At 40.9% G+C, this 144,179-nt stretch overlaps 8 non-coding genes and 5 pseudogenes across 8 annotated transcripts; 6 read left to right on the top strand and 7 right to left on the bottom strand.

The window, feature by feature from the left end:
* Window positions 1–53,778: 53,778 nt before the first annotated feature.
* TRNAD-GUC (transfer RNA aspartic acid (anticodon GUC)) lies at window positions 53,779–53,851 on the bottom strand. Its single transcript has one exon. It is a non-coding gene; the product is annotated as a tRNA-Asp (tRNA).
* A 3,012-nt stretch (window positions 53,852–56,863) lies between these two features.
* Window positions 56,864–56,936, bottom strand: TRNAD-GUC (transfer RNA aspartic acid (anticodon GUC)). Its single transcript has one exon. It is a non-coding gene; the product is annotated as a tRNA-Asp (tRNA).
* A 2,863-nt stretch (window positions 56,937–59,799) lies between these two features.
* Window positions 59,800–59,872, bottom strand: TRNAI-GAU (transfer RNA isoleucine (anticodon GAU)). The gene has a single exon. It is a non-coding gene; the product is annotated as a tRNA-Ile (tRNA).
* A 5,067-nt stretch (window positions 59,873–64,939) lies between these two features.
* Window positions 64,940–65,012, bottom strand: TRNAD-GUC (transfer RNA aspartic acid (anticodon GUC)). The gene has a single exon. It is a non-coding gene; the product is annotated as a tRNA-Asp (tRNA).
* Window positions 65,013–65,821: 809 nt separating this feature from the next.
* TRNAD-GUC (transfer RNA aspartic acid (anticodon GUC)) lies at window positions 65,822–65,894 on the bottom strand. Its single transcript has one exon. It is a non-coding gene; the product is annotated as a tRNA-Asp (tRNA).
* A 515-nt stretch (window positions 65,895–66,409) lies between these two features.
* On the bottom strand, window positions 66,410–66,482 carry TRNAK-CUU (transfer RNA lysine (anticodon CUU)). Its single transcript has one exon. It is a non-coding gene; the product is annotated as a tRNA-Lys (tRNA).
* Window positions 66,483–67,596: 1,114 nt separating this feature from the next.
* On the top strand, window positions 67,597–67,669 carry TRNAS-GCU (transfer RNA serine (anticodon GCU)). The gene has a single exon. It is a non-coding gene; the product is annotated as a tRNA-Ser (tRNA).
* A 20,411-nt stretch (window positions 67,670–88,080) lies between these two features.
* On the top strand, window positions 88,081–88,199 carry LOC149700209 (5S ribosomal RNA; annotated as a pseudogene).
* Window positions 88,200–88,336: 137 nt separating this feature from the next.
* LOC149700208 (5S ribosomal RNA) lies at window positions 88,337–88,439 on the top strand (annotated as a pseudogene).
* Window positions 88,440–89,024: 585 nt separating this feature from the next.
* LOC149700207 (5S ribosomal RNA) lies at window positions 89,025–89,143 on the top strand (annotated as a pseudogene).
* A 136-nt stretch (window positions 89,144–89,279) lies between these two features.
* On the top strand, window positions 89,280–89,382 carry LOC149700206 (5S ribosomal RNA; annotated as a pseudogene).
* Window positions 89,383–89,504: 122 nt separating this feature from the next.
* LOC149700205 (5S ribosomal RNA) lies at window positions 89,505–89,623 on the top strand (annotated as a pseudogene).
* Window positions 89,624–103,334: 13,711 nt separating this feature from the next.
* On the bottom strand, window positions 103,335–103,407 carry TRNAH-GUG (transfer RNA histidin (anticodon GUG)). The gene has a single exon. It is a non-coding gene; the product is annotated as a tRNA-His (tRNA).
* Window positions 103,408–144,179: the final 40,772 nt, after the last annotated feature.

Genomic DNA, 144,179 nt, shown 5'->3' with positions numbered 1-144,179 from the left:
AGTTTTTCCACAATACCTGACGACGATATAATTTTTGGGCTTCCGTTGCGCAACGGTTATCGCGTTCATCTGTTAACCGAAAGGTAGGTGGTTCGGGCCCACCCGGGAGCGGTGTTGTGGGGTCTCAGATGTAGCGTAAAAAGTCATAAGTTTTTCACAATACCTGACAACATTTTAAATTCTAAGCTTCCATGGCGCAATGGTTAGTGCGTTCGGCTGTTAACCGAGAGGTCGGTGGTTCTAGCCCACCCGGGAGCGGTGTTGTGAGGCCTCAGATGTGACGTAAAAAGTTAAAGTTTTCCCACAATACCTGACGAACATTTATTTTTTGGGCTTCCGTGGCGCAATGGTTAGCGCATTCGGCTGTTAACCGAAAGGTTGGTGGTTCGAGCCCATCCCGGAGCGGTGTTGTGGAGTTTCATATGTGACGTAAAAAGTCAAAGTTTTTCCACAATACCTGACGGCCATTTAATTTTTGGGCTTCCGTGGCGCAATGGTTAGCGCGTTCGGCTGTTAACCGAAAGGTTGGTGGTTCGAGCCCATACGGGAGCGGTGTTGTGAGGTCTCAGATGTGACGTAAAAATTCAAAGTTTTTCCACAATACCTGACGGCCATTTAATTTTTGGGCTTCCGTGGCGCAATGGTTAAAATGATGTATGTTAATTTGTCTCACTTAATTTAAATTCGAATTATTCACTAGCACTCTCGGCAACGGCCATATCACGATGAAAACACCGGTTCACTTCCGATCACCGAAGTTAAGCAGCGTCGAGCGCATACAGTACTTGGGAATACTGCGTGCCGTTTGTTTTTTCACTTTTGTTTCCTCTTTTAAATTCCACCAGATATGAAAAAAGCAAACATATCTTCTTTATGTTATTGTTTTATTTATTGTTGAGGATTGGTGTAGGGGTGTTAACCTAACCGTCAATCCCAACAAGACTGTCCTTATACCGTTTACTCGGAAAAGGACTAATGACCTATTCAACGATATTTCCTTCTTTGGACAGGTTTTAAAGAAGTCCTCCGAGGTCAAATACCTTGGCGTGACTTTCGATGCCAAGCTTACTTGGAAGTCCCACCTTTATCTGAGTATCAAGAAGGCCAAAATTTTATTTTGGCGTTTAAGAAGTTCAGTCAGCAAGTCCTGGGGCTTAAGCCCTAGCGCTGTAAACTGGATTTATACCAGGATCATCAGGCCAGTGGTCTCCTATGGAGCTCTTGTCTGGTGGCCCAGGGTTCGCCTAAAAACAGCCCAAGATGAACTACGCAAGCTACAAAGGCTGGCGTGCATCGGTATCACGGGGTCCATGAGAACAGCCCCCACAGCTTCTCTGGAAATCCTTCTCAATATGCTTCCTCTTCACCTTTTTATTGAGGAGGAAGCTATTATGGGAGCCTGTAGGCTCAACAACCTCGGCTGGTGGAAGCCCAAGCATTGGGACTTCAGTCACACCAAGCTTTTCAGTGAGTACAGCAGTACTGAGCCATCACTCGTGATGGTCTCAGATAAATCTGTTATATCACACCACTTCGACAAGCCCTTCAGCGTGCACTTTCCCAGTCGCGCTGATTGGGAGACAACCCCAGTCCTCGGGACTGGGGGGGAGTCCGTCTGGTTCACGGACGGCTCTAAGACGGACTCTGGAGTTGGTGCCGGGGTCTACTGCTTGACCAAGAAGTTTGGTTTTTACGAGAGCCTTGGCAACTATGCCAGCGTTTTCCAGGCGGAAATCATGGCCATTTGTTTATGCGCGGATTTCTGCAACAAGAAAAACTACCGCGGACGGACGATTCAGATCTATTCGGATAGTCAGGCCGCCCTCAAGGCGCTGAATCAGTGCCTTGTCGATTCCAGACTGGTGCTCAGCTGTCTGGATCTGCTGGGTTCTTTGGCTGCCCGCAACAAGGTTCAATTGCTGTGGGTGCCAGGGCACTGCGGATACCTGGGCAATGAGAGGGCTGATATGTATGCCAAAAGGTGGGCTGAGGCGAAGTTCTTCGGACCAGAGCCTGCGGTTCCCATCCCCCATGGCATCATTCGCCATAGGATTCACTGCCGGATGTCTGCACTTCAACTGCAGCTCTGGCTTGACATGGATGGACAGAGACAGGCCAAGGAGTTTGTCCCGGGTCCTTCTATCACTAGGGCAAAGGAACTGCTTGCCTTCACCAAAAACAAAATTAGGCTGGTCACCAGTCTCCTCACTGGACACTGCCGGCTGAATAGACACCTGCACTTATTGGGCATCGTTGATGACCCGCTCTGTAGGTTCTGCCGGGAGGTAGAGGAAACCTCCTCCCATATCCTCTGTAGTTGCGACTACCTCGCGGCCATGAGGTTCGAGCATTTCGACATGCATACTATGGAACCTCACCAGTTCTCTACTGTCTCGGCCAATCGGATTCTCCGATTCATCGAGGCGACAGGACTCTTCGTAGTCTAACAAGCTCGGGGCGCACAATATACCCTAGGTATCGGTGCTCGGCGCGGCGACGCGCCACCCCCTTCAACAATAACAATAACAATACTGAAAATTCATTTTGAACCGTTTTTTTGAATGAATATCGTTACATTTGCTTGAATTGCAGCAAAAAATACAAAAATAATGGTTTCAGTGGTTATATTTGAAAATAGTGAAAAAATTCTCAAAATGTGCTTTTCTGGTCGAGAAACGTCGATTTTGAAAAAGGTATTAAAAATCGAGGTACATTTTTATTTATTGATCAATCGAGATGAAATCACTTCTAATGAGTGTTTTATAGGTAATTAAGCCGAATTCGGTCAAAAATTTGTCCAGAAGAAAATGCATTCAAAAGTGTACCGAAAAAATCGCATGTTTTTTTTTCTTCAAGATACAAAATCCATGACGATTTCTTCTTGAAAATTGAATTTAAACAGTTTTTTGAATGAATATCGTTACATTTGCTTGAATTAAAGCAAAAAGTACAAAAATAATGGTTTCAGTGGTTATTTTTGAAAATATTGAAAAAATACTCAAAATTTGCTTCTCTGGTCGAGAAACGTCGTTTTCGAAAATGTTATTAAAAATCGAGGTACATTTTTATTTATTGATCAATCGAGATGAAATCACTTTTAATGAGTATTTTGTAGGTAATTAAGCTGAATTGGGTCAAAAATTTGTCCAGAAAAAAATGCATTCAAAAGTGTACCGAAAAAATCGCATGTTTTTTTTCATAGAGATACAAAATCCGTGACAACGATTTCTTACTGAAAATTCATTTTGAACCGTTTTTTGAATGAATATCGTTACATTTGCTTGAATTGCAGCAAAAAATACAAAAATAATGGTTTCAGTGGTTATATTTGAAAATAATGAACAAATTCTCAAAATGTGCTTTTCTGGTCGAGAAACTTCGATTTTGAAAAAGGTATTAAAAATCGAGGTACATTTTTATTTATTGATCAATCGAGATGAAATCACTTTTAATGAGTATTTTATAGGTAATTAAGCCGAATTCGGTCAAAAATTTGTCCAGAAGAAAATGCATTCAAAAGTGTACCGAAAAAATCGCATGTTTTTTTCTCTTCAAGATACAAAATCCATGACGATTTCTTCTTGAAAATTGAATTTAAACAGTTTTTTGAATGATATCGTTACATTTGCTTGAATTAAAGCAAAAAGTACAAAAATAATGGTTTCAGTGGTTATTTTTGAAAATATTGAAAAAATACTCAAAATTTGCTTCTCTGGTCGAGAAACGTCGTTTTCGAAAATGTTATTAAAAATCGAGGTACATTTTTATTTAGTGATCAATCGAGATGAAATCACTTTTAATGAGTATTTTGTAGGTAATTAAGCTGAATTGGGTCAAAAATTTGTCCAGAAAAAAATGCATTCAAAAGTGTACCGAAAAAATCGCATGTTTTTTTTCATCAAGATACAAAATCCGTGACAACGATTTCTTACTGAAAATTCATTTTGAACCGTTTTTTGAATGAATATCGTTACATTTGCTTGAATCGCAGCAAAAAATACAAAAATAATGGTTTCAGTGGTTATATTTGAAAATAGTGAAAAAATTCTCAAAATGTGCTTTTCTGGTCGAGAAACGTCATTTTGAAAAATGTATTAAAAATCGAGGTACATTTTTATTTATTGATCAATCGAGATGAAATCACTTTTAATGAGTATTTTATAGGTAATTAAGCCGAATTCGGTCAAAAATTTGTCCAGAAGAAAATGCATTCAAAAGTGTACCGAAAAAATCGCATGTTTTTTTCTTCAAGATACAAAATCCGTGACAACGATTTTTTACTGAAAATTGAATTTGAACAGTTTTTTGAATGAATATCGTTATATTTGCTTGAATTATAGCAAAAAATACAAAAATAATGGTTTCAGTGGTTATATTTGAAAATAGTGAAAAAATTCTCAAAATGTGCTTTTCTGGTCGAGAAACGTCGATTTTGAAAATGGTTTAAAAATCGAGGTACATTTTTATTTATTGATCAATCGAGATGAAATCACTTTTATTGAGTATTTAGTAGGTAATTAAGCTGAATATGGTCAAAAATTTGTCCAGAAAAAATGCATTCAAAAGTGTACCGAAAAAATCGCATGTTTTTTTTCTTCAAGATACAAAATCCGTGACAACGATTTCTTCTTGAAAATTGAACTTAAACAGTTTTATGAATGAATATCGTTACATTTGCAAAAAGTACAAAAATGATGGTTTCGGTGGTTATATTTGAAAATATTGAAAAAAATACTCAAAATGTGCTTCTCTGGTCGAGAAACGTCGTTTTCGAATATGTTATTAAAAATCGAGGTACATTTTTATTTATTGATCAATCGAGATGAAATCACTTTTAATGAGTATTTTGTAGGTAATTAAGCTGAATTGGGTCAAAAATTTGTCCAGAAAAAAATGCATTCAAAAGTGTACCGAAAAAATCGCATGTTTTTTTTCATCAAGATACAAAATCCGTGACAACGATTTCTTACTGAAAATTCATTTTGAACCGTTTTTTGAATGAATATCGTTACATTTGCTTGAATTGCAGCAAAAAATACAAAAATAATGGTTTCAGTGGTTATATTTGAAAATAATGAAAAAATTCTCAAAATGTGCTTTTCTGGTCGAGAAACTTCGATTTTGAAAAAGGTATTAAAAATCGAGGTACATTTTTATTTATTGATCAATCGAGATGAAATCACTTTTAATGAGTATTTTATAGGCAATTAAGCCGAATTCGGTCAAAAATTTGTCCAGAAGAAAATGCATTCAAAAGTGTACCGAAAAAATCGCATGTTTTTTTTTCTTCAAGATACAAAATCCATGACGATTTCTTCTTGAAAATTGAATTTAAACAGTTTTTTTAATGAATATCGTTACATTTGCTTGAATTAAAGCAAAAAGTACAAAAATAATGGTTTCAGTGGTTATTTTTGAAAATATTGAAAAAATACTCAAAATTTGCTTCTCTGGTCGAGAAACGTCGTTTTCGAAAATGTTATTAAAAATCGAGGTACATTTTTATTCAGTGATCAATCGAGATGAAATCACTTTTAATGAGTATTTTGTAGGTAATTAAGCTGAATTGGGTCAAAAATTTGTCCAGAAAAAAATGCATTCAAAAGTGTACCGAAAAAATCGCATGTTTTTTTTCATCAAGATACAAAATCCGTGACAACGATTTCTTACTGAAAATTCATTTTGAACCGTTTTTTGAATGAATATCGTTACATTTGCTTGAATCGCAGCAAAAAATACAAAAATAATGGTTTCAGTGGTTATATTTGAAAATAGTGAAAAAATTCTCAAAATGTGCTTTTCTGGTCGAGAAACGTCATTTTGAAAAATGTATTAAAAATCGAGGTACATTTTTATTTATTGATCAATCGAGATGAAATCACTTTTAATGAGTATTTTATAGGTAATTAAGCCGAATTCGGTCAAAAATTTGTCCAGAAGAAAATGCATTCAAAAGTGTACCGAAAAAATCGCATGTTTTTTTCTTCAAGATACAAAATCCGTGACAACGATTTTTTACTGAAAATTGAATTTGAACAGTTTTTTGAATGAATATCGTTATATTTGCTTGAATTATAGCAAAAAATACAAAAATAATGGTTTCAGTGGTTATATTTGAAAATAGTGAAAAAATTCTCAAAATGTGCTTTTCTGGTCGAGAAACGTCGATTTTGAAAATGGTTTAAAAATCGAGGTACATTTTTATTTATTGATCAATCGAGATGAAATCACTTTTATTGAGTATTTAGTAGGTAATTAAGCTGAATATGGTCAAAAATTTGTCCAGAAAAAATGCATTCAAAAGTGTACCGAAAAAATCGCATGTTTTTTTTCTTCAAGATACAAAATCCGTGACAACGATTTCTTCTTGAAAATTGAACTTAAACAGTTTTATGAATGAATATCGTTACATTTGCAAAAAGTACAAAAATGATGGTTTCGGTGGTTATATTTGAAAATATTGAAAAAATACTCAAAATGTGCTTCTCTGGTCGAGAAACGTCGTTTTCGAATATGTTATTAAAAATCGAGGTACATTTTTATTTATTGATCAATCGAGATGAAATCACTTTTAATGAGTATTTTGTAGGTAATTAAGCTGAATTGGGTCAAAAATTTGTCCAGAAAAAAATGCATTCAAAAGTGTACCGAAAAAATCGCATGTTTTTTTTCATCAAGATACAAAATCCGTGACAACGATTTCTTACTGAAAATTCATTTTGAACCGTTTTTTGAATGAATATCGTTACATTTGCTTGAATTGCAGCAAAAAATACAAAAATAATGGTTTCAGTGGTTATATTTGAAAATAATGAAAAAATTCTCAAAATGTGCTTTTCTGGTCGAGAAACTTCGATTTTGAAAAAGGTATTAAAAATCGAGGTACATTTTTATTTATTGATCAATCGAGATGAAATCACTTTTAATGAGTATTTTATAGGCAATTAAGCCGAATTCGGTCAAAAATTTGTCCAGAAGAAAATGCATTCAAAAGTGTACCGAAAAAATCGCATGTTTTTTTTTCTTCAAGATACAAAATCCATGACGATTTCTTCTTGAAAATTGAATTTAAACAGTTTTTTTAATGAATATCGTTACATTTGCTTGAATTAAAGCAAAAAGTACAAAAATAATGGTTTCAGTGGTTATTTTTGAAAATATTGAAAAAATACTCAAAATTTGCTTCTCTGGTCGAGAAACGTCGTTTTCGAAAATGTTATTAAAAATCGAGGTACATTTTTATTCAGTGATCAATCGAGATGAAATCACTTTTAATGAGTATTTTGTAGGTAATTAAGCTGAATTGGGTCAAAAATTTGTCCAGAAAAAAATGCATTCAAAAGTGTACCGAAAAAATCGCATGTTTTTTTTCATCAAGATACAAAATCCGTGACAACGATTTCTTACTGAAAATTCATTTTGAACCGTTTTTTGAATGAATATCGTTACATTTGCTTGAATTGCAGCAAAAAATACAAAAATAATGGTTTCAGTGGTTATATTTGAAAATAGTGAAAAAATTCTCAAAATGTGCTTTTCTGGTCGAGAAACGTCATTTTGAAAAAGGTATTAAAAATCGAGGTACATTTTTATTTATTGATCAATCGAGATGAAATCACTTTTAATGAGTATTTTATAGGTAATTAAGCCGAATTCGGTCAAAAATTTGTCCAGAAGAAAATGCATTCAAAAGTGTACCGAAAAAATCGCATGTTTTTTTCTTCAAGATACAAAATCCGTGACAACGATTTTTTACTGAAAATTGAATTTGAACAGTTTTTTGAATGAATATCGTTATATTTGCTTGAATTATAGCAAAAAATACAAAAATAATGGTTTCAGTGGTTATATTTGAAAATAGTGAAAAAATTCTCAAAATGTGCTTTTCTGGTCGAGAAACGTCGATTTTGAAAATGGTTTAAAAATCGAGGTACATTTTTATTTATTGATCAATCGAGATGAAATCACTTTTATTGAGTATTTAGTAGGTAATTAAGCTGAATATGGTCAAAAATTTGTCCAGAAAAAATGCATTCAAAAGTGTACCGAAAAAATCGCATGTTTTTTTTCTTCAAGATACAAAATTCGTGACAACGATTTCTTCTTGAAAATTGAACTTAAACAGTTTTATGAATGAATATCGTTACATTTGCAAAAAGTACAAAAATGATGGTTTCGGTGGTTATATTTGAAAATATTGAAAAAATACTCAAAATGTGCTTCTCTGGTCGAGAAACGTCGTTTTCGAATATGTTATTAAAAATCGAGGTACATTTTTATTTATTGATCAATCGAGATGAAATCACTTTTAATGAGTATTTTGTAGGTAATTAAGCTGAATTCGGTCAAAAATTTGTCCAGAAAAAAATGCATTCAAAAGTGGACGGAAAAAATCGCATGATTTTTTTCTTCAAGATACAAAATCCGTGACAACGATTTCTTACTGAAAATTCATTTTGAACAGCTTTTTGATTGAATATCGTTACATTTGCTTGAATTACAGCAAAAAATACAAAAATAATGGTTTCAGTGGTTATATTTGAAAATAGTGAAAAAATTCTCAAAATGTGCTTCTCTGGTCGAGAAACGTCGATTTTGAAAATGGTATTAAAAATCAAGGTACATTTTTATTTATTGATCAATCGAGATGAAATCACTTTTAATGAGTATTTTATAGGTAATTAAGCCGAATTCGGTCAAAAATTTGTCCAGAAAAAAAGGCATTCAAAAGTGTACCGAAAAAATCGCATGTTTTTTTTCTTCAAGATACAAAATCCGTGACAACGATCTCTTACTGAAAATTCATTTTGAACCGTTTTTTGAATGAATATCGTTACATTTGCTTGATTTGCAGCAAAAAATACAAAAATAATGGTTTCAGTGTTTATATTTGAAAATAGTGAAAAAATTCTCAAAATGTGCTTTTCTGGTCGAGAAACGTCGATTTTGAAAAAGGTATTAAAAATCGAGGTACATTTTTATTTATTGATCAATCGAGATGAAATCACTTCTAATGAGTGTTTTATAGGTAATTAAGCCGAATTCGGTCAAAAATTTGTCCAGAAGAAAATGCATTCAAAAGTGTACCGAAAAAATCGCATGTTTTTTTTTCTTCAAGATACAAAATCCATGACGATTTCTTCTTGAAAATTGAATTTAAACAGTTTTATGAATGAATATCGTTACATTTGCTTGAATTAAAGCAAAAAATACAAAAATAATGGTTTCAGTGGTTATATTTGAAAATATTGAAAAAATACTCAAAATGTGCTTCTCTGGTCGAGAAACGTCGTTTTCGAAAATGTTATTAAAAATCGAGGTACATTTTTATTTATTGATCAATCGAGATGAAATCACTTTTAATGAGTATTTTGTAGGTAATTAAGCTGAATTGGGTCAAAAATTTGTCCAGAAAAAAATGTATTCAAAAGTGTACCGAAAAAATCGCATGTTTTTTTTCATCAAGATACAAAATCCGTGACAACGATTTCTTACTGAAAATTCATTTTGAACCGTTTTTTGAATGAATATCGTTACATTTGCTTGAATTGCAGCAAAAAATACAAAAATAATGGTTTCAGTGGTTATATTTGAAAATAGTGAAAAAATTCTCAAAATGTGCTTTTCTGGTCGAGAAACGTCGATTTTGAAAAAGGTTTAAAAATCGAGGTACATTTTTATTTATTGATCAATCGAGATGAAATCACTTTTATTGAGTATTTAGTAGGTAATTAAGCTGAATACGGTCAAAAATTTGTCCAGAAAAAATGCATTCAAAAGTGTACCGAAAAAATCGCATGTTTTTTTTTTCAAGATACAAAATCCGTGACAACGATTTCTTCTTGAAAATTGAACTTAAACAGTTTTATGAATGAATATCGTTACATTTGCAAAAAGTACAAAAATGATGGTTTCGGTGGTTATATTTGAAAATATTGAAAAAATACTCAAAATGTGCTTCTCTGGTCGAGAAACGTCGTTTTCGAAAATGTTATTAAAAATCGAAGTACATTTTTATTTATTGATCAATCGAGATGAAATCACTTTTAATGAGTATTTTGTAATTAATTAAGCTGAATTCGGTCAAAAATTTGTCCAGAAAAAAATGCATTCAAAAGTGTACGGAAAAAATCGCATGATTTTTTTCTTCAAGATACAAAATCCGTGACAACGATTTCTTACTGAAAATTCATTTTGAACAGCTTTTTGATTGAATATCGTTACATTTGCTTGAATTACAGCAAAAAATACAAAAATAATGGTTTCAGTGGTTATATTTGAAAATAGTGAAAAAATTCTCAAAATGTGCTTCTCTGGTCGAGAAACGTCGATTTTGAAAATGTTATTAAAAATCGAGGTACATTTTTATTTATTGATCAATCGAGATGAAATCACTTTTAATGAGTATTTTGTAGGTAATTAAGCTGAATTGGGTCAAAAATTTGTCCAGAAAAAAATGCATTCAAAAGTGTACCGAAAAAATCGCATGTTTTTTTTCATCAAGATACAAAATCCGTGACAACGATTTCTTACTGAAAATTCATTTTGAACCGTTTTTTGAATGAATATCGTTACATTTGCTTGAATTGCAGCAAAAAATACAAAAATAATGGTTTCAGTGGTTATATTTGAAAATAGTGAAAAAATTCTCAAAATGTGCTTTTCTGGTCGAGAAACGTCGATTTTGAAAAAGGTATTAAAAATCGAGGTACATTTTTATTTATTGATCAATCGAGATGAAATCACTTCTAATGAGTATTTTATAGGTAAATAAGCCGAATTCGTTCAAAAATTTGTCCAGAAGAAAATGCATTCAAAAGTGTACCGAAAAAATCGCATGTTTTTTTTCTTCAAGATACAAAATCCATGACGATTTCTTCTTGAAAATTGAATTTAAACAGTTTTATGAATGAATATCGTTACATTTGCTTGAACTAAAGCAAAAAGTACAAAAATGATGGTTTCGGTGGTTATATTTGAAAATATTGAAAAAATACTCAAAATGTGCTTCTCTGGTCGAGAAACGTCGTCTTCGAAAATGATATTAAAAATCGAGGTACATTTTTATTTATTGATCAATCGAGATGAAATCACTTTTAATGAGTATTTTGTAGGTAATTAAGCTGAATTCGCTCAAAAATTTGTCCAGAAAAAAATGTATTCAAAAGTGTACGGAAAAAATCGCATGATTTTTTTCTTCAAGATACAAAATTCGTGACAACGATTTCTTACTGAAAATTCATTTTGAACAGTTTTTTTGATTGAATATCGTTACATTTGCTTGAATTACAGCAAAAAATACAAAAATAATGGTTTCAGTGGTTATATTTGAAAATAGTGAAAAAATTCTCAAAATGTGCTTTTCTGGTCGAGAAACGTCGATTTTGAAAAAGGTATTAAAAATCGAGGTACATTTTTATTTATTGATCAATCGAGATGAAATCACTTCTAATGAGTGTTTTATAGGTAATTAAGCCGAATTCGGTCAAAAATTTGTCCAGAAGAAAATGCATTCAAAAGTGTACCGAAAAAATCGCATGTTTTTTTTTCTTCAAGATACAAAATCCATGACGATTTCTTCTTGAAAACTGAATTTAAACAGTTTTTTGAATGAATATCGTTACATTTGCTTGAATTAAAGCAAAAAGTACAAAAATAATGGTTTCAGTGGTTATTTTTGAAAATATTGAAAAAATACTCAAAATTTGCTTCTCTGGTCGAGAAACGTCGTTTTCGAAAATGTTATTAAAAATCGAGGTACATTTTTATTTATTGATCAATCGAGATGAAATCACTTTTAATGAGTATTTTGTAGGTAATTAAGCTGAATTGGGTCAAAAATTTGTCCAGAAAAAAATGCATTCAAAAGTGTACCGAAAAAATCGCATGTTTTTTTTCATCAAGATACAAAATCCGTGACAACGATTTCTTACTGAAAATTCATTTTGAACCGTTTTTTGAATGAATATCGTTACATTTGCTTGAATTGCAGCAAAAAAATACAAAAATAATGGTTTCAGTGGTTATATTTGAAAATAGTGAAAAAATTCTCAAAATGTGCTTTTCTGGTCGAGAAACGTCGATTTTGAAAAAGGTATTAAAAATCGAGGTACATTTTTAGTTATTGATCAATCGAGATGAAATCACTTCTAATGAGTGTTTTATAGGTAATTAAGCCGAATTCGGTCAAAAATTTGTCCAGAAGAAAATGCATTCAAAAGTGTACCGAAAAAATCGCATGTTTTTTTTTCTTCAAGATACAAAATCCATGACGATTTCTTCTTGAAAACTGAATTTAAACAGTTTTTTGAATGAATATCGTTACATTTGCTTTAATTAAAGCAAAAAGTACAAAAATAATGGTTTCAGTGGTTATTTTTGAAAATATTGAAAAAATACTCAAAATTTGCTTCTCTGGTCGAGAAACGTCGTTTTCGAAAATGTTATTAAAAATCGAGGTACATTTTTATTTATTGATCAATCGAGATGAAATCACTTTTAATGAGTATTTTGTAGGTAATTAAGCTGAATTGGGTCAAAAATTTGTCCAGAAAAAAATGCATTCAAAAGTGTACCGAAAAAATCGCATGTTTTTTTTCATCAAGATACAAAATCCGTGACAACGATTTCTACTGAAAATTCATTTTGAACCGTTTTTTGAATGAATATCGTTACATTTGCTTGAATTAAAGCAAAAAGTACAAAAATAATGGTTTCAGTGGTTATTTTTGAAAATATTGAAAAAATACTCAAAATTTGCTTCTCTGGTCGAGAAACGTCGTTTTCGAAAATGTTATTAAAAATCGAGGTACATTTTTATTTATTGATCAATCGAGATGAAATCACTTTTAATGAGTATTTTGTAGGTAATTAAGCTGAATTGGGTCAAAAATTTGTCCAGAAAAAAATGCATTCAAAAGTGTACCGAAAAAATCGCATGTTTTTTTTCATCAAGATACAAAATCCGTGACAACGATTTCTTACTGAAAATTCATTTTGAACCGTTTTTTGAATGGATATCGTTACATTTGCTTGAATTGCAGCAAAAAATACAAAAATAATGGTTTCAGTGGTTATATTTGAAAATAGTGAAAAAATTCTCAAAATGTGCTTTTCTGGTCGAGAAACGTCGATTTTGAAAAAGGTATTAAAAATCGAGGTACATTTTTATTTATTGATCAATCGAGATGAAATCACTTCTAATGAGTGTTTTATAGGTAATCAAGCCGAATTCGGTCAAACATTTGTCCAGAAGAAAATGCATTCAAAAGTGTACCGAAAAAATCGCATGTTTTTTTTTCTTCAAGATACAAAATCCATGACGATTTCTTCTTGAAAATTGAATTTAAACAGTTTTATGAATGAATATCGTTACATTTGCTTGAACTAAAGCAAAAAGTACAAAAATGATGGTTTCGGTGGTTATATTTGAAAATATTGAAAAAATACTCAAAATGTGCTTCTCTGGTCGAGAAACGTCGTCTTCGAAAATGTTATTAAAAATCGAGGTACATTTTTATTTATTGATCAATCGAGATGAAATCACTTTTAATGAGTATTTTGTAGGTAATTAAGCTGAATTCTCTCAAAAATTTGTCCAGAAAAAAATGTATTCAAAAGTGTACGGAAAAAATCGCATGATTTTTTTCTTCAAGATACAAAATTCGTGACAACGATTTCTTACTGAAAATTCATTTTGAACAGTTTTTTGATTGAATATCGTTACATTTGCTTGAATTACAGCAAAAAATACAAAAATAATGGTTTCAGTGGTTATATTTGAAAATAGTGAAAAAATTCTCAAAATGTGCTTTTCTGGTCGAGAAACTTCGATTTTGAAAAAGGTATTAAAAATCGAGGTACATTTTTATTTATTGATCAATCGAGATGAAATCACTTTTAATGAGTATTTTATAGGTAATTAAGCCGAATTCGGTCAAAAATTTGTCCAGAAGAAAATGCATTCAAAAGTGTACCGAAAAAATCGCATGTTTTTTTCTCTTCAAGATACAAAATCCATGACGATTTCTTCTTGAAAATTGAATTTAAACAGTTTTTTGAATGATATCGTTACATTTGCTTGAATTAAAGCAAAAAGTACAAAAATAATGGTTTCAGTGGTTATTTTTGAAAATATTGAAAAAATACTCAAAATTTGCTTCTCTGGTCGAGAAACGTCGTTTTCGAAAATGTTATTAAAAATCGAGGTACATTTTTATTTAGTGATCAATCGAGATGAAATCACTTTTAATGAGTATTTTGTAGGTAATTAAGCTGAATTGGGTCAAAAATTTGTCCAGAAAAAAATGCATTCAAAAGTGTACCGAAAAAATCGCATGTTTTTTTTCATCAAGATACAAAATCCGTGACAACGATTTCTTACTGAAAATTCATTTTGAACCGTTTTTTGAATGAATATCGTTACATTTGCTTGAATCGCAGCAAAAAATACAAAAATAATGGTTTCAGTGGTTATATTTGAAAATAGTGAAAAAATTCTCAAAATGTGCTTTTCTGGTCGAGAAACGTCATTTTGAAAAATGTATTAAAAATCGAGGTACATTTTTATTTATTGATCAATCGAGATGAAATCACTTTTAATGAGTATTTTATAGGTAATTAAGCCGAATTCGGTCAAAAATTTGTCCAGAAGAAAATGCATTCAAAAGTGTACCGAAAAAATCGCATGTTTTTTTCTTCAAGATACAAAATCCGTGACAACGATTTTTTACTGAAAATTGAATTTGAACAGTTTTTTGAATGAATATCGTTATATTTGCTTGAATTATAGCAAAAAATACAAAAATAATGGTTTCAGTGGTTATATTTGAAAATAGTGAAAAAATTCTCAAAATGTGCTTTTCTGGTCGAGAAACGTCGATTTTGAAAATGGTTTAAAAATCGAGGTACATTTTTATTTATTGATCAATCGAGATGAAATCACTTTTATTGAGTATTTAGTAGGTAATTAAGCTGAATATGGTCAAAAATTTGTCCAGAAAAAATGCATTCAAAAGTGTACCGAAAAAATCGCATGTTTTTTTTCTTCAAGATACAAAATCCGTGACAACGATTTCTTCTTGAAAATTGAACTTAAACAGTTTTATGAATGAATATCGTTACATTTGCAAAAAGTACAAAAATGATGGTTTCGGTGGTTATATTTGAAAATATTGAAAAAAATACTCAAAATGTGCTTCTCTGGTCGAGAAACGTCGTTTTCGAATATGTTATTAAAAATCGAGGTACATTTTTATTTATTGATCAATCGAGATGAAATCACTTTTAATGAGTATTTTGTAGGTAATTAAGCTGAATTGGGTCAAAAATTTGTCCAGAAAAAAATGCATTCAAAAGTGTACCGAAAAAATCGCATGTTTTTTTTCATCAAGATACAAAATCCGTGACAACGATTTCTTACTGAAAATTCATTTTGAACCGTTTTTTGAATGAATATCGTTACATTTGCTTGAATTGCAGCAAAAAATACAAAAATAATGGTTTCAGTGGTTATATTTGAAAATAATGAAAAAATTCTCAAAATGTGCTTTTCTGGTCGAGAAACTTCGATTTTGAAAAAGGTATTAAAAATCGAGGTACATTTTTATTTATTGATCAATCGAGATGAAATCACTTTTAATGAGTATTTTATAGGCAATTAAGCCGAATTCGGTCAAAAATTTGTCCAGAAGAAAATGCATTCAAAAGTGTACCGAAAAAATCGCATGTTTTTTTTTCTTCAAGATACAAAATCCATGACGATTTCTTCTTGAAAATTGAATTTAAACAGTTTTTTTAATGAATATCGTTACATTTGCTTGAATTAAAGCAAAAAGTACAAAAATAATGGTTTCAGTGGTTATTTTTGAAAATATTGAAAAAATACTCAAAATTTGCTTCTCTGGTCGAGAAACGTCGTTTTCGAAAATGTTATTAAAAATCGAGGTACATTTTTATTCAGTGATCAATCGAGATGAAATCACTTTTAATGAGTATTTTGTAGGTAATTAAGCTGAATTGGGTCAAAAATTTGTCCAGAAAAAAATGCATTCAAAAGTGTACCGAAAAAATCGCATGTTTTTTTTCATCAAGATACAAAATCCGTGACAACGATTTCTTACTGAAAATTCATTTTGAACCGTTTTTTGAATGAATATCGTTACATTTGCTTGAATCGCAGCAAAAAATACAAAAATAATGGTTTCAGTGGTTATATTTGAAAATAGTGAAAAAATTCTCAAAATGTGCTTTTCTGGTCGAGAAACGTCATTTTGAAAAATGTATTAAAAATCGAGGTACATTTTTATTTATTGATCAATCGAGATGAAATCACTTTTAATGAGTATTTTATAGGTAATTAAGCCGAATTCGGTCAAAAATTTGTCCAGAAGAAAATGCATTCAAAAGTGTACCGAAAAAATCGCATGTTTTTTTCTTCAAGATACAAAATCCGTGACAACGATTTTTTACTGAAAATTGAATTTGAACAGTTTTTTGAATGAATATCGTTATATTTGCTTGAATTATAGCAAAAAATACAAAAATAATGGTTTCAGTGGTTATATTTGAAAATAGTGAAAAAATTCTCAAAATGTGCTTTTCTGGTCGAGAAACGTCGATTTTGAAAATGGTTTAAAAATCGAGGTACATTTTTATTTATTGATCAATCGAGATGAAATCACTTTTATTGAGTATTTAGTAGGTAATTAAGCTGAATATGGTCAAAAATTTGTCCAGAAAAAATGCATTCAAAAGTGTACCGAAAAAATCGCATGTTTTTTTTCTTCAAGATACAAAATCCGTGACAACGATTTCTTCTTGAAAATTGAACTTAAACAGTTTTATGAATGAATATCGTTACATTTGCAAAAAGTACAAAAATGATGGTTTCGGTGGTTATATTTGAAAATATTGAAAAAATACTCAAAATGTGCTTCTCTGGTCGAGAAACGTCGTTTTCGAATATGTTATTAAAAATCGAGGTACATTTTTATTTATTGATCAATCGAGATGAAATCACTTTTAATGAGTATTTTGTAGGTAATTAAGCTGAATTGGGTCAAAAATTTGTCCAGAAAAAAATGCATTCAAAAGTGTACCGAAAAAATCGCATGTTTTTTTTCATCAAGATACAAAATCCGTGACAACGATTTCTTACTGAAAATTCATTTTGAACCGTTTTTTGAATGAATATCGTTACATTTGCTTGAATTGCAGCAAAAAATACAAAAATAATGGTTTCAGTGGTTATATTTGAAAATAATGAAAAAATTCTCAAAATGTGCTTTTCTGGTCGAGAAACTTCGATTTTGAAAAAGGTATTAAAAATCGAGGTACATTTTTATTTATTGATCAATCGAGATGAAATCACTTTTAATGAGTATTTTATAGGCAATTAAGCCGAATTCGGTCAAAAATTTGTCCAGAAGAAAATGCATTCAAAAGTGTACCGAAAAAATCGCATGTTTTTTTTTCTTCAAGATACAAAATCCATGACGATTTCTTCTTGAAAATTGAATTTAAACAGTTTTTTTAATGAATATCGTTACATTTGCTTGAATTAAAGCAAAAAGTACAAAAATAATGGTTTCAGTGGTTATTTTTGAAAATATTGAAAAAATACTCAAAATTTGCTTCTCTGGTCGAGAAACGTCGTTTTCGAAAATGTTATTAAAAATCGAGGTACATTTTTATTCAGTGATCAATCGAGATGAAATCACTTTTAATGAGTATTTTGTAGGTAATTAAGCTGAATTGGGTCAAAAATTTGTCCAGAAAAAAATGCATTCAAAAGTGTACCGAAAAAATCGCATGTTTTTTTTCATCAAGATACAAAATCCGTGACAACGATTTCTTACTGAAAATTCATTTTGAACCGTTTTTTGAATGAATATCGTTACATTTGCTTGAATTGCAGCAAAAAATACAAAAATAATGGTTTCAGTGGTTATATTTGAAAATAGTGAAAAAATTCTCAAAATGTGCTTTTCTGGTCGAGAAACGTCATTTTGAAAAAGGTATTAAAAATCGAGGTACATTTTTATTTATTGATCAATCGAGATGAAATCACTTTTAATGAGTATTTTATAGGTAATTAAGCCGAATTCGGTCAAAAATTTGTCCAGAAGAAAATGCATTCAAAAGTGTACCGAAAAAATCGCATGTTTTTTTCTTCAAGATACAAAATCCGTGACAACGATTTTTTACTGAAAATTGAATTTGAACAGTTTTTTGAATGAATATCGTTATATTTGCTTGAATTATAGCAAAAAATACAAAAATAATGGTTTCAGTGGTTATATTTGAAAATAGTGAAAAAATTCTCAAAATGTGCTTTTCTGGTCGAGAAACGTCGATTTTGAAAATGGTTTAAAAATCGAGGTACATTTTTATTTATTGATCAATCGAGATGAAATCACTTTTATTGAGTATTTAGTAGGTAATTAAGCTGAATATGGTCAAAAATTTGTCCAGAAAAAATGCATTCAAAAGTGTACCGAAAAAATCGCATGTTTTTTTTCTTCAAGATACAAAATCCGTGACAACGATTTCTTCTTGAAAATTGAACTTAAACAGTTTTATGAATGAATATCGTTACATTTGCAAAAAGTACAAAAATGATGGTTTCGGTGGTTATATTTGAAAATATTGAAAAAATACTCAAAATGTGCTTCTCTGGTCGAGAAACGTCGTTTTCGAATATGTTATTAAAAATCGAGGTACATTTTTATTTATTGATCAATCGAGATGAAATCACTTTTAATGAGTATTTTGTAGGTAATTAAGCTGAATTCGGTCAAAAATTTGTCCAGAAAAAAATGCATTCAAAAGTGGACGGAAAAAATCGCATGATTTTTTTCTTCAAGATACAAAATCCGTGACAACGATTTCTTACTGAAAATTCATTTTGAACAGCTTTTTGATTGAATATCGTTACATTTGCTTGAATTACAGCAAAAAATACAAAAATAATGGTTTCAGTGGTTATATTTGAAAATAGTGAAAAAATTCTCAAAATGTGCTTTTCTGGTCGAGAAACGTCATTTTGAAAAATGTATTAAAAATCGAGGTACATTTTTATTTATTGATCAATCGAGATGAAATCACTTTTAATGAGTATTTTATAGGTAATTAAGCCGAATTCGGTCAAAAATTTGTCCAGAAGAAAATGCATTCAAAAGTGTACCGAAAAAATCGCATGTTTTTTTCTTCAAGATACAAAATCCGTGACAACGATTTTTTACTGAAAATTGAATTTGAACAGTTTTTTGAATGAATATCGTTATATTTGCTTGAATTATAGCAAAAAATACAAAAATAATGGTTTCAGTGGTTATATTTGAAAATAGTGAAAAAATTCTCAAAATGTGCTTTTCTGGTCGAGAAACGTCGATTTTGAAAATGGTTTAAAAATCGAGGTACATTTTTATTTATTGATCAATCGAGATGAAATCACTTTTATTGAGTATTTAGTAGGTAATTAAGCTGAATATGGTCAAAAATTTGTCCAGAAAAAATGCATTCAAAAGTGTACCGAAAAAATCGCATGTTTTTTTTCTTCAAGATACAAAATCCGTGACAACGATTTCTTCTTGAAAATTGAACTTAAACAGTTTTATGAATGAATATCGTTACATTTGCAAAAAGTACAAAAATGATGGTTTCGGTGGTTATATTTGAAAATATTGAAAAAATACTCAAAATGTGCTTCTCTGGTCGAGAAACGTCGTTTTCGAATATGTTATTAAAAATCGAGGTACATTTTTATTTATTGATCAATCGAGATGAAATCACTTTTAATGAGTATTTTGTAGGTAATTAAGCTGAATTGGGTCAAAAATTTGTCCAGAAAAAAATGCATTCAAAAGTGTACCGAAAAAATCGCATGTTTTTTTTCATCAAGATACAAAATCCGTGACAACGATTTCTTACTGAAAATTCATTTTGAACCGTTTTTTGAATGAATATCGTTACATTTGCTTGAATTGCAGCAAAAAATACAAAAATAATGGTTTCAGTGGTTATATTTGAAAATAATGAAAAAATTCTCAAAATGTGCTTTTCTGGTCGAGAAACTTCGATTTTGAAAAAGGTATTAAAAATCGAGGTACATTTTTATTTATTGATCAATCGAGATGAAATCACTTTTAATGAGTATTTTATAGGCAATTAAGCCGAATTCGGTCAAAAATTTGTCCAGAAGAAAATGCATTCAAAAGTGTACCGAAAAAATCGCATGTTTTTTTTTCTTCAAGATACAAAATCCATGACGATTTCTTCTTGAAAATTGAATTTAAACAGTTTTTTTAATGAATATCGTTACATTTGCTTGAATTAAAGCAAAAAGTACAAAAATAATGGTTTCAGTGGTTATTTTTGAAAATATTGAAAAAATACTCAAAATTTGCTTCTCTGGTCGAGAAACGTCGTTTTCGAAAATGTTATTAAAAATCGAGGTACATTTTTATTCAGTGATCAATCGAGATGAAATCACTTTTAATGAGTATTTTGTAGGTAATTAAGCTGAATTGGGTCAAAAATTTGTCCAGAAAAAAATGCATTCAAAAGTGTACCGAAAAAATCGCATGTTTTTTTTCATCAAGATACAAAATCCGTGACAACGATTTCTTACTGAAAATTCATTTTGAACCGTTTTTTGAATGAATATCGTTACATTTGCTTGAATTGCAGCAAAAAATACAAAAATAATGGTTTCAGTGGTTATATTTGAAAATAGTGAAAAAATTCTCAAAATGTGCTTTTCTGGTCGAGAAACGTCATTTTGAAAAAGGTATTAAAAATCGAGGTACATTTTTATTTATTGATCAATCGAGATGAAATCACTTTTAATGAGTATTTTATAGGTAATTAAGCCGAATTCGGTCAAAAATTTGTCCAGAAGAAAATGCATTCAAAAGTGTACCGAAAAAATCGCATGTTTTTTTCTTCAAGATACAAAATCCGTGACAACGATTTTTTACTGAAAATTGAATTTGAACAGTTTTTTGAATGAATATCGTTATATTTGCTTGAATTATAGCAAAAAATACAAAAATAATGGTTTCAGTGGTTATATTTGAAAATAGTGAAAAAATTCTCAAAATGTGCTTTTCTGGTCGAGAAACGTCGATTTTGAAAATGGTTTAAAAATCGAGGTACATTTTTATTTATTGATCAATCGAGATGAAATCACTTTTATTGAGTATTTAGTAGGTAATTAAGCTGAATATGGTCAAAAATTTGTCCAGAAAAAATGCATTCAAAAGTGTACCGAAAAAATCGCATGTTTTTTTTCTTCAAGATACAAAATCCGTGACAACGATTTCTTCTTGAAAATTGAACTTAAACAGTTTTATGAATGAATATCGTTACATTTGCAAAAAGTACAAAAATGATGGTTTCGGTGGTTATATTTGAAAATATTGAAAAAATACTCAAAATGTGCTTCTCTGGTCGAGAAACGTCGTTTTCGAATATGTTATTAAAAATCGAGGTACATTTTTATTTATTGATCAATCGAGATGAAATCACTTTTAATGAGTATTTTGTAGGTAATTAAGCTGAATTCGGTCAAAAATTTGTCCAGAAAAAAATGCATTCAAAAGTGGACGGAAAAAATCGCATGATTTTTTTCTTCAAGATACAAAATCCGTGACAACGATTTCTTACTGAAAATTCATTTTGAACAGCTTTTTGATTGAATATCGTTACATTTGCTTGAATTACAGCAAAAAATACAAAAATAATGGTTTCAGTGGTTATATTTGAAAATAGTGAAAAAATTCTCAAAATGTGCTTCTCTGGTCGAGAAACGTCGATTTTGAAAATGGTATTAAAAATCAAGGTACATTTTTATTTATTGATCAATCGAGATGAAATCACTTTTAATGAGTATTTTATAGGTAATTAAGCCGAATTCGGTCAAAAATTTGTCCAGAAAAAAAGGCATTCAAAAGTGTACCGAAAAAATCGCATGTTTTTTTTCTTCAAGATACAAAATCCGTGACAACGATCTCTTACTGAAAATTCATTTTGAACCGTTTTTTGAATGAATATCGTTACATTTGCTTGATTTGCAGCAAAAAATACAAAAATAATGGTTTCAGTGTTTATATTTGAAAATAGTGAAAAAATTCTCAAAATGTGCTTTTCTGGTCGAGAAACGTCGATTTTGAAAAAGGTATTAAAAATCGAGGTACATTTTTATTTATTGATCAATCGAGATGAAATCACTTCTAATGAGTGTTTTATAGGTAATTAAGCCGAATTCGGTCAAAAATTTGTCCAGAAGAAAATGCATTCAAAAGTGTACCGAAAAAATCGCATGTTTTTTTTTCTTCAAGATACAAAATCCATGACGATTTCTTCTTGAAAATTGAATTTAAACAGTTTTATGAATGAATATCGTTACATTTGCTTGAATTAAAGCAAAAAATACAAAAATAATGGTTTCAGTGGTTATATTTGAAAATAGTGAAAAAATTCTCAAAATGTGCTTTTCTGGTCGAGAAACGTCGATTTTGAAAATGGTTTAAAAATCGAGGTATATTTTTATTTATTGATCAATCGAGATGAAATCACTTTTATTGAGTATTTAGTAGGTAATTAAGCTGAATATGGTCAAAAATTTGTCCAGAAAAAATGCATTCAAAAGTGTACCGAAAAAATCGCATGTTTTTTTTCTTCAAGATACAAAATCCGTGACAACGATTTCTTCTTGAAAATTGAACTTAAACAGTTTTATGAATGAATATCGTTACATTTGCAAAAAGTACAAAAATGATGGTTTCGGTGGTTATATTTGAAAATATTGAAAAAATACTCAAAATGTGCTTCTCTGGTCGAGAAACGTCGTTTTCGAATATGTTATTAAAAATCGAGGTACATTTTTATTTATTGATCAATCGAGATGAAATCACTTTTAATGAGTATTTTGTAGGTAATTAAGCTGAATTGGGTCAAAAATTTGTCCAGAAAAAAATGCATTCAAAAGTGTACCGAAAAAATCGCATGTTTTTTTTCATCAAGATACAAAATCCGTGACAACGATTTCTTACTGAAAATTCATTTTGAACCGTTTTTTGAATGAATATCGTTACATTTGCTTGAATTGCAGCAAAAAATACAAAAATAATGGTTTCAGTGGTTATATTTGAAAATAATGAAAAAATTCTCAAAATGTGCTTTTCTGGTCGAGAAACTTCGATTTTGAAAAAGGTATTAAAAATCGAGGTACATTTTTATTTATTGATCAATCGAGATGAAATCACTTTTAATGAGTATTTTATAGGCAATTAAGCCGAATTCGGTCAAAAATTTGTCCAGAAGAAAATGCATTCAAAAGTGTACCGAAAAAATCGCATGTTTTTTTTTCTTCAAGATACAAAATCCATGACGATTTCTTCTTGAAAATTGAATTTAAACAGTTTTTTTAATGAATATCGTTACATTTGCTTGAATTAAAGCAAAAAGTACAAAAATAATGGTTTCAGTGGTTATTTTTGAAAATATTGAAAAAATACTCAAAATTTGCTTCTCTGGTCGAGAAACGTCGTTTTCGAAAATGTTATTAAAAATCGAGGTACATTTTTATTCAGTGATCAATCGAGATGAAATCACTTTTAATGAGTATTTTGTAGGTAATTAAGCTGAATTGGGTCAAAAATTTGTCCAGAAAAAAATGCATTCAAAAGTGTACCGAAAAAATCGCATGTTTTTTTTCATCAAGATACAAAATCCGTGACAACGATTTCTTACTGAAAATTCATTTTGAACCGTTTTTTGAATGAATATCGTTACATTTGCTTGAATTGCAGCAAAAAATACAAAAATAATGGTTTCAGTGGTTATATTTGAAAATAGTGAAAAAATTCTCAAAATGTGCTTTTCTGGTCGAGAAACGTCATTTTGAAAAAGGTATTAAAAATCGAGGTACATTTTTATTTATTGATCAATCGAGATGAAATCACTTTTAATGAGTATTTTATAGGTAATTAAGCCGAATTCGGTCAAAAATTTGTCCAGAAGAAAATGCATTCAAAAGTGTACCGAAAAAATCGCATGTTTTTTTCTTCAAGATACAAAATCCGTGACAACGATTTTTTACTGAAAATTGAATTTGAACAGTTTTTTGAATGAATATCGTTATATTTGCTTGAATTATAGCAAAAAATACAAAAATAATGGTTTCAGTGGTTATATTTGAAAATAGTGAAAAAATTCTCAAAATGTGCTTTTCTGGTCGAGAAACGTCGATTTTGAAAATGGTTTAAAAATCGAGGTACATTTTTATTTATTGATCAATCGAGATGAAATCACTTTTATTGAGTATTTAGTAGGTAATTAAGCTGAATATGGTCAAAAATTTGTCCAGAAAAAATGCATTCAAAAGTGTACCGAAAAAATCGCATGTTTTTTTTCTTCAAGATACAAAATCCGTGACAACGATTTCTTCTTGAAAATTGAACTTAAACAGTTTTATGAATGAATATCGTTACATTTGCAAAAAGTACAAAAATGATGGTTTCGGTGGTTATATTTGAAAATATTGAAAAAATACTCAAAATGTGCTTCTCTGGTCGAGAAACGTCGTTTTCGAATATGTTATTAAAAATCGAGGTACATTTTTATTTATTGATCAATCGAGATGAAATCACTTTTAATGAGTATTTTGTAGGTAATTAAGCTGAATTCGGTCAAAAATTTGTCCAGAAAAAAATGCATTCAAAAGTGGACGGAAAAAATCGCATGATTTTTTTCTTCAAGATACAAAATCCGTGACAACGATTTCTTACTGAAAATTCATTTTGAACAGCTTTTTGATTGAATATCGTTACATTTGCTTGAATTACAGCAAAAAATACAAAAATAATGGTTTCAGTGGTTATATTTGAAAATAGTGAAAAAATTCTCAAAATGTGCTTCTCTGGTCGAGAAACGTCGATTTTGAAAATGGTATTAAAAATCAAGGTACATTTTTATTTATTGATCAATCGAGATGAAATCACTTTTAATGAGTATTTTATAGGTAATTAAGCCGAATTCGGTCAAAAATTTGTCCAGAAAAAAAGGCATTCAAAAGTGTACCGAAAAAATCGCATGTTTTTTTTCTTCAAGATACAAAATCCGTGACAACGATCTCTTACTGAAAATTCATTTTGAACCGTTTTTTGAATGAATATCGTTACATTTGCTTGATTTGCAGCAAAAAATACAAAAATAATGGTTTCAGTGTTTATATTTGAAAATAGTGAAAAAATTCTCAAAATGTGCTTTTCTGGTCGAGAAACGTCGATTTTGAAAAAGGTATTAAAAATCGAGGTACATTTTTATTTATTGATCAATCGAGATGAAATCACTTCTAATGAGTGTTTTATAGGTAATTAAGCCGAATTCGGTCAAAAATTTGTCCAGAAGAAAATGCATTCAAAAGTGTACCGAAAAAATCGCATGTTTTTTTTTCTTCAAGATACAAAATCCATGACGATTTCTTCTTGAAAATTGAATTTAAACAGTTTTATGAATGAATATCGTTACATTTGCTTGAATTAAAGCAAAAAATACAAAAATAATGGTTTCAGTGGTTATATTTGAAAATATTGAAAAAATACTCAAAATGTGCTTCTCTGGTCGAGAAACGTCGTTTTCGAAAATGTTATTAAAAATCGAGGTACATTTTTATTTATTGATCAATCGAGATGAAATCACTTTTAATGAGTATTTTGTAGGTAATTAAGCTGAATTGGGTCAAAAATTTGTCCAGAAAAAAATGTATTCAAAAGTGTACCGAAAAAATCGCATGTTTTTTTTCATCAAGATACAAAATCCGTGACAACGATTTCTTACTGAAAATTCATTTTGAACCGTTTTTTGAATGAATATCGTTACATTTGCTTGAATTGCAGCAAAAAATACAAAAATAATGGTTTCAGTGGTTATATTTGAAAATAGTGAAAAAATTCTCAAAATGTGCTTTTCTGGTCGAGAAACGTCGATTTTGAAAAAGGTTTAAAAATCGAGGTACATTTTTATTTATTGATCAATCGAGATGAAATCACTTTTATTGAGTATTTAGTAGGTAATTAAGCTGAATACGGTCAAAAATTTGTCCAGAAAAAATGCATTCAAAAGTGTACCGAAAAAATCGCATGTTTTTTTTTTCAAGATACAAAATCCGTGACAACGATTTCTTCTTGAAAATTGAACTTAAACAGTTTTATGAATGAATATCGTTACATTTGCAAAAAGTACAAAAATGATGGTTTCGGTGGTTATATTTGAAAATATTGAAAAAATACTCAAAATGTGCTTCTCTGGTCGAGAAACGTCGTTTTCGAAAATGTTATTAAAAATCGAAGTACATTTTTATTTATTGATCAATCGAGATGAAATCACTTTTAATGAGTATTTTGTAATTAATTAAGCTGAATTCGGTCAAAAATTTGTCCAGAAAAAAATGCATTCAAAAGTGTACGGAAAAAATCGCATGATTTTTTTCTTCAAGATACAAAATCCGTGACAACGATTTCTTACTGAAAATTCATTTTGAACAGCTTTTTGATTGAATATCGTTACATTTGCTTGAATTACAGCAAAAAATACAAAAATAATGGTTTCAGTGGTTATATTTGAAAATAGTGAAAAAATTCTCAAAATGTGCTTCTCTGGTCGAGAAACGTCGATTTTGAAAATGTTATTAAAAATCGAGGTACATTTTTATTTATTGATCAATCGAGATGAAATCACTTTTAATGAGTATTTTGTAGGTAATTAAGCTGAATTGGGTCAAAAATTTGTCCAGAAAAAAATGCATTCAAAAGTGTACCGAAAAAATCGCATGTTTTTTTTCATCAAGATACAAAATCCGTGACAACGATTTCTTACTGAAAATTCATTTTGAACCGTTTTTTGAATGAATATCGTTACATTTGCTTGAATTGCAGCAAAAAATACAAAAATAATGGTTTCAGTGGTTATATTTGAAAATAGTGAAAAAATTCTCAAAATGTGCTTTTCTGGTCGAGAAACGTCGATTTTGAAAAAGGTATTAAAAATCGAGGTACATTTTTATTTATTGATCAATCGAGATGAAATCACTTCTAATGAGTATTTTATAGGTAAATAAGCCGAATTCGTTCAAAAATTTGTCCAGAAGAAAATGCATTCAAAAGTGTACCGAAAAAATCGCATGTTTTTTTTCTTCAAGATACAAAATCCATGACGATTTCTTCTTGAAAATTGAATTTAAACAGTTTTATGAATGAATATCGTTACATTTGCTTGAACTAAAGCAAAAAGTACAAAAATGATGGTTTCGGTGGTTATATTTGAAAATATTGAAAAAATACTCAAAATGTGCTTCTCTGGTCGAGAAACGTCGTCTTCGAAAATGATATTAAAAATCGAGGTACATTTTTATTTATTGATCAATCGAGATGAAATCACTTTTAATGAGTATTTTGTAGGTAATTAAGCTGAATTCGCTCAAAAATTTGTCCAGAAAAAAATGTATTCAAAAGTGTACGGAAAAAATCGCATGATTTTTTTCTTCAAGATACAAAATTCGTGACAACGATTTCTTACTGAAAATTCATTTTGAACAGTTTTTTTGATTGAATATCGTTACATTTGCTTGAATTACAGCAAAAAATACAAAAATAATGGTTTCAGTGGTTATATTTGAAAATAGTGAAAAAATTCTCAAAATGTGCTTTTCTGGTCGAGAAACGTCGATTTTGAAAAAGGTATTAAAAATCGAGGTACATTTTTATTTATTGATCAATCGAGATGAAATCACTTCTAATGAGTGTTTTATAGGTAATTAAGCCGAATTCGGTCAAAAATTTGTCCAGAAGAAAATGCATTCAAAAGTGTACCGAAAAAATCGCATGTTTTTTTTTCTTCAAGATACAAAATCCATGACGATTTCTTCTTGAAAACTGAATTTAAACAGTTTTTTGAATGAATATCGTTACATTTGCTTGAATTAAAGCAAAAAGTACAAAAATAATGGTTTCAGTGGTTATTTTTGAAAATATTGAAAAAATACTCAAAATTTGCTTCTCTGGTCGAGAAACGTCGTTTTCGAAAATGTTATTAAAAATCGAGGTACATTTTTATTTATTGATCAATCGAGATGAAATCACTTTTAATGAGTATTTTGTAGGTAATTAAGCTGAATTGGGTCAAAAATTTGTCCAGAAAAAAATGCATTCAAAAGTGTACCGAAAAAATCGCATGTTTTTTTTCATCAAGATACAAAATCCGTGACAACGATTTCTTACTGAAAATTCATTTTGAACCGTTTTTTGAATGAATATCGTTACATTTGCTTGAATTGCAGCAAAAAAATACAAAAATAATGGTTTCAGTGGTTATATTTGAAAATAGTGAAAAAATTCTCAAAATGTGCTTTTCTGGTCGAGAAACGTCGATTTTGAAAAAGGTATTAAAAATCGAGGTACATTTTTAGTTATTGATCAATCGAGATGAAATCACTTCTAATGAGTGTTTTATAGGTAATTAAGCCGAATTCGGTCAAAAATTTGTCCAGAAGAAAATGCATTCAAAAGTGTACCGAAAAAATCGCATGTTTTTTTTTCTTCAAGATACAAAATCCATGACGATTTCTTCTTGAAAACTGAATTTAAACAGTTTTTTGAATGAATATCGTTACATTTGCTTTAATTAAAGCAAAAAGTACAAAAATAATGGTTTCAGTGGTTATATTTGAAAATATTGAAAAAATACTCAAAATTTGCTTCTCTGGTCGAGAAACGTCGTTTTCGAAAATGTTATTAAAAATCGAGGTACATTTTTATTTATTGATCAATCGAGATGAAATCACTTTTAATGAGTATTTTGTAGGTAATTAAGCTGAATTGGGTCAAAAATTTGTCCAGAAAAAAATGCATTCAAAAGTGTACCGAAAAAATCGCATGTTTTTTTTCATCAAGATACAAAATCCGTGACAACGATTTCTACTGAAAATTCATTTTGAACCGTTTTTTGAATGAATATCGTTACATTTGCTTGAATTAAAGCAAAAAGTACAAAAATAATGGTTTCAGTGGTTATTTTTGAAAATATTGAAAAAATACTCAAAATTTGCTTCTCTGGTCGAGAAACGTCGTTTTCGAAAATGTTATTAAAAATCGAGGTACATTTTTATTTATTGATCAATCGAGATGAAATCACTTTTAATGAGTATTTTGTAGGTAATTAAGCTGAATTGGGTCAAAAATTTGTCCAGAAAAAAATGCATTCAAAAGTGTACCGAAAAAATCGCATGTTTTTTTTCATCAAGATACAAAATCCGTGACAACGATTTCTTACTGAAAATTCATTTTGAACCGTTTTTTGAATGGATATCGTTACATTTGCTTGAATTGCAGCAAAAAATACAAAAATAATGGTTTCAGTGGTTATATTTGAAAATAGTGAAAAAATTCTCAAAATGTGCTTTTCTGGTCGAGAAACGTCGATTTTGAAAAAGGTATTAAAAATCGAGGTACATTTTTATTTATTGATCAATCGAGATGAAATCACTTCTAATGAGTGTTTTATAGGTAATCAAGCCGAATTCGGTCAAACATTTGTCCAGAAGAAAATGCATTCAAAAGTGTACCGAAAAAATCGCATGTTTTTTTTTCTTCAAGATACAAAATCCATGACGATTTCTTCTTGAAAATTGAATTTAAACAGTTTTATGAATGAATATCGTTACATTTGCTTGAACTAAAGCAAAAAGTACAAAAATGATGGTTTCGGTGGTTATATTTGAAAATATTGAAAAAATACTCAAAATGTGCTTCTCTGGTCGAGAAACGTCGTCTTCGAAAATGTTATTAAAAATCGAGGTACATTTTTATTTATTGATCAATCGAGATGAAATCACTTTTAATGAGTATTTTGTAGGTAATTAAGCTGAATTCTCTCAAAAATTTGTCCAGAAAAAAATGTATTCAAAAGTGTACGGAAAAAATCGCATGATTTTTTTCTTCAAGATACAAAATTCGTGACAACGATTTCTTACTGAAAATTCATTTTGAACAGTTTTTTGATTGAATATCGTTACATTTGCTTGAATTACAGCAAAAAATACAAAAATAATGGTTTCAGTGGTTATATTTGAAAATAGTGAAAAAATTCTCAAAATGTGCTTTTCTGGTCGAGAAACGTCGATTTTGAAAAAGGTATTAAAAATCGAGGTACATTTTTATTTATTGATCAATCGAGATGAAATCACTTCTAATGAGTGTTTTATAGGTAATTAAGCCGAATTCGGTCAAAAATTTGTCCAGAAGAAAATGCATTCAAAAGTGTACCGAAAAAATCGCATGTTTTTTTTTCTTCAAGATACAAAATCCATGACGATTTCTTCTTGAAAACTGAATTTAAACAGTTTTTTGAATGAATATCGTTACATTTGCTTGAATTAAAGCAAAAAGTACAAAAATAATGGTTTCAGTGGTTATTTTTGAAAATATTGAAAAAATACTCAAAATTTGCTTCTCTGGTCGAGAAACGTCGTTTTCGAAAATGTTATTAAAAATCGAGGTACATTTTTATTTATTGATCAATCGAGATGAAATCACTTTTAATGAGTATTTTGTAGGTAATTAAGCTGAATTGGGTCAAAAATTTGTCCAGAAAAAAATGCATTCAAAAGTGTACCGAAAAAATCGCATGTTTTTTTTCATCAAGATACAAAATCCGTGACAACGATTTCTTACTGAAAATTCATTTTGAACCGTTTTTTGAATGAATATCGTTACATTTGCTTGAATTGCAGCAAAAAAATACAAAAATAATGGTTTCAGTGGTTATATTTGAAAATAGTGAAAAAATTCTCAAAATGTGCTTTTCTGGTCGAGAAACGTCGATTTTGAAAAAGGTATTAAAAATCGAGGTACATTTTTAGTTATTGATCAATCGAGATGAAATCACTTCTAATGAGTGTTTTATAGGTAATTAAGCCGAATTCGGTCAAAAATTTGTCCAGAAGAAAATGCATTCAAAAGTGTACCGAAAAAATCGCATGTTTTTTTTTCTTCAAGATACAAAATCCATGACGATTTCTTCTTGAAAACTGAATTTAAACAGTTTTTTGAATGAATATCGTTACATTTGCTTTAATTAAAGCAAAAAGTACAAAAATAATGGTTTCAGTGGTTATTTTTGAAAATATTGAAAAAATACTCAAAATTTGCTTCTCTGGTCGAGAAACGTCGTCTTCGAAAATGTTATTAAAAATCGAGGTACATTTTTATTTATTGATCAATCGAGATGAAATCACTTTTAATGAGTATTTTGTAGGTAATTAAGCTGAATTCTCTCAAAAATTTGTCCAGAAAAAAATGTATTCAAAAGTGTACGGAAAAAATCGCATGATTTTTTTCTTCAAGATACAAAATTCGTGACAACGATTTCTTACTGAAAATTCATTTTGAACAGTTTTTTGATTGAATATCGTTACATTTGCTTGAATTACAGCAAAAAATACAAAAATAATGGTTTCAGTGGTTATATTTGAAAATAGTGAAAAAATTCTCAAAATGTGCTTTTCTGGTCGAGAAACGTCGATTTTGAAAAAGGTATTAAAAATCGAGGTACATTTTTATTTATTGATCAATCGAGATGAAATCACTTCTAATGAGTGTTTTATAGGTAATTAAGCCGAATTCGGTCAAAAATTTGTCCAGAAGAAAATGCATTCAAAAGTGTACCGAAAAAATCGCATGTTTTTTTTTCTTCAAGATACAAAATCCATGACGATTTCTTCTTGAAAACTGAATTTAAACAGTTTTTTGAATGAATATCGTTACATTTGCTTGAATTAAAGCAAAAAGTACAAAAATAATGGTTTCAGTGGTTATTTTTGAAAATATTGAAAAAATACTCAAAATTTGCTTCTCTGGTCGAGAAACGTCGTTTTCGAAAATGTTATTAAAAATCGAGGTACATTTTTATTTATTGATCAATCGAGATGAAATCACTTTTAATGAGTATTTTGTAGGTAATTAAGCTGAATTGGGTCAAAAATTTGTCCAGAAAAAAATGCATTCAAAAGTGTACCGAAAAAATCGCATGTTTTTTTTCATCAAGATACAAAATCCGTGACAACGATTTCTTACTGAAAATTCATTTTGAACCGTTTTTTGAATGAATATCGTTACATTTGCTTGAATTGCAGCAAAAAAATACAAAAATAATGGTTTCAGTGGTTATATTTGAAAATAGTGAAAAAATTCTCAAAATGTGCTTTTCTGGTCGAGAAACGTCGATTTTGAAAAAGGTATTAAAAATCGAGGTACATTTTTAGTTATTGATCAATCGAGATGAAATCACTTCTAATGAGTGTTTTATAGGTAATTAAGCCGAATTCGGTCAAAAATTTGTCCAGAAGAAAATGCATTCAAAAGTGTACCGAAAAAATCGCATGTTTTTTTTTCTTCAAGATACAAAATCCATGACGATTTCTTCTTGAAAACTGAATTTAAACAGTTTTTTGAATGAATATCGTTACATTTGCTTTAATTAAAGCAAAAAGTACAAAAATAATGGTTTCAGTGGTTATTTTTGAAAATATTGAAAAAATACTCAAAATTTGCTTCTCTGGTCGAGAAACGTCGTTTTCGAAAATGTTATTAAAAATCGAGGTACATTTTTATTTATTGATCAATCGAGATGAAATCACTTTTAATGAGTATTTTGTAGGTAATTAAGCTGAATTGGGTCAAAAATTTGTCCAGAAAAAAATGCATTCAAAAGTGTACCGAAAAAATCGCATGTTTTTTTCATCAAGATACAAAATCCGTGACAACGATTTCTTACTGAAAATTCATTTTGAACCGTTTTTTGAATGAATATCGTTACATTTGCTTGAATTGCAGCAAAAAATACAAAAATAATGGTTTCAGTGGTTATATTTGAAAATAGTGAAAAAATTCTCAAAATGTGCTTTTCTGGTCGAGAAACGTCGATTTTGAAAAAGGTTTAAAAATCGAGGTACATTTTTATTTATTGATCAATCGAGATGAAATCACTTTTATTGAGTATTTAGTAGGTAATTAAGCTGAATACGGTCAAAAATTTGTCCAGAAAAAATGCATTCAAAAGTGTACCGAAAAAATCGCATGTTTTTTTTCTTCAAGATACAAAATCCGTGACAACGATTTCTTCTTGAAAATTGAACGTAAACAGTTTTTTGAATAAATTTCGTTACATTTGCTTGAATTACAGCAAAAAATACAAAAATAATGGTTTCAGTGGTTATATTTGAAAATATTGAAAAAATACTCAAAATGTGCTTCTCTGGTCGAGAAACGTCGTTTTCGAAAATGTTATTAAAAATCGAGGTACATTTTTATTTATTGATCAATCGAGATGAAATCACTTCTAATGAGTGTTTTATAGGTAATTAAGCCGAATTCGGTCAAAAATTTGTCCAGAAGAAAATGCATTCAAAAGTGTACCGAAAAAATCGCATGTTTTTTTTTTCTTCAAGATACAAAATCCATGACGATTTCTTCTTGAAAATTGAATTTGAACAGTTTTTTGAATAAATTTCGTTACATTTGCTTGAATTACAGCAAAAAATACAAAAATAATGGTTTCAGTGGTTATATTTGAAAATAATGAAAAAAATACTCAAAATGTGCTTCTCTGGTCGAGAAACGTCGTTTTCGAAAATGTTATTAAAAATCGAGGTACATTTTTATTTATTGATCAATCGAGATGAAATCACTTTTAATGAGTATTTTGTAGGTAATTAAGCTGAATTGGGTCAAAAATTTGTCCAGAAAAAAATGCATTCAAAAGTGTACCGAAAAAATCGCATGTTTTTTTTTCTTCAAGATACAAAATCCATGACGATTTCTTCTTGAAAACTGAATTTAAACAGTTTTTTGAATGAATATCGTATAATGTACCTCGATTTTTAATACCTTTTTCAAAATCGACGTTTCTCGACCAGAAATGCACATTTTGAGAATTTTTTCACTATTTTCAAATATAACCACTGAAACCATTATTTTTGTATTTTTTGCTGCAATTCAAGCAAATGTAACGATATTCATTCAAAAAACGGTTCAAAATGAATTTTCAGTAAGAAATCGTTGTCACGTATTTTGTATCTTGATGAAAAAAAACATGCGATTTTTTCGGTACACTTTTGAATGCATTTTTTTCTGGACAAATTTTTGACCCAATTCAGCTTAATTACCTACAAAATACTCATTAAAAGTGATTTCATCTCGATTGATCAATAAATAAAAATGTACCTCGATTTTTAATAACATTTTCGAAAACGACGTTTCTCGACCAGAGAAGCACATTTTGAGTATGTTTTCATTATTTTCAAATATAACCACTGAAACCATTATTTTTGTATTTTTTTGCTGTAATTCAAGCAAATGTAACGAAATTTATTCAAAAAACTGTTCAAATTCAATTTTCAAGAAGAAATCGTCATGGATTTTGTATCTTGATGAAAAAAAACATGCGATTTTTTCGGTACACTTTTGAATGCATTTTTTTCTGGACAAATTTTTGACCCAATTCAGCTTAATTACCTACAAAATACTCATTAAAAGTGATTTCATCTCGATTGATCAATAAATAAAAATGTACCTCGATTTTTAATAACATTTTCGAAAACGACGTTTCTCGACCAGAGAAGCAAATTTTGAGTATTTTTTCAATATTTTCAAAAATAACCACTGAAACCATTATTTTTGTACTTTTTGCTTTAATTCAAGCAAATGTAACGATATTCATTCAAAAAACTGTTTAAATTCAGTTTTCAAGAAGAAATCGTCATGGATTTTGTATCTTGAAGAAAGAAAAACATGCGATTTTTTCGGTACACTTTTGAATGCATTTTCTTCTGGACAAATTTTTGACCGAATTCGGCTTAATTACCTATAAAACACTCATTAGAAGTGATTTCATCTCGATTGATCAATAAATAAAAATGTACCTCGATTTTAAATACCTTTTTCAAAATCGACGTTTCTCGACCAGAAAAGCACATTTTGAGAATTTTTTCACTATTTTCAAATATAACCACTGAAACCATTATTTTTGTATTTTTTGCTGTAATTCAAGCAAATGTAACGATATTCAATCAAAAAACTGTTCAAAATGAATTTTCAGTAAGAAATCGTTGTCACGGATTTTGTATCTTGAAGAAAAAAAACATGCGATTTTTTCGGTACACTTTTGAATGCATTTTTTTCTGGACAAATTTTTGACCGAATTCGGCTTAATTACCTATAAAACACTCATTAGAAGTGATTTCATCTCGATTGATCAATAAATAAAAATGTACCTCGATTTTTAATACCTTTTTCAAAATCGACGTTTCTCGACCAGAAAAGCACATTTTGAGAATTTTTTCACTATTTTCAAATATAACCACTGAAACCATTATTTTTGTATTTTTTGCTGCAATTCAAGCAAATGTAACGATATCCATTCAAAAAACGGTTCAAAATGAATTTTCAGTAAGAAATCGTTGTCACGGATTTTGTATCTTGATGAAAAAAAACATGCGATTTTTTCGGTACACTTTTGAATGCATTTTTTTCTGGACAACTTTTTGACCCAATTCAGCTTAATTACCTACAAAATACTCATTAAAAGTGATTTCATCTCGATTGATCAATAAATAAAAATGTACCTCGATTTTTAATAACATTTTCGAAAACGACGTTTCTCAACCAGAGAAGCACATTTTGAGTATTTTTTCATTATTTTCAAATATAACCACTGAAACCATTATTTTTGTATTTTTTTGCTGTAATTCAAGCAAATGTAACGAAATTTATTCAAAAAACTGTTCAAATTCAATTTTCAAGAAGAAATCGTCATGGATTTTGTATCCTGATGAAAAAAAACATGCGATTTTTTCGGTACACTTTTGAATGCATTTTTTTCTGGACAAATTTTTGACCCAATTCAGCTTAATTACCTACAAAATACTCATTAAAAGTGATTTCATCTCGATTGATCAATAAATAAAAATGTACCTCGATTTTTAATAACATTTTCGAAAACGACGTTTCTCGACCAGAGAAGCAAATTTTGAGTATTTTTTCAATATTTTCAAAAATAACCACTGAAACCATTATTTTTGTACTTTTTGCTTTAATTCAAGCAAATGTAACGATATTCATTCAAAAAACTGTTTAAATTCAGTTTTCAAGAAGAAATCGTCATGGATTTTGTATCTTGAAGAAAGAAAAACATGCGATTTTTTCGGTACACTTTTGAATGCATTTTCTTCTGGACAAATTTTTGACCGAATTCGGCTTAATTACCTATAAAACACTCATTAGAAGTGATTTCATCTCGATTGATCAATAAATAAAAATGTACCTCGATTTTAAATACCTTTTTCAAAATCGACGTTTCTCGACCAGAAAAGCACATTTTGAGAATTTTTTCACTATTTTCAAATATAACCACTGAAACCATTATTTTTGTATTTTTTGCTGTAATTCAAGCAAATGTAACGATATTCAATCAAAAAACTGTTCAAAATGAATTTTCAGTAAGAAATCGTTGTCACGGATTTTGTATCTTGAAGAAAAAAAACATGCGATTTTTTCGGTACACTTTTGAATGCATTTTTTTCTGGACAAATTTTTGACCGAATTCGGCTTAATTACCTATAAAATACTCATTAAAAGTGATTTCATCTCGATTGATCAATAAATAAAAATGTACCTTTATTTTTAATACCATTTTCAAAATCGACGTTTCTCGACCAGAGAAGCACATTTTGAGAATTTTTTCACTATTTTCAAATATAACCACTGAAACCATTATTTTTGTATTTTTTGCTGCAATTCAAGCAAATGTAACGATATTCATTCAAAAAACGGTTCAAAATGAATTTTCAGTAAGAAATCGTTGTCACGGATTTTGTATCTTGATGAAAAAAAACATGCGATTTTTTCGGTACACTTTTGAATGCATTTTTTTCTGGACAAATTTTTGACCCAATTCAGCTTAATTACCTACAAAATACTCATTAAAAGTGATTTCATCTCGATTGATCAATAAATAAAAATGTACCTCGATTTTTAATAACATTTTCGAAAACGACGTTTCTCGACCAGAGAAGCACATTTTGAGTATTTTTTCATTATTTTCAAATATAACCACTGAAACCATTAATTTTGTATTTTTTTGCTGTAAGTCAAGCAAATGTAACGAAATTTATTCAAAAAACTGTTCAAATTAAATTTTCAAGAAGAAATCGTCGTGAATTTTGTATCTTGAAGAAAAAAAAACATGCGATTTTTTCGGTACACTTTTGAATGCATTTTCTTCTGGACAAATTTTTGACCTAATTCGGCTTAATTACCTATAAAACACTCATTAGAAGTGATTTCATCTCGATTGATCAATAAATAAAAATGTACCTCGATTTTTAATACCTTTTTCAAAATCGACGTTTCTCGACCAGAAAAGCACATTTTGAGAATTTTTTCACTATTTTCAAATATAACCACTGAAACCATTATTTTTGTATTTTTTGCTGCAATTCAAGCAAATGTAACGATATTCATTCAAAAAACGGTTCAAAATGAATTTTCAGTAAGAAATCGTTGTCACGGATTTTGTATCTTGATGAAAAAAAACATGCGATTTTTTAGGTACACTTATGAATGCATTTTTTTCTGGACAAATTTTTGACCCAATTCAGCTTAATTACCTACAAAATACTCATTAAAAGTGATTTCATCTCTCGATTGATCAATAAATAAAAATGTACCTCGATTTTTAATAACATTTTCGAAAACGACGTTTCTCGACCAGAGAAGCACATTTTGAGTATTTTTTCATTATTTTCAAATATAACCACTGAAACCATTAATTTTGTATTTTTTTGCTGTAATTCAAGCAAATGTAACGAAATTTATTCAAAAAACTGTTCAAATTCAATTTTCAAGAAGAAATCGTCATGGATTTTGTATCTTGATGAAAAAAAACATGCGATTTTTTCGGTACACTTTTGAATGCATTTTTTTCTGGACAAATTTTTGACCCAATTCAGCTTAATTACCTACAAAATACTCAATAAAAGTGATTTCATCTCGATTGATCAATAAATAAAAATGTACCTCGATTTTTAATAACATATTCGAAAACGACGTTTCTCGACCAGAGAAGCACATTTTGAGTATTTTTTCAATATTTTCAAATATAACCAACGAAACCATCATTTTTGTACTTTTTGCAAATGTAACGATATTCATTCATAAAACTGTTTAAGTTCAATTTTCAAGAAGAAATCGTTGTCACGGATTTTGTATCTTGAAGAAAAAAAACATGCGATTTTTTCGGTACACTTTTGAATGCATTTTTTCTGGACAAATTTTTGACCATATTCAGCTTAATTACCTACTAAATACTCAATAAAAGTGATTTCATCTCGATTGATCAATAAATAAAAATGTACCTCGATTTTTAAACCATTTTCAAAATCGACGTTTCTCGACCAGAAAAGCACATTTTGAGAATTTTTTCACTATTTTCAAATATAACCACTGAAACCATTATTTTTGTATTTTTTGCTGTAATTCAAGCAAATGTAACGAAATTTATTCAAAAAACTGTTCAAATTCAATTTTCAAGAAGAAATCGTTGTCACGGATTTTGTATCTTGAAGAAAAAAACATGCGATTTTTTCGGTACACTTTTGAATGCATTTTTTCTGGACAAATTTTTGACCGTATTCAGCTTAATTACCTACTAAATACTCAATAAAAGTGATTTCATCTCGATTTATCAATAAATAAAAATGTACCTCGATTTTTAAACCATTTTCAAAATCGACGTTTCTCGACCAGAAAAGCACATTTTGAGAATTTTTTCACTATTTTCAAATATAACCACTGAAACCATTATTTTTGTATTTTTTGCTATAATTCAAGCAAATATAACGATATTCATTCAAAAAACTGTTCAAATTCAATTTTCAGTAAAAAATCGTTGTCACGGATTTTGTATCTTGAAGAAAAAAACATGCGATTTTTTCGGTACACTTTTGAATTCATTTTCTTCTGGACAAATTTTTGACCGAATTCGGCTTAATTACCTATAAAACACTCATTAGAAGTGATTTCATCTCGATTGATCAATAAATAAAAATGTACCTCGATTTTTAATACCTTTTTCAAAATCGACGTTTCTCGAGCAGAAAAGCACATTTTGAGAATTTTTTCACTATTTGCAAATATAACCACTGAAACCATTATTTTTGTATTTTTTGCTGCAAATCAAGCAAATGTAACGATATTCATTCAAAAAACGGTTCAAAATGAATTTTCAGTAAGAAATCGTTGTCACGGATTTTGTATCTTGATGAAAAAAAACATGCGATTTTTTCGGTACACTTTTGAATGCATTTTTTTCTGGACAAATTTTTGACCCAATTCAGCTTAATTACCTACAAAATACTCATTAAAAGTGATTTCATCTCGATTGATCAATAAATAAAAATGTACCTCGATTTTTAATAACATTTTCGAAAACGACGTTTCTCGACCAGAGAAGCACATTTTGAGTATTTTTTCAATATTTTCAAATATAACCACCGAAACCATCATTTTTGTACTTTTTGCAAATGTAACGATATTCATTCATAAAACTGTTTAAGTTCAATTTTCAAGAAGAAATCGTTGTCACGGATTTTGTATCTTGAAGAAAAAAAACATGCGATTTTTTCGGTACACTTTTGAATGCATTTTTTCTGGACAAATTTTTGACCGTATTCAGCTTAATTACCTACTAAATACTCAATAAAAGTGATTTCATCTCGATTGATCAATAAATAAAAATGTACCTCGATTTTTAAACCATTTTCAAAATCGACGTTTCTCGACCAGAAAAGCACATTTTGAGAATTTTTTCACTATTTTCAAATATAACCACTGAAACCATTATTTTTGTATTTTTTGCTATAATTCAAGCAAATATAACGATATTCATTCAAAAAACTGTTCAAATTCAATTTTCAGTAAAAAATCGTTGTCACGGAAGCCCAAAAATTATATCGTCGTCAGGTATTGTGGGAAAACTTTGACTTTTTACGTCACATCTGAGGCCTCACAACACCGCTCCCGGGTGGGCTCGAACCACCGACCTTTCGGTTAACAGCCGAACGCACTAAGCATTGCGCCATGGAAGCTTAGAATTTACAATGTTGTCAGGTATTGTGGAAAAACTTTGGCTTTTTACGTTCCTTCTGAGATCTCACAACACCGCTCCCGGGTGGCCCGAACCACCAACCTTTCGGTTAACAGATGAACGCGATAACCGTTGCGCAACGGAAGCCCAAAAATTATATCGTCGTCAGGTATTGTGGAAAAACTTTGACTTTTTACGTCACATCTGAGACCTCACAACACCGCTAACGGATGGGCTCGAACCTCCAACCTTTCAGTTAACAGCCGAACGCGCTAACCATTGAACCACGGAAGCTCAGAAATTCAATGGTTGTCAGGTATTGTGGAAAAACTTTGACTTTTTACGTCACATCTGAGACCTCACAACACCGCTCCCGGGTGGGCTCGAACGACCAACCTTTCGGTTAACAGCCGAACGCGCTAACCATTGAGCCACGGAAGCTCAGAAATTAAATGGTTGTCAGGTATTGTGGAAAAACTTTGACTTTTTACGTCACATCTGAGGCCTCACAACACCGCTCCCGGGTGGGCTCGAACCACCGACCTTTCGGTTAACAGCCGAACGCACTAAGCATTGCGCCATGGAAGCTTAGAATTTAAAATGTTGTCAGGTATTGTAGAAAAACTTTGGCTTTTTACGTTCCTTCTGAGATCTCACAACACCGCTCCCGGGTGGGCCCGAACCACCAACCTTTCGGTTAACAGATGAACGCGATAACCGTTGCGCAACGGAAGCCCAATAATTATATCGTCGTCAGGTATTGTGGAAAAACTTTGACTTTTTACGTCACATCTGAGACCTCACAACACCGCTCCCGTATGGGCTCGAACCACCAACCTTTCGGTTAACAGCCGAACGCGCTAACCATTGCGCCACGGAAGCCCAAAAATTAAATGGCCGTCAGGTATTGTGGAAAAACTTTGACTTTTTACGTCACATATGAGACTCCACAACACCGCTCCGGGATGGGCTCGAACCACCAACCTTTCGGTTAACAGCCGAATGCGCTAACCATTGCGTCACGGAAGCCCAAAAAATAAATGTTCGTCAGGTATTGTGGGAAAACTTTGACTTTTTACGTCACATCTGAGGCCTCACAACACCGCTCCCGGATGGGCTCGAACCACCAACCTTTCAGTTAACAGCCGAACGCGCTAACCATTGAGCCACGGAAGCTCAGAAATTCAATGGTTGTCAGGTATTGTTGAAAAACTTTGACTTTTTACGTCACATCTGAGACCTCACAACACCGCTCCCGGATGGGCTCGAACCTCCAACCTTTCAGTTAACAGCAGAACGCGCTAACCATTGAGCCACGGAAGCTCAGAAATTCAATGGTTGTCAGGTATTGTGGAAAAACTTTGACTTTTTACGTCACATCTGAGACCTCACAACACCGCTCCCGGATGGGCTCGAACCACCAACCTTTCGGTTAACAGCCGAACGCACTAAGGCTTGCGCCACGGAAGCTTAGAATTTAAAATGTTGTCAGGTATTGTGGAAAAACTTTGACTTTTTACGTTACATTTGATATCTCACAACACCGCTCCCGGGTGGGCTCGAACGACCAACCTTTCGGTTAACAGCCGAACGCGCTAACCATTGAGCCACGGAAGCTCAGAAATTCAATGGTTGTCAGGTATTGTGGAAAAACTTTGACTTTTTACGTCACATCTGAGACCTCACAACACCGCTCCCGGATGGGCTCGAACCACCAACCATTCGGTTAACAGCCGAACGCACTAAGCATTGCGCCACGGAAAATTAGAATTTAAAATGTTTTCATGTATTGTGGAAAACTTATGACTTTTTACGCTACATCTGAGACCCCACAACACCGCTCCCGGGTGGGCCCGAACCACCAACCTTTCGGTTAACAGATGAACGCGATAACCGTTGCGTAACGGAAGCCCAAAAATTATATCGTCGTCAGGTATTGTGGAAAAACTTTGACTTTTTACGTCACATCTGAGACCTCAACACCGCTCCCAGATGGGCTCGAACCACCAACCTTTCAGTTAACAGCCGAACGCGCTAACCATTGAGCCAAGGAAGCTCAGAAATTCAATGGTTGTCAGGTATTGTGGAAAAACTTTGACTTTTTACGTCACATCTGAGAACTCACAACACCGCTCCCGTATGGGCTCGAACCACCAACCTTTCGGTTAACAGCCGAATGCGCTAACCATTGCGCCACGGAAGCCCAAAAAATAAATGTTCGTCAGGTATTGTGGGAAAACTTTGACTTTTTACGTCACATCTGAGGCCTCACAACACCGCTCCCGGGTGGGCTCGAACCACCGTTCTTTCGGTTAACAGCCGAACGCACTAAGCATTGCGCCATGGAAGCTTAGAATTTAAAATGTTGTCAGGTATTGTGGAAAAACTTTGTCTTTTTACGTTCCTTCTGAGATCTCACAACACCGCCCCCGGGTGGCCCGAACCACCAACCTTTCGGTTAACAGATGAACGCGATAACCGTTGCGCAACGGAAGCCCAAAAATTATATCGTCGTCAGGTATTGTGGAAAAACTTTTATATTCTGGGTTACAGCTGACACCTCACAACACCGCTCCCAGATGGGCTCGAACCACCACCCTTTTGGTTAACAGCCGAACGCACTAAGCATTGCGCCACGGAAGCTTAAAATTTAAAATGTTGTCAGGTATTGTGGAAAACTTATGACTTTTTACGCCACATCTGAGACCCCACAACACCTCTCCGGGATGGGCTCGAACCACCAACCTTTCGGTTAACAGCCGAATGCGCTAACCATTACGCCACGGAAGCCCAAAAAATAAATGTTCCTCAGGTATTGTGGGAAAACTTTGACTTTTTACGTCACATCTGAGGCCTCACAACACCGCTCCCGGGTGGGCTCGAACCACCGACCTTTCGGTTAACAGCCGAACGCACTAAGCATTGCGCCATGGAAGCTTAGAATTTAAAATGTTGTCAGGTATTGTGGAAAAACTTTGGCTTTTTACGTTCCTTCTGAGATCTCACAAAACCGCCCCCGGGTGGCCCGAACCACCAACCTTTCGATTAACAGATGAACGCGATAACCGTTGCGCAACGGAAGCCCAAAAATTATATCGTCGTCAGGTATTGTGGGAAAACTTTGACTTTTTACGTCACATCTGAGGCCTCACAACACCGCTCCCGGGTGGGCTCGAACCACCGACCTTTCGGTTAACAGCCGAACGCACTAAGCATTGCGCCATGGAAGCTTAGAATTTACAATGTTGTCAGGTATTGTGGAAAAACTTTGGCTTTTTACGTTCCTTCTGAGATCTCACAACACCGCTCCCGGGTGGCCCGAACCACCAACCTTTCGGTTAACAGATGAACGCGATAACCGTTGCGCAACGGAAGCCCAAAAATTATATCGTCGTCAGGTATTGTGGAAAAACTTTGACTTTTTACGTCACATCTGAGACCTCACAACACCGCTAACGGATGGGCTCGAACCTCCAACCTTTCAGTTAACAGCCGAACGCGCTAACCATTGAACCACGGAAGCTCAGAAATTCAATGGTTGTCAGGTATCGTGGAAAAACTTTGACTTTTTACGTCACATCTGAGACCTCACAACACCGCTCCCGGGTGGGCTCGAACGACCAACCTTTCGGTTAACAGCCGAACGCGCTAACCATTGAGCCACGGAAGCTCAGAAATTAAATGGTTGTCAGGTATTGTGGAAAAACTTTGACTTTTTACGTCACATCTGAGGCCTCACAACACCGCTCCCGGGTGGGCTCGAACCACCGACCTTTCGGTTAACAGCCGAACGCACTAAGCATTGCGCCATGGAAGCTTAGAATTTAAAATGTTGTCAGGTATTGTAGAAAAACTTTGGCTTTTTACGTTCCTTCTGAGATCTCACAACACCGCTCCCGGGTGGGCCCGAACCACCAACCTTTCGGTTAACAGATGAACGCGATAACCGTTGCGCAACGGAAGCCCAATAATTATATCGTCGTCAGGTATTGTGGAAAAACTTTGACTTTTTACGTCACATCTGAGACCTCACAACACCGCTCCCGTATGGGCTCGAACCACCAACCTTTCGGTTAACAGCCGAACGCGCTAACCATTGCGCCACGGAAGCCCAAAAATTAAATGGCCGTCAGGTATTGTGGAAAAACTTTGACTTTTTACGTCACATATGAGACTCCACAACACCGCTCCGGGATGGGCTCGAACCACCAACCTTTCGGTTAACAGCCGAATGCGCTAACCATTGCGCCACGGAAGCCCAAAAAATAAATGTTCGTCAGGTATTGTGGGAAAACTTTGTCTTTTTACGTCACATATGAGGCCTCACAACACCGCTCCCGGGTGGGCTCGAACCACCGTTCTTTCGGTTAACAGCCGAACGCACTAAGCATTGCGCCATGGAAGCTTAGAATTTAAAATGTTGTCAGGTATTGTGGAAAAACTTTGTCTTTTTACGTTCCTTCTGAGATCTCACAACACCGCCCCCGGGTGGCCCGAACCACCAACCTTTCGGTTAACAGATGAACGCGATAACCGTTGCGCAACGGAAGCCCAAAAATTATATCGTCGTCAGGTATTGTGGAAAAACTTTTATATTCTGGGTTACAGCTGACACCTCACAACACCGCTCCCAGATGGGCTCGAACCACCACCCTTTTGGTTAACAGCCGAACGCACTAAGCATTGCGCCACGGAAGCTTAAAATTTAAAATGTTGTCAGGTATTGTGGAAAACTTATGACTTTTTACGCCACATCTGAGACCCCACAACACCTCTCCGGGATGGGCTCGAACCACCAACCTTTCGGTTAACAGCCGAATGCGCTAACCATTACGCCACGGAAGCCCAAAAAATAAATGTTCCTCAGGTATTGTGGGAAAACTTTGACTTTTTACGTCACATCTGAGGCCTCACAACACCGCTCCCGGGTGGGCTCGAACCACCGACCTTTCGGTTAACAGCCGAACGCACTAAGCATTGCGCCATGGAAGCTTAGAATTTAAAATGTTGTCAGGTATTGTGGAAAAACTTTGGCTTTTTACGTTCCTTCTGAGATCTCACAAAACCGCCCCCGGGTGGCCCGAACCACCAACCTTTCGATTAACAGATGAACGCGATAACCGTTGCGCAACGGAAGCCCAAAAATTATATCGTCGTCAGGTATTGTGGGAAAACTTTGACTTTTTACGTCACATCTGAGGCCTCACAACACCGCTCCCGGGTGGGCTCGAACCACCGACCTTTCGGTTAACAGCCGAACGCACTAAGCATTGCGCCATGGAAGCTTAGAATTTACAATGTTGTCAGGTATTGTGGAAAAACTTTGGCTTTTTACGTTCCTTCTGAGATCTCACAACACCGCTCCCGGGTGGCCCGAACCACCAACCTTTCGGTTAACAGATGAACGCGATAACCGTTGCGCAACGGAAGCCCAAAAATTATATCGTCGTCAGGTATTGTGGAAAAACTTTGACTTTTTACGTCACATCTGAGACCTCACAACACCGCTAACGGATGGGCTCGAACCTCCAACCTTTCAGTTAACAGCCGAACGCGCTAACCATTGAACCACGGAAGCTCAGAAATTCAATGGTTGTCAGGTATCGTGGAAAAACTTTGACTTTTTACGTCACATCTGAGACCTCACAACACCGCTCCCGGGTGGGCTCGAACGACCAACCTTTCGGTTAACAGCCGAACGCGCTAACCATTGAGCCACGGAAGCTCAGAAATTAAATGGTTGTCAGGTATTGTGGAAAAACTTTGACTTTTTACGTCACATCTGAGGCCTCACAACACCGCTCCCGGGTGGGCTCGAACCACCGACCTTTCGGTTAACAGCCGAACGCACTAAGCATTGCGCCATGGAAGCTTAGAATTTAAAATGTTGTCAGGTATTGTAGAAAAACTTTGGCTTTTTACGTTCCTTCTGAGATCTCACAACACCGCTCCCGGGTGGGCCCGAACCACCAACCTTTCGGTTAACAGATGAACGCGATAACCGTTGCGCAACGGAAGCCCAATAATTATATCGTCGTCAGGTATTGTGGAAAAACTTTGACTTTTTACGTCACATCTGAGACCTCACAACACCGCTCCCGTATGGGCTCGAACCACCAACCTTTCGGTTAACAGCCGAACGCGCTAACCATTGCGCCACGGAAGCCCAAAAATTAAATGGCCGTCAGGTATTGTGGAAAAACTTTGACTTTTTACGTCACATATGAGACTCCACAACACCGCTCCGGGATGGGCTCGAACCACCAACCTTTCGGTTAACAGCCGAATGCGCTAACCATTGCGCCACGGAAGCCCAAAAAATAAATGTTCGTCAGGTATTGTGGGAAAACTTTGACTTTTTACGTCACATCTGAGGCCTCACAACACCGCTCCCGGATGGGCTCGAACCACCAACCTTTCAGTTAACAGCCGAACGCGCTAACCATTGAGCCACGGAAGCTCAGAAATTCAATGGTTGTCAGGTATTGTTGAAAAACTTTGACTTTTTACGTCACATCTGAGACCTCACAACACCGCTCCCGGATGGGCTCGAACCTCCAACCTTTCAGTTAACAGCAGAACGCGCTAACCATTGAGCCACGGAAGCTCAGAAATTCAATGGTTGTCAGGTATTGTGGAAAAACTTTGACTTTTTACGTCACATCTGAGACCTCACAACACCGCTCCCGGATGGGCTCGAACCACCAACCTTTCGGTTAACAGCCGAACGCACTAAGCATTGCGCCACGGAAGCTTAGAATTTAAAATGTTGTCAGGTATTGTGGAAAAACTTTGACTTTTTACGTTACATTTGATATCTCACAACACCGCTCCCGGGTGGGCTCGAACGACCAACCTTTCGGTTAACAGCCGAACGCGCTAACCATTGAGCCACGGAAGCTCAGAAATTCAATGGTTGTCAGGTATTGTGGAAAAACTTTGACTTTTTACGTCACATCTGAGACCTCACAACACCGCTCCCGGATGGGCTCGAACCACCAACCATTCGGTTAACAGCCGAACGCACTAAGCATTGCGCCACGGAAAATTAGAATTTAAAATGTTTTCATGTATTGTGGAAAACTTATGACTTTTTACGCTACATCTGAGACCCCACAACACCGCTCCCGGGTGGGCCCGAACCACCAACCTTTCGGTTAACAGATGAACGCGATAACCGTTGCGTAACGGAAGCCCAAAAATTATATCGTCGTCAGGTATTGTGGAAAAACTTTGACTTTTTACGTCACATCTGAGACCTCAACACCGCTCCCAGATGGGCTCGAACCACCAACCTTTCAGTTAACAGCCGAACGCGCTAACCATTGAGCCAAGGAAGCTCAGAAATTCAATGGTTGTCAGGTATTGTGGAAAAACTTTGACTTTTTACGTCACATCTGAGAACTCACAACACCGCTCCCGTATGGGCTCGAACCACCAACCTTTTGGTTAACAGCCGAACTCGCTAACCATTGCGCCACGGAAGCCCAAAAATTAAATGGCCGTCAGGTATTGTGGAAAAACTTTGACTTTTTACGTCACATATGAGACTCCACAACACCGCTCCGGGATGGGCTCGAACCACCAACCTTTCGGTTAACAGCCGAATGCGCTAACCATTGCGCCACGGAAGCCCAAAAAATAAATGTTCGTCAGGTATTGTGGGAAAACTTTGACTTTTTACGTCACATCTGAGGCCTCACAACACCGCTCCCGGGTGGGCTCGAACCACCGTTCTTTCGGTTAACAGCCGAACGCACTAAGCATTGCGCCATGGAAGCTTAGAATTTAAAATGTTGTCAGGTATTGTGGAAAAACTTTGTCTTTTTACGTTCCTTCTGAGATCTCACAACACCGCCCCCGGGTGGCCCGAACCACCAACCTTTCGGTTAACAGATGAACGCGATAACCGTTGCGCAACGGAAGCCCAAAAATTATATCGTCGTCAGGTATTGTGGAAAAACTTTTATATTCTGGGTTACAGCTGACACCTCACAACACCGCTCCCAGATGGGCTCGAACCACCACCCTTTTGGTTAACAGCCGAACGCACTAAGCATTGCGCCACGGAAGCTTAAAATTTAAAATGTTGTCAGGTATTGTGGAAAACTTATGACTTTTTACGCCACATCTGAGACCCCACAACACCTCTCCGGGATGGGCTCGAACCACCAACCTTTCGGTTAACAGCCGAATGCGCTAACCATTACGCCACGGAAGCCCAAAAAATAAATGTTCCTCAGGTATTGTGGGAAAACTTTGACTTTTTACGTTACATTTGATATCTCACAACACCGCTCCCGGGTGGGCTCGAACGACCAACCTTTCGGTTAACAGCCGAACGCGCTAACCATTGAGCCACGGAAGCTCAGAAATTCAATGGTTGTCAGGTATTGTGGAAAAACTTTGACTTTTTACGTCACATCTGAGACCTCACAACACCGCTCCCGGATGGGCTCGAACCACCAACCATTCGGTTAACAGCCGAACGCACTAAGCATTGCGCCACGGAAAATTAGAATTTAAAATGTTTTCATGTATTGTGGAAAACTTATGACTTTTTACGCTACATCTGAGACCCCACAACACCGCTCCCGGGTGGGCCCGAACCACCAACCTTTCGGTTAACAGATGAACGCGATAACCGTTGCGTAACGGAAGCCCAAAAATTATATCGTCGTCAGGTATTGTGGAAAAACTTTGACTTTTTACGTCACATCTGAGACCTCAACACCGCTCCCAGATGGGCTCGAACCACCAACCTTTCAGTTAACAGCCGAACGCGCTAACCATTGAGCCAAGGAAGCTCAGAAATTCAATGGTTGTCAGGTATTGTGGAAAAACTTTGACTTTTTACGTCACATCTGAGAACTCACAACACCGCTCCCGTATGGGCTCGAACCACCAACCTTTTGGTTAACAGCCGAACTCGCTAACCATTGCGCCACGGAAGCCCAAAAATTAAATGGCCGTCAGGTATTGTGGAAAAACTTTGACTTTTTACGTCACATATGAGACTCCACAACACCGCTCCGGGATGGGCTCGAACCACCAACCTTTCGGTTAACAGCCGAATGCGCTAACCATTGCGCCACGGAAGCCCAAAAAATAAATGTTCGTCAGGTATTGTGGGAAAACTTTGACTTTTTACGTCACATCTGAGGCCTCACAACACCGCTCCCGGGTGGGCTCGAACCACCGTTCTTTCGGTTAACAGCCGAACGCACTAAGCATTGCGCCATGGAAGCTTAGAATTTAAAATGTTGTCAGGTATTGTGGAAAAACTTTGTCTTTTTACGTTCCTTCTGAGATCTCACAACACCGCCCCCGGGTGGCCCGAACCACCAACCTTTCGGTTAACAGATGAACGCGATAACCGTTGCGCAACGGAAGCCCAAAAATTATATCGTCGTCAGGTATTGTGGAAAAACGTTTATATTCTGGGTTACAGCTGACACCTCACAACACCGCTCCCAGATGGGCTCGAACCACCACCCTTTTGGTTAACAGCCGAACGCACTAAGCATTGCGCCACGGAAGCTTAAAATTTAAAATGTTGTCAGGTATTGTGGAAAACTTATGACTTTTTACGCCACATCTGAGACCCCACAACACCTCTCCGGGATGGGCTCGAACCACCAACCTTTCGGTTAACAGCCGAATGCGCTAACCATTACGCCACGGAAGCCCAAAAAATAAATGTTCCTCAGGTATTGTGGGAAAACTTTGACTTTTTACGTCACATCTGAGGCCTCACAACACCGCTCCCGGGTGGGCTCGAACCACCGACCTTTCGGTTAACAGCCGAACGCACTAAGCATTGCGCCATGGAAGCTTAGAATTTAAAATGTTGTCAGGTATTGTGGAAAAACTTTGGCTTTTTACGTTCCTTCTGAGATCTCACAAAACCGCCCCCGGGTGGCCCGAACCACCAACCTTTCGATTAACAGATGAACGCGATAACCGTTGCGCAACGGAAGCCCAAAAATTATATCGTCGTCAGGTATTGTGGAAAAACTTTGACTTTTTACGTCACATCTGAGACCTCACAACACCGCTCCCGGATGGGCTCGAACCTCCAACCTTTCGGTTAACAGCCGAACGCGCTAACCATTGACCCACGGAAGCTCAGAAATTAAATGGTTGTCAGGTATTGTGGAAAAACTTTTACTTTTTACGTCACATCTGAGACCTCACAACCCCGCTCTCGGATGGGCTCGAACCACCAACCATTCGGTTAACAGCCGAACGCACTAAGCATTGCGCCACGGAAAATTAGAATTTAAAATGTTGTCATGTATTGTGGAAAACTTATGACTTTTTACGCTACATCTGAGACCCCACAACACCTCTCCCGGGTGGGCCCGAACCACCAACCTTTCGGTTAACAGCCGATTGCGCTAACCATTGCGCCACGGAAGCCCAAAAAAAAATGTTCATCAGGTATTGTGGAAAAATTTTGACTTTTTACGTCACATATGAGACTCCACAACACCGCTCCGGGATGGGCTCGAACCACCAACCTTTCGGTTAACAGATGAACGCGATAACCGTTGCGTAACGGAAGCCCAAAAATTATATCGTCGTCAGGTATTGTGGAAAAACTTTGACTTTTTACGTCACATCTGAGACCTCAACACCGCTCCCAGATGGACTCGAACCACCAACCTTTCAGTTAACAGCCGAACGCGCTAACCATTGAGCCAAGGAAGCTCAGAAATTCAATGGTTGTCAGGTATTGTGGAAAAACTTTGACTTTTTACGTCACATCTGAGAACTCACAACACCGCTCCCGTATGGGCTCGAACCACCAACCTTTTGGTTAACAGCCGAACTCGCTAACCATTGCGCCACGGAAGCCCAAAAATTAAATGGCCGTCAGGTATTGTGGAAAAACTTTGACTTTTTACGTCACATATGAGACTCCACAACACCGCTCCGGGATGGGCTCGAACCACCAACCTTTCGGTTAACAGCCGAATGCGCTAACCATTGCGCCACGGAAGCCCAAAAAATAAATGTTCGTCAGGTATTGTGGGAAAACTTTGACTTTTTACGTCACATCTGAGGCCTCACAACACCGCTCCCGGGTGGGCTCGAACCACCGTTCTTTCGGTTAACAGCCGAACGCACTAAGCATTGCGCCATGGAAGCTTAGAATTTAAAATGTTGTCAGGTATTGTGGAAAAACTTTGTCTTTTTACGTTCCTTCTGAGATCTCACAACACCGCCCCCGGGTGGCCCGAACCACCAACCTTTCGGTTAACAGATGAACGCGATAACCGTTGCGCAACGGAAGCCCAAAAATTATATCGTCGTCAGGTATTGTGGAAAAACTTTTATATTCTGGGTTACAGCTGACACCTCACAACACCGCTCCCAGATGGGCTCGAACCACCACCCTTTTGGTTAACAGCCGAACGCACTAAGCATTGCGCCACGGAAGCTTAAAATTTAAAATGTTGTCAGGTATTGTGGAAAACTTATGACTTTTTACGCCACATCTGAGACCCCACAACACCTCTCCGGGATGGGCTCGAACCACCAACCTTTCGGTTAACAGCCGAATGCGCTAACCATTACGCCACGGAAGCCCAAAAAATAAATGTTCCTCAGGTATTGTGGGAAAACTTTGACTTTTTACGTCACATCTGAGGCCTCACAACACCGCTCCCGGGTGGGCTCGAACCACCGACCTTTCGGTTAACAGCCGAACGCACTAAGCATTGCGCCATGGAAGCTTAGAATTTAAAATGTTGTCAGGTATTGTGGAAAAACTTTGGCTTTTTACGTTCCTTCTGAGATCTCACAAAACCGCCCCCGGGTGGCCCGAACCACCAACCTTTCGATTAACAGATGAACGCGATAACCGTTGCGCAACGGAAGCCCAAAAATTATATCGTCGTCAGGTATTGTGGAAAAACTTTGACTTTTTACGTCACATCTGAGACCTCACAACACCGCTCCCGGATGGGCTCGAACCTCCAACCTTTCAGTTAACAGCCGATCGCGCTAACCATTGAGCCACGGAAGCTCAGAAATTCAATGGTTGTCAGGTATTGTGGAAAAACTTTGACTTTTTACGTTACATTTGAGATCTCACAACACCGCTCCCGGGTGGGCTCGAACGACCAACCTTTCGGTTAACAGCCGAACGCGCTAACCATTGACCCACGGAAGCTCAGAAATTAAATGGTTGTCAGGTATTGTGGAAAAACTTTTACTTTTTACGTCACATCTGAGACCTCACAACCCCGCTCTCGGATGGGCTCGAACCACCAACCATTCGGTTAACAGCCGAACGCACTAAGCATTGCGCCACGGAAAATTAGAATTTAAAATGTTGTCATGTATTGTGGAAAACTTATGACTTTTTACGCTACATCTGAGACCCCACAACACCTCTCCCGGGTGGGCCCGAACCACCAACCTTTCGGTTAACAGCCGATTGCGCTAACCATTGCGCCACGGAAGCCCAAAAAAAAATGTTCATCAGGTATTGTGGAAAAATTTTGACTTTTTACGTCACATATGAGACTCCACAACACCGCTCCGGGATGGGCTCGAACCACCAACCTTTCGGTTAACAGCCGAATGCGCTAACCATTGCGCCACGGAAGCCCAAAAAATAAATGTTCGTCAAGTATTGTGGGAAAACTTTGACTTTTTACGTCACATCTGAGGCCTCACAACACCGCTCCCGGGTGTGCTCGAACCACCGACCTTTCGGTTAACAGCCGAACGCACTAAGCATTGCGCCATGGAAGCTTAGAATTTAAAATGTTGTCAGGTATTGTGGAAAAACTTTGGCTTTTTACGTTCGTTCTGAGATCTCACAACACCGCTCCCGGGTGGCCCGAACCACCAACCTTTCGGTTAACAGATGAACGCGATAACCGTTGCGCAACGGAAGCCCAAAAATTATATCGTCGTCAGGTATTGTGGAAAAACTTTGACTTTTTACGTCACATCTGAGACCTCACAACACCGCTCCCGGATGGGCTCGAACCTCCAACCTTTCAGTTAACAGCCGAACGCGCTAATCATTGAGCCACGGAAGCTCAGAAATTCAATGGTTGTCAGGTATTGTGGAAAAACTTTGACTTTTTACGTCACATCTGAGACCTCACAACACCGCTCCCGGATGGGCTCGAACCACCAACCATTCGGTTAACAGCCGAACGCACTAAGCATTGCGCCACGAAAAATTAGAATTTAAAATGTTTTCATGTATTGTGGAAAACTTATGACTTTTTACGTTCCTTCTGAGATCTTACAACACCGCTCCCGGGTGGCCCGAACCACCAACCTTTCGGTTAACAGCCGAACGCACTAAGCATTGCGCCACGGAAGCTTAGAATTTAAAACGTTGTCAGGTATTGTGGAAAAACTTTGACTTTTTACGTTACATTTGATATCTCACAACACCGCTCCCGGGTGGGCTCGAACGACCAACCTTTCGGTTAACAGCCGAACGCGCTAACCATTGAGCCACGGAAGCTCCGAAATTAAATGGTTGTCAGGTATTGTGGGAAAACTTTGACTTTTTACGTCACATCTGAGGCCTCACAACACCGCTCCCGGGTGGGCTCGAACCACCGACCTTTCGGTTGACAGCCGAACGCACTAAGCATTGTGCCATGGAAGCTTAGAATTTAAAATGTTGTCAGGTATTGTAGAAAAACTTTGGCTTTTTACGTTCCTTCTGAGATCTCACAACACCGCTCCCGGATGGGCCCGAACCACCAACCTTTCGGTTAACAGATGAACGCGATAACCGTTGCGCAACGGAAGCCCAAAAATTATATCGTCGTCAGGTATTGTGGAAAAACTTTGACTTTTTACGTCACATCTGAGACCTCACAACACCGCTCCCGGGTGGGCTCGAACCACCAACCTTTCGGTTAACAGCCGAACGCACTAAGCATTGCGCCACGGAAGCTTAGAATTTAAAATGTTGTCAGGTATTGTGGAAAAACTTTGACTTTTTACGTTACATTTGATATCTCACAACACCGCTCCCGGGTGGGCTCGAACGACCAACCTTTCGGTTAACAGCCGAACGCGCTAACCATTGCGCCACGGAAAATTAGAATTTAAAATGTTTTCATGTATTGTGGAAAACTTATGACTTTTTACGCTACATCTGAGATCTCACAACACCGCTCCCGGGTGGGCCCGAACCACCAACCTTTCGGTTAACAGATGAACGCGATAACCGTTGCGCAATGGAAGCCCAATAATTATATCGTCGTCAGGTATTGTGGAAAAACTTTGACTTTTTACGTCACATCTGAGACCTCACAACACCGCTCCCGGATGGGCTCGAACCACCAACCTTTCAGTTAACAGCCGAACGCGCTAACCATTGAGCCACGGAAGCTCAGAAATTCAATGGTTGTCAGGTATTGTGGAAAAACTTTGTCTTTTTACGTCACATCTGAGACCTCACAACACCGCTCCCGTATGGGCTCGAACCACCAACCTTTCGGTTAACAGCCGAACGCGCTAACCATTGCGCCACGGAAGCCCGAAATTTAAATGGCCGTCAGGTATTGTGGAAAAACTTTGACTTTTTACGTCACATCTGAGACCTCACAACACCGCTCCCGTATGGGCTCGAACCACCAACCTTTCAGTTAACCGCCGAACGCGCTAACCATTGCGCCACGGAAGCCCAAAAATTAAATGGCCGTCAGGTACTGTGGAAAAACTTTGACTTTTTACGTCACATATGAGACTCCACAACACCGCTCCGGTATGGGCTCGAACCACCAACCTTTCGGTTAACAGCCGAATGCGCTAACCATTGCGCCACGGAAGCCCAAAAAATAAATGTTCGTCAGGTATTGTGGGAAAACTTTGACTTTTTGCGTCACATCTGAGGCCTCATAACACCGCTCCCGGGTGGTCTCGAACCACCGACCTTTCGGTTAACAGCCGAACGCACTAAGCATTGCGCCATGGAAGCTTAGAATTTAAAATGTTGTCAGGTATTGTGGAAAAACTTTGGCTTTTTACGTTCCTTCTGAGATCTCACAACACCGCTCCCGGGTGGCCCGAACCACCAACCTTTCGGTTAACAGATGAACGCGATAACCGTTGCGCAACGGAAGCCCAAAAATTATATCGTCGTCAGGTATTGTGGAAAAACTTTGACTTTTTACGTCACATCTGAGACCTCACAACACCGCTCCCGGATGGGCTCGAACCACCAACCTTTCAGTTAACAGCCGAACGCGCTAACCATTGAGCCACGGAAAATTAGAATTTAAAATGTTGTCATGTATTGTGGAAAACTTATGACTTTTTACGTCACATCTGAGACCTCACAACACCGCTCCCGTATGGGCTCGAACCACCAACCTTTCGGTTAACAGCCGAACGCGCTAACCATTGCGCCACGGAAGCCCAAAAATTAAATGGCCGTCAGGTATTGTGGAAAAACTTTGACTTTTTACGTCACATATGAGACTCCACAACACCGCTCCGGGATGGGCTCGAACCACCAACCTTTCGGTTAACAGCCGAACGCGCTAAACATTGCGCCACGGAAGCCCAAAAATTAAATGGCCGTCAGGTATTGTGGAAAAACTTATGACTTTTTACGCTACATCTGAGATCTCACAACACCGCTCCCGGGTGGGCCCGAACCACCAACCTTTCGGTTAACAGATGAACGCGATAACCGTTGCGCAACGGAAGCCCAATAATTATATCGTCGTCAGGTATTGTGGAAAAACTTTGACTTTTTACGTCACATCTGAGACCTCACAACACCGCTCCCGGATGGGCTCGAACCACCAACCTTTCAGTTAACAGCCGAACGCGCTAACCATTGCGCCACGGAAGCTCAGAAATTAAATGGCCGTCAGGTATTGTGGAAAAACTTTGACTTTTTACGTCACATCTGAGGCCTCACAACACCGCTCCCGGGTGGGCTCGAACCACCGACCTTTCGGTTAACAGCCGAACGCACTAAGCATTGCGCCATGGAAGCTTAGAAATTAAAATGTTGTCAGGTATTGTGGAAAACTTTGGCTTTTTACGTTCCTTCTGAGATCTCACAACACCGCTCCCGGGTGGCCCGAACCACCAACCTTTCGGTTAACAGATGAACGCGATAACCGTTGCGCAACGGAAGCCCAAAAATTATATCGTCGTCAGGTATTGTGGAAAAACTTTGACCTTTTACGTCACATCTGAGACCTCACAACACCGCTCCCGGATGGGCTCGAACCTCCAACCTTTCAGTTAACAGCCGAACGCGCTAACCATTGAGCCACGGAAGCTCAGAAATTCAATGTTTGTCAGGTATTGTGGAAAAACTTTGACTTTTTGCGTCACATCTGAGACCTCACAACACCGCTCCCGGATGGGCTCGAACCACCAACCTTTCGGTTAACAGCCGAACGCACTAAGCATTGCGCCACGGAAGCTTAGAATTTAAAACGTTGTCAGGTATTGTGGAAAAACTTTGACTTTTTACGTTACATTTGATATCTCACAACACCGCTCTCGGGTGGGCTCGAACGACCAACCTTTCGGTTAACAGCCGAACGCGCTAACCATTGAGCCACGGAAGCTCCGAAATTAAATGGTTGTCAGGTATTGTGGGAAAACTTTGACTTTTTACGTCACATCTGAGGCCTCACAACACCGCTCCCGGGTGGGCTCGAACCACCGACCTTTCGGTTGACAGCCGAACGCACTAAGCATTGTGCCATGGAAGCTTAGAATTTAAAATGTTGTCAGGTATTGTAGAAAAACTTTGGCTTTTTACGTTCCTTCTGAGATCTCACAACACCGCTCCCGGGTGGGCCCGAACCACCAACCTTTCGGTTAACAGATGAACGCGATAACCGTTGCGCAACGGAAGCCCAAAAATTATATCGTCGTCAGGTATTGTGGAAAAACTTTGACTTTTTACGTCACATCTGAGACCTCACAACACCGCTCCCGGAGGGGCTCGAACCACCAACCTTTCAGTTAACAGCCGAACGCGCTAACCATTGAGCCACGGAAGCTCAGAAATTAAATGGTTGTCAGGTATTGTGGAAAAACTTTGTCTTTTTACATCACATCTGAGACCTCACAACACCGCTCCCGTATGGGCTCGAACCACCAACCTTTCGGTTAACAGCCGAACGCGCTAACCATTGCGCCACGGAAGCCCAAAAATTAAATGGCCGTCAGATATTGTGGAAAAACTTTGACTTTTTACGTCACATATGAGACTCCACAACACCGCTCCCGGGTGGGCTCGAACGACCAACCTTTCGGTTAACAGCCGAACGCGCTAACCATTGAGCCACGGAAGCTCAGAAATTAAATGGTTGTCAGGTATTGTGGAAAAACTTTGACTTTTTACGTCACATCTGAGACCTCACAACACCGCTCCCGGATGGGCTCGAACCACCAACCATTCGGTTAACAGCCGAACGCACTAAGCATTGCGCCATGGAAGCTTAGAATTTAAAATGTTGTCAGGTATTGTGGAAAACTTTGGCTTTTTACGTTCCTTCTGAGATCTCACAACACCGCTCCCGGGTGGCCCGAACCACCAACCTTTCGGTTAACAGATGAACGCGATAACCGTTGCGCAACGGAAGCCCAAAAATTATATCGTCGTCAGGTATTGTGGAAAAACTTTGACCTTTTACGTCACATCTGAGACCTCACAACACCGGTCCCGGATGGGCTCGAACCTCCAACCTTTCAGTTAACAGCCGAACGCGCTAACCATTGAGCCACGGAAGCTCAGAAATTCAATGTTTGTCAGGTATTGTGGAAAAACTTTGACTTTTTGCGTCACATCTGAGACCTCACAACACCGCTCCCGGATGGGCTCGAACCACCAACCTTTCGATTAACAGCCGAACGCACTAAGCATTGCGCCACGGAAGCTTAGAATTTAAAACGTTGTCAGGTATTGTGGAAAAACTTTGACTTTTTACGTTACATTTGATATCTCACAACACCGCTCCCGGGTGGGCTCGAACCACCGACCTTTCGGTTAACAGCCGAACGCACTAAGCATTGTGCCATGGAAGCTTAGAATTTAAAATGTTGTCAGGTATTGTAGAAAAACTTTGGCTTTTTACGTTCCTTCTGAGATCTCACAACACCGCTCCCGGGTGGGCCCGAACCACCAACCTTTCGGTTAACAGATGAACGCGATAACCGTTGCGCAACGGAAGCCCAAAAATTATATCGTCGTCAGGTATTGTGGAAAAACTTTGACTTTTTACGTCACATCTGAGACCTCACAACACCGCTCCCGGATGGGCTCGAACCACTAACCTTTCAGTTAACAGCCGAAGGCGCTAACCATTGAGCCACGGAAGCTCAGAAATTAAATGGTTGTCAGGTATTGTGGAAAAACTTTGTCTTTTTACGTCACATCTGAGACCTCACAACACCGCTCCCGTATGGGCTCGAACCACCAACCTTTCGGTTAACAGCCGAACGCGCTAACCATTGCGCCATGGAAGCCCAAAAATTAAATGGCCGTCAGGTATTGTGGAAAAACTTTGACTTTTTACGTCACATCTGAGGCCTCACAACACCGCTCCCGGGTGGGCTCGAACCACCGACCTTTCGGTTAACAGCCGAACGCACTAAGCATTGCGCCATGGAAGCTTAGAAATTAAAATGTTGTCAGGTATTGTGGAAAACTTTGGCTTTTTACGTTCCTTCTGAGATCTCACAACACCGCTCCCGGGTGGCCCGAACCACCAACCTTTCGGTTAACAGATGAACGCGATAACCGTTGCGCAACGGAAGCCCAAAAATTATATCGTCGTCAGGTATTGTGGAAAAACTTTGACCTTTTACGTCACATCTGAGACCTCACAACACCGCTCCCGGATGGGCTCGAACCTCCAACCTTTCAGTTAACAGCCGAACGCGCTAACCATTGAGCCACGGAAGCTCAGAAATTCAATGTTTGTCAGGTATTGTGGAAAAACTTTGACTTTTTGCGTCACATCTGAGACCTCACAACACCGCTCCCGGATGGGCTCGAACCACCAACCTTTCGGTTAACAGCCGAACGCACTAAGCATTGCGCCACGGAAGCTTAGAATTTAAAACGTTGTCAGGTATTGTGGAAAAACTTTGACTTTTTACGTTACATTTGATATCTCAAAACACCGCTCTCGGGTGGGCTCGAACGACCAACCTTTCGGTTAACAGCCGAACGCGCTAACCATTGAGCCACGGAAGCTCCGAAATTAAATGGTTGTCAGGTATTGTGGGAAAACTTTGACTTTTTACGTCACATCTGAGGCCTCACAACACCGCTCCTGGGTGGGCTCGAACCACCGACCTTTCGGTTGACAGCCGAACGCACTAAGCATCGTGCCATGGAAGCTTAGAATTTAAAATGTTGTCAGGTATTGTAGAAAAACTTTGGCTTTTTACGTTCCTTCTGAGATCTCACAACACCGCTCCCGGGTGGGCCCGAACCACCAACCTTTCGGTTAACAGATGAACGCGATAACCGTTGCGCAACGGAAGCCCAAAAATTATATCGTCGTCAGGTATTGTGGAAAAACTTTGACTTTTTACGTCACATCTGAGACCTCACAACACCGCTCCCGGATGGGCTCGGACCACCAACCTTTCAGTTATCAGCCGAACGCGCTAACCATTGAGCCACGGAAGCTCAGAAATTCAATGGTTGTCAGGTATTGTTGAAAAACTTTGTCTTTTTACGTCACATCTGAGACCTCACAACACCGCTCCCGTATGGGCTCGAACCACCAACTTTTCGGTTAACAGCCGAACGCGCTAACCATTGCGCCACGGAAGCCCAAAAATTAAATGGCCGTCAGGTATTGTGGAAAAACTTTGACTTTTTACGTCACATCTGAGGCCTCACAACACCGCTCCCGGGTGGGCTCGAACCACCGACCTTTCGGTTAACAGCCGAACGCACTAACCATTGCGCCATGGAAGCTTAGAATTTAAAATGTTGTCAGGTATTGTGGAAAACTTTTGCTTTTTACGTTCCTTCTGAGATCTCACAACACCGCTCCCGGGTGGCCCGAACCACCAACCTTTCGGTTAACAGATGAACGCGATAACCGTTGCGCAACGGAAGCCCAAAAATTATATCGTCGTCAGGTATTGTGGAAAAACTTTGACCTTTTACGTCACATCTGAGACCTCACAACACCGCTCCCGGATGGGCTCGAACCTCCAACCTTTCAGTTAACAGCCGAACGCGCTAACCATTGAGCCACGGAAGCTCAGAAATTCAATGTTTGTCAGGTATTGTGGAAAAACTTTGACTTTTTGCGTCACATCTGAGACCTCACAACACCGCTCCCGGATGGGCTCGAACCACCAACCTTTCGGTTAACAGCCGAACGCACTAAGCATTGCGCCACGGAAGCTTAGAATTTAAAACGTTGTCAGGTATTGTGTAAAAACTATGACTTTTTACGTTACATTTGATATCTCACAACACCGCTCCCGGGTGGGCTCGAACCACCGACCTTTCGGTTAACAGCCGAACGCACTAAGCATTGTGCCATGGAAGCTTAGAATTTAAAATGTTGTCAGGTATTGTAGAAAAACTTTGGCTTTTTACGTTCCTTCTGAGATCTCACAACACCGCTCCCGGGTGGGCCCGAACCACCAACCTTTCGGTTAACAGATGAACGCGATAACCGTTGCGCAACGGAAGCCCAAAAATTATATCGTCGTCAGGTATTGTGGAAAAACTTTGACTTTTTACGTCACATCTGAGACCTCACAACACCGCTCCCGGATGGGCTCGAACCACCAACCTTTCAGTTAACAGCCGAACGCGCTAACCATTGAGCCACGGAAGCTCAGAAATTAAATGGTTGTCAGGTATTGTGGAAAAACTTTGTCTTTTTACGTCACATCTGAGACCTCACAACACCGCTCCCGTATGGGCTCGAACCACCAACCTTTCGGTTAACAGCCGAACGCGCTAACCATTGCGCCACGGAAGCTCAGAAATTCAATGTTTGTCAGGTATTGTGGAAAAACTTTGACTTTTTGCGTCACATCTGAGACCTCACAACACCGCTCCCGGATGGGCTCGAACCACCAACCTTTCGGTTAACAGACGAACGCACTAAGCATTGCGCCACGGAAGCTTAGAATTTAAAACGTTGTCAGGTATTGTGGAAAAACTTTGACTTTTTACGTTACATTTGATATCTCACAACACCGCTCCCGGGTGGGCTCGAACCACCGACCTTTCGGTTAACAGCCGAACGCACTAAGCATTTGCCATGGAAGCTTAGAATTTAAAATGTTGTCAGGTATTGTAGAAAAACTTTGGCTTTTTACGTTCCTTCTGAGATCTCACAACACCGCTCCCGGGTGGGCCCGAACCACCAACCTTTCGGTTAACAGATGAACGCGATAACCGTTGCGCAACGGAAGCCCAAAAATTATATCGTCGTCAGGTATTGTGGAAAAACTTTGACTTTTTACGTCACATCTGAGACCTCACAACACCGCTCCCGGATGGGCTCGAACCACCAACCTTTCAGTTAACAGCCGAACGCGCTAACCATTGAGCCACGGAAGCTCAGAAATTAAATGGTTGTCAGGTATTGTGGAAAAACTTTGTCTTTTTACGTCACATCTGAGACCTCACAACACCGCTCCCGTATGGGCTCGAACCACCAACCTTTCGGTTAACAGCCGAACGCGCTAACCATTGCGCCACGGAAGCCCAAAAATTAAATGGCCGTCAGATATTGTGGAAAAACTTTGACTTTTTACGTCACATATGAGACTCCACAACACCGCTCCCGGGTGGGCTCGAACGACCAGCCTTTCGGTTAACAGCCGAACGCGCTAACCATTGAGCCACGGAAGCTCAGAAATTCAATGGTTGTCAGGTATTATGGAAAAACTTTGTCTTTTTACGTCACATCTGAGACCTCACAACACCGCTCCCGTATGGGCTCGAACCACCAACCTTTCGGTTAACAGCCGAACGCGCTAACCATTGCGCCACGGAAGCCCAAAAATAAAATGGCCGTCAGGTATTGTGGAAAAACTTTGACTTTTTACGTCACATCTGAGGCCTCACAACACCGCTCCCGGGTGGGCTCGAACCACCGACCTTTCGGTTAACAGCCGAACGCACTAAGCATTGCGCCACGGAAGCTTAGAATTTAAAACGTTGTCAGGTATTGTGGAAAAACTTTGACTTTTTACGTTACATTTGATATCTCACAACACCGCTCCCGGGTGGGCTCGAACCACCGACCTTTCGGTTAACAGCCGAACGCACTAAGCATTGCGCCACGGAAAATTAGGATTTAAAATGTTTTCATGTATTGTGGAAAACTTATGACTTTTTACGCTACATCTGAGATCTCACAACACCGCTCCCGGGTGGGCCCGAACCACCAAGCTTTCGGTTAACAGATGAACGCGATAACCGTTGCGCAACGGAAGCCCAATAGTTATATCGTCGTCAGGTATTGTGGAAAAACTTTGACTTTTTACGTCACATCTGAGACCTCACAACACCGCTCCCGGATGGGCTCGAACCACCAACCTTTAAGTTAACAGCCGAACGCGCTAACCATTGAGCCACGGAAGCTCAGAAATTCAATGGATGTCAGGTATTGTGGAAAAACTTTGTCTTTTTACGTCACATCTGAGACCTCACAACACCGCTCCCGTATGGGCTCGAACCACCAACCTTTCGGTTAACAGCCGAACGCGCTAACCATTGCGCCACGGAAGCCCAAAAATTAAATGGCCGTCAGGTATTGTGGAAAAACTTTGACTTTTTTCGTCACATCTGAGACCTCACAACACCGCTCCCGGATGGGCTCGAACCACCAACCTTTCAGTTAACAGCCGAACGCGCTAACCATTGAGCCACGGAAGCTCAGAAATTCAATGGTTGTCAGGTATTGTGGAAAAACCTTGTCTTTTTACGTCACATCTGAGACCTCACAACACCGCTCCCGTATGGGCTCGAACCACCAACCTTTCGGTTAACAGCCGAACGCGCTAACCATTGCGCCACGGAAGCCCAAAAATTAAATGGCCGTCAGGTATTGTGGAAAAACTTTGACTTTTTACGTCACATCTGAGGCCTCACAACACCGCTCCCGGGTGGGCTCGAACCACCGACCTTTCGGTTAACAGCCGAACGCACTAAGCATTGCGCCACGGAAAATTAGGATTTAAAATGTTTTCATGTATTGTGGAAAACTTATGACTTTTTACGCTACATCTGAGATCTCACAACACCGCTCCCGGGTGGGCCCGAACCACCAACCTTTCGGTTAACAGATGAACGCGATAACCGTTGCGCAACGGAAGCCCAATAATTATATCGTCGTCAGGTATTGTGGAAAAACTTTGACTTTTTACGTCACATCTGAGACCTCACAACACCGCTCCCGGATGGGCTCGAACCACCAACCTTTCAGTTAACAGCCGAACGCGCTAACCATTGAGCCACGGAAGCTCAGAAATTCAATGGTTGTCAGGTATTGTGGAAAAACTTTGTCTTTTTACGTCACATCTGAGACCTCACAACACCGCTCCCGTATGGGCTCGAACCACCAACCTTTCAGTTAACAGCCGAACGCGCTAACCATTGCGCCACGGAAGCCCAAAAATTAAATGTTAGTCAGGTATTGTGGAAAAACTCTGACTTTTTACGTCACATCAGAGACCTCACAACACCGCTCCCGGGTATGCTCGAACCACCAATCTATTGGTTAACAGCCGAACGCCCTAACCATTGAGCCATGGAAACTCAGAAATTAAAGGTTTTTCAGGTATTGTGGAAAAGTGATGACATTTCACGCTACATCTGAGACCCTACAACACCAATCCCGGGTGGGCTCTAACCAACAACCTTTCGGTTAACAGCTGAACGCGCTAACCATTGCGCCACGGAAGCCCAAAAATTAAATGGTCGACAGGTATTGTGGAAAAACTTTGCCTTTTTACGTTACATTTGAGATCCCAAAACACCGCTCCCGGGTGGGCTCGAACCACCAACCTGTTGGATTACAGCCGAACGCGCTAACCATTGAGCCACGGAAACTCGGAAATGAAATGTTTTTCAGGTATTGTGGAAAAGTTATGACTTTTCACGCTACATCTGAGACCCCACAACACCTCTCCCGGGTGGGCTCGAACCACCAACCTATTGGTTAACAGCCGAACGCACTAAGCATTGCGCCATGGAAGCTTAGAATTTAAAATGTTGTCAGGTATTGTGGAAAACTTTGGCTTTTTACGTTCCTTCTGAGATCTCACAACACCGCTCCCGGGTGGCCCGAACCACCAACCTTTCGGTTAACAGATGAACGCGATAACCGTTGCGCAACGGAAGCCCAAAAATTATATCGTCGTCAGGTATTGTGGAGAAACTTGAACCTTTTACGTCACATCTGACACCTCACAACACCGCTCCCGGATGGGCTCGAACCTCCAACCTTTCAGTTAACAGCCGAACGCGCTAACCCTTGAGCCACGGAAGCTCAGAAATTCAATGTTTGTCAGGTATTGTGGAAAAACTTTGACTTTTTGCGTCACATCTGAGACCTCACAACACCGCTCCCGGATGGGTTCGAACCACCAACCTTTCGGTTAACAGCCGAACGCACTAAGCATTGCGCCACGGAAGCTTAGAATTTAAAACGTTGTCAGGTATTGTGGAAAAACTTTGACTTTTTACGTCACATCTGAGGCCTCACAACACCGCTCCCGGGTGGGCTCGAACCACCGACCTTTCGGTTGACAGCCGAACGCACTAAGCATTGTGCCATGGAAGCTTAGAATTTAAAATGTTGTCAGGTATTGTAGAAAAACTTTGGCTTTTTACGTTCCTTCTGAGATCTCACAACACCGCTCCCGGGTGGGCCCGAACCACCAACCTTTCGGTTAACAGATGAACGCGATAACCGTTGCGCAACGGAAGCCCAAAAAATATATCGTCGTCAGGTATTGTGGAAAAACTTCGACTTTTTACGTCACATCTGAGACCTCACAACACCGCTCCCGGATGGGCTCGAACCACCAACCTTTCAGTTAACAGCCGAACGCGCTAACCATTGAGCCACGGAAGCTCAGAAATTCAATGGTTGTCAGGTATTGTGGAAAAACTTTGTCTTTTTACGTCACATCTGAGACCTCACAACACCGCTCCCGTATGGGCTCGAACCACCAACCTTTCGGTTAACAGCCGAACGCGCTAACCATTGCGCCACGGAAGCCCAAAAATTAAATGGCCGTCAGGTATTGTGGAAAAACTTTGACTTTTTACGTCACATCTAAGACCTCACAACACCGCTCCCGGATGGGCTCGAACCACCAACCTTTCGGTTAACAGATGAACGCACTAAGCATTGCGCCACTGAAGCTTAGAATTTAAAACGTTGTCAGGTATTGTGGAAGAACTTTGACTTTTTACGTTACATTTGATATCTCACAACTCCGCTCCCGGGTGGGCTCGAACGACCAACCTTTCGGTTAACAGCCGAACGCGCTAACCATTGAGCCACGGAAGCTCCGAAATTAAATGGTTGTCAGGTATTGTGGGAAAACTTTGACTTTTTACGTCACATCTGAGGCCTCACAACACCGCTCCCGGGTGGGCTCGAACCACCGACCTTTCGGTTGACAGCCGAACGCACTAAGCATTGTGCCATGGAAGCTTAGAATTTAAAATGTTGTCAGGTATTGTAGAAAAACTTTGGCTTTTTACGTTCCTTCTGAGATCTCACAACACCGCTCCCGGGTGGGCCCGAACCACCAACCTTTCGGTTAACAGATGAACGCGATAACCGTTGCGCAACGGAAGCCCAAAAATTATATCGTCGTCAGGTATTGTGGAAAAACTTTGACTTTTTACGTCACATCTGAGACCTCACAACACCGCTCCCGGATGGGCTCGAACCACCAACCTTTCGGTTAACAGCCGAACGCGCTAACCATTGCGCCACGGAAGCCCAAAAATTAAATGGCCGTCAGGTATTGTGGAAACACTTTGACTTTTTACGTCACATATGAGACTCCACAACACCGCTCCGGGATGGGCTCGAACCACCAACCTTTCGGTTAACAGCCGAACGCGCTAACCATTGCGCCACGGAAGCCCAAAAATTAAATGGCCGTCAGGTATTGTGGAAAAACTTTGACTTTTTACGTCACATCTGAGGCCTCACAACACCGCTCCCGGGTGGGCTCGAACCACCGACCTTTCGGTTAAGAGCCGAACGCACTAAGCATTGCGCCATGGAAGCTTAGAATTTAAAATGTTGTCAGGTATTGTGGAAAAACTTTGGCTTTTTACGTTCCTTTTGAGATCTCAAAACACCGCTCCCGGGTGGCCCGAACCACCAACCTTTCGGTTAACAGATGAACGCAATAACCGTTGAGCCACGGAAGTTCAGAAATTCAATGGTTGTCAGGTATTGTGGAAAAACTTTGACTTTTTACGTCACATCTGAGACCTCACAACACCGCTCCCGGATGGGCTCGAACCACCAACCTTTCGGTTAACAGCCGAACGCACTAAGCATTGCGCCACGGAAAATTAGAATTTAAAATGTTGTCATGTATTGTGGACGTATATGTGACGTAAAAAGTCAAAGTTTTTCCACAATACCTGACGGCCATTTAATTTTTGGGCTTCCGTGGCGCAATGGTTAGCGCGTTCATCTGTTAACCGAAAGGTTGGTGGTTCGGGCCCACCCGGGAGCGGTGTTGTGAGATCTCAGAAGGAACGTAAAAAGCCAAAGTTTTTCTACAATACCTGACAACATTTAAAATTCTAAGCTTCCATGGCGCAATGCTTAGTGCGTTCGGCTGTTAACCGAAAGGTCGGTGGTTCGAGCCCACCCGGGAGCGGTGTTGTGAGGCCTCAGATGTGACGTAAAAAGTCAAAGTTTTCCCACAATACCTGACGAACATTCATTTTTTGGGCTTCCGTGGCGCAATGGTTAGCACATTCGGCTGTTAACCGAAAGGTTGGCGGTTCGAGCCCATCCCGGAGCGGTGTTGTGGAGTCTCATATGTGACGTAAAAAGTCAAAGTTTTTCCACAATACCTGACAACCATTTAATTTCTGAGCTTCCGTGGCTCAATGGTTAGCGCGTTCGGCTGTTAACCGAAAGGTTGGTCGTTCGAGCCCACCGGGAGCGGTGTTGTGAAATATCAAATGTAACGTAAAAATCAAAGTTTTTCCACAATACCTGACAACATTTTAAATTCTAAGCTTCCGTGGCGCAATGCTAAGTGCGTTCGGCTGTTAACCGGAAGGTTGGTGGTTCGAGCCCACCCGGGAGCGGTGTTGTGAGGCCTCAGATGTGACGTAAAAAGTTTTCCCACAATACCTGACGAACATTTATTTTTTGGGCTTCCGTGGCGCAATGGTTAGCGCATTCGGCTGCTAACCGAAAGGTTGGTGGTTCGAGCCCATCCCGGAGCGGTGTTGTGGAGTCTCATATGTGACGTAAAAAGTCAAAATTTTTCCACAATACCTGACGAACATTTATTTTTTGGGCTTCCGTGGCGCAATGGTTAACGCATTCGGCTGTTAACCGAAAGGTTGGTGGTTCGGGACCACCCGGGAGAGGTGTTGTGGGGTCTCAGATGTGGCGTAAAATGTCATAAGTTTTCCACAATACCTGACAACATTTTAAATTTTAAGCTTCCGTGGCGCAATGCTTAGTGCGGGTCGGCTGTTAACCAAAAGGGTGGTGGTTCGAGCCCATCTGGGAGCGGTGTTGTGAGGTGTCAGCTGTAACCCAGAATATAAAAGTTTTTCCACAATATCTGACAACATTTTAAATTCTAATTTTCCGTGGCGCAATGCTTAGTGCGTTCGGCTGTTAACCGAATGGTTGGAGGTTCGAGCCCATCCGAGAGCGGTGTTGTGAGGTCTCAGATGTTGTTAAGTGTGATTAAATGACACATTGCTTTAAGAATTAATATGGTTTATTCGACTGCATAACTGGAGTCTATGACTGCGCGAGTCCGAGTGCCGGCCGCTAGCCGAGCCTTCCACGGACTCCTCTCCTAGATGACGTCATCCTTGTTAAGAGGATGGCGTCCTCTAGTGGAAGTTATTACAAGTACTAATAGGTACGAAATTCAAATGTAACATCTTTTTTTCTCCCGACAGTTTTAAATAGAAATGAATGAATAAAAACAAATACATCTCTTTTTCTCCCGACAGTTTTAAATAGAAATGAATGAATAAAAACAAATGTATTTCTTCCGACAGTTTTAAATAGAAATGAATAAAAATAAAAACAATGTAAAATGTAATTGTCTTTGTGTATCTTCTTAATTATCTGCTTTAGCTCAGTTCGTGTGCCTTATCTGTTTCAGTTCTGTTTAGGTGTTGTTTTTCTTCTTCTTTTCATCTTCCTTCTTCTTCTTCTTCACGTCTTCTCTTCGGTTCGTCTGTAGCGGATCCCTTTCGGAAACGGCCTTTGAGCTTTGGAACCGAAAGGTCGGTGGTTCGAGCCCACCCGGGAGCGGTGTTGTGAGGCCTCAGATGTGACGTAAAAAGTCAAAGTTTTCCCACAATACCTGACGAACATTTATTTTTTGGGCTTCCGTGGCGCAATGGTTAGCGCATTCGGCTGTTAACTGAAAAGGTTGGTGGTTCGAGCCCATCCGAGAGTAGTGTTGTGAGGTCTCAGATGTGACGTAAAAAGTCAAAGTTTTTCCACAATACCTGACAACCATTTAATTTCTGAGCTTCCGTGGGTCAATGGTTAGCGCGTTCGGCTGTTAACCGAAAGGTTGGTCGTTCGAGCCCACCCGGGAGCGGTGTTGTGAGATCTCAAATGTAACGTAAAAAGTCAAAGTTTTTCCACAATACCTGACAACCATTGAATTTCTGAGCTTCCGTGGCTCAATGGTTAGCGCGTTCGGCTGTTAACTGAAAGGTTGGAGGTTCGAGCACATCCGGGAGCGGTGTTGTGAGGTCTCAGATGTGACGTAAAAGGTCAAAGTTATTCCACAATACCTGACGACGATATAATTTTTGGGCTTCCGTTGCGCAACGGTTATCGCGTTCATCTGTTAACCGAAAGGTTGGTGGTTCGGGCCACCCGGGAGCGGTGTTGTGAGATCTCAGAAGGAACGTAAAAAGCCAAAGTTTTTCCACAATACCTGACAACATTTTAAATTCTAAGCTTCCATGGCGCAATGCTTAGTGCGTTCGGCTGTTAACCGAAAGGTCGGTGTTCGAGCCCACCCGGGAGCGGTGTTGTGAGGCCTCAGATGTGACGTAAAAAGTCAAAGTTTTCCCACAATACCTGACGAACATTTATTTTTTGGGCTTCCGTGGCGCAATGGTTAGCGCATTCGGCTGTTAACCGAAAGGTTGGTGGTTCGAGCCCATCCCGGAGCGGTGTTTTGGAGTCTCATATGTGACGTAAAAAGTCAAAGTTTTTCCACAATACCTGACGGCCATTTAATTTTTGGGCTTTCGTGGCGCAATGGTTAGCGCGTTCGGCTGTTAACCGAAAGGTTGGTGGTTCGAGCCCATACGGGAGCGGTGTTGTGAGGTCTCAGATGTGACGTAAAAAGTCAAAGTTTTTCCACAATACCTGACAACCATTGAATTTCTGAGCTTCCGTGGCTCAATGGTTAGCGCGTTCGGCTGTTAACTGAAAGGTTGGTGGTTCGAGCCCATCCGGGAGCGGTGTTGTGAGGTCTCAGCTGTGACGTAAAAAGTCAAAGTTTTTCCACAATACCTGACGACGATATAATTTTTGGGCTTCCGTTGCGCAACGGTTATCGCCTTCTTCTGTTAACCGAAAGGTTGGTGGTTCGGGCCCACCCGGGAGCGGTGTTGTGAGATCTCAGAAGGAACGTAAAAAGCCAAAGTTTTTCCACAATACCTGACAACCATTTAATTTCTGAGCTTCCGTGGGTCAATGGTTTTTTGATTTATTTTTATTTATTGATCAATCGAGATGAAATCACTTTTATTAAGTATTTTATAGATAATTAAGCCGAATTCGTTCAAAAATTTGTCCAGAAGAAAATGCATTCAAAAGTGTACCGAAAAAATCGCATGTTTTTTTTTCTTCAAGATACAAAATCCGTGACAACGATTTCTTAATTAAAATTGAATTTAAACAGTTTTTTGAATGAATATCGTTACATTTGCTTGAATTAAAGCAAAAAGTGCAAAAATAATGGTTTCAGTGGTTATATTTGAAAATATTGAAAAAATACTCAAAATGTGCTTCTCTGGTCGAGAAACGTCGTTTTCGAAAATGTTATTAAATATCGAGGTACATTTTTATTTATTGATCAATCGAGATGTAATCACTTTTAATGAGTATTTTGTAGGTAATTAAGCTGAATTCGGTCAAAATTTGTCCAGAAAAAAATGCATTCAAAAGTGTACCGAAAAAATCGCATGTTTTTTTCTTCAAGATACAAAATCCGTGACAACGATTTTTTACTGAAAATTGAATTTGAACAGTTTTTTGAATGAATATCGTTATATTTGCTTGAATTATAGCAAAAAATACAAAAATAATGGTTTCAGTGGTTATATTTGAAAATAGTGAAAAAAATTCTCAAAATGTGCTTTTCTGGTCGAGAAAATCGATTTTGAAAAAGGTATTAAAAATCGAAGTACATTTTTATTTATTGATCAATCGAGATGAAATCACTTTTAATGAGTATTTTATAGGTAATTAAGCTTAAGTCGGTCAAAAATTTGTCCAGAAAAAAATGCATTCAAAAGTGTACCGAAAAAATCGCATGTTTTTTTTCTTCAAGATACAAAATCTGTGACAACGATTTCTTATTGAAAATTGAATATAAACAGTTTTTTGAATGAATATCGTTACATTTGCTTGAAATAAAGCAAAAAGTACAAAAATAATGGTTTCAGTGGTTATATTTGAAAATATTGAAAAAATACTCAAAATGTGCTTCTCTGGTCGAGAAACGTCGTTTTCGTAAATGTTATTAAAAATCGAGGTACAATTTTAAGCTTAGAATGGAAGCTTAGAATTTAAAATGTTGTCAGGTATTGTGGAAAAACTTTGGCTTTTTACGTTCCTTCTGAGATCTCACAACACCGCTCCCGGGTGGCCCGAACCACCAACCTTTCGGTTAACAGATGAACGCGATAACCGTTGCGCAACGGAAGCCCAAAAATTATATCGTCGTCAGGTATTGTGGAATAACTTTGACCTTTTACGTCACATCTGAGACCTCACAACACCGCTCCCGGATGTGCTCGAACCTCCAACCTTTCAGTTAACAGCCGAACGCGCTAACCATTGAGCCACGGAAGCTCAGAAATTCAATGGATGTCAGGTATTGTGGAAAAACTTTGACTTTTTACGTTACATTTGAGATCTCACAACACCGCTCCCGGGTGGGCTCGAACGACCAACCTTTCGGTTAACAGCCGAACGCGCTAACCATTGACCCACGGAAGCTCAGAAATTAAATGGTTGTCAGGTATTGTGGAAAAACTTTGACTTTTTACGTCACATCTGAGACCTCACAACACTGCTCTCGGATGGGCTCGAACCACCAACCTTTCGGTTAACAGCCGAATGCGCTAACCATTGCGCCACGGAAGCCCAAAAAATAAATGTTCGTCAGGTATTGTGGGAAAACTTTGACTTTTTACGTCACATCTGAGGCCTCACAACACCGCTCCCGGGTGGGCTCGAACCACCGACCTTTCGGTTAACAGCCGAACGCACTAAGCATTGCGCCATGGAAGATTAGAATTTAAAATGTTGTCAGGTATTGTGGAAAAACTTTGGCTTTTTACGTTCCTTCTGAGATCTCACAACACCGCTCCCGGGTGGCCCGAACCACCAACCTTTCGGTTAACAGATGAACGCGATAACCGTTGCGCAACGGAAGCCCAAAAATTATATCGTCGTCAGGTATTGTGGAAAAACTTTGACCTTTTACGTCACATCTGAGACCTCACAACACCGCTCCCGGATGGGCTCGAACCTCCAACCTTTCAGTTAACAGCCGAACGCGCTAACCATTGAGCCACGAAAGCTCAGAAATTCAATGGTTGTCAGGTATTGTGGAAAAATTTTGACTTTTTACGTTACATTTGAGATCTCACAACACCGCTCCCGGGTGGGCTCGAACGACCAACCTTTCGGTTAACAGCCGAACGCGTTAACCATTGACCCACGGAAGCTCAGAAATTAAATGGTTGTCAGGTATTGTGGAAAAACTTTGACTTTTTACGTCACATCTGAGACCTCACAACACGGCTCTCGGATGGGCTCGAACCACCAACCTTTCGGTTAACAGCCGAATGCGCTAACCATTGCGCCACGGAAGCCCAAAAAATAAATGTTCGTCAGGTATTGTGGGAAAACTTTGACTTTTTACGTCACATCTGAGGCCTCACAACACCGCTCCCGGGTGGGCTCGAACCACCGACCTTTCGGTTAACAGCCGAACGCACTAAGCATTGCGCCATGGAAGCTTAGAATTTAAAATGTTGTCAGGTATTGTAGAAAAACTTTGGCTTTTTACGTTCCTTCTGAGATCTCACAACACCGCTCCCGGGTGGGCCCGAACCACCAACCTTTCGGTTAACAGAAGAACGCGATAACCGTTGCGCAACGGAAGCCCAAAAATTATATCGTCGTCAGGTATTGTGGAAAAACTTTGACTTTTTACGTCACATCTGAGACCTCACAACACCGCTCCCGGATGGGCTCGAACCACCAACCTTTCAGTTAACAGCCGAACGCGCTAACCATTGAGCCACGGAAGCTCAGAAATTCAATGGTTGTCAGGTATTGTGGAAAAACTTTGACTTTTTACGTCACATCTGAGACCTCACAACACCGCTCCCGTATGGGCTCGAACCACCAACCTTTCGGTTAACAGCCGAACGCGCTAACCATTGCGCCACGAAAGCCCAAAAATTAAATGGCCGTCAGGTATTGTGGAAAAACTTTGACTTTTTACGTCAAATATGAGACTCCAAAACACCGCTCCGGGATGGGCTCGAACCAAAAACCATTCGGTTAACAGCCGAACGCACTAAGCATTGCGCCACGGAAAATTAGAATTTAAAATGTTGTCAGGTATTGTGGAAAAACTTTTATATTCTGGGTTACAGCTGACACCTCACAACACCGCTCCCAGATGGGCTCGAACCACCACCCTTTTGGTTAACAGCCGAACGCACTAAGCATTCCGCCACGGAAGCTTAAAATCTAAAATGTTGTCAGGTATTGTGGAAAACTTATGACTTTTTACGCCACATCTGAGACCCCACAACACCTCTCCCGGGTGGGCTGGAACCACCAACCTTTCGATTAACAGCCGAACGCGCTAACCATTGCGCCACGGAAGCCCAAAAAATAAATGTTCGTCAGGTATTGTGGGAAAACTTTGACTTTTTACGTCACATCTGAGGCCTCACAACACCGCTCCCGGGTGGGCTCGAACCACCGACCTTTCGGTTAACAGCCGAACGCACTAAGCATTGCGCCATGGAAGCTTAGAATTTAAAATGTTGTCAGGTATTGTGGAAAAACTTTGGCTTTTTACGTTCCTTCTGAGATCTAACAACACCGCTCCCGGGTGGCCCGAACCACCAACCTTTTGGTTAACAGATGAACGCGATAACCGTTGCGCAACGGAAGCCCAAAAATTCAATGGTTGTCAGGTATTGTGGAAAAACTTTGACTTTTTACGTTACATTTGAGATCTCACAACACCGCTCCCGGGTGGGCTCGAACGGTCAACCTTTCGGTTAACAGCCGAACGCGCTAACCATTGACCCACGGAAGCTCAGAAATTAAATGGTTGTCAGGTATTGTGGAAAAACTTTGACTTTTTACGTTACATTTGAGATCTCACAACAACGCTCCCGGGTGGGCTCGAACGGTCAACCTTTCGGTTAACAGCCGAACGCGCTAACCATTGACCCACGGAAGCTCAGAAATTAAATGGTTGTCAGGTATTGTGGAAAAACTTTGACTTTTTACGTCACATCTGAGACCTCACAACACCGCTCTCGGATGGGCTCGAACCACCAACCATTCGGTTAACAGCCGAACGCACTAAGCATTGCGCCACGGAAAATTAGAATTTAAAATGTTGTCATGTATTGTGGAAAACTTATGACTTTTTACGCTACATCTGAGACCCCTCAACACCTCTCTTGGGTGGGCCCGAACCACCAACCTTTCGGTTAACAGCCGAATGCGCTAACCATTGCGCCACGGAAGCCCAAAACATAAATGTTCGTCAGGTATTGTGGAAAAATTTTGACTTTTTACGTCACATATGAGACTCCACAACACCGCTCCGGGATGGGCTAGAACCACCAACCTTTCGGTTAACAGCCGAATGCGCTAGCCATTGCGCAACGGAAGCCCAAAAATTATATCGTCGTCAGGTATTGTGGAAAAACTTTGACTTTTTACGTCACATCTGAGACCTCACAACACCGCTCCCGGATGGGCTCGAACCTCCAACCTTTCGGTTAACAGCCGAACGCACTAAGCATTGCGCCATGGAAGCTTAGAATTTAAGATGTTGTCAGGTATTGTGGAAAAACTTTGGCTTTTTACGTTCGTTCTGAGATCTCACAACACCGCTCCCGGGTGGCCCGAACCACCAACCTTTCGGTTAACAGATGAACGCGATAACCGTTGCGCAACGGAAGCCCAAAAATTATATCGTCGTCAGGTATTGTGGAAAAACTTTGACTTTTTACGTCACATCTGAGACCTCACAACACCGCTCCCGGATGGGCTCGAACCTCCAACCTTTCGGTTAACAGCCGAACGCACTAAGCATTGCGCCACGGAAGCTTAGAATTTAAAATGTTGTCAGGTATTGTGGAAAAACTTTGACTTTTTACGTTACATTTGATATCTCACAACACCGCTCCCGGGTGGGCTCGAACGACCAACCTTTCGGTTAACAGCCGAACGCGCTAACCATTGAGCCACGGAAGCTCAGAAATTAAATCGTTGTCAGGTATTGTGGAAAAACTTTGACTTTTTACGTCACATCTGAGACCTCACAACACCGCTCCTGGATGGGCTCGAACCACCAACCATTCGGTTAACAGCCGAACGCACTAAGCATTGCGCCACGGAAAATTAGAATTTAAAATGTTTTCATGTATTGTGGAAAACTTATGACTTTTTACGCTACATCTGAGACCCCACAACACCGCTCCCGGGTGGGCCCGAACCACCAACCTTTCGGTTAACAGATGAACGCGATAACCGTTGCGTAACGGAAGCCCAAAAATTATATCGTCGTCAGGTATTGTGGAAAAACTTTGACTTTTTACGTCACATCTGAGACCTCACAACACCGCTCCCGGATGGGCTCGAACCTCCAACCTTTCAGTTAACAGCCGAACGCGCTAACCATTGAGCCACGGAAGCTCAGAAATTCAATGGTTGTCAGGTATTGTGGAAAAACTTTGACTTTTTACGTCACATCTGAGACCTCACAACACCTCTCCCGGGTGGGCTGGAACCACCAACCTTTCGGTTAACAGCCGAACGCGCTAACCATTGAGCCACGGAAGCTCAGAAATTAAATGGTTGTCAGATATTGTGGAAAAACTTTGACTTTTTACGTCACATCTGAGACCTCACAACACCGCTCCCGGATGGGCTCGAACCACCAAACTATCGGTTTAAAGCCGAACGCCGTATTGATTGAGCCAAGGAAACTCTGAAATTAAAGGGTCGTCAGGAATTGTGGAAAAACTTTGACTTTATACGTCAAATCTGAGACCTCACAACACCGCTCCCGGATGGGCTCGAACCACCAACCTTTCGGTTAACAGCCGAATGCGCTAACCATTGCGCCACGGAAGCCCAAAAATTAAATAGTCGTCAGGTATTGTTGAAAAACTTTGACTTTTTACGTAACATCTGAGACCTCACAGCACCGCTCCCGGGTGTGCTCGAACCACCATCCTTTCAGATAACATCCGAACGCGCTAACCATTGAGCCACGGAACCTCAGAAATTAAATGGTTGTCCGGTATTGTGAAAAACGACTTTTTACGCTACATCTGAGACCCCACAACACCTCTCCCGGGTGGGCTGGAACCACCAACCTTTCGGTTAACAGCCGAACGCGCTAACCATTGACCCACGGAAGCTCAGAAATTAAATGGTTGTCAGGTATTGTGGAAAAACTTTGACTTTTTACGTAACATCTGAGACCTCACAGCACCGCTCCCGGGTGTGCTCGAACCACCATCCTTTCAGATAACATCCGAACGCGCTAACCATTGAGCCACGGAACCTCAGAAATTAAATGGTTGTCCGGTATTGTGAAAAACGACTTTTTACGTCACATATGAGACTCCACAACACCGCTCCGGGATGGGCTAGAACCACCAACCTTTCGGTTTACAGCCGAATGCGCTAGCCATTGCGCAACGGAAGCCCAAAAATTATATCGTCGTCAGGTATTGTGGAAAAACTTTGACTTTTTACGTCACATCTGAGACCTCACAACACCGCTCCCGGATGGGCTCGAACCTCCAACCTTTCGGTTAACAGCCGAACGCACTAAGCATTGCGCCATGGAAGCTTAGAATTTAAGATGTTGTCAGGTATTGTGGAAAAACTTTGGCTTTTTACGTTCGTTCTGAGATCTCACAACACCGCTCCCGGGTGGCCCGAACCACCAACCTTTCGGTTAACAGATGAACGCGATAACCGTTGCGCAACGGAAGCCCAAAAATTATATCGTCGTCAGGTATTGTGGAAAAACTTTGACTTTTTACGTCACATCTGAGACCTCACAACACCGCTCCCGGATGGGCTCGAACCTCCAACCTTTCGGTTAACAGCCGAACGCACTAAGCATTGCGCCACGGAAGCTTAGAATTTAAAATGTTGTCAGGTATTGTGGAAAAACTTTGACTTTTTACGTTACATTTGATATCTCACAACACCGCTCCCGGGTGGGCTCGAACGACCAACCTTTCGGTTAACAGCCGAACGCGCTAACCATTGAGCCACGGAAGCTCAGAAATTAAATCGTTGTCAGGTATTGTGGAAAAACTTTGACTTTTTACGTCACATCTGAGACCTCACAACACCGCTCCTGGATGGGCTCGAACCACCAACCATTCGGTTAACAGCCGAACGCACTAAGCATTGCGCCACGGAAAATTAGAATTTAAAATGTTTTCATGTATTGTGGAAAACTTATGACTTTTTACGCTACATCTGAGACCCCACAACACCGCTCCCGGGTGGGCCCGAACCACCAACCTTTCGGTTAACAGATGAACGCGATAACCGTTGCGTAACGGAAGCCCAAAAATTATATCGTCGTCAGGTATTGTGGAAAAACTTTGACTTTTTACGTCACATCTGAGACCTCACAACACCGCTCCCGGATGGGCTCGAACCTCCAACCTTTCAGTTAACAGCCGAACGCGCTAACCATTGAGCCACGGAAGCTCAGAAATTCAATGGTTGTCAGGTATTGTGGAAAAACTTTGACTTTTTACGTCACATCTGAGACCTCACAACACCTCTCCCGGGTGGGCTGGAACCACCAACCTTTCGGTTAACAGCCGAACGCGCTAACCATTGAGCCACGGAAGCTCAGAAATTAAATGGTTGTCAGATATTGTGGAAAAACTTTGACTTTTTACGTCACATCTGAGACCTCACAACACCGCTCCCGGATGGGCTCGAACCACCAAACTATCGGTTTAAAGCCGAACGCCGTATTGATTGAGCCAAGGAAACTCTGAAATTAAAGGGTCGTCAGGAATTGTGGAAAAACTTTGACTTTATACGTCAAATCTGAGACCTCACAACACCGCTCCCGGATGGGCTCGAACCACCAACCTTTCGGTTAACAGCCGAATGCGCTAACCATTGCGCCACCGAAGCCCAAAAATTAAATAGTCGTCAGGTATTGTTGAAAAACTTTGACTTTTTACGTAACATCTGAGACCTCACAGCACCGCTCCCGGGTGTGCTCGAACCACCATCCTTTCAGATAACATCCGAACGCGCTAACCATTGAGCCACGGAACCTCAGAAATTAAATGGTTGTCCGGTATTGTGAAAAACGACTTTTTACGCTACATCTGAGACCCCACAACACCTCTCCCGGGTGGGCTGGAACCACCAACCTTTCGGTTAACAGCCGAACGCGCTAACCATTGAGCCACGGAAGCTCAGAAATTAAATGGTTGTCAGGTATTGTGGAAAAACTTTGACTTTTTACGTCACATCTGAGACCTCACAACACCGCTCCCGGGTGGGCTCGAACGACCATCCTTTCGGTTAACAGCCGAACGTGCTATCAATTGAGCCACGGAAAACCAAAAATTAAATGTTCGTCAGGTATTTTGGAAAAACTCTGACTTTTTACGTCACATCTGAGACTTTTGAATGCATTTTTTCTGGACAAATTTTTGACCGTATTCAGCTTAATTACCTACTAAATACTCAATAAAAGTGATTTCATCTCGACTGATCAATAAATAAAAATGTACCTCGATTTTTAAACCATTTTCAAAATCGACGTTTCTCGACCAGAAAAGCACATTTTGAGAATTTTTTCACTATTTTCAAATATAACCACTGAAACCATTATTTTTGTATTTTTTGCTATAATTCAAGCAAATATAACGATATTCATTCAAAAAACTGTTCAAATTCAATTTTCAGTAAAAAATCGTTGTCACGGATTTTGTATCTTGAAGAAAAAAAACATGCGATTTTTTCGGTATACTTTTGAATGCATTTTCTTCTGGACAAATTTTTGACCGAATTCGGCTTAATTACCTATAAAATACTCATTAAAAGTGATTTCATCTCGATTGATCAATAAATAAAAATGTACCTCGATTTTTAATACCTTTTTCAAAATCGACGTTTCTCGACCAGAAAAGCACATTTTGAGAATTTTTTCACTATTTTCAAATATAACCACTGAAACCATTATTTTTGTATTTTTTGCTGCAATTCAAGCAAATGTAACGATATTCATTCAAAAAACGGTTCAAAATGAATTTTCAGTAAGAAATCGTTGTCACGGATTTTGTATCTTGATGTAAAAATACATGCGATTTTTTCGGTACACTTGAGAATGCATTTTTTTCTGGACAAATATTTGACCGTATTCAGCTTAATTACCTACTAAATACTCAATAAAAGTGATTTAATCTCGATTGATCAATAAATAAAAATGTACCTCGATTTTTAAACCATTTTCAAAATCGACGTTTCTCGACCAGACATGCACATTTTGAGAATTTTTTCACTATTTTCAAATATAACCACTGAAACCATTATTTTTGTACTTTTTGCTTTAATTCAAGCAAATGTAACGATATTCATTCAAAAAACTGTTTAAATTCAATTTTCAAGAAGAAATCGTTGTCACGGATTTTGTATCTTGAAGAAAAAAAACATGCGATTTTTTCGGTACACTTTTGAATGCATTTTTTCTGGACAAATTTTTGACCGTATTCAGCTTAATTACCTACTAAATACTCAATAAAAGTGATTTCATCTCGATTGATCAATAAATAAAAATGTACCTCGATTTTTAAACCATTTTCAAAATCGACGTTTCTCGACCAGACAAGCACATTTCGAGAATTTTTTCACTATTTTCAAATATAACCACTGAAACCATTATTTTGTACTTTTTGCTTTAATTCAAGCAAATGTAACGATATTCATTCAAAAAACTGTTTAAATTCAGTTTTCAAGAAGAAATCGTCATGGATTTTGTATCTTGAAGAAAAAAAAACATGCGATTTTTTCGGTACACTTTTGAATGCATTTTCTTCTGGACAAATTTTTGACCGAATTCGGCTTAATTATCTATAAAACACTCATTAGAAGTGATTTCGTCTCGATTGATCAATAAATAAAAATGTACCTCGATTTTTAATACCTTTTTCAAAATCGACGTTTCTCGACCAGAAAAGCACATTTTGAGAATTTTTTCACTATTTTCAAATATAACCACTGAAACCATTATTATTGTATTTTTTGCTGCAATTCAAGCAAATGTAACGATATTCATTCAAAAAAAGGTTCAAAATGAATTTTCAGTAAGAATTCGTTGTCACGGATTTTGTATCTTGATGAAAAAAAACATGCGATTTTTTCGGTACACTTTTGAATGCATTTTTTTCTGGACAAATTTTTGACCCAATTCAGCTTAATTACCTACAAAATACTCATTAAAAGTGATTTCATCTCGATTGATCAATAAATAAAAATGTACCTCGATTTTTAATAACATTTTCGAAAACGACGTTTCTCGACCAGAGAAGCACATTTTGAGTATTTTTTCAATATTTTCAAATATAACCACTGAAACCATTATTTTTGTACTTTTTGCTTTAATTCAAGCAAATGTAACGATATTCATTCAAAAAACTGTTTAAATTCAATTTTCAAGAAGAAATCGTTGTCACGGATTTTGTATCTTGAAGAAAAAAAACATGCGATTTTTTCGGTACACTTTTGAATGCATTTTCTTCCGGACAAATTTTTGACCGAATTCGGCTTAATTACCTATAAAATACTCATTAAAAGTGATTTCATCTCGATTGATCAATAAATAAAAATGTACCTCGATTTTTAATAACATTTTCGAAAACGACGTTTCTCGACCAGAGAAGCACATTTTGAGTATTTTTTCAATATTTTCAAATATAACCACTGAAACCATTATTTTTGTACTTTTTGCTTTAATTCAAGCAAATGTAACGATATTCATTCAAAAAACTGTTCAAATTCAATTTTCAGTAAAAAATCGTTATCACGGATTTTGTATCTTGATGAAAAAAAACATGCGATTTTTTCGGTACACTTTTGAATGCATTTTTTTCTGGACAAATTTTGACCGAATTCCGCTTAATACCTACAAAATACTCATTAAAAGTGATTACATCTCGATTGATCAATAAATAAAAATGTACCTCGATTTTTAATAACATTTTCGAAAACGACGTTTCTCGACCAGAGAAGCACATTTTGAGTATTTTTTCAATATTTTCAAATATAACCACTGAAACCATTATTCTTGTACTTTTTGCTTTAATTCAAGCAAATGTAACGATATTCATTCAAAAAACTGTTTAAATTCAATTTTCAATAAGAAATCGTTGTCACGGATTTTGTATCTTGAAAAAAAAAAACATGCGATTTTTTCGGTACACTTTTGAATGCATTTTCTTCTGGACAAATTTTTGACCGTATTCAGCTTAATTACCTATAAAATACTCAATAAAAGTGATTTCATCTCGATTGATCAATAAATAAAAATGTACCTCGATTTTTAAACCATTTTAAAAATCGACGTTTCTCGACCAGAAAAGCACATTTTGAGAATTTTTTCACTATTTTCAAATATAACCACTGAAACCATTATTTTTGTATTTTTTGCTATAATTCAAGCAAATATAACGATATTCATTCAAAAAACTGTTCAAATTCAATTTTCAGTAAAAAAATCGTTGTCACGGATTTTGTATCTTGAAGAAAAAAAACATGCGATTTTTTCGGTACACTTTTGAATGCATTTTCTTCTGGACAAAGTTTTGACCGAATTCGGCTTAATTACCTATAAAATACTCATTAAAAGTGATTTCATCTCGATTGATCAATAAATAAAAATGTACCTCGATTTTTAATACCTTTTTCAAAATCGACGTTTCTCGACCAGAAAAGCACATTTTGAGAATTTTTTCACTATTTTCAAATATAACCACTGAAACCATTATTATTGTATTTTTTCCTGCAATTCAAGCAAATGTAGCGATATTCATTCAAAAAAAGGTTCAAAATGAATTTTCAGTAAGAAATCGTTGTCACGGATTTTGTATCTTGATGAAAAAAAACATGCGAGTACACTTTTGAATGCATTTTTTTCTGGACAAATTTATGACCCAATTCAGCTTAATTACCTACAAAATACTCATAAAAAGTGATTTCATCTCGATTGATCAATAAATAAAAATGTACCTCGATTTTTAATAACATTTTCGAAAACGACGTTTCTCGACCAGAGAAGCACATTTTGAGTATTTTTTCAATATTTTCAAATATAACCACCGAAACCATTATTTTTGTACTTTTTGCTTTAGTTCAAGCAAATGTAACGATATTCATTCAAAAAACTGTTTAAATTCAATTTTCAATAAGAAATCGTTGTCACGGATTTTGTATCTTCGTCGTTTTCGAAAATGTTATTAAAAATCGAGGTACATTTTTATTTATTGATCAATCGAGATGTAATCACTTTTAATGAGTATTTTGTAGGTAATTAAGCTGAATTCGGTCAAAATTTGTCCAGAAGAAAATGCATTCAAAAGTGTACCGAAAAAATCGCATGTTTTTTTTCTTCAAGATACAAAATCCGTGACAACGATTTTTTACTGAAAATTGAATTTGAACAGTTTTTTGAATGAATATCGTTATATTTGCTTGAATTATAGCAAAAAATACAAAAATAATGGTTTCAGTGGATATATTTGAAAATAGTGAAAAAATTCTCAAAATGTGCTTGTCTGGTCGAGAAACGTCGATTTTGAAAATGGTTTAAAAATCGAGGTACATTTTTATTTATTGATCAATCGAGATGAAATCACTTTTATTGAGTATTTAGTAGGTAATTAAGCTGAATACGGTCAAAAATTTGTCCAGAAAAAATGCATTCAAAAGTGTACCGAAAAAATCGCATGTTTTTTTTCTTCAAGATACAAAATCCGTGACAACGATTTCTTCTTGAAAATTGAATTTAAACAGTTTTTGAATGAATATCGTTACATTTGCTTGAATTAAAGCAAAAAGTACAAAAATAATGGTTTCAGTGGTTATATTTGAAAATATTGAAAAAATACTCAAAATGTGCTTCTCTGGTCGAGAAACGTCGTTTTCGACAATGTTATTAAAAATCGAGGTACATTTTTATTTATGGATCAATCGAGATGAAACCACTTTTAATGAGTATTTTGTAGGTAATTAAGCTGAATTGGGTCAAAAATTTGTCCAGAAAAAAATGCATTCAAAAGTGTACCGAAAAAATCGCATGTTTTTTTTCATCAAGATACAAAATCCGTGACAACGATTTCTTATTGAAAATTGAATTTAAACAGTTTTTTGAATGAATATCGTTACATTTGCTTGAATTAAAGCAAAAAGTACAAAAATAATGGTTTCAGTGGTTATATTTGAAAATATTGAAAAAATACTCAAAATGTGCTTCTCTGGTCGAGAAACGTCGTTTTCGAAAATGTTATTAAAAATCGAGGTACATTTTTATTTATTGATCAATCGAGATGAAATCACTTTTAATGAGTATTTTGTAGGTAATTAAGCTGAATTGGGTCAAAAATTTGTCCAGAAAAAAATGCATTCAAAAGTGTACCGAAAAAATCGCATGTTTTTTTTTGCATCAAGATACAAAATCCGTGACAACGATTTCTTACTGAAAATTCATTTTGAACCGTTTTTTGAATGAATATCGTTACATTTGCTTGAATTGCAGCAAAAAATACAAAAATAATGGTTTCAGTGGTTATATTTGAAAATAGTGAAAAAATTCTCAAAATGTGCTTTTCTGGTCGAGAAACGTCGATTTTGAAAATGGTATTAAAAATCGAGGTACATTTTTATTTATTGATCAATCGAGATGAAATCACTTTTAATGAGTATTTTATAGGTAATTAAGCCGAATTCGGTCAAAAATTTGTCCAGAAGAAAATGCATTCAAAAGTGTACCGAAAAAATCGCATGTTTTTTTCTTCAAGATACAAAATCCGTGACAACGATTTTTTACTGAAAATTGAATTTGAACAGTTTTTTGAATGAATATCGTTATATTTGCTTGAATTATAGCAAAAAATACAAAAATAATGGTTTCAGTGGTTATATTTGAAAATAGTGAAAAAATTCTCAAAATGTGCTTTTCTGGTCGAGAAACGTCGATTTTGAAAATGGTTTAAAAATCGAGGTACATTTTTATTTATTGATCAATCGAGATGAAATCACTTTTATTGAGTATTTAGTAGGTAATTAAGCTGAATACGGTCAAAAATTTGTCCAGAAAAAATGCATTCAAAATTCTCAGATGTGACGTAAAAAGTCAGAGTTTTTCCACAATACCTGACAACCATTTAATTTTTGGGCTTCCGTGGCTTAATGGTCATCGCGTTCAGCTGTTAACCGAAAGGTTGGTGGTTCGAGCCCACCCGGCAGAGGTGTTGTGGGGTCTAAGAAGTAGCGTGAAAAGTCATAACTTTTCTACAATAACTGACAACCATTTAATTTCTGAGGTTCCGTGGCGCAATGCTTAGTGCGTTCGGATGTTAACCGAGAAGTTGATGGTTCGATCCCATTCGGAGAGCGGTGTTGTGAGGTCTCAGATGTGACGTAAAAAGTCAAACTTTTTCACAATACTGGACAACCATTTAATTTCTGAGGTTCCGTGGCTCAATGGTTAGCGCGTTCGGATGTTATCTGAAAGGTTGGTGATTCGAGCACACCCGGGAGCGGTGCTGTGAGGTTTCAGATGTTACGTAAAAAGTCAAAGTTTTTCAACAATACCTGACGACTATTTATTTTTTGGGCTTCCGTGGCGCAATGGTTAGCGCATTCGGCTGTTAACCGAAAGGTTGGTGGTTCGAGCCCATCTGGGAGCGGTGTTGTGAGGTCTCAGATTTGACGTATAAAGTCAAAGTTTTTCCACAATTCCTGACGACCATTTAATTTCAGAGCTTCCTTGGCTCAATCAATACGGCGTTCGGCTTTAAACCGATAGTTTGGTGGTTCGAGCCCATCCGGGAGCGGTGTTTTGGGATCTCAAATGTAACGTAAAAAGCCAAAGTCTTTCCACAATCCCTCACGACCATTTAATTTTTGGGCTTCCGTGGCGCAATGGTTAGCGCATTCGGCTGTTAACCGAAAGGTTGGTGGTTCGAGCCCATCCGGGAGCGGTGTTGTGAGGTCTCAGATTTGACGTATAAAGTCAAAGTTTTTCCACAATTCCTGACGACCATTTAATTTCAGAGCTTCCTTGGCTCAATCAATACGGCGTTCGGCTTTAAACCGATAGTTTGGTGGATCGAGCCCATCCGGGAGCGGTGTTGTGAGGTCTCAGATGTAGCGTAAAAAGTCATAAGTTTTCCACAATACCTGACGACCATTTAATTTTTGGGCTTCCGTGGAGCAATGGTTAGCGCGTTCAGCTGTTATTCAAAAGGTTGGTGGTTCAAGCCCACCCGGGAGCGGTGTTGTGAGGTCTCAGATGTAACGTTAAAAGTCAGAGTTTTTCTACAATACCTGACGAACATTTAATTTTTGGGCTTCCGTGGCGCAATGGTTAGCGCGTTCAGCTGTTAACCGAAAGGTTGTTGGTTCCAGCCCACCCGGGAGAGGTGTTGTGGGGTCTCAGATGTAGCGTAAAAAGTCGCTTTCCACAATACCTGACAACCATTTAATTTCTGAGCTTCCGTGGCTCAATGGTTAGCGCGGTCGGCTGTTAACCGAAAGGTTGGTGTCTCGAGAACACCCGGAAGTGGTGTTGTGAGATCTCAAATGTAACGTTAAAAGCCAAAGTTTTCCACAATACCTGACAACCATTTAATTTCTGAGGTTCCGTGGCTCAATGGTTAGCGCGTTCGGATGTTATCTGAAAGGTTGGTGGTTCGAGCACACCCGGGAGCGGTGCTGTGAGGTTTCAGATGTTACGTAAAAAGTCAAAGTTTTTCAACAATACCTGACGACTATTTAATTTTTGGGCTTCCGTGGCGCAATGGTTAGCGCATTCGGCTGTTAACCGAAAGGTTGGTGGTTCGAGCCCATCTGGGAGCGGTGTTGTGAGGTCTCAGATTTGACGTATAAAGTCAAAGGTTTTCCACAATTCCTGACGACCATTTAATTTCAGAGCTTCCTTGGCTCAATCAATACGGCGTTCGGCTTTAAACCGATAGTTTGGTGGTTCGAGCCCATCCGGGAGCGGTGTTGTGAGGTCTCAGATGTAGCGTAAAGAGTCATAAGTTTTCCACAATACCTGACAACCATTTAAGTTCTAAGCTTCCGTGGCTCAATGGTTAGCGCGTTCGGCTGTTATCCGAAAGGTTGGTGGTTCGAGCACACCCGGGAGCGGTGATGTGAGGTGTCAGATGTTACGTAAAAAGTCAAAGTTTGTCCACAATACCTGACAACATTTTTAATTCTAAGCTTCCGTGGCGCAATGCTTAGTGCGTTCGGATGTTAACCGAGAAGTTGATGGTTCGATCCCATTCGGAGAGCGGTGTTGTGAGGTCTCAGATGTGACGTAAAAAGTCAAACTTTTTCACAATACCGGACAACCATTTAATTTCTGAGGTTCCGTGGCTCAATGGTTAGCGCGTTCGGATGTTATCTGAAAGGTTGGTGGTTCGAGCACACACGGGAGCGGTGCTGTGAGGTTTCAGATGTTACGTAAAAAGTCAAAGTTTTTCAACAATACCTGACGACTATTTAATTTTTGGGCTTCCGTGGTGAAATGGTGAGCGCATTCGGCTGTTAACCGAAAGGTTGGTGGTTCGAGCCCATCTGGGAGCGGTGTTGTGAGGTCTCAGATTTGACGTATAAAGTCAAAGTTTTTCCACAATTCCTGACGACCATTTAATTTCAGAGCTTCCTTGGCTCAATCAATACGGCGTTCGGCTTTAAACCGATAGTTTGGTGGTTCGAGCCCATCCGGGAGCGGTGTTGTGAGGTCTCAGATGTAACGTTAAAAGTCAGAGTTTTTCTACAATACCTGACGAACATTTAATTTTTGGGCTTCCGTGGCGCAATGGTTAGCGCGTTCAGCTGTTAACCGAAAGGTTGGTGGTTCCAGCCCACCCGGGAGAGGTGTTGTGGGGTCTAAGATGTAGCGTTAAAAGTCATAAGTTTTCCACAATACCTGACAACCATTTAATTTCTGAGCTTCTGTGGCTCAATGGTTAGCGCGTTCGGCTGTTAATCGAAAGGTTGGTGGTTCGAGCCCACCTGGGAGCGGTGTTGTGAGGTCTCAAATGTAACTTCAAAAGACGAAGTTTTTCAACAATACCTGACGACATTTAATTTTTGGGCTTCCGTGGCGCAATGGTTAGCGCGTTCAGCGATTTCTACGCTGAATACACCGTTTCTCGTCCGATTACCGAAGTTAAGCAGCGTCGAGCGCAGTCAGTACTTGGGAGGGAGACCACTTAGGAACACTCCGTGCCTTTAGCTTTTTCACTTTTTTTTGTCTTTTAAATTCCAATAGATATGAAAAAAGCAAACTTATTTTCTTTTTGATATTGTTTTAAAAAGATGAAGGTTAATTTGTCTCACTTAATTTAAATTCGAATTATTAACTAGCACTCTTGGCAACGGCCATATCACACTGAATACACCGGTTCTCGTCCGATCACCATAGTTAAGCAGCGTCGAGCGCAGTCAGTAATTGGTAACACAGCGTGCCGTTGGCTTTTTCCTTTTAGTTTCCTCTTTAAAATTCCACCAGATATGAAAAAAGCAAACATATCTTCTTTTTGTTATTGTTTTATAAAGATGAAGGTTAATTAAATTCAAATTAACTAGCACTCTCGGCAACGGCCATATCACTCTGAATACACCGTTTCTCGTCCGATCACCGAAGTTGAGCAGCGTCGAGTGCAGTCAGTACTTGGGAGGGAGACCACTTAGGAGCACTGTGTTCCTTTGGTTTTTGACTTTTTTTTCCTCTTTTAAATTCCAATAGATATGAAAAAAGCAAACATATTATCTTTTTGTTATTGTTTTAAAAAGATGAAGGTTAATTTGTTTCACTTAATTTAAATTCGAATTATTAACTAGAATTCTCTGCAACGGCCATATCACTCTGAAAACACCGGTTCTCGTCCGATCACCGAAGTTAAGCAGCGTCGAGCGCAGTCAGAACTTAGGAGGGAGACCACTTAGGAACACTGCGTTCCGTTGGCTTTTTGACTTTATTTTCCTCTTTTAAATTCCAATAGATATGAAAAAAGCAAACATATTTTCTTTTTGTTATAGTTTTAAAAAGATGAAGGTTAATTTGTTTCACTTAATTTAAATTCGAATTATTAACTAGCACCCTTGGCAACGGCCATATCACGCTGAAAACCCCGGTTCTCGTCCGATCACCGAAGTTAAGCAGCGTCGAGCGCAGTCAGTGCTTGGGAACACTGCGTGCCGTTGGCTTTTTCCTTTATGTTTCCTCTTTTAAATTCCACCAGATATGAAAAAACCAAACATATCTTCATTTTGTTATTGTTTAAAAAGATGAAGGTTAATTTGCCTCACTTAATTTAAATTCGAATTATTAACTAGCACTCTTGGCAACGGCCATATCACACTGAAAACACCGTTTCTCGTCCGATCACCATAGTTAAGCAGCGTCGAGCGCAGTCAGTACTTGGTAACACAGCGTGCCGTTGGCTTTTTCCATTTTTTTTCCTCTTTAAAATTCCACCAGATATGAAAAAAGCAAACATATCTTCTTTTTGTTATAGTTTTATAAAGATGAAGGTTAAATAAATTCAAATTATTAACTAGCACTCTCGGCAACGGCCATATCACGCTGAATACACCGTTTCTCGTCCGATCACCATAGTTAAGCAGCGTCGAGCGCAGTCAGTACTTGGTAACACAGCGTGCCGTTGGCTTTTTCCTTTTTGTTTCCTCTTTAAAATTCCACCAGATATGAAAAAAGCAAACATATCTTCTTTTTGTTATTGTTTTATAAAGATGAAGGTTAAAAAAATCAAATTATTAACTAGCACTCTCGGCAACGGCCATATCACGCTGAATACACCGTTTCTTGTCCGATCACCGAAGTTAAGCAGCGTCGGGCGCAGTCAGTACTTGGGAGGGAGACCACTTAGGAACACTGCGTTCCGTTAGCTTTTTCACATTTTTTTGTCTTTTAAATTCCAATAGATATGAAAAAACCAAACATATTTTCTTTTTGTTATTGTTTTAAAAAGATGATGGTTAATTTGTCTCACTTAATTAAAATTCGAATTATTAACTAGCTTTCTCGGCAACGGCCATATCACTCTGAAAACACCGGTTCTCGTCCGATCACCGAAGTTAAGCAGCGTCGAGCGCAGTCGGTACTTGGGAACACTGCGTGCCGTTGGCTTTTTCCTTTTTGTTTCCTCTTTTAAATTCCACCAGATATGAAAAAACCAAACATATCTTCTTTTTGTTATTGTTTTATAAAGATGAAGGTTAATTAAATTCAAATTATTATCTAGCACTCTCGGCAACGGCCATATCACGCTGAAAACACCGGTTCTCGTCCGATCACAGAAGTTTAGCAGCGTCGAGCGCAGTCAGTACTTGGGAGGGAGACCACTTAGGAACACTGCGCGCCGTTGGCATTTTCACTTTTTTTCCTCTTTTAAATTCCAATAGATATGAAAAAAGCAAACATATTTTCTTTTTGTTAATGTTTAAAAAGATGAAGGTTAATTTGTCTCACTTAATTTAAATTCGAATTATTAACTAGCACTCTCGGCAACGGCCATATCACTCTGAAAACACCGGTTCTCGTCCGATCACCGAAGTTAAGCAGCGTCGAGCGCAGTCAGTACTTGGGAGGTCTCTGATTTGACGAAAAAAGTCAAAGTTTTTCCACAATACCTGACGACCACATCATTTTTGAGCTTCCGTGGCGCAATGGTTAGCGCGTTCAGCTGTCACACCACCGCTCCCGGGTGGGTTCGAACCACCAACCTATTGGTTAACAGCCGAACGCGCTAACCATTGAGCCACGGAAACTCAGAAATTAAATGGTTGTCACATATTGTGGAAAAGTTTTGACTTTTTACGCTACATCTGAGACCCCACAACACCTCTCCCGGGTGGGCTCGAACCACCAACCTATTGGTTAACAGCCGAACGCGCTAACCATTGAGCCACGGAAGCTCAGAAATTAAATGGTTGTCAGGTATTGTGGAAAAGTTATGACTTTTCACGGTAGATCTGAGACCCCACAACACCTATCCCGGGTGGGCTCGAACCACGAACCTTTCGGTTAACAGCTGAACGCGCAAACCATTGCGCCACGGAAGCCCAAAAGTTAAATGTTCGTCAGGTATTGTGAAAAAACTCTGACTTTTTACGTTACAACTGATACCTTACAACACCGCTCCCAGGTGGGCTCGAACCATCAACCTTTTGAATAACAGCTGAGCGCGCTAACCATTGCCACACGGAAGCCCAAAAATGATATGGTCGTCAGGTATTTTGGAAAAACTTTGACTTTTTACGTCACATCAGAGACCTCACAACACCGCTCTCGGGTGGGTTCGAACCACCAACCTATTGGTTAACAGCCGAACGCGCTAACCATTGAGCCACGGAAACTCAGAAATTAAATGTTTTTCAGGTATTGTGGAAAAGTTATGACTTTTCACGCTACATCTGAGACCCCACAACATCTCTCCCGGGTGGGCTCGAACCACCACCCTTTCGGTTAACAGCTGAACGCGCCAACCATTGAGCTACGGAAGCTCAGAAATTAAATAGTTGTTAGGTATTGTGGAAAAGTTATGACTTTTCACGGTAGATCTGAGACCCCACAACACCTATCCCGGGTGGGCTCGAACCACGAACCTTTTTGTTAACAGCTGAACGCGCAAACCATTGCGCCACGGAAGCCCAAAAATTAAATGTTCGTCAGGTATTGTGGAAAAACTCTGACTTTTTACGTTACAACTGATACCTCACAACACCGCTCCCAGGTGGGCTCGAACCACCAACCTTTTGAATAACAGCTGAGCGCGCTAACCATTGCCACACGGAAGCCCGAAAATGATATGGTCATCAGGTATTGTGGAAAAACTTTGACTTTTTACGTCACATCAGAGACCTCACAACACCGCTCCCGGGTGGGTTCGAACCACCAACATATTGGTTAACAGCCGAACGCGCTAACCATTGAGCCACGGAAACTCTGAAATTAAATGCTTGTCACATATTGTGGAAAAGTTTTGACTTTTTACGCTACATCTGAGACCCCACAACACCTCTCCCGGGTGGGCTCGAACCACCAACCTATTGGTTAACAGCCGAACGCGCTAACCATTGAGCCACGGAAGCTCAGAAATTAAATGGTTGTCAGGTATTGTGGAAATGCTATGACTTTTCACGCTACATCTGAGACCCCACAACACCTCTCCCGGGTGTGCTCGAACCACCAACCTGTTGGTTAAGAGCCGAACGCGCTAACCATTGAGCCACGGAAGCTCAGAAATTAAATGGTTGTCAGGTATTGTGGAAATGCTATGACTTTTCACGCTACATCTGAGACCCCAAAACACCTCTCCCGGGTGTGCTCGAACCACCAACCTGTTGGTTAAGAGCCGAACGCGCTAACCATTGAGCCACGGAAGCTCAGAAATTAAATGGTTGTCAGGTATTGTGGAAAAGTTATGACTTTTCACGGCACATCTGAGACCCTACAACACCGCTCCCGGATGGGCTCGTACCACCAACCTTTCGGTTAACAGCCGAACGCGCTAACCATTGCGCCACGGAAGCCCAAAAAATAAATGGTCGACAGGTATTGCGGAAAAACTTTGGCTTTTTACGTTACATTTGAGATCCCAAAACACCGCTCCCGGGTGGGCTCGAACCACCAACCTGTTGGTTTACAGCCGAACGCGCTAACCATTGAGCCACGGAAACTCGGAAATGAAATGTTTTTCAGGTATTGTGGAAAAGTTATGACTTTTCACGCTACATCTGAGACCCCACAACACCTCTCCCGGGTGGGCTCGAACCACCAACCTATTGGTTAACAGCCGAACGCGCCTACCATTGAGCCACGGAAGCTCAGAAATTAAATAGTTGTCAGGTATTGTGGAAAAGTTATGACTTTTCACGCTACATCTGAGACCCCACAACATCTCTTCCGGGTGGGCTCGAACCATTAACCTTTCGGTTAACAGCTGAACGCGCTAACCATTGCGCCACGGAAGCTCAGAAATTAAATGGTTGTCAGGTATTGTGGAAAACTTATGACTTTTCACGGTAGATCTGAGACCCCACAACACCTATCCCGGGTGGGCTCGAACCACCAACCTTTCGGTTAACAGCTGAACGCGCTAACCATTGCGCCGCGGAAGCCCAAAAATTAAATGTTCGTCAGGTATTGTGGAAAAACTCTGACTTTTTACGTTACAACTGATACCTCACAACACCGCTCCAAGGTGGGCTCGAACCACCAACCTATTGGTTAACAGCCGAACGCGCAAACCATTGCGCAACGGAAGCCCAAAAATTAAATGTTCGTCAGGTATTGTGGAAAAACACTGACTTTTTACGTAACATCTGAGACCCAACAACACCTCTCCCGGGTGGGCTCGAACCACCAACCTTTCGGTTAACAGCTGAACGCGCTAACCATTGCGCCACGGAAGTTCAGAAATTAAATGGTTGTCACGTATTGTGGAAAAGTTTTGACTTTTTACGCTACATCTGAGACCCCACAACACCTCTCCCGGATGGGCTCGAACCACCAACCTATTGGTCAACAGCCGACCGCGCCAACCATTGCGCCACGGAAGCTCAGAAATTAAATGGTTGTCACGTATTGTGAAAAAGTTTTGACTTTTCACGCTACATCTGAGACCCCACAACACCTCTCCCGGGTGGGCTCGAACCACCAACATTTCGGTTAACAGCTGAACGTTCTAACCATTGCGCCACGGAAGCCCAAAAATTAAATGTTCGTCAGGTATTGTGGAAAAACACTGACCTTTTTCGTAACATCTGAGACCTCACAGCACCGCTCCCGGGTGTGCTCGAACCACCAACCTTTCTGTTAACAGCCGAACGCGCAAACCATTGCGCAACGGAAGCCCAAAAATTAAGTGGTCTTCTGGTATTGTGGAATAACATTTATATTTTGGGTTACATCTGACAACTCACAACACCGCTCCCGGATGGGCTCGTACTACCAACCTTTCGGTTAACAGCCGAACGCGCTAACCATTGCGCCACGGAAGCCCAAAAATTAAATGTTCGTCAGGTATTGTGGAAAAACACTGACTTTTTACGTAACATCTGAGACCTCACAGCACCGCTCCCGGGTGTGCTCGAACCACCAACCTTTCTGTTAACAGCCGAACGCGCAAACCATTGCGCAACGGAAGCCCAAAAATTAAGTGGTCTTCAGGTATTGTGGAATAACATTTATATTTTGGGTTACATCTGACACCTCACAACACCGCTCCCGGATGGGCTCGTACCACCAACCTTTCGGTTAACAGCCGAACGCGCTAACCTTTGAGCCACGGAAGCTCAGAAATTAAATGGTTGTCAGTTATTGTAGAAAGTTATGAATTTTCACGCTACATCTGAGACCCCACAACACCTCTCCCGGGTGGGCTCGAACCACCAACCTTTCGGTTAACAGCTGAACGCGCTAACCATTGCGCCACGGAAGCCCAAAAATTAAATGTTCGTCAGGTATTGTGGAAAAACACTGACTTTTTACGTAACATCTGAGACCTCACAGCACCGCTCCCGGGTGTGCTCGAACCACCAACCTTTCTGTTAACAGCCGAACGCGCAAACCATTGCGCAACGGAAGCCCAAAAATTAAATGGTCTTCATGTATTGTGGAATAACATTTATATTTTGGGTTACATCTGACACCTCACAACACCGCTCCCGGATGGGCTCGTACCACCAACCTTTCGGTTAACAGCCGAACGCGCTAACCTTTGAGCCACGGAAGCTCAGAAATTAAATGGATGTCAGTTATTGTAGAAAAGTTATGAATTTTCACGCTACTTCTGAGACCCCACAACACCTCTACCGGGTGGGCTCGAACCACCAACCCTTCGGTTAACAGCTGAACGCGATGACCATTGCGCCACGGAAGCCCAAAAATTAAATGTTCGTCAGGTATTGTGGAAAAACACTGACTTTTTACGTAACATCTGAGACCTCACAGCACCGCTCCCGGATGGGCTCGTACCACCAACCTTACGGTTAACAGCCGAACGCGCTAACCATTGCGCCACGGAAGCCCAAAAATTAAATGGTCGTCAGGTATTTTGGAAAAACTTTGGCTTTTTACGTTACACTTGAGATCCCAAAACACCGCTCCCAGGTGGGCTCGAACCACCAACCTACTGGTTAGCAGCCGAACGCGCTAACCATTGAGCCACGGAAACTCAGAAATTAAATGTTTTTCAGGTATTGTGGAAACGTTATGACTTTTCACGCTACATCTGAGACCCCACAACACCTCTCCCGGGTGAGCTCGAACCACCAACATTTCGGTTAACAGCTGAACGTTCTAACCATTGCGCCACGAAAGCCCAAAAATTAAATGTTCGTCAGGTATTGTGGAAAAACACTGACTTTTTACGTAACATCTGAGACCTCACAGCACCGCTCCCGGGTGTGCTCGAACCACCAACATTTCGGTTAACAGCTGAACGTGCTAACCATTGCGCCACGGAAGCCCAAAAATTAAATGTTCGTCAGGTATTGTGGAAAAACACTGACTTTTTACGTAACATCTGAGACCTCACAGCACCGCTCCCGGGTGTGCTCGAACCACCAACCTTTCGGTTAACAGCCGAACGCGCAAACCATTGCGCAACGGAAGCCCAAAAATTAAGTGGTCTTCAGGTATTGTGGAATAACATTTATATTTTGGGTTACATCTGACACCTCACAACACCGCTCCCGGATGGGCTCGTACCACCAACCTTTCGGTTAACAGCCGAACGCGCTAACCTTTGAGCCACGGAAGCTCAGAAATTAAATGGATGTCAGTTATTGTAGAAAAGTTATGAATTTTCACGCTACTTCTGAGACCCCACAACACCTCTACCGGGTGGGGTCGAACCACCAACCCTTCGGTTAACAGCTGAACGCGATGACCATTGCGCCACGGAAGCCCAAAAATTAAATGTTCGTCAGGTATTGTGGAAAAACACTGACTTTTTACGTAACATCTGAGACCTCACAGCACCGCTCCCGGATGGGCTCGTACCACCAACCTTACGGTTAACAGCCGAACGCGCTAACCATTGCGCCACGGAAGCCCAAAAATTAAATGGTCGTCAGGTATTTTGGAAAAACTTTGGCTTTTTACGTTACACTTGAGATCCCAAAACACCGCTCCCAGGTGGGCTCGAACCACCAACCTACTGGTTAACAGCCGAACGCGCTAACCATTGAGCCACGGAAACTCAGAAATTAAATGTTTTTCAGGTATTGTGGAAACGTTATGACTTTTCACGCTACATCTGAGACCCCACAACACCTCTCCCGGGTGAGCTCGAACCACCAACATTTCGGTTAACAGCTGAACGTTCTAACCATTGCGCCACGAAAGCCCAAAAATTAAATGTTCGTCAGGTATTGTGGAAAAACACTGACTTTTTACGTAACATCTGAGACCTCACAGCACCGCTCCCGGGTGTGCTCGAACCACCAACATTTCGGTTAACAGCTGAACGTGCTAACCATTGCGCCACGGAAGCCCAAAAATTAAATGTTCGTCAGGTATTGTGGAAAAACACTGACTTTTTACGTAACATCTGAGACCTCACAGCACCGCTCCCGGGTGTGCTCGAACCACCAACCTTTCGGTTAACAGCCGAACGCGCAAACCATTGCGCAACGGAAGCCCAAAAATTAAGTGGTCTTCAGGTATTGTGGAATAACATTTATATTTTGGGTTACATCTGACACCTCACAACACCGCTCCCGGATGGGCTCGTACCACCAACCTTTCGGTTAACAGCCGAACGCGCTAACCTTTGAGCCACGGAAGCTCAGAAATTAAATGGTTGTCAGTTATTGTAGAAAGTTACGACTTTTCACGCTACATCTGAGACCCCACAACACCTCTCCCGGGTGGGCTCGAACCACCAACCCTTCGGTTAACAGCTGAACGCGCTAACCATTGCGCCACGGAAGCCCAAAAATTAAATGTTCGTCAGGTATTGTGGAAAAACACTGACTTTTTACGTAACATCTGAGACCTCACAGCACCGCTCCCGGATGGGCTCGTACCACCAACCTTACGGTTAACAGCCGAACGCGCTAACCATTGCGCCACGGAAGCCCAAAAATTAAATGGTCGTCAGGTATTGTGGAAAAACTTTGGCTTTTTACGTTACACTTGAGATCCCAAAACACCGCTCCCAGGTGGGCTCGAACCACCAACCTACTGGTTAACAGCCGAACGCGCTAACCATTGAGCCACGGAAACTCAGAAATTAAATGTTTTTCAGGTATTGTGGAAACGTTATGACTTTTCACGCTACATCTGAGACCCCACAACACCTCTCCCGGGTGGGCTCGAACCACCAACATTTCGGTTAACAGCTGAACGTTCTAACCATTGCGCCACGAAAGCCCAAAAATTAAATGTTCGTCAGGTATTGTGGAAAAACACTGACTTTTTAAGTAACATCTGAGACCTCACAGCACCGCTCCCGGGTGTGCTCGAACCACCAACCTTTCTGTTAACAGCCGAACGCGCAAGCCATTGCGCAACGGAAGCCCAAAAATTAAGTGGTCTTCTGGTATTGTGGAATAACATTTATATTTTGGGTTACATCTGACAACTCACAACACCGCTCCCGGATGGGCTCGTACTACCAACCTTTCGGTTAACAGCCGAACGCGCTAACCATTGCGCCACGGAAGCCCAAAAATTAAATGTTCGTCAGGTATTGTGGAAAAACACTGACTTTTTACGTAACATCTGAGACCTCACAGCACCGCTCCCGGGTGTGCTCGAACCACCAACCTTTCTGTTAACAGCCGAACGCGCAAACCATTGCGCAACGGAAGCCCAAAAATTAAGTGGTCTTCAGGTATTGTGGAATAACATTTATATTTTGGGTTACATCTGACACCTCACAACACCGCTCCCGGATGGGCTCGTACCACCAACCTTTCGGTTAACAGCCGAACGCGCTAACCTTTGAGCCACGGAAGCTCAGAAATTAAATGTTCGTCAGGTATTGTGGAAAAACACTGACTTATTACGTAACGATGCGTGCGTGGCGAGCGTAGCGTACGTAGCGTGGCGAGCGAAAATTTACGCCTAGTGCGGACGTACCTTTATACCTTGAAGAAAGAATTGTCGTCGGCCTCAGTGTTAAGTTCAACGGACTATACACAGCCCTTCATACTACACACGGACGCTTCCTACCTTGGATTGGAAGCAGTGCTGTCGCAGAAAACAAAGGGAAAGCGACACGTCGTCCAATTCGCTAGCCGCACACTTAGCGACACGGAAAGAAAATATTCCACGACTGAGCGGAAATGTTTAGCTGTCGTCTGGGCAGTAGAGAAGTTCCGCCCATACATAAAGGGTCAAAATTTGAAGTTTTTACCGATCACAGTGCAATACGCTGGCTTTACCGCGCGCGAGACCCCACCGGCAAATTTGCCAGGTGGAACGCAAGGCTACAAGCTTTTGATTTCACTGTAAACCATATACCCGGCAAAGATAATGTTGTAGCTGACGCCCTCTCGCGGATACCGGAACAAGACGAGCATACCGAAACTTCAGCGGTAGTTGAACAATCAAGGATCCTAAATAGGTATGAACAATTAACGCGTAACTCCGACTGTGATATAGGTATTCTTAGTGCAATAACATCTAGCATCCCTCATTCTAGCCCGGTATTAGTCAAGTTTGACCGCGACGACATTATACAAGCACAGCGTAACGACAAAGAAATGAGCGCGATTTTTCAATATTTAGAAAATGATAAGTGGTGTCAGACACCTTAACCAAATGGGTGGAGATATTCCCGTTAAGGACCGCTACTACTAAGCCTATTGTGCGTCATCTTATCGGTGACATTTTTACGCGATTTGGATTGCCCACCTGCGTAGTAAGCGACAATGGCCGACAGTTTGTTTCTCGTATTTTCAAAAAGGTTTTCGAGACGTTGCAGGTCAAACAACGCTATACGTCCTTATATTCATCTCAGGGTAACCTAACAGAAAGGTTTAATAGAATCATAGGAACTATGGTAGTATCCTATGTAGAGGATAATCACAAAGATTAGGACAAAGGCATTTCCCAGTTCGCCATGGCTATTAGGACCGCTCGTCAAGAGACGACAGGATACACCCCTGCGTTCTTGATGTTTGGTCGCGAACTGAGAACGGCCAGTAGCGTTCTGAAAGATAAAAATCCGGAAGAATATTTAGTGCCTGAGACTGAGAGTTTTTATGGTCTCAGAGTAGCTTCGGTAGTGGAGGAAGCTGTTGAAAAGGCTAAAGACCGCATTAAAATTGCTCAACAAAAGCAAAAAGCGTACTATGACCGAAGTCATCGTGATTTCGAGTTCCAGGATGGAAATTTAGTGTTACGTAAAACACATTTTTTATCCAGCGCTGCGGATGACTTTAGTAATAAATTAGAGGATAAGTACGAAGGTCCCTTTAAAATTTCGAAAAAGTTATCAAAACTAACGTACAGGTTGGCTCACCCAAATGGCAAAGAATTGCCTGGAACATATCATGTTTCAGAGCTAAAACCGTACGTCGAAAGACAAAGGCTGGCAGTATCAGCCCTTGCGCAGGGTTACGAGGCTGACAGTACGCATTCGGGTAATGGTGACAAAATTTCGGTACCGACTAAACGGAAAAATGATAGTCACCCTACCAGTATAGGTTTAATAGGAAACAATGAAATTAAACCATTCGATAATGACGATCAGGATGATCGTGATGATCTTAGTGATAGTAGAGTACTACGACCTAGAGATCTAGTTACGCGTAGGGTTATTAAAAAGTAAATGGATTAATGTGAATTCACTTTGAAGTTAATTTAGAGCGCTCTGTAAATTTTGTGTTTTGTTCTATTCTTTTTATGTATTGTGGTTAATATGTTTAAAGACTAGAGTCTATTTTTTTAAAAAATGATTTCGTAAAGTATCATAATCTTGTTAGTCCATATAATGATTGATTATTCGTGTGGACTTTTGTTTAGGTTACAGTTAACTGGATAGCGCTGCTCTTGATCTGTTTTTAAGATGATAATTTGCTTATGTTTATTTTTGATATTATTTTGATGAACATTAATACTTTTCAAGTAAATAAGTTTTGGATTTCATTTAATCGCTATCGCTGGTGCTATGTTTTAGTAGTTTTGTTTATGATCAGTAAACGAATTTCTGTTTAGTTTTTGGTTGTGCTGAACTAGCGTTTAGTTTTTGCGTTTGCTAGTACCGGAGTTGAACTTTGTCCCACCAGGAGTTCATAATAACCCGAAGTACGAAACTGGTCAAAAGCCCGTAACAACAAAGTTTCGCCGTAAAGCTCAGCGGATTCATACACCGCTTAACTCCCAAAGAAATAGTTACCCCATTTTTTAGCGCCCACGCGCATTAACTTACACACATCCGGTTTAGAACTTTTTTTATCTTGTGATTTTGGGAGCGAAAATGGCTCACGTCTGCTTCTGTCGGAACGGTGTAAATTAAGCCTTGGCTAAGAAGTTGGCTTTTAGTCGGGGTTTCTAGTTTTCTACAAAACATTTAAATGATCGTCAATGATGTTTTGTTGTGATATGTGTGAGTGAGAATTCCGTGGTTAAATTAAAACGATTTGAACAAATTTATTCCCAGTATCTTTAATATAAGAATTGCAACGTGTTTCTACGTCCACCATATCGCCATTTTTCTTTTCGACGGAGATCCCAGCCAACGGAAGTTTTGGAACGGAAAACCAAGGAGCATAGATACCACTACGATATACTCTAAGGTTTAGAGAGCTGCATTTCAGTTTCAAACGTTACCATATCCATACCACTCTTGTTCAAATTTTTGTTTACCAATTCCACCCATAGATTTCATCAACCTCCCCATACGTTACCGATCCGTGGTTTCCAAATACCAACCATTCCCATTCCCGATTAAGAAACGTTATCTCATTTCCAACCATTACCGAAATCAAATATAGCAGAGAACCATTTCCATACCATTACCGATATTCAATATTATAAACTAACAACGTAATTAGTACCGTTGAATGACAAACAAGGAGAACTCACCTGCATTTTCTACACTAGTCGAAGCATTCTTCTGAAATCTGCCCTACTTTTCCTTCACAAAACGAGCCACAACAAAAATATAAATTTATTTCGAATCAGGGCTCATACAAACCTGGAAAACCGGGAAAATCTGGAAAAATCAGGGAAATAAATAGTTGACAAAAACCTCAGGGAAAATTCAGGGAAATCAGGGCCGAGTAATTAAGCAAAATGTTCGTGAACATACACTCCATAGGATTAACATTACACTTTATTTTGGAAGCTCGTAACTCTGGTTTTACTAGAGATACGGGGATGTCATTTGAGTATGTTATAGTCCAACTTGTCCCCCATCCACCCTTAATAAAAGCTTACGGCTACGACAAACATGGCTCTCTCGTTTGGCTAAACCCACCCTATCGCACTCGTTTAGCTAACCCACCCTGTCGCACTCGTTTAGCTAACCCACCCTGTCGCACTCGTTTAGCTAACCCACCCTGTCGCACTCGTTTAGCTAACCCTCCCTGTCGCATTCGTTCAGCTAACCCACCCTGTCGCATTCGTTCAGCTAACCCACCCTGTCGCACTCGTTTAGCTAATCCACCCTGTCGCACTCGTTTAGCTAACCCACCCTGTCGCACTCGTTTAGCTAACCCACCCTGTCGCACTCGATTAGCTAACCCACCCTGTCGCACTCGTTTAGCTAACCCACCCTGTCGCACTCGTTTAGCTAACCCACCCTGTGGCACTTGTTTAGCTAACCCACCCTGTGGCACTCGTTTAGCTAACCAACCCTATCGCACTCGTTTAGCTAACCAACCCGGTCGCACTCGTTTAGCTAACCCACCCTGTCGCACTCGTTTAGCTAACCCACCCTGTCGCACTCGTTTAGCTAACCCACCCTGTCGCACTCGTTTAGCTAACCCACCCTGTGGCACTCGTTCAGCTAACCAACCCTGTCGCACACTTTTATCTAGCCCCACCCTGTCGCACTCGTTTAGCTAACCCACCCTCTCGCACTCGTTTACCCTCTGGTTCTACAAGAGATACAGGGATGTCCTTTGAGTGTGTTATAATCCAATTTGTCCGCCCATCCAACCATACTATAAACTTAGTGCTACGACAAGCATGGGCCGAGTAATTAAGCGAAATGTTCAAAAACATGCCATAACTCAGGTTCTACTAGAGATACGGGGATGTCCTTTGAGTAGGTTATAGTCCAATATGTTCCACATCCAATAGGTATTGTGGAAAAACTTTGACTTTTTACGTCACGTCTGAGACTCCACAAAACCGCTCCGGGATGGGCTCGAACCACCAACCTTTCGGTTAACTGCCGAATGCGCTAACCATTGCGCCATGGAAGCTTAGAATTTAAAATGTTGTCAGGTATTGTGGAAAAACTTTGGCTTTTTACGTTACTTTTGAGATCTCACAACACCGCTCCCGGGTGGGCCCGAACCACCAACCTTTCGGTTAACAGATGAACGCGATAACCATTGCGCAACGGAAGCCCAAAAATTATATCGTCGTCAGGTATTGTGGAAAAACTTTTACTTTTACGTCACATCTGAGACCTCACAACACCGCTCCCAGATGGGCTCGAACCACCAACCTTTCAGTTAACAGCCGAACGCGCTAACCATTGAGCCACGGAAGCTCAGAAATTCAATGGTTGTCAGGTATTGTGGAAAAACTTTGACTTTTTACGTCACATCTGAGACCTCACAACACCGCTCCCGGGTGGGCTCGAACGACCAACCTTTCGGTTAACAGCCGACCGCGCTAATCATTGAGCCACGGAAGCTCAGAAATTATATTGTTGTCAGGTATTGTGGAAAAACTTTGACTTTTTACGTCACATTTGAGACCACACAACACCGCTCCCGGATGGGCTCGAACCACCAACCTTTCGGTTAACAGCCGAACACACTAAGCATTGCATTACGGAAAATTAGAATTTAAAATGTTGTCATGTATTGTGGAAAACTTATGACTTTGTACGCTACATCTGAGACCCCAGAACACCTCTCCCGGATGGGCTGGAACCACCAACCTTTCGGTTAACAGATGAACTCGATAACCATTGCGCAAAGGAAGCCCAAAAATTAAATGGTCTTCAGTTATTGTGGAAAAACTTTTATATTCTGGGTAACAGCTGACACCTCACAACACCGCTCCCAGATGGGCTCGAACCACCACCCTTTTGGATAACAGCCGAACGCACTAAGCATTGCGCCACGGAAAATTAGAATTTAAAATGTTGTCATGTATTGTGGAAAACTTATGACTTTTTACGCTACATCTGAGACCCCACAACACCGCTCCCGGGTGGGCCCGAACCACCGACCTTTCGGTTAACAGCCGAACGCAATAAGCATTGCGCCATGGAAGCTTAGAATTTAAAATGTTGTCAGGTATTGTAGAAAAACTTTGGCTTATTACATTCCTTCTGAGATCTCACAACACCGCTCCCGGGTGGGCCCGAACCACCAACCTTTCGGTTAACAGATGAACGCGATAACCGTTGCGCAACGGAATCCCAATAATTATATCGTCGTCAGGTATTGTGGAAAAACTTTGACTTTTTACGTCACATCTGAGACCTCACAACACCGCTCCCGGATGGGCTCGAACCACAAACCTTTCAGTTAACAGCCGAACGCGCTAACCATTGAGCCACGGAAGCTCAGAAATTCAATGGTTGTCAGGTATTGTGGAAAAACTTTGTCTTTTTACGTCACATCTGAGACCTCACAACACCGCTCCCGTATGGGCTCGAACCACCAACCTTTCGGTTAACAGCCGAACGCGCTAACCATTGCGCCACGGAAGCCCAAAAATTAAATGGCCGTCAGGTATTGTGGAAAAACTTTGACTTTTTACGTCACATCTGAGACCTCACAACACCGCTCCCGGATGGGCTCGAACCTCCAACCTTTCAGTTAACAGCCGAACGCGCTAACCATTGAGCCACGGAAGCTCAGAAATTCAATGGTTGTCAGGTATTGTGGAAAAACTTTGACTTTTTGGTTACATCTGAGACCTCACAACACCGCTCCGGGATGGGCTCGAACCACCAACCTTTCGGTTCACAGCCGAATGCGCTAACCATTGCGCCACGGAAGCCCAAAAAATAAATGTTCGTCAGGTATTGTGGGAAAACTTTGACTTTTTACGTCACATCTGAGGCCTCACAACACCGCTCCCGCGTGGGCTCGAACCACCGACCTTTCGGTTAACAGCCGAACGCACTTAGCATTGCGCCATGGAAGCTTAGAATTTAAAATGTTGTCAGGTATTGTAGAAAAACTTTGGCTTTTTACATTCCTTCTGAGATCTCACAACACCGCCCCCGGGTGGGCCCGAACCACCAACCTTTCGGTTAACAGATGAACGCGATAACCGTTGCGCAACGGAATCCCAATAATTATATCGTCGTCAGGTATTGTGGAAAAACTTTGACTTTTTACGTCACATCTGAGCCCTCACAACACCGCTCCCGGATGGGCTCGAACCACAAACCTTTCAGTTAACAGCCGAACGCACTAACCATTGCGCCACGGAAGCCCAAAAATTAAATGGCAGTCAGGTATTGTGGAAAAACTTTGACTTTTTACGTCACATCTGAGACCTCACAACACCGCTCCCGGATGGGCTCGAACCTCCAACCTTTCAGTTAACAGCCGAACGCGCTAACCATTGAGCCACGGAAGCTCAGAAATTCAATGGTTGTCAGGTATTGTGGAAAAACTTTGACTTTTTGGTTACATCTGAGACCTCACAACACCGCTCCCGGATGGGCTCGAACCACCAACCTTTCGGTTAACAGCCGAACGCACTAAGCATTGCGCCACGGAAGCTTAGAATTTAAAACGTTGTCAGGTATTGTGGAAAAACTTTGACTTTTTACGTTACATTTGATATCTCACAACACCGCTCCCGGGTGGGCTCGAACGACCAACCTTTCGGTTAACAGCCGAATGCGCTAACCATTGCGCCACGGAAGCCCAAAAAATAAATGTTCGTCAGGTATTGTGGGAAAACTTTGACTTTTTACGTCACATCTGAGGCCTCACAACACCGCTCCCGGGTGGGCTCGAACCACCGACCTTTCGGTTAACAGCCGAACGCTCTAAGCATTGCGCCATGGAAGCTTAGAATTTAAAATGTTGTCAGGTATTGTGGAAAAACTTTGACTTTTTACGTCACATCTGAGACCTCACAACACCGCTCCCGGATGGGCTCGAACCTCCAACCTTTCAGTTAACAGCCGAACGCGCTAACCATTGAGCCACGGAAGCTCAGAAATTCAATGGTTGTCAGGTATTGTGGAAAAACTTTGACTTTTTGGTTACATCTGAGACCTCACAACACCGCTCCCGGATGGGCTCGAACCACCAACCTTTCGGTTAACAGCCGAACGCGCTAACCATTGCGCCACGGAAGCCCAAAAATTAAATGGCCGTCAGGTATCGTGGAAAAACTTTGACTTTTTACGTCACATATGAGACTCCACAACACCGCTCCGGGATTGGCTCGAACCACCAACCTTTCGGTTCACAGCCGATTGCGCTAACCATTGCGCCACGGAAGCCCAAAAAATAAATGTTCGTCAGGTATTGTGGGAAAACTTTGACTTTTTACGTCACATCTGAGGCCTCACAACACCGCTCCCGCGTGGGCTCGAACCACCGACCTTTCGGTTAACAGCCGAACGCACTAAGCATTGCGCCATGGAAGCTTAGAATTTAAAATGTTGTCAGGTATTGTGGAAAAACTTTGACTTTTTACGTCACATCTGAGACCTCACAACACCGCTCCCGGATGGGCTCGAACCTCCAACCTTTCAGTTAACAGCCGAACGCGCTAACCATTGAGCCACGGAAGCTCAGAAATTCAATGGTTGTCAGGTATTGTGGAAAAACTTTGACTTTTTGGTTATATCTGAGACCTCACAACACCGCTCCCGGATGGGCTCGAACCACCAACCTTTTGGTTAACAGCCGAACGCGCTAACCATTGCGCCACGGAAGCCCAAAAATTAAATGGCCGTCAGGTATCGTGGAAAAACTTTGACTTTTTACGTCACATATGAGACTCCACAACACCGCTCCCGGATGGGCTCGAACCACCAACCATTCGGTTAACAGCCGAACGCACTATGCATTGCGCCAAGGAAAATTAGAATTTAAAATGTTGTCATGTATTGTGGACGTATATGTGACGTAAAAAGTCAAAATTTTTCCACAATACCTGACGGCCATTTAATTTTTGGGCTTCCGTGGCGCAATGGTTAGCGCGTTCGGCTGTTAACCGAAAGGTTGGTGGTTCGAGCCCATACGGGAGCGGTGTTGTGAGGTCTCAGATGTGACGTAAAAAGACAAAGTTTTTCCACAATACCTGACAACCATTGAATTTCTGAGCTTCCGTGGCTCAATGGTTAGCGCGTTCGGCTGTTAACTGAAAGGTTGGTAGTTCGAGCCCATCCGGGAGCGGTGTTGTGAGGTCTCAGATGTGACGTAAAAAGTCAAAGTTTTTCCACAATACCTGACGACGATATAATTTTTGGGCTTCCGTTGCGCAACGGTTATCGCGTTCATCTGTTAACCGAAAGGTTGGTGGTTCGGGCCACCCGGGAGCGGTGTTGTGAGATCTCAGAAGGAACGTAAAAAGCCAAAGTTTTTCTACAATACCTGACAACATTTTAAATTCTAAGCTTCCATGGCGCAATGCTTAGTGCGTTCGGCTGTTAACCGAAAGGTCGGTGGTTCGAGCCCACCCGGGAGCGGTGTTGTGAGGCCTCAGATGTGACGTAAAAAGTCAAAGTTTTCCCACAATACCTGACGAACATTTATTTTTGGGGCTTCCGTGGCGCAATGGTTAGCGCATTTGGCTGTTAACCGAAAGGTTGGTGGTTCGAGCCCATCCCGGAGCGGTGTTGAGGAGTCTCATATGTGACGTAAAAATTCAAAGTTTTTCCACAATACCTGACGGCCATTTAATTTTTGGGCTTCCGTGGCGCAATGGTTAGCGAGTTCGGCTGTTAACCGAAAGGTTGGTGGTTCGAGCCCATACGGGAGCGGTGTTGTGGGGTCTCAGATGTAGCGTAAAAAGTCATAAGTTTTCCACAATACATGACAACATTTTAAATTCTAATTTTCCGTGGCGCAATGCTTAGTGCGTTCGGCTGTTAACTGAAAGGTTGGAGGTTCGAGCCCATCCGGGAGCGGTGTTGTGAGGTCTCAGATGTGACGTAAAAAGTCAAAGTTTTACCACAATACCTGACGACGATATAATTTTTGGGCTTCCGTTGCGCAACGGTTATCGCGTTCATCTGTTAACCGAAAGGTTGGTGGTTCGGGCCACCCGGGAGCGGTGTTGTGAGATCTCAGAAGGAACGTAAAAAGCCAAAGTTTTTCTACAATACCTGACAACATTTTAAATTCTAAGCTTCCATGGCGCAATGCTTAGTGCGTTCGGCTGTTAACCGAAAGGTCGGTGGTTCGAGCCCACCCAGGAGGGGTGTTGTGAGGCCTCAGATGTGACGTAAAAAGTCAAAGTTTTCCCACAATACCTGACGAACATTTATTTTTGGGGCTTCCGTGGCGCAATGGTTAGCGCATTTGGCTGTTAACCGAAAGGTTGGTGGTTCGAGCCCATCCCGGAGCGGTGTTGAGGAGTCTCATATGTGACGTAAAAAGTCAAAGTTTTTCCACAATACCTGACGGCCATTTAATTTTTGGGCTTCCGTGGCGCAATGGTTAACGCGTTCGGCTGTTAACCGAAAGGTTGGTGGTTCGAGCCCATACGTGTGCGGTGTTGTGAGGTCTCAGATGTGACGTAAAAAGTCAAAGTTTTTCCACAATATACCTGACGACGATATAATTTTTGGGCTTCCGTTGCGCAACGGTTATCGCGTTCATCTGTTAACCGAAAGGTTGGTGGTTCGGGCCCACCCGGGAGCGGTGTTGTGAGATCTCAGAAGGAACGTAAAAAGCCAAAGTTTTTCCACAATACCTGACAACATTTTAAATTTTAAGCTTCCGTGGCGCAATGCTTAGTGCGTTCGGCTGTTAACCAAAAGGGTGGTGGTTCGAGCCCATCTGGGAGCGGTGTTGTGAGGTGTCAGCTGTAACCCAGAATATAAAAGTTTTTCCACAATACCTGACGAACGTTTAATTTTTGGGCTTCCGTTGCGCAATGGTTATCGCGTTCATCTGTTAACCGAAAGGTTGGTGGTTTCAGCCCACCCGGGAGAGGTGTTGTGGGGTCTCAGATGTAGCGTACAAAGTCATAAGTTTTCCACAATACATGACAACATTTTAAATTCTAATTTTCCGTAATGCAATGCTTAGTGTGTTCGGCTGTTAACCGAAAGGTTAGTGGTTCGAGCCCATCCGGGAGCGGTGTTGTGAGGTCTCAGATGTGACGTAAAAAGTCAAAGTTTTTCCACAATACCTGACAACATTTTAAATTCTAAGCTTCCGTGGCGCAATGCTTAGTGCGTTCGGCTGTTAACCGAAAGGTTGGTGGTTCGAGCCCATCCGGGAGCGGTGTTGTGAGGTCTCAGATGTGACGTAAAAAGTCAAAGTTTTTCCACAATACCTGACAACCATTGAATTTCTGAGCTTCCGTGGCTCAATGGTTAGCGCGTTCGGCTGTTAACTGAAAGGTTGGTGGTTCGAACCCATCCGGGAGCGGTGTTGTGAGGTCTCAGATGTGACGTAAAAGTCAAAGTTTTTCCACAATACCTGACGACGATATAATTTTTGGGCTTCCGTTGCGCAATGGTTATCGCGTTCATCTGTTAACCGAAAGGTTGGTGGTTCGGGCCCACCCGGGAGCGGTGTTGTGAGATCTCAAAAGTAACGTAAAAAGCCAAAGTTTTTCCACAATACCTGACAACATTTTAAATTCTAAGCTTCCATGGCGCAATGGTTAGCGCATTCGGCTGTTAACCGAAAGGTTGGTGGTTCGAGCCCATCCCGGAGCGGTTTTGTGGAGTCTCAGACGTGACGTAAAAAGTCAAAGTTTTTCCACAATACCTATTGGATGTGGAACATATTGGACTATAACCTACTCAAAGGACATCCCCGTATCTCTAGTAGAACCTGAGTTATGGCATGTTTTTGAACATTTCGCTTAATTACTCGGCCCATGCTTGTCGTAGCACTAAGTTTATAGTATGGTTGGATGGGCGGACAAATTGGATTATAACACACTCAAAGGACATCCCTGTATCTCTTGTAGAACCAGAGGGTAAACGAGTGCGAGAGGGTGGGTTAGCTAAACGAGTGCGACAGGGTGGGGTTAGCTAAACGTGTGCGACAGGGTTGGTTAGCTAAACGAGTGCCACAGGGTGGGTTAGCTAAACGAGTGCGACAGGGTGGGTTAGCTAAACGAGTGCGACAGGGTGGGTGAGCTAAACGAGTGCCACAGGGTGGGTTAGCTAAACGAGTGCGACAGGGTGGGTTAGCTAAACGAGTGCGACAGGGTGGGTTAGCTAAACGAGTGCGACAGGGTGGGTTAGCTAAACGAGTGCGACAGGGTAGGCTAGCTAAACGAGTGCGACAGGGTGGGTTAGCTAAACGAGTGCGACAGGGTGGGTTAGCTAAACGAGTGCGACAGGGTGGGTTAGCTAAACGAGTGCGACAGGGTGGGTTAGCTAAACGAGTGCGACAGGGTGGGTTTAGCCAAACGAGAGAGCCATGTTTGTCGTAGCCGTAAGCTTTTATTAAGGGTGGATGGGGGACAAATTGGACTATAACATACTCAAATGACATCCCCGTATCTCTAGTAAAACCAGAGTTACGAGCCTCCAAATTAAAGTGTAATGTTAATCCTATGGAGTGTATGTTCACGAACATTTTGCTTAATTACTCGGCCCTGATTTCCCTGAATTTTCCCTGAGGTTTTTGTCAACTATTTATTTCCCTGATTTTTCCAGATTTTCCCGGTTTTCCAGGTTTGTATGAGCCCTGATTCGAAATAAATTTATATTTTTGTTGTGGCTCGTTTTGTGAAGGAAAAATAGGGCAGATTTCAGAAGAATGCTTCGACTAGTGTAGAAGTTGCAGGTGAGTTCTCCTTGTTTGTCATTCAATGGTACTAATTACGTTGTTAGTTTATAATATTGAATATCGGTAATGGTATGGAAATGGTTCTCTGCTATATTTGATTTCGGTAATGGTTGGAAATGAGATAACGTTTCTTAATCGGGAATGGGAATGGTTGGTATTTGGAAACCACGGATCGGTAACGTATGGGGAGGTTGATGAAATCTATGGGTGGAATTGGTAAACAAAAATTTGAACAAGAGTGGTATGGAAATGGTAACGTTTGAAACTGAAATGCAGCTCTCTAAACCTTAGAGTATATCGTAGTGGTATCTATGCTCCTTGGTTTTCCGTTCCAAAACTTCCGTTGGCTGGGATCTCCGTCGAAAAGAAAAATGGCGATATGGTGGACGTAGAAACACGTTGCAATTCTTATATTAAAGATACTGGGAATAAATTTGTCCAAATCGTTTTAATTTAACCACGGAATTCTCACTCACACATATCACAACAAAACATCATTGACGATCGTTTAAATTTTTTGTAGAAAACTAGAAACCCCGACTAAAAGCCAACTTCTTAGCCAAGGCTTAATTTACACCGTTCCGACAGAAGCAGACGTGAGCCATTTTCGCTCCCAAAATCACAAGATAAAAATAGTTCTAAACCGGATGTGTGTAAGTTAATGCGCGTGGGCGCTAAAAAATGGGGTAACTATTTCTTTGGGAGTTAAGCGGTGTATGAATCCGCTGAGCTTTACGGCGAAACTTTGTTGTTACGGGCTTTTTAACCAGTTTCGTACTTCGGGTTATTATGAACTCCTGGTGGGACAAAGTTCAACTCCGGTACTAGCAAACGCAAAAACTAAACGCTAGTTCAGCATAACCAAAAACTAAACAGAAATTCGTTTACTGATCATAAACAAAACTACTAAAACATAGCACCAGCGATAGCGATTAAATGAAATCCAAAACTTATTTACTTGAAAAGTATTAATGTTCATCAAAATAATATCAAAAATAAACATAAGCAAATTATCATCTTAAAAACAGATCAAGAGCAGCGCTATCCAGTTAACTGTAACCTAAACAAAAGTCCACACGAATAATCAATCATTATATGGACTAACAAGATTATGATACTTTACGAAATCATTTTTTAAAAAAATAGACTCTAGTCTTTAAACATATTAACCACAATACATAAAAAGAATAGAACAAAACACAAAATTTACAGAGCGCTCTAAATTAACTTCAAAGTGAATTCACATTAATCCATTTACTTTTTAATAACCCTACGCGTAACTAGATCTCTAGGTCGTAGTACTCTACTATCACTAAGATCATCACGATCATCCTGATCGTCATTATCGAATGGTTTAATTTCATTGTTTCCTATTAAACCTATACTGGTAGGGTGACTATCATTTTTCCGTTTAGTCGGTACCGAAATTTTGTCACCATTACCCGAATGCGTACTATCAGCCTCGTAACCCTGCGCAAGGGCTGATACTGCCAGCCTTTGTCTTTCGACGTACGGTTTTAGCTCTGAAACATGATATGTTCCAGGCAATTCTTTGCCATTTGGGTGAGCCAACCTGTACGTTAGTTTTGATAACTTTTTCGAAATTTTAAAGGGACCTTCGTACTTATCCGCTAATTTCTTACTAAAGTCATCCGCAGCGCTGGATAAAAAATGTGTTTTACGTAACACTAAATTTCCATCCTGGAACTCGAAATCACGATGACTTCGGTCATAGTACGCTTTTTGCTTTTGTTGAGCAATTTTAATGCGGTCTTTAGCCTTTTCAACAGCTTCCTCCACTACCGAAGCTACTCTGAGACCATAAAAACTCTCAGTCTCAGGCACTAAATATTCTTCCGGATTTTTATCTTTCAGAACGCTACTGGCCGTTCTCAGTTCGCGACCAAACATCAAGAACGCAGGGGTGTATCCTGTCGTCTCTTGACGAGCGGTCCTAATAGCCATGGCGAACTGGGAAATGCCTTTGTCCTAATCTTTGTGATTATCCTCTACATAGGATACTACCATAGTTCCTATGATTCTATTAAACCTTTCTGTTAGGTTACCCTGAGATGAATATAAGGACGTATATCGTTGTTTGACCTGCAACGTCTCGAAAACCTTTTTGAAAATACGAGAAACAAACTGTCGGCCATTTTCGCTTACTACGCAGGTGGGCAATCCAAATCGCGTAAAAATGTCACCGATAAGATGACGCACTATAGGCTTAGTAGTAGCGGTCCTTAACGGGAATATCGCCACCTATTTGGTTAAGGTGTCTGACACCACTTATCATTTTCTAAATATTGAAAAATCGCGCTCATTTCTTTGTCGTTACGCTGTGCTTGTATAATGTCGTCGCGGTCAAACTTGACTAATACCGGGCTAGAATGAGGGGTGCTAGATGTTATTGCACTAAGAATACCTATATCACAGTCGGAGTTACGCGTTAATTGTTCAACCCTATTTAGGATCCTTGATTGTTCAACTACCGCTGAAGTTTCGGTATGCTCGTCTTGTTCCGGTATCCGCGAGAGGGCGTCAGCTACAACATTATCTTTGCCGGGTATATGGTTTACGGTGAAATCAAAAGCTTGTAGCCTTGCGTTCCACCTGGCAAATTTGCCGGTGGGGTCTCGCGCGCGGTAAAGCCAGCGTATTGCACTGTGATCGGTAAAAACTTCAAATTTTGACCCTTTATGTATGGGCGGAACTTCTCTACTGCCCAGACGACAGCTAAACATTCCCGCTCAGCCGTGGAATATTTTCTTTCCGTGTCGCTAAGTGAGCGGCTAGCGAATTGGACGACGTGTCGCTTTCCCTTTATTTTCTGCGACAGCACTGCTTCCAATCCAAGGTAGGAAGCGTCCGTGTGTAGTATGAAGGGCTGTGTATATTCCGTTGAACTTAACACTGAGGCCGACGACAATTCTTTCTTCAAGGTATAAAGGTACGTCCGCACTAGGCGTAAATTTTCGCTCGCCACGCTACGTACGCTACGCTCGCCACGCACGCATCGTTACGTAAAAAGTCAGTGTTTTTCCACAATACCTGACGAACATTTAATTTTTGGGCTTCCGTGGCGCAATGGTTAGCGCGTTCAGCTGTTAACCGAAAGGCTGGTGGTTCGAGCCCACCCGGGAGAGGTGTTGTGGGGTCTCAGATGTAGCGTGAAAAGTCATAACTTTTGCACAATAACTGACAACCATTTAATTTCTGAGCTTCCGTGGCTCAAAGGTTAGCGCGTTCGGCTGTTAACCGAAAGGTTGGTGGTACGAGCCCATCCGGGAGCGGTGTTGTGAGGTGTCAGATGTAACCCAAAATATAAATGTTATTCCACAATACCTGAAGACCACTTAATTTTTGGGCTTCCGTTGCGCAATGGATTGCGCGTTCGGCTGTTAACAGAAAGGTTGGTGGTTCGAGCCCATCCCGGAGCGGTGTTGTGGGGTCTCAGATGTAGCGTGAAAAGTCATAACTTTTCCACAATACCTGAAAAACATTCAATTTCTGAGTTTCCGTGGCTCAATGGTTATTGCGTTCGGCTGTTAACCAATAGGTTGGTGGTTCGAGCCCACCTGGGAGCGGTGTTTTGGGATCTCAAGTGTAAAGGCTCGTTTACACAAGCGCGAGGTTCTCTAGCTGAAGCGGAAATCAGGTTCCGAAGTATGATGTCGTATCTCGCGCAAAAAATCGGTTTCGTCGTAAGCTTGTTCTTTACGCGAGGCCTATCGTTCACATAGGCGCTTCAAGTTAGCGCGCTTTTGGGTACTCTTGCGAGAAGCCGAGAAGGTAAACATGCAAAATGGCGGCGGGACTAGTAACGACGTTATCATTTAATATAATATTAATTGCTTGTCATTTTCATTTCCCTGGCAATGGCTTCTCATTTTAAGTTTTGCAAGTCCCTGTCTCGATAATTAACGTTGGACTTGTCCCAAATCTCCGAGTAATCGCGAATTATATTTATTAAATGTTCCTTTCTTTCTTGTCCTTTTTTCTATCGTTGGCTTTTAAAGTTTTTTCATGTTCTTTTTTTCTTTCAAAGACATCGTTCTTTCTATTTGAGACACTTTTTATTATGATAGGGGGATATTCAATAAAGTTACGGTATGTTGTCTAGGGGAATAAATTATAGTGTCATCATTGGGGAATAGAATAAAAAGAACAACGGGCCGATATGAGTCCATAAGAAATAATTTAATTAAACATAATACGTAATACTAAATTAAACATCAACATTAATCCTTAAATCATAGATTGTAATAAATGAACACTGCAATTATTAATCATAAACATAACTTAATATTAACTGGGGGGAATGGCTGGATACCCTTAGTATTGAAAGTTACTTAGCTTAGTTGATTGGTGACCCGATCCATGCCGTACGGAACAAAGGAGTTTCGTCGAGTGCGCGCACATAATCCTTGGTGGTTTCAGTGGTTTACCGGATATCGCGCACGTAAATTTATTGCGAGTTTTAATTGGAGCTGGTCATTTAGTTGAAGGTTAACTTCTCGGGGTTGTGGCGTTTCTTTAGCCGGAATGTAAAAAGTCTTTGTCTTTTTGGTACATTCCTAAAGTATTCCGCTTAACCGCTTTTTCAAAAACTCTTGCTTCGAACTTGCGAGCGCGAAGATGGGGGCGCGCGTCAGCGTGGGACCAATCCCTAGTTCGAACTGTCCTACAGTCCTACTCTCCAAAATTATATCGTCCTCTCATTTCTAACACGTGCATCTATCCCTAGGTAGCTCGGGGTCAGTTCTCATGTCATTGAACTAAGGACGATTGGTTATGGGTCAGACTTTCCTTTAGAAATATCATGAAGTTCGTTGTGGGTCACATCAACTAGAGGGTACCCAGCTTAAGGGAAAATCCAGCCATTGAATTTTAAAAAGGGAGCTTTAGCAGCGTATATTATTGTGAACGGGTTTTTAATATGAACAATTCCAAAAAGAGTATGTAGAAGTCCACAACATAAAGTAAAATTGTTACAAATCCTGACTAATTTTACTCTCAAAATCAAGCGTGAATGACTAGAAGACAAAGACAAAATAACCACTAACCTTGCGCCGACTAAACAAATGCTTGTCATTGGATAGCAAAAGTCACATGACTTTCCGATTAAGCTGAACTCGTGCGAGAAAATCTGCTTTGGCAGATCGCGAGCTTATTCGGAAAATCAGCTTCATCTCTAGGCAAAAGCTCGTTCAAGTGATATTCTCGCGGGCATATGAACGGTCACGCGAGAAACAGAAGCATGGGTCAGCTTCACCTCTCATCTTTAAGCTTCATATTCTCGCGCTTGTGTAAACGAGCCTTAACGTAAAAAGCCAAAGTTTTTCCACAATACCTGACGAACATTTAATTTTTGGGCTTCCGTGGCGCAATTGTCATCGCGTTCAGCTGTTAACCGAAAGGTTGGTGGTTCGAGCCCACCCGGGAGAGGTGTTGTGGGGTCTCAGAAGTAGCGTGAAAAGTCATAACTTTTCTACAATAACTGACAACCATTTAATTTCTGAGCTTCCGTGGCTCAATGGTTAGCGCGTTCGGCTGTTAACCAATAGGTTGGTGGTTCGAGCCCACCCGGGAGCGGTGTTTTGGGATCTCAAATGTAACGTAATAAGCCAAAGTCTTTCCACAATCCCTGACGACCATTTAATTTTTGGGCTTCCGTGGCGCAATGGTTAGCGCGTTCGGCTGTTAACCGAAAGGTTGGTGGTACGAGCCCATCCGGGAGCGGTGCTGTGAGGCCTCAGATGTTACGTAAAAAGTCAAAACTTTTCCACAATACCTGACGACCATTTAATTTTTGGGCTTCCGTGGCGCAATGGTTAGCGCGTTCGGCTGTTAACCGAAAGGTTGGTAGTACGAGCTTATCCGGGAGCGGTGTTGTGAGTTGTCAGATGTAACCCAAAATATAAATGTTATTCCACAATACCTGAAGACCACTTAATTTTTGGGCTTCCGTTGCGCAATGGTTTGCGCGTTCGGCTGTTAACAGAAAGGTTGGTGGTTCGAGCACACCCGGGAGCGGTGCTGTGAGGTCTCAGATGTTACGTAAAAAGTCAGTGTTTTTCCACAATACCTGACGAACATTTAATTTTTGGGCTTCCGTGGCGCAATGGTTAGCGCGTTCAGCTGTTAACAGAAAGGTTGGTGGTTCGAGCCCACCCGGGAGAGGTGTTGTGGGGTCTCAGATGTAGCGTGAAAAGTCAAAACTTTTCCACAATACGTGACAACCATTTAATTTCTGAGCTTCCGTGGCGCAATGGTTGGCGCGGTCGGCTGTTGACCAATAGGTTGGTGGTTCGAGCCCATCCGGGAGAGGTGTTGTGGGGTCTCAGATGTAGCGTAAAAAGTCAAAACTTTTCCACAATACGTGACAACCATTTAATTTCTGAGCTTCCGTGGCGCAATGGTTAGCGCGTTCAGCTGTTAACCGAAAGGTTGGTGGTTCGAGCCCACCCGGGAGAGGTGTTGTGGGGTCTCAGATGTTACGTAAAAAGTCAGTGTTTTTCCACAATACCTGACGAACATTTAATTTTTGGGCTTCCGTTGCGCAATGGTTTGCGCGTTCGGCTGTTAACCAATAGGTTTATGGTTCGAGCACACCTGGGAGCGGTGTTGTGAGGTCTCTGATGTGACGTAAAAAGTCAAAGTTTTTCCAAAATACCTGACGACCATATCATTTTTGGGCTTCCGTGTGGCAATGGTTATCGCGCTCAGCTGTTATTCAAAAGGTTGGTGGTTCGAGCCCACCTTGGAGCGGTGTTGTGAGGTATCAGTTGTAACGTAAAAAGTCAGAGTTTTTCCACAATACCTGACGAACATTTAATTTTTTTGCTTCCGCGGCGCAATGGTTAGCGCGTTCAGCTGTTAACCGAAAGGTTGGTGGTTCGAGCCCACCCGGGATAGGTGTTGTGGGGTCTCAGATCTACCGTGAAAAGTCATAAGTTTTCCACAACACCTGACAACCATTTTTTTTCAAATACAGAGATCAAATACAATTCTATCTTCTACAAAACTGTTAAAATATATAATGATATTAACCCTGCGTGTAATCTAAGCTTAACTCAATTTAAAAAAATGGCCAAGATGTATATAAATAAAAGATAATTTGTATAACAAAAATATTATTGTACTTGGCTATTGTGCACTTAGAGAGTTCTATTTATAACGTATTTATAACGAGGCATAAAAGTCGACTTGCGACTTAGCCTCTCTAATATTTTGTAACCAATAACATAGGAGAACTGAATAAACAATTATTATTATTATTATTATTATTTCTGAGCTTCCGTGGCGCAATGGTTAGCGCGTTCAGCTGTTAACCGAAAGGTTAATGGTTCGAGCCCACACGGAAGAGATGTTGTGGGGTCTCAGATGTAGCGTGAAAAGTCATAACTTTTCCACAATACCTGAAAAACATTTAATTTCTGAGTTTCCGTGGCTCAATGGTTAGCGCGTTCGTCTGTTAACCAATAGGTTGGTGGTTCGAGCCCACCCGGGAGAGGTGTTGTGGGGTCTCAGATGTAGCGTGAAAAGTCATAGCTTTTCCACAATACCTGACAAATATTTAATTTCTGAGCTTCCGTGGCTCAATGGTAGGCGCGTTCGGCTGTTAACCAATAGGTTGGTGGTTCGAGCCCACCCGGGAGAGGTGTTGTGCGGTCTCAGATGTAGCGTGAAAAGTCATAACTTTTCCACAATAACTGAAATACACTTCATTTCCGAGTTTCCGTGGCTCAATGGTTAGCGCGTTCGGCTGTAAACCAACAGGTTGGTGGTTCGAGCCCACCCGGGAGCGGTGTTTTGGGATCTCAAATGTAACGTAATAAGCCAAAGTCTTTCCACAATCCCTGACGACCATTTAATTTTTGGGCTTCCGTGGCGCAATGGTTAGCGCGTTCGGCTGTTAACCGAAAGGTTGGTGGTACGAGCCCATCCGGGAGCGGTGCTGTGAGGCCTCAGATGTTACGTAAAAAGTCAAAACTTTTCCACAATACCTGACGACCATTTAATTTTTGGGCTTCCGTGGCGCAATGGTTAGCGCGTTCGGCTGTTAACCGAAAGGTTGGTAGTACGAGCTTATCCGGGAGCGGTGTTGTGAGTTGTCAGATGTAACCCAAAATATAAATGTTATTCCACAATACCTGAAGACCACTTAATTTTTGGGCTTCCGTTGCGCAATGGTTTGCGCGTTCGGCTGTTAACAGAAAGGTTGGTGGTTCGAGCACACCCGGGAGCGGTGCTGTGAGGTCTCAGATGTTACGTAAAAAGTCAGTGTTTTTCCACAATACCTGACGAACATTTAATTTTTGGGCTTCCGTGGCGCAATGGTTAGCGCGTTCAGCTGTTAACAGAAAGGTTGGTGGTTCGAGCCCACCCGGGAGAGGTGTTGTGGGGTTTCAGATGTAGCGTGAAAAGTCAAAACTTTTCCACAATACGTGACAACCATTTAATTTCTGAGCTTCCGTGGCGCAATGGTTGGCGCGGTCGGCTGTTGACCAATAGGTTGGTGGTTCGAGCCCATCCGGGAGAGGTGTTGTGGGGTCTCAGATGTAGCGTAAAAAGTCAAAACTTTTCCACAATACGTGACAACCATTTAATTTCTGAGCTTCCGTGGCGCAATGGTTAGCCCGTTCAGCTGTTAACCGAAAGGTTGGTGGTTCGAGCCCACCCGGGAGAGGTGTTGTGGGGTCTCAGATGTTACGTAAAAAGTCAGTGTTTTTCCACAATACCTGACGAACATTTAATTTTTGGGCTTCCGTTGCGCAATGGTTTGCGCGTTCGGCTGTTAACCAATAGGTTTATGGTTCGAGCACACCTGGGAGCGGTGTTGTGAGGTCTCTGATGTGACGTAAAAAGTCAAAGTTTTTCCAAAATACCTGACGACCATATCATTTTTGGGCTTCCGTGTGGCAATGGTTATCGCGCTCAGCTGTTATTCAAAAGGTTGGTGGTTCGAGCCCACCTTGGAGCGGTGTTGTGAGGTATCAGTTGTAACGTAAAAAGTCAGAGTTTTTCCACAATACCTGACGAACATTTAATTTTTGGGCTTCCGCGGCGCAATGGTTAGCGCGTTCAGCTGTTAGCCGAAAGGTTGGTGGTTCGAGCCCACCCGGGATAGGTGTTGTGGGGTCTCAGATCTACCGTGAAAAGTCATAAGTTTTCCACAACACCTGACAACCATTTTTTTTCAAATACAGAGATCAAATACAATTCTATCTTCTACAAAACTGTTAAAATATATAATGATATTAACCCTGCGTGTAATCTAAGCTTAACTCAATTTAAAAAAATGGCCAAGATGTATATAAATAAAAGATAATTTGTATAACAAAAATATTATTGTACTTGGCTATTGTGCACTTAGAGAGTTCTATTTATAACGTATTTATAACGAGGCATAAAAGTCGACTTGCGACTTAGCCTCTCTAATATTTTGTAACCAATAACATAGGAGAACTGAATAAACAATTATTATTATTATTATTATTATTATTATTTCTGAGCTTCCGTGGCGCAATGGTTAGCGCGTTCAGCTGTTAACCGAAAGGTTAATGGTTCGAGCCCACACGGAAGAGATGTTGTGGGGTCTCAGATGTAGCGTGAAAAGTCATAACTTTTCCACAATACCTGAAAAACATTTAATTTCTGAGTTTCCGTGGCTCAATGGTTAGCGCGTTCGTCTGTTAACCAATAGGTTGGTGGTTCGAGCCCACCCGAGAGAGGTGTTGTGGGGTCTCAGATGTAGCGTGAAAAGTCATAGCTTTTCCACAATACCTGACAAATATTTAATTTCTGAGCTTCCGTGGCTCAATGGTAGGCGCGTTCGGCTGTTAACCAATAGGTTGGTGGTTCGAGCCCACCCGGGAGAGGTGTTGTGCGGTCTCAGATGTAGCGTGAAAAGTCATAACTTTTCCACAATAACTGAAATACACTTCATTTCCGAGTTTCCGTGGCTCAATGGTTAGCGCGTTCGGCTGTAAACCAACAGGTTGGTGGTTCGAGCCCACCCGGGAGCGGTGTTTTGGGATCTCAAATGTAACGTAAAAAGGCAAAGTTTTTCCACAATACCTGTCGACCATTTAATTTTTGGGCTTCCGTGGCGCAATGGTTAGCGCGTTCGGCTGTTAACCGAAAGGTTGGTGGTACGAGCCCATCCGGGAGCGGTGTTGTGAGGTCTCTGATGTAACGTAAAAAGTCAGAGTTTTTCCACAATACCTGACGAACATTTAATTTTTGGGCTTCCGTGGCGCAATGGTTAGCGCGTTCAGCTGTTAACCGAAAGGTTGTTGGTTAGAGCCCACCCGGGATAGGTGTTGTAGGGTCTCAGATGTACCGTGAAAAGTCTTAACTTTTCCACAATACCTGACAACCATTAAACTCTGAGCTTCCGTGGCTCAATGGTTAGCGCGTTCGGCTCTTAACCAATAGGTTTGTGGTTCGAGCCCACCCGGGAGAGGTGTTGTGGGGTCTCAGATGTTACGTAAAAAGTCAGTGTTTTTCCACAATACCTGACGAACATTTAATTTTTGGGCTTCCGTTGCGCAATGGTTTGCGCGTTCGGCTGTTAACCAATAGGTTTGTGGTTCGAGCACACCTGGGAGCGGTGTTGTGAGGTCTCTGAGTGGACGTAAAAAGTCAGAGTTTTTCCACAATACCTGACGAACATTTAATTTTTGGGCTTCCGTGTGGCAATGGTTAGCGCGCTCAGCTGTTATTCAAAAGGTTAGTGGTTCGAGCCCACCTGGGAGCGGTGTTGTGAGGTATCAGTTGTAACGTAAAAAGTCAGAGTTTTTCCACAATACCTGACGAACATTTAATTTTTGGGCTTCCGTGACGCAATGGTTAGCGCGTTCAGCTGTTAACCAAAAGGTTCGTGGTTCGAGCCCACCCGGGATAGGTGTTGTAGGGTCTCAGATGTACCGTGGAAAGTCATAACTTTTCCACAATACCTGACAACCATTTAATTTCTGAGCTTCCGTGGCTCAATCGTTAGTGCGTTCGGCTCTTAACCAACAGGTTGGTGGTTCGAGCCCACCCGGGAGAGGTGTTGTGGGGTCTCAGATGTAGCGTGAAAAGTCATAACATTTCCACAATACCTGACAACCATTTAATTTCTGAGCTTCCGTGGCTCAATGGTTAGCGCGTTCGGCTGTTAACCAATAGGTTGGTGGTTCGAGCCCACCCGGGAGAGGTGTTGTGGGGTCTCAGATGTAGCGTAAAAAGTCAAAACTTTTCCACAATACGTGACAACCATTTAATTTCTGAGTTTCCGTGGCTCAATGGTTAGCGCGTTCGGCTGTTAACCAATAGGTTGGTGTTTCGAACCCACCCGGGAGCGGTGTTGTGAGGTCTCTGATGTGACGTAAAAAGTCAAAGTTTTTCCACAATACCTGACGACCATATCATTTTTGGGCTTCCGTGTGGCAATGGTTAGCGCGCTCAGCTGTTATTCAAAAGGTTGGTGGTTCGAGCCCACCTGGGAGCGGTGTTGTGAGGTATCAGTTGTAACGTAAAAAGTCAGAGTTTTTCCACAATACCTGAGGAACATTTAATTTTTGGGCTTCCGTGGCGCAATGGTTTGCGCGTTCAGCTGTTAACCGAAAGGTTCGTGGTTCGAGCCCACCCGGGATAGGTGTTGTGGGGTCTCAGATCTACCGTGAAAGTCATAACTTTTCCACAATACCTAACAACTATTTAATTTCTGAGCTTCCGTGGCTCAATGGTTGGCGCGTTCAGCTGTTAACCGAAAGGTTGGTGGTTCGAGCCCACCCGGGAGAGATGTTGTGGGGTCTCAGATGAAGCGTGAAATCTCATAACTTTTCCACAATACCTGAAAAATATTTAATTTCTGAGTTTCCGTGGCTCAATGGTTAGCGCGTTCGGCTGTTAACCAATAGGTTGGTGTTTCGAACCCACCCGGGAGCGGTGTTGTGAGGTCTCTGATGTGACGTAAAAAGTTAAAGTTTTTCCAAAATACCTGACGACCATATCATTTTTGGGCTTCCGTGTGGCAGTGGTTAGCGCGCTCAGCTGTTATTCAAAAGGTTGATGGTTCGAGCTCACCTGGGAGCGGTGTTGTGAGGTATCAGTTGTAACGTAAAAAGTCAGAGTTTTTCCACAATACCTGACGAACATTTAATTTTTGGGCTTCCGTGGCGCAATGGTTAGCGCGTTCAGCTGTTAACCAAAAGGTTCGTGGTTCGAGCCCACCCGGGATAGGTGTTGTAGGGTCTCAGATGTACCGTGAAAAGTCATAACTTTTCCACAATAACTGACAACCATTTAATTTCTAAGCTTCCGTGGCTCAATGGTTAGCGCGTTCGGCTCTTAACCAACAGGTTGGTGGTTCGAGCCCACCCGGGAGAGGTGTTGTGGGGTCTCAGACGTAGCGTAAAAAGTCAAAACTTTTCCACAATACGTGACAACCATTTAATTTCTGAGTTTCCGTGGCTCAATGGTTAGCGCGTTCGGCTGTTAACTAATAGGTTGGTGGTTCGAACCCACCCGGGAGCGGTGTTGTGAGGTCTCTGATGTGACGTAAAAAGTCAAAGTTTTTCCACAATACCTGTCGACCATTTAATTTTTGGGCATCCGTGGCGCAATGGTTAGCGCGTTCAGCTGTTAACCGAAAGGTTCGTGGTTCGAGCCCACCCGGGATAGGTGTTGTAGGGTCTCAGATGTACCGTGGAAAGTCATAAATTTTCCACAATACCTGACAACCATTTAATTTCTGAGCTTCCGTGGCTCAATGGTTAGTGCGTTCGGCTCTTAACCAACAGGTTGGTGGTTCGAGCCCACCCGGGAGAGGTGTTGTGGGGTCTCAGATGTAGCGTGAAAAGTCATAACATTTCCACAATACCTGACAACCATTTAATTTCTGAGCTTCCGTGGCTCAATGGTTAGCGCGTTCGGCTGTTAACCAATGGGTTGGTGGTTCGAGCCCACCCGGGAGAGGTGTTGTGGGGTCTCAGATGTAGCGTAAAAAGTCAAAACTTTTCCACAATACGTGACAACCATTTAATTTCTGAGTTTCCGTGGCTCAATGGTTAGCGCGTTCGGCTGTTAACCAATAGGTTGGTGGTTCGAACCCGCCCGGGAGCGGTGTTGTGAGGTCTCTGATGTGACGTAAAAAGTCAAAGTTTTTCCACAATACCTGACGACCATATCATTTTTGGGCTTCCGTGTGGCAATGGTTAGCGCGCTCAGCTGTTATTCAAAAGGTTGGTGGTTCGAGCCCACCTGGGAGCGGTGTTGTGAGGTATCAGTTGTAACGTAAAAAGTCAGAGTTTTTCCACAATACCTGACGAACATTTAATTTTTGGGCTTCCGTGGCGCAATGGTTTGCGCGTTCAGCTGTTAACCGAAAGGTTCGTGGTTCGAGCCCACCCGGGATAGGTGTTGTGGGGTCTCAGATCTACCGTGAAAGTCATAACTTTTCCACAATACCTAACAACTATTTAATTTCTGAGCTTCCGTGGCTCAATGGTTGGCGCGTTCAGCTGTTAACCGAAAGGTTGGTGGTTCGAGCCCACCCGGGAGAGATGTTGTGGGGTCTCAGATGTAGCGTGAAAACTCATAACTTTTCTACAATACCTGAAAAACATTTAATTTCTGAGTTTCCGTGGCTCAATGGTTAGCGCGTTCGGCTGTTAACCAATAGGTTCGTGTTTCGAACCCACCCGGGAGCGGTGTTGTGAGGTCTCTGATGTGACGTAAAAAGTCAAAGTTTTTCCACAATACCTGACGACCATATCATTTTTGGGCTTCCGTGTGGCAATGGTTAGCGCGCTCAGCTGTTATTCAAAAGGTTGGTGGTTCGAGCCCACCTGGGAGCGGTGTTGTGAGGTATCAGTTGTAACGTAAAAAGTCAGAGTTTTTCCACAATACCCGAGGAACATTTAATTTTTGGGCTTCCGTGGCGCAATGGTTTGCGCGTTCAGCTGTTAACCGAAAGGTTCGTGGTTCGAGCCCACCCGGGATAGGTGTTGTGGGGTCTCAGATCTACCGTGAAAGTCATAACTTTTCCACAATACCTAACAACTATTTAATTTCTGAGCTTCCGTGGCTCAATGGTTGGCGCGTTCAGCTGTTAACCGAAAGGTTGGTGGTTCGAGCCCACCCGGGAGAGATGTTGTGGGGTCTCAGATGAAGCGTGAAATCTCATAACTTTTCCACAATACCTGAAAAATATTTAATTTCTGAGTTTCCGTGGCTCAATGGTTAGCGCGTTCGGCTGTTAACCAATAGGTTGGTGTTTCGAACCCACCCGGGAGCGGTGTTGTGAGGTCTCTGATGTGACGTAAAAAGTTAAAGTTTTTCCAAAATACCTGACGACCATATCATTTTTGGGCTTCCGTGTGGCAGTGGTTAGCGCGCTCAGCTGTTATTCAAAAGGTTGATGGTTCGAGCTCACCTGGGAGCGGTGTTGTGAGGTATCAGTTGTAACGTAAAAAGTCAGAGTTTTTCCACAATACCTGACGAACATTTAATTTTTGGGCTTCCGTGGCGCAATGGTTAGCGCGTTCAGCTGTTAACCAAAAGGTTCGTGGTTCGAGCCCACCCGGGATAGGTGTTGTAGGGTCTCAGATGTACCGTGAAAAGTCATAACTTTTCCACAATAACTGACAACCATTTAATTTCTAAGCTTCCGTGGCTCAATGGTTAGCGCGTTCGGCTCTTAACCAACAGGTTGGTGGTTCGAGCCCACCCGGGAGAGGTGTTGTGGGGTCTCAGACGTAGCGTAAAAAGTCAAAACTTTTCCACAATACGTGACAACCATTTAATTTCTGAGTTTCCGTGGCTCAATGGTTAGCGCGTTCGGCTGTTAACTAATAGGTTGGTGGTTCGAACCCACCAGGGAGCGGTGTTGTGAGGTCTCTGATGTGACGTAAAAAGTCAAAGTTTTTCCACAATACCTGTCGACCATTTAATTTTTGGGCATCCGTGGCGCAATGGTTAGCGCGTTCAGCTGTTAACCGAAAGGTTCGTGGTTCGAGCCCACCCGGGATAGGTGTTGTAGGGTCTCAGATGTACCGTGGAAAGTCATAAATTTTCCACAATACCTGACAACCATTTAATTTCTGAGCTTCCGTGGCTCAATGGTTAGTGCGTTCGGCTCTTAACCAACAGGTTGGTGGTTCGAGCCCACCCGGGAGAGGTGTTGTGGGGTCTCAGATGTAGCGTGAAAAGTCATAACATTTCCACAATACCTGACAACCATTTAATTTCTGAGCTTCCGTGGCTCAATGGTTAGCGCGTTCGGCTGTTAACCAATGGGTTGGTGGTTCGAGCCCACCCGGGAGAGGTGTTGTGGGGTCTCAGATGTAGCGTAAAAAGTCAAAACTTTTCCACAATACGTGACAACCATTTAATTTCTGAGTTTCCGTGGCTCAATGGTTAGCGCGTTCGGCTGTTAACCAATAGGTTGGTGGTTCGAACCCGCCCGGGAGCGGTGTTGTGAGGTCTCTGATGTGACGTAAAAAGTCAAAGTTTTTCCACAATACCTGACGACCATATCATTTTTGGGCTTCCGTGTGGCAATGGTTAGCGCGCTCAGCTGTTATTCAAAAGGTTGGTGGTTCGAGCCCACCTGGGAGCGGTGTTGTGAGGTATCAGTTGTAACGTAAAAAGTCAGAGTTTTTCCACAATACCTGACGAACATTTAATTTTTGGGCTTCCGTGGCGCAATGGTTTGCGCGTTCAGCTGTTAACCGAAAGGTTCGTGGTTCGAGCCCACCCGGGATAGGTGTTGTGGGGTCTCAGATCTACCGTGAAAGTCATAACTTTTCCACAATACCTAACAACTATTTAATTTCTGAGCTTCCGTGGCTCAATGGTTGGCGCGTTCAGCTGTTAACCGAAAGGTTGGTGGTTCGAGCCCACCCGGGAGAGATGTTGTGGGGTCTCAGATGTAGCGTGAAAACTCATAACTTTTCTACAATACCTGAAAAACATTTAATTTCTGAGTTTCCGTGGCTCAATGGTTAGCGCGTTCGGCTGTTAACCAATAGGTTCGTGTTTCGAACCCACCCGGGAGCGGTGTTGTGAGGTCTCTGATGTGACGTAAAGAGTCAAAGTTTTTCCAAAATACCTGACGACCATATCATTTTTGGGCTTCCGTGTGGCAGTGGTTAGCGCGCTCAGCTGTTATTCAAAAGGTTGATGGTTCGAGCTCACCTGGGAGCGGTGTTGTGAGGTATCAGTTGTAACGTAAAAAGTCAGAGTTTTTCCACAATACCTGACGAACATTTAATTTGGCTTCCGTGGCGCAATGGTTTGCGCGTTCAGCTGTTAACCGAAAGGTTCGTGGTTCGAGCCCACCCGGGATAGGTGTTGTGGGGTCTCAGATCTACCGTGAAAGTCATAACTTTTCCACAATACCTAACAACTATTTAATTTTTGAGCTTCCGTGGCTCAATGGTTGGCGCGTTCAGCTGTTAACCGAAAGGTTGGTGGTTCGAGCCCACCCGGGAGAGATGTTGTGGGGTCTCAGATGTAGCGTGAAATCTCATAACTTTTCCACAATACCTGAAAAACATTTAATTTCTGAGTTTCCGTGGCTCAATGGTTAGCGCGTTCGGCTGTTAACCAATAGGTTGGTGTTTCGAACCCACCCGGGAGCGGTGTTGTGAGGTCTCTGATGTGACGTAAAAAGTCAAAGTTTTTCCAAAATACCTGACGACCATATCATTTTTGGGCTTCCGTGTGGCAGTGGTTAGCGCGCTCAGCTGTTATTCAAAAGGTTGATGGTTCGAGCTCACCTGGGAGCGGTGTTGTGAGGTATCAGTTGTAACGTAAAAAGTCAGAGTTTTTCCACAATACCTGACGAACATTTAATTTTTGGGCTTCCGTGGCGCAATGGTTAGCTTGTTCAGCTGTTAACCAAAAGGTTCGTGGTTCGAGCCCACCCGGGATAGGTGTTGTAGGGTCTCAGATGTACCATGAAAAGTCATAACTTTTCCACAATAACTGACAACCATTTAATTTCTAAGCTTCCGTGGCTCAATGGTTAGCGCGTTCGGCTGTTAACCAATGGGTTGGTGGTTCGAGCCCACCCGGGAGAGGTGTTGTGGGGTCTCAGATGTAGCGTAAAAAGTCAAAACTTTTCCACAATACGTGACAACCATTTAATTTCTGAGTTTCCGTGGCTCAATGGTTAGCGCGTTCGGCTGTTAACCAATAGGTTGGTGGTTCGAACCCGCCCGGGAGCGGTGTTGTGAGGTCTCTGATGTGACGTAAAAAGTCAAAGTTTTTCCACAATACCTGACGACCATATAATTTTTGGGCTTCCGTGTGGCAATGGTTAGCGCGCTCAGCTGTTATTCAAAAGGTTGGTGGTTCGAGCCCACCTGGGAGCGGTGTTGTGAGGTATCAGTTGTAACGTAAAAAGTCAGAGTTTTTCCACAATACCTGACGAACATTTAATTTTTGGGCTTCCGTGGCGCAATGGTTTGCGCGTTCAGCTGTTAACCGAAAGGTTCGTGGTTCGAGCCCACCCGGGATAGGTGTTGTGGGGTCTCAGATCTACCGTGAAAGTCATAACTTTTCCACAATACCTAACAACTATTTAATTTCTGAGCTTCCGTGGCTCAATGGTTGGCGCGTTCAGCTGTTAACCGAAAGGTTGGTGGTTCGAGCCCACCCGGGAGAGATGTTGTGGGGTCTCAGATGTAGCGTGAAAACTCATAACTTTTCTACAATACCTGAAAAACATTTAATTTCTGAGTTTCCGTGGCTCAATGGTTAGCGCGTTCGGCTGTTAACCAATAGGTTCGTGTTTCGAACCCACCCGGGAGCGGTGTTGTGAGGTCTCTGATGTGACGTAAAGAGTCAAAGTTTTTCCAAAATACCTGACGACCATATCATTTTTGGGCTTCCGTGTGGCAGTGGTTAGCGCGCTCAGCTGTTATTCAAAAGGTTGATGGTTCGAGCTCACCTGGGAGCGGTGTTGTGAGGTATCAGTTGTAACGTAAAAAGTCAGAGTTTTTCCACAATACCTGACGAACATTTAATTTGGCTTCCGTGGCGCAATGGTTTGCGCGTTCAGCTGTTAACCGAAAGGTTCGTGGTTCGAGCCCACCCGGGATAGGTGTTGTGGGGTCTCAGATCTACCGTGAAAGTCATAACTTTTCCACAATACCTAACAACTATTTAATTTTTGAGCTTCCGTGGCTCAATGGTTGGCGCGTTCAGCTGTTAACCGAAAGGTTGGTGGTTCGAGCCCACCCGGGAGAGATGTTGTGGGGTCTCAGATGTAGCGTGAAATCTCATAACTTTTCCACAATACCTGAAAAACATTTAATTTCTGAGTTTCCGTGGCTCAATGGTTAGCGCGTTCGGCTGTTAACCAATAGGTTGGTGTTTCGAACCCACCCGGGAGCGGTGTTGTGAGGTCTCTGATGTGACGTAAAAAGTCAAAGTTTTTCCAAAATACCTGACGACCATATCATTTTTGGACTTCCGTGTGGCAATGGTTAGCGCGCTCAGCTGTTATTCAAAAGGTTGGTGGTTCGAGCCCACCTGGGAGCGGTGTTGTGAGGTATCAGTTGTAACGTAAAAAGTCAGAGTCTTTCCACAATACCTGACGAACATTTAATTTTTAGGCTTCCGTGGCTCAATGGTTAGCGCGTTTGGCTCTTAACCAACAGCTTGGTGGTTCGAGCCCACCCGGGAGAGGTGTTGTGGGGTCTCAGATGTAGCGTGAAAAGTCATAACATTTCCACAATACCTGACAACCATTTAATTTCTGAGCTTCCGTGGCTCAATGGTTAGCGCGTTCGGCTGTTAACCAATAGGTTGGTGGTTCGAGCCCACCCGGGAGAGGTGTTGTGGGGTCTCAGATGTAGCGTGAAAAGTCATAGCTTTTCCACAATACCTGACAAATATTTAATTTCTGAGCTTCCGTGGCTCAATGGTAGGCGCGTTCGGCTGTTAACCAATAGGTTGGTGGTTCGAGCCCACCCGGGAGAGGTGTTGTGGGGTCTCAGATGTAGCGTGAAAAGTCATAACTTTTCCACAATACCTGAAAAACATTTCATTTCCGAGTTTCCGTGGCTCAATGGTTAGCGCGTTCGGCTGTAAACCAACAGGTTGGTGGTTCGAGCCCACCCGGGAGCGGTGTTTTGGGATCTCAAATGTAACGTAAAAAGGCAAAGTTTTTCCACAATACCTGTCGACCATTTAATTTTTGGGCTTCCGTGGCGCAATGGTTAGCGCGTTCGGCTGTTAACCGAAAGGTTGGTGGTACGAACCCATCCGGGAGCGGTGTTGTGAGGTGTCTGATGTAACGTAAAAAGTCAGAGTTTTTCCACAATACCTGACGAACATTTAATTTTTGGGCTTCCGTGGTGCAATGGTTAGCGCGTTCAGCTGTTAACCGAAAGGTTCGTGGTTCGAGCCCACCCGGGAGAGGTGTTGTGGGGTCTCAGATGTAGCGTGAAAAGTCATAACATTTCCACAATACCTGACAACCATTTAATTTCTGAGCTTCCGTGGCTCAATGGTTAGCGCGTTCGGCTGTTAACCAATAGGTTGGTGGTTCGAGCCCACCCGGGAGAGGTGTTGTGGGGTCTCAGATGTAGCGTAAAAAGTCAAAACTTTTCCACAATACGTGACAACCATTTAATTTCTGAGTTTCCGTGGCTCAATGGTTAGCGCGTTCGGCTGTTAACCAATAGGTTGGTGGTTCGAACCCGCCCGGGAGCGGTGTTGTGAGGTCTCTGATGTGACGTAAAAAGTCAAAGTTTTTCCACAATACCTGACGACCATATCATTTTTGGGCTTCCGTGTGGCAATGGTTAGCGCGCTCAGCTGTTATTCAAAAGGTTGGTGGTTCGAGCCCACCTGGGAGCGGTGTTGTGAGGTATCAGTTGTAACGTAAAAAGTCAGAGTTTTTCCACAATACCTGACGAACATTTAATTTGGCTTCCGTGGCGCAATGGTTTGCGCGTTCAGCTGTTAACCGAAAGGTTCGTGGTTCGAGCCCACCCGGGATAGGTGTTGTGGGGTCTCAGATCTACCGTGAAAGTCATAACTTTTCCACAATAACTGACAACCATTTAATTTCTAAGCTTCCGTGGCTCAATGGTTAGCGCGTTCGGCTCTTAACCAACAGGTTGGTGGTTCGAGCCCACCCGGGAGAGGTGTTGTGGGGTCTCAGATGTAGCGTGAAAAGTCATAGCTTTTCCACAATACCTGACAAATATTTAATTTCTGAGCTTCCGTGGCTCAATGGTAGGCGCGTTCGGCTGTTAACCAATAGGTTGGTGGTTCGAGCCCACCCGGGAGAGGTGTTGTGGGGTCTCAGATGTAGCGTGAAAAGTCATAACTTTTCCACAATACCTGAAAAACATTTCATTTCCGAGTTTCCGTGGCTCAATGGTTAGCGCGTTCGGCTGTTAACCAATAGGTTGGTGGTTCGAACCCGCCCGGGAGCGGTGTTGTGAGGTCTCTGATGTGACGTAAAAAGTCAAAGTTTTTCCACAATACCTGACGACCATATCATTTTTGGGCTTCCGTGTGGCAATGGTTAGCGCGCTCAGCTGTTATTCAAAAGGTTGGTGGTTCGAGCCCACCTGGGAGCGGTGTTGTGAGGTATCAGTTGTAACGTAAAAAGTCAGAGTTTTTCCACAATACCTGACGAACATTTAATTTTTGGGCTTCCGTGGCGCAATGGTTTGCGCGTTCAGCTGTTAACCGAAAGGTTGGTGGTTCGAGCCCACCCGGGAGAGATGTTGTGGGGTCTCAGATGTAGCGTGAAATCTCATAACTTTTCCACAATACCTGAAAAACATTTAATTTCTGAGTTTCCGTGGCTCAATGGTTAGCGCGTTCGGCTGTTAACTAATAGGTTGGTGGTTCGAACCCACCCGGGAGCGGTGTTGTGAGGTCTCTGATGTGACGTAAAAAGTCAAAGTTTTTCCACAATACCTGACGACCATATCATTTTTGGACTTCCGTGTGGCAATGGTTTGCGCGCTCAGCTGTTATTCAAAAGGTTGGTGGTTCGAGCCCACCTGGGAGCGGTGTTGTGAGGTATCAGTTGTAACGTAAAAAGTCAGAGTCTTTCCACAATACCTGACGAACATTTAATTTTTGGGTTTCCGTGGCTCAATGGTTAGCGCGTTCGGCTCTTAACCAACAGGTTGTTGGTTCGAGCCCACCCGGGAGAGGTGTTGTGGGGTCTCAGATGTAGCGTGAAAAGTCATAACATTTCCACAATACCTGACAACCATTTAATTTCTAAGCTTCCGTGGCTCAATGGTTAGCGCGTTCGGCTGTTAACCAATAGGTTGGTGGTTCGAGCCCACCCGGGAGAGGTGTTGTGGGGTCTCAGATGTAGCGTGAAAAGTCATAGCTTTTCCACAATACCTGACAAATATTTAATTTCTGAGCTTCCGTGGCTCAATGGTAGGCGCGTTCGGCTGTTAAGCAATAGGTTGGTGGTTCGAGCCCACCCGGGAGAGGTGTTGTGGGGTCTCAGATGTAGCGTGAAAAGTCATAACTTTTCCACAATACCTGAAAAACATTTCATTTCCGTGTTTCCGTGGCTCAATGGTTAGCGCGTTCGGCTGTAAACCAACAGGTTGGTGGTTCGAGCCCACCCGGGAGCGGTGTTTTGGGATCTAAAATGTAACGTAAAAAGGCAAAGTTTTTCCACAATACCTGTCGACCATTTAATTTTTGGGCTTCCGTGGCGCAATGGTTAGCGCGTTCGGCTGTTAACCGAAAGGTTGGTGGTACGAGCCCATCCGGGAGCGGTGTTGTGAGGTCTCTGATGTAACGTAAAAAGTCAGAGTTTTACCACAATACCTGACGAACATTTAATTTTTGGGCTTCCGTGGCTCAATGGTTAGTGCGTTCGGCTCTTAACCAACAGGTTGGTGGTTCGAGCCCACCCGGGAGAGGTGTTGTGGGGTCTCAGATGTAGCGTGAAAAGTCATAACATTTCCACAATACCTGACAACCATTTAATTTCTGAGCTTCCGTGGCTCAATGGTTGGCGCGTTCAGCTGTTAACCGAAAGGTTGGTGGTTCGAGCCCACCCGGGAGAGATGTTGTGGGGTCTCAGATGTAGCGTGAAAACTCATAACTTTTCCACAATACCTGACAACCATTTAATTTCTGAGCTTCCGTGGCTCAATGGTTAGTGCGTTCGGCTCTTAACCAACAGGTTGGTGGTTCGAGCCCACCCGGGAGAGGTGTTGTGGGGTCTCAACTGTAGCGTGAAAAGTCATAACATTTCCACAATACCTGACAACCATTTAATTTCTGAGCTTCCGTGGCTCAATGGTTAGCGCGATCGGCTGTTAACCAATAGGTTGGTGTTTCGAACCCACCCGGGAGCGGTGTTGTGGGGTCTCAGATCTACCGTGAAAGTCATAACTTTTCCACAATACCTAACAACTATTAAATTTCTGAGCTTCCGTGGCTCAATGGTTGGCGCGTTCAGCTGTTAACCGAAAGGTTGGTGGTTCGAGCCCACCCGGGAGAGATGTTGTGGGGTCTCAGATGTAGCGTGAAAACTCATAACTTTTCCACAATACCTGAAAAACATTTAATTTCTGAGTTTCCGTGGCTCAATGGTTAGCGCGTTCGGCTGTTAACCAATAGGTTGGTGTTTCGAACCCACCCGGGAGCGGTGTTGTGAGGTCTCTGATGTGACGTAAAAAGTCAAAGTTTTTCCAAAATACCTGACGACCATATCATTTTTGGGCTTCCGTGTGGCAATGGTTAGCGCGCTCAGCTGTTATTCAAAAGGTTGATGGTTCGAGCTCACCTGGGAGCGGTGTTGTGAGGTATCAGTTGTAACGTAAAAAGTCAGAGTTTTTCCACAATACCTGACGAACATTTAATTTTTGGGCTTCCGTGGCGCAATGGTTAGCGCGTTCAGCTGTTAACCAAAAGGTTCGTGGTTCGAGCCCACCCGGGATAGGTGTTGTAGGGTCTCAGATGTACCGTGAAAATCATAACTTTTCCACAATACCTGACAACCATTTAATTTCTGAGCTTCCGTGGCTCAATGGTTAGCGCGTTCGGCTCTTAACCAACAGGTTGGTGGTTCGAGCCCACCCGGGAGAGGTGTTGTGGGGTCTCAGATGTAGCGTGAAAAGTCATAACATTTCCACAATACCTGACAACCATTTAATTTCTGAGCTTCCGTGGCTCAATGGTTAGCGCGTTCGGCTGTTAACCAATAGGTTGGTGGTTCGAGCCCACCCGGGAGAGGTGTTGTGGGGTCTCAGATGTAGCGTAAAAATTCAAAACTTTTCCACAATACGTGACAACCATTTAATTTCTGAGTTTCCGTGGCTCAATGGTTAGCGCGTTCGGCTGTTAACCAATAGGTTGGTGGTTCGAACCCACCCGGGAGAGGTGTTGTAAGGTCTCTGATGTGACGTAAAAAGTCAAAGTTTTTCCACAATACCTGACGACCATATCATTTTTGGACTTCCGTGTGGCAATGGTTAGCGCGCTCAGCTCTTATTCAAAAGGTTGGTGGTTCGAGCCCATCTGGGAGCGGTGTTGTGAGGTATCAGTTGTAACGTAAAAAGTCAGAGTTTTTCCACAATACCTGACGAACATTTAATTTTTGGGCTTCCGTGGCGCAATGGTTTGCGCGTTCAGCTGTTAACCGAAAGGTTCGTGGTTCGAGCCCACCCGGGATAGGTGTTGTGGGGTCTCAGATCTACCGTGAAAAGTCATAACTTTTCCACAATACCTAACAATTATTTAATTTCTGAGCTTCCGTGGCTCAATGGTTGGCGCGTTCAGCTGTTAACCGAAAGGTTGGTGGTTCGAGCCCACACGGGAGAGATGTTGTGGGGTCTCAGATGTAGCGTGAAAAGTCATAACTTTTCCACAATACCTGAAAAACATTTAATTTCTGAGTTTCCGTGGCTCAATGGTTAGCGCGTTCGGCTGTTAACCAATAGGTTGGTGGTTCGAACCCACCCGGGAGCGGTGTTGTGAGGTCTCTGATGTGACGTAAAAAGTCTAAGTTTTCCAAAATACCTGACGACCATATCATTTTTGGGCTTCCGTGTGGCAATGGTTAGCGCGCTCAGCTGTTATTCAAAAGGTTGATGGTTCGAGCCCACCTGGGAGCGGTGTTGTGAGGTATCAGTTGTAACGTAAAAAGTCAGAGTTTTTCCACAATACCTGACGAACATTTAATTTCTGAGCTTCCGTGGCTCAATGGTTGGCGCGTTCGGCTGTTAACCAATAGGATGGTGGTTCGAGCCCACCCGGGAGAGGTGTTGTGGGGTCTCAGATGTAGCGTAAAAAGTCAAAACTTTTCCACAATACGTGACAACCATTTAATTTCTGAGTTTCCGTGGCTCAATGGTTAGCGCGTTCGGCTGTTAACCAATAGGTTGGTGGTTCGAACCCACCCGGGAGCGGTGTTGTAAGGTCTCTGATGTGACGTAAAAAGTCAAAGTTTTTCCACAATACCTGACGACCATATCATTTTTGGACTTCCGTGTGGCAATTGTTAGCGCGCTCAGCTGTTATTCAAAAGGTTGGTGGTTCGAGCCCATCTGGGAGCGGTGTTGTGAGGTATCAGTTGTAACGTAAAAAGTCAGAGTTTTTCCACAATACCTGACGAACATTTAATTTTTGGGCTTCCGTGGCGCAATGGTTTGCGCGTTCAGCTGTTAACCGAAAGGTTCGTGGTTCGAGCCCACCCGGGATAGGTGTTGTGGGGTCTCAGATCTACCGTGAAAAGTCATAACTTTTCCACAATACCTAACAACTATTTAATTTCTGAGCTTCCGTGGCTCAATGGTTGGCGCGTTCAGCTGTTAACCGAAAGGTTGGTGGTTCGAGCCCACACGGGAGAGATGTTGTGGGGTCTCAGATGTAGCGTGAAAAGTCATAACTTTTCCACAATACCTGAAAAACTTTTAATTTCTGAGTTTCCGTGGCTCAATGGTTAGCGCGTTCGGCTGTTAACCAATAGGTTGGTGTTTCGAGCCCACCCGGGAGAGATGTTGTGGGGTCTCAGATGTAGCGTGAAAAGTCATCACTTTTCCACAATACCTGAAAAACCTTTAATTTCTGAGTTTCCGTGGCTCAATGGTTAGCGCGTTCAGCTGTTATTCAAAAGGTTGGTGGTTCGAGCCCACCTGGGAGCGGTGTTGTGAGGTATCAGTTGTAACGTAAAAAGTCAGAGTTTTTCCACAATACCTGACGAACATTCAATTTTTGGGCTTCCGTGGCGCAATGGTTTGCGCGTTCAGCTGTTAACCGAAAGGTTCGTGGTTCGAGCCCACCCGGGATAGGTGTTGTGGGGTCTCAGATCTACCGTGAAAAGTCATAACTTTTACACAATACCTGACAACCATTTAATTTCTGAGCTTCAGTGGCTCAATGGTTGGCGCGTTCGGCTGTTGGCCAATAGGTTGGTGGTTCGAGCCCACCCGGGAGAGGTGTTGTGGGGTCTCAGATGTAGCGTGAAAAGTCATAACTTTTCCACAATACCTGAAAAACTTTTAATTTCTGAGCTTCCGTGGCTCAATGGTTAGTGCGTTCGGCTCTTAACCAACAGGTTGGTGGTTCGAGCCCACCCGGGAGAGGTGTTGTGGGGTCTCAACTGTAGCGTGAAAAGTCATAACATTTCCACAATACCTGACAACCATTTAATTTCTGAGCTTCCGTGGCTCAATGGTTAGCGCGTTCGGCTGTTAACCAATAGGTTGGTGTTTCGAACCCACCCGGGAGCGGTGTTGTGGGGTCTCAGATCTACCGTGAAAGTCATAACTTTTCCACAATACCTAACAACTATTAAATTTCTGAGCTTCCGTGGCTCAATGGTTGGCGCGTTCAGCTGTTAACCGAAAGGTTGGTGGTTCGAGCCCACCCGGGAGAGATGTTGTGGGGTCTCAGATGTAGCGTGAAAACTCATAACTTTTCCACAATACCTGAAAAACATTTAATTTCTGAGTTTCCGTGGCTCAATGGTTAGCGCGTTCGGCTGTTAACCAATAGGTTGGTGTTTCGAACCCACCCGGGAGCGGTGTTGTGAGGTCTCTGATGTGACGTAAAAAGTCAAAGTTTTTCCAAAATACCTGACGACCATATCATTTTTGGACTTCCGTGTGGCAATGGTTAGCGCGCTCAGCTCTTATTCAAAAGGTTGGTGGTTCGAGCCCATCTGGGAGCGGTGTTGTGAGGTATCAGTTGTAACGTAAAAAGTCAGAGTTTTTCCACAATACCTGACAACCATTTAATTTCTGAGCTTCAGTGGCGCAATGGTTTGCGCGTTCAGCTGTTAACCGAAAGGTTCGTGGTTCGAGCCCACCCGGGATAGGTGTTGTGGGGTCTCAGATCTACCGTGAAAAGTCATAACTTTTCCACAATACCTAACAACTATTTAATTTCTGAGCTTCCGTGGCTCAATGGTTGGCGCGTTCAGCTGTTAACCGAAAGGTTGGTGGTTCGAGCCCACACGGAGAGATGTTGTGGAGTCTCAGATGTAGCGTGAAAAGTCATAACGTTTCCACAATACCTGAAAAACATTTATTTTCTGAGTTTCCGTGGCTCAATGGTTAGCGCGTTCGGCTGTTAACCAATAGGTTGGTGGTTCGAACCCACCCGGGAGCGGTGTTGTGAGGTCTCTGATGTGACGTAAAAAGTCAAAGTTTTTCCAAAATACCTGACGACCATATCATTTCTGAGCTTCCGTGGCGCAATGGTTAGCGCGTTCGTCTGTTAACCAATAGGTTGGTGGTTCGAGCCCACCCGGGAGAGGTGTTGTGGGGTCTCAGATGTAGCGTGAAAAGTCATAACTTTTCCACAATACCTAACAACTATTTAATTTCTGAGCTTCCGTGGCTCAATGGTTTGGCGCGTTCGGCTGTTGACCAATAGGTTGGTGGTTCGAGCCCACCCGGGAGAGGTGTTGTGGGGTCTCAGATGTAGCGTGAAAAGTCATAACTTTTCCACAATACCTGAAAAACATTTCATTTCCGAGTTTCCGTGGCTCAATGGTTAGCGCGTTCGGCTGTAATCCAACAGGTTGGTGGTTCGAGCCCACCCGGGAGCGGTGTTGTGAGGTCTCTGATGTGACGTAAAAAGTCAAAGTTTTTCCACAATACCTGAGGACCATTTAATTTTTGGGCTTCCGTGGCGCAATGGTTTGCGCGTTCAGCTGTTAACCGAAAGGTTCGTGGTTCGAGCCCACCCGGGATAGGTGTTGTGGGGTCTCAGATCTACCGTGAAAAGTCATAACTTTTCCACAATACCTAACAACTATTTAATTTCTGAGCTTCCGTGGCTCAATGGTTGGCGCGTTCAGCTGTTAACCGAAAGGTTGGTGGTTCGAGCCCACACGGGAGAGATGTTGTGGAGTCTCAGATGTAGCGTGAAAAGTCATAACGTTTCCACAATACCTGAAAAACATTTAATTTCTGAGTTTCCGTGGCTCAATGGTTAGCGCGTTCGGCTGTTAACCAATAGGTTGGTGGTTCGAACCCACCCGGGAGCGGTGTTGTGAGGTCTCTGATGTGACGTAAAAAGTCAAAGTTTTTCCAAAATACCTGACGACCATATCATTTCTGAGCTTCCGTGGCGCAATGGTTAGCGCGTTCGTCTGTTAACTAATAGGTTGGTGGTTCGAGCCCACCCGGGATAGGTGTTGTGGGGTCTCAGATCTACCGTGAAAAGTCAAAACTTTTCCACAATACGTGACAACCATTTAATTTCTGAGCTTCCGTGGCGCACTGGTTAGCGCGTTCAGCTGTTAACCGAAAGGTTGGTGTTTCGAGCCCACCCGGGAGAGATGTTGTGGGGTCTCAGATGTAGCGTGAAATGTCATCACTTTTCCACAATACCTGAAAAACCTTTAATTTCTGAGTTTCCGTGGCTCAATGGTTAGCGCGTTCGGCTGTTAACCAATAGATTGGTGGTTCGAGCATACCCGGGAGCGGTGTTGTGAGGTCTCTGATGTGACGTAAAAAGTCAAAGTTTTTCCAAAATACCTGACGACCATATCATTTTTGGGCTTCCGTGTGGCAATGGTTAGCGCGCTCAGCTGTTATTCAAAAGGTTGATGGTTCGAGCTCACCTGGGAGCGGTGTTGTGAGGTATCAGTTGTAACGTAAAAAGTCAGAGTTTTTCCACAATACCTGACGAACATTTAATTTTTGGGCTTCCGTGGCGCAATGGTTAGCGCGTTCAGCTGTTAACCAAAAGGTTCGTGGTTCGAGCCCACCCGGGATAGGTGTTGTAGGGTCTCAGATGTACCGTGAAAAGTCATAACTTTTCCACAATACCTGACAACCATTTAATTTCTGAGCTTCCGTGGCTCAATGGTTAGCGCGTTCGGCTCTTAACCAACAGGTTGGTGGTTCGAGCCCACCCGGGAGAGGTGTTGTGGGGTCTCAGATGTAGCGTGAAAAGTCATAACATTTCCACAATACCTGACAACCATTTAATTTCTGAGCTTCCGTGGCTCAATGGTTAGCGCGTTCGGCTGTTAACCAATAGGTTGGTGGTTCGAGCCCACCCGGGAGAGGTGTTGTGGGGTCTCAGATGTAGCGTAAAAAGTCAAAACTTTTCCACAATACGTGACAACCATTTAATTTCTGAGTTTCCGTGGCTCAATGGTTAGCGCGTTCGGCTGTTAACTAATAGGTTGGTGGTTCGAACCCACCCGGGAGCGGTGTTGTGAGGTCTCTGATGTAACGTAAAAAGTCAAAGTTTTTCCACAATACCTGACGACCATATCATTTTTGGACTTCCGTGTGGCAATGGTTAGCGCGCTCAGCTGTTATTCAAAAGGTTGGTGGTTCGAGCCCACCTGGGAGCGGTGTTGTGAGGTATCAGTTGTAACGTAAAAAGTCAGAGTCATTCCACAATACCTGACGAACATTTAATTTTTGGGCTTCCGTGGCTCAATGGTTAGCGCGTTCGGCTGTTAACCAACAGGTTGATGGTTCGAGCCCACCCGGGAGAGGTGTTGTGGGGTCTCAGATGTAGCGTGAAAAGTCATAACATTTCCACAATACCTGACAACCATTTAATTTCTGAGCTTCCGTGGCTCAATGGTTAGCGCGTTCGGCTGTTAACCAATAAATTGGTGGTTCGAGCCCACCCGGGAGAGGTGTTGTGGGGTCTCAGATGTAGCGTAAAAAGTCAAAACTTTTCCACAATACGTGACAACCATTTAATTTCTGAGTTTCCGTGGCTCAATGGTTAGCGCGTTCGGCTGTTAACCAATAGGTTGGTGGTTTGAACCCACCCGGGAGCGGTGTTGTAAGGTCTCTGATGTGACGTAAAAAGTCAAAGTTTTTCCACAATACCTGACGACCATATCATTTTTGGACTTCCGTGTGGCAATGGATAGCGCGCTCAGCTGTTATTCAAAAGGTTGGTGGTTCGAGCCCATCTGGGAGCGGTGTTGTGAGGTATCAGTTGTAACATAAAAAGTCAGAGTTTTTCCACAATACCTGACGAACATTTAATTTTTGGGCTTCCGTGGCGCAATGGTTTGCGCGTTCAGCTGTTAACCGAATGGTTCGTGGTTCGAGCCCACCCGGGATAGGTGTTGTGGGGTCTCAGATCTACCGTGAAAAGTCATAACTTTTCCACAATACCTAACAACTATTTAATTTCTGAGCTTCCGTGGCTCAATGGTTGGCGCGTTCAGCTGTTAACCGAAAGGTTGGTGGTTCGAGCCCACACGGGAGAGATGTTGTGGGGTCTCAGATGTAGCGTGAAAACTCAGAACTTTTCCACAATACCTGAAAAACATTTAATTTCTGAGTTTCCGTGGCTCAATGGTTAGCGCGTTCGGCTGTTAACTAATAGGTTGGTGGTTCGAACCCACCCGGGAGCGGTGTTGTGAGGTCTCTGATGTGACGTAAAAAGTCAAAGTTTTTCCACAATACCTGACGACCATATCATTTTTGGACTTCCGTGTGGCAATGGTTAGCGCGCTCAGCTGTTATTCAAAAGGTTGGTGGTTCGAGCCCACCTGGGAGCGGTGTTGTGAGGTATCAGTTGTAACGTAAAAAGTCAGAGTCTTTCCACAATACCTGACGAACATTTAATTTTTGGGCTTCCGTGGCTCAATGGTTAGCGCGTTCGGCTGTTAACCAACAGGTTGGTGGTTCAAGCCCACCCGGGAGAGGTGTTGTGGGGTCTCAGATGTAGCGTGAAAAGTCATAACATTTCCACAATACCTGACAACCATTTAATTTCTGAGCTTCCGTGGCTCAATGGTTAGCGCGTTCGGCTGTTAACCAATAGGTTGGTGGTTCGAGCCCACCCGGGAGAGGTGTTGTGGGGTCTCAGATGTAGCGTAAAAAGTCAAAACTTTTCCACAATACGTGACAACCATTTAATTTCTGAGTTTCCGTGGCTCAATGGTTAGCGCGTTCGGCTGTTAACCAATAGGTTGGTGGTTCGAACCCACCCGGGAGCGGTGTTGTAAGGTCTCTGATGTGACGTAAAAAGTCAAAGTTTTTCCACAATACCTGACGACCATATCATTTTTGGACTTCCGTGTGGCAATGGATAGCGCGCTCAGCTGTTATTCAAAAGGTTGGTGGTTCGAGCCCATCTGGGAGCGGTGTTGTGAGGTATCAGTTGTAACATAAAAAGTCAGAGTTTTTCCACAATACCTGACGAACATTTAATTTTTGGGCTTCCGTGGCGCAATGGTTTGCGCGTTCAGCTGTTAACCGAAAGGTTCGTGGTTCGAGCCCACCCGGGATAGGTGTTGTGGGGTCTCAGATCTACCGTGAAAAGTCATAACTTTTCCACAATACCTAACAACTATTTAATTTCTGAGCTTCCGTGGCTCAATGGTTAGCGCGTTCGGCTGTAATCCAACAGGTTGGTGGTACGAGCCCATCCGGGAGCGGTGTTGTGAGGTCTCTGATGTAACGTAAAAAGTCAGAGTTTTTCCACAATACCTGACGAACATTTAATTTTTGGGCTTCCGTGGCGCAATGGTTGGCGCGTTCGGCTGTTGGCCAATAGGTTGGTGGTTCGAGCCCACCCGGGAGAGGTGTTGTGGGGTCTCAGATGTAGCTTGAAAAGTCATAACTTTTCCACAATACCTGAAAAACATTTAATTTCTGAGTTTCCGTGGCTCAATGGTTAGCGCGTTCGGCTGTTGACCAATAGGTTGGTGGTTCGAGCCCACCCGGGAGAGGTGTTGTGGGGTCTCAGATGTAGCGTAGAAAGTCAAAACCTTTCCACAATACGTGACAACCATTTAATTTCTGAGCTTCCGTGGCGCACTGGTTAGCGCGTTCAGCTGTTAACCGAAAGGTTGGTGTTTCGAGCCCACCCGGGAGAGATGTTGTGGGGTCTCAGATGTAGCGTGAAAAGTCATCACTTTTCCACAATACCTGACAACCATTTAATTTCTGAGCTTCCGTGGCTCAATGGTTAGCGCGTTCGGCTCTTAACCAACAGGTTGGTGGTTCGAGCCCACCCGGGAGAGGTGTTGTGGGGTCTCAGATGTAGCGTGAAAAGTCATAGCATTTCCACAATACCTGACAACCATTTAATTTCTGAGCTTCCGTGGCTCAATGGTTAGCGCGCTCAGCTGTTAACCAATAGGTTTGTGGTTCGAGCCCAACCGGGAGAGGTGTTGTGGGGTCTCAGATGTAGCGTAAAAAGTCAAACACTTTCCACAATACGTGACAACTATTTAATTTCTGAGTTTCCGTGGCTCAATGGTTAGCGCGTTCGGCTGTTAACCAATAGGTTGGTGGTTCGAACCCACCCGGGAGCGGTGTTGTGAGGTCTCTGATGTGACGTAAAAAGTCAAAGTTTTTCCACAATACCTGAGGACCATTTAATTTTTGGGCTTCCGTGGCGCAATGGTTTGCGCGTTCAGCTGTTAACCGAAAGGTTCGTGGTTCGAGCCCACCCGGGATAGGTGTTGTGGGGTCTCAGATCTACCGTGAAAAGTCATAACTTTTCCACAATACCTAACAACTATTTAATTTCTGAGCTTCCGTGGCTCAATGGTTGGCGCGTTCAGCTGTTAACCGAAAGGTTGGTGGTTCGAGCCCACACGGAGAGATGTTGTGGAGTCTCAGATGTAGCGTGAAAAGTCATAACGTTTCCACAATACCTGAAAAACATTTATTTTCTGAGTTTCCGTGGCTCAATGGTTAGCGCGTTCGGCTGTTAACCAATAGGTTGGTGGTTCGAACCCACCCGGGAGCGGTGTTGTGAGGTCTCTGATGTGACGTAAAAAGTCAAAGTTTTTCCAAAATACCTGACGACCATATCATTTCTGAGCTTCCGTGGCGCAATGGTTAGCGCGTTCGTCTGTTAACCAATAGGTTGGTGGTTCGAGCCCACCCGGGAGAGGTGTTGTGGGGTCTCAGATGTAGCGTGAAAAGTCATAACTTTTCCACAATACCTAACAACTATTTAATTTCTGAGCTTCCGTGGCTCAATGGTTTGGCGCGTTCGGCTGTTGACCAATAGGTTGGTGGTTCGAGCCCACCCGGGAGAGGTGTTGTGGGGTCTCAGATGTAGCGTAGAAAGTCAAAACTTTTCCACAATACGTGACAACCATTTAATTTCTGAGCTTCCTTGGCGCACTGGTTAGCGCGTTCAGCTGTTAACCGAAAGGTTGGTGTTTCGAGCCCACCCGGGAGAGATGTTGTGGGGTCTCAGATGTAGCGTGAAAAGTCATAACTTTTCCACAATACCTGAAAAACATTTCATTTCCGAGTTTCCGTGGCTCAATGGTTAGCGCGTTCGGCTGTAATCCAACAGGTTGGTGGTTCGAGCCCACCCGGGAGCGGTGTTGTGAGGTCTCTGATGTGACGTAAAAAGTCAAAGTTTTTCCACAATACCTGAGGACCATTTAATTTTTGGGCTTCCGTGGCGCAATGGTTTGCGCGTTCAGCTGTTAACCGAAAGGTTCGTGGTTCGAGCCCACCCGGGATAGGTGTTGTGGGGTCTCAGATCTACCGTGAAAAGTCATAACTTTTCCACAATACCTAACAACTATTTAATTTCTGAGCTTCCGTGGCTCAATGGTTGGCGCGTTCAGCTGTTAACCGAAAGGTTGGTGGTTCGAGCCCACACGGGAGAGATGTTGTGGAGTCTCAGATGTAGCGTGAAAAGTCATAACGTTTCCACAATACCTGAAAAACATTTAATTTCTGAGTTTCCGTGGCTCAATGGTTAGCGCGTTCGGCTGTTAACCAATAGGTTGGTGGTTCGAACCCACCCGGGAGCGGTGTTGTGAGGTCTCTGATGTGACGTAAAAAGTCAAAGTTTTTCCAAAATACCTGACGACCATATCATTTCTGAGCTTCCGTGGCGCAATGGTTAGCGCGTTCGTCTGTTAACTAATAGGTTGGTGGTTCGAGCCCACCCGGGAGAGGTGTTGTGGGGTCTCAGATGTAGCGTGAAAAGTCATAACTTTTCCACAATACCTAACAACTATTTAATTTCTGAGCTTCCGTGGCTCAATGGTTGGCGCGTTCGGCTGTTGACCAATAGGTTGGTGGTTCGAGCCCACCCGGGAGAGGTGTTGTGGGGTCTCAGATGTAGCGTAGAAAGTCAAAACTTTTCCACAATACGTGACAACCATTTAATTTCTGAGCTTCCGTGGCGCACTGGTTAGCGCGTTCAGCTGTTAACCGAAAGGTTGGTGTTTCGAGCCCACCCGGGAGAGATGTTGTGGGGTCTCAGATGTAGCGTGAAATGTCATCACTTTTCCACAATACCTGAAAAACCTTTAATTTCTGAGTTTCCGTGGCTCAATGGTTAGCGCGTTCGGCTGTTAACCAATAGATTGGTGGTTCGAGCATACCCGGGAGCGGTGTTGTGAGGTCTCTGATGTGACGTAAAAAGTCAAAGTTTTTCCAAAATACCTGACGACCATATCATTTTTGGGCTTCCGTGTGGCAATGGTTAGCGCGCTCAGCTGTTATTCAAAAGGTTGATGGTTCGAGCTCACCTGGGAGCGGTGTTGTGAGGTATCAGTTGTAACGTAAAAAGTCAGAGTTTTTCCACAATACCTGACGAACATTTAATTTTTGGGCTTCCGTGGCGCAATGGTTAGCGCGTTCAGCTGTTAACCAAAAGGTTCGTGGTTCGAGCCCACCCGGGATAGGTGTTGTAGGGTCTCAGATGTACCGTGAAAAGTCATAACTTTTCCACAATACCTGACAACCATTTAATTTCTGAGCTTCCGTGGCTCAATGGTTAGCGCGTTCGGCTCTTAACCAACAGGTTGGTGGTTCGAGCCCACCCGGGAGAGGTGTTGTGGGGTCTCAGATGTAGCGTGAAAAGTCATAACATTTCCACAATACCTGACAACCATTTAATTTCTGAGCTTCCGTGGCTCAATGGTTAGCGCGTTCGGCTGTTAACCAATAGGTTGGTGGTTCGAGCCCACCCGGGAGAGGTGTTGTGGGGTCTCAGATGTAGCGTAAAAAGTCAAAACTTTTCCACAATACGTGACAACCATTTAATTTCTGAGTTTCCGTGGCTCAATGGTTAGCGCGTTCGGCTGTTAACTAATAGGTTGGTGGTTCGATACCACCCGGGAGCGGTGTTGTGAGGTCTCTGATGTAACGTAAAAAGTCAAAGTTTTTCCACAATACCTGACGACCATATCATTTTTGGACTTCCGTTTGGCAATGGTTAGCGCGCTCAGCTGTTATTCAAAAGGTTGGTGGTTTGAGCCCACCTGGGAGCGGTGTTGTGAGGTATCAGTTGTAACGTAAAAAGTCAGAGTCTTTCCACAATACCTGACGAACATTTAATTTTTGTTCTTCCGTGGCTCAATGGTTAGCGCGTTCGGCTGTTAAC

The sequence above is a fragment of the Phalangium opilio genome, unplaced genomic scaffold, assembly GCF_054372755.1.
Source record: "Phalangium opilio isolate 3A_F unplaced genomic scaffold, DU_Popi_V2 ptg000019l_1, whole genome shotgun sequence".
Classification (NCBI taxonomy): Eukaryota; Metazoa; Arthropoda; class Arachnida; order Opiliones; family Phalangiidae; genus Phalangium; species Phalangium opilio.
The sequence above is the reverse complement of the archived record's forward strand: the minus strand, read 5'-3'. Positions and strand labels throughout refer to the sequence as shown.